Source organism: Mytilus trossulus, chromosome 3 (assembly GCF_036588685.1).
Source record: "Mytilus trossulus isolate FHL-02 chromosome 3, PNRI_Mtr1.1.1.hap1, whole genome shotgun sequence".
NCBI lineage: Eukaryota > Metazoa > Mollusca > Bivalvia > Mytilida > Mytilidae > Mytilus > Mytilus trossulus.
The window spans coordinates 92,606,928-92,747,020 of record NC_086375.1 but is presented as its reverse complement, the minus strand read 5'-3'; the positions used below and the strand labels follow the sequence as shown (position 1 = coordinate 92,747,020).

The 140,093-nt window shown below is 31.9% G+C and overlaps 8 protein-coding genes across 18 annotated transcripts; 2 read left to right on the top strand and 6 right to left on the bottom strand.

Annotated features, from left to right (window-relative positions):
* Window positions 1-3,683: 3,683 nt before the first annotated feature.
* On the top strand, window positions 3,684-23,009 carry LOC134709857 (elongation factor 1-alpha 2-like). Its single transcript, XM_063569988.1, has 9 exons — window positions 3,684-4,326; window positions 6,515-6,571; window positions 7,283-7,578; window positions 8,131-8,310; window positions 9,601-9,768; window positions 10,091-10,370; window positions 16,000-16,091; window positions 20,952-21,116; window positions 22,326-23,009. The coding sequence occupies exons 1-9, from the start codon at window positions 3,774-3,776 to the stop codon at window positions 22,935-22,937; spliced, it is 2,403 nt and encodes an 800-aa protein (XP_063426058.1). The 5' UTR covers window positions 3,684-3,773; the 3' UTR covers window positions 22,938-23,009.
* Window positions 23,010-25,736: 2,727 nt separating this feature from the next.
* On the bottom strand, window positions 25,737-30,476 carry LOC134709856 (lysosomal proton-coupled steroid conjugate and bile acid symporter SLC46A3-like). 2 transcript variants are annotated; one of them, XM_063569986.1, is made up of 5 exons: window positions 30,343-30,476; window positions 28,792-29,955; window positions 28,299-28,382; window positions 27,194-27,350; window positions 25,737-26,235 (listed from the first exon to the last, which is right to left on the bottom strand). In XM_063569986.1, the coding sequence occupies exons 2-5, from the start codon at window positions 29,399-29,401 to the stop codon at window positions 26,094-26,096; spliced, it is 993 nt and encodes a 330-aa protein (XP_063426056.1). In that variant the 5' UTR covers window positions 29,402-29,955; window positions 30,343-30,476; the 3' UTR covers window positions 25,737-26,093. The 2 variants fall into 2 exon arrangements, with proteins under 2 accessions (XP_063426056.1, XP_063426057.1); XM_063569987.1 differs by having other exon boundaries at window positions 28,792-29,436.
* An 11,622-nt stretch (window positions 30,477-42,098) lies between these two features.
* On the bottom strand, window positions 42,099-47,218 carry LOC134709855 (lysosomal proton-coupled steroid conjugate and bile acid symporter SLC46A3-like). Its single transcript, XM_063569985.1, has 4 exons — window positions 46,006-47,218; window positions 44,900-44,983; window positions 43,096-43,252; window positions 42,099-42,357 (listed from the first exon to the last, which is right to left on the bottom strand). The coding sequence occupies exons 1-4, from the start codon at window positions 47,168-47,170 to the stop codon at window positions 42,273-42,275; spliced, it is 1,491 nt and encodes a 496-aa protein (XP_063426055.1). The 5' UTR covers window positions 47,171-47,218; the 3' UTR covers window positions 42,099-42,272.
* A 2,706-nt stretch (window positions 47,219-49,924) lies between these two features.
* Window positions 49,925-83,839, top strand: LOC134709854 (lysosomal proton-coupled steroid conjugate and bile acid symporter SLC46A3-like). The gene is made up of 6 exons (XM_063569984.1): window positions 49,925-49,979; window positions 76,983-77,095; window positions 79,250-80,412; window positions 80,747-80,830; window positions 82,627-82,783; window positions 83,588-83,839. Exons 2-6 carry the CDS (start codon window positions 77,067-77,069, stop codon window positions 83,682-83,684), a joined length of 1,530 nt encoding a protein of 509 aa, XP_063426054.1. The 5' UTR covers window positions 49,925-49,979; window positions 76,983-77,066; the 3' UTR covers window positions 83,685-83,839.
* LOC134709853 (lysosomal proton-coupled steroid conjugate and bile acid symporter SLC46A3-like) lies at window positions 55,323-60,119 on the bottom strand. Its single transcript, XM_063569983.1, has 5 exons — window positions 60,012-60,119; window positions 58,221-59,380; window positions 57,302-57,385; window positions 56,507-56,663; window positions 55,323-55,433 (listed from the first exon to the last, which is right to left on the bottom strand). The coding sequence occupies exons 2-5, from the start codon at window positions 59,359-59,361 to the stop codon at window positions 55,340-55,342; spliced, it is 1,476 nt and encodes a 491-aa protein (XP_063426053.1). The 5' UTR covers window positions 59,362-59,380; window positions 60,012-60,119; the 3' UTR covers window positions 55,323-55,339.
* Window positions 83,840-84,485: 646 nt separating the features above from the next.
* Window positions 84,486-90,447, bottom strand: LOC134709852 (lysosomal proton-coupled steroid conjugate and bile acid symporter SLC46A3-like). The gene is made up of 4 exons (XM_063569982.1): window positions 89,288-90,447; window positions 88,921-89,004; window positions 85,697-85,853; window positions 84,486-85,054 (listed from the first exon to the last, which is right to left on the bottom strand). The coding sequence occupies exons 1-4, from the start codon at window positions 90,441-90,443 to the stop codon at window positions 85,003-85,005; spliced, it is 1,449 nt and encodes a 482-aa protein (XP_063426052.1). The 5' UTR covers window positions 90,444-90,447; the 3' UTR covers window positions 84,486-85,002.
* Window positions 90,448-98,855: 8,408 nt separating this feature from the next.
* LOC134712870 (phospholipid scramblase 1-like) lies at window positions 98,856-122,774 on the bottom strand. Of its 9 annotated transcripts, XR_010106330.1 has the most exons (12): window positions 119,141-119,229; window positions 116,404-116,512; window positions 110,539-110,655; window positions 109,808-109,885; window positions 107,919-108,058; window positions 107,153-107,317; window positions 106,384-106,545; window positions 105,494-105,547; window positions 104,103-104,131; window positions 102,380-102,407; window positions 100,905-100,928; window positions 98,856-99,998 (listed from the first exon to the last, which is right to left on the bottom strand). XR_010106330.1 is itself a non-coding variant. In XM_063574847.1 (11 exons), the coding sequence occupies exons 2-9, from the start codon at window positions 116,480-116,482 to the stop codon at window positions 104,120-104,122; spliced, it is 807 nt and encodes a 268-aa protein (XP_063430917.1). In that variant the 5' UTR covers window positions 116,483-116,512; window positions 119,141-119,229; the 3' UTR covers window positions 98,856-99,998; window positions 100,905-100,928; window positions 104,103-104,119. The 9 variants fall into 9 exon arrangements, 8 of the variants coding, with proteins under 8 accessions (XP_063430917.1, XP_063430918.1, XP_063430915.1 ...); XM_063574847.1 differs by lacking the exon at window positions 102,380-102,407; XM_063574848.1 differs by lacking the exon at window positions 104,103-104,131.
* A 3,881-nt stretch (window positions 122,775-126,655) lies between these two features.
* Window positions 126,656-139,512, bottom strand: LOC134712869 (galactoside 2-alpha-L-fucosyltransferase Sec1-like). 2 transcript variants are annotated; one of them, XM_063574841.1, is made up of 2 exons: window positions 139,368-139,512; window positions 126,656-128,484 (listed from the first exon to the last, which is right to left on the bottom strand). In XM_063574841.1, exons 1-2 carry the CDS (start codon window positions 139,496-139,498, stop codon window positions 127,536-127,538), a joined length of 1,080 nt encoding a protein of 359 aa, XP_063430911.1. In that variant the 5' UTR covers window positions 139,499-139,512; the 3' UTR covers window positions 126,656-127,535. The 2 variants fall into 2 exon arrangements, with proteins under 2 accessions (XP_063430911.1, XP_063430912.1); XM_063574842.1 differs by lacking the exon at window positions 139,368-139,512 and adding an exon at window positions 135,251-135,369 and having other exon boundaries at window positions 126,660-128,484.
* Between the last annotated feature and the right edge of the window lie 581 nt (window positions 139,513-140,093).

Here is a 140,093-nt window from a genome sequence, read left to right as displayed (position 1 = left end):
AAAGACATCAACAAGGCTGTTAGTCTTTTCGCTTTGAATTGTTTCATATTTTTAATATCGGGGTCTTTTATAGCCGACTTTCTCGTTGTTGGAATACAGCAAACTATAATTGATTCTGTATTCGTCATTTGAACTTTGGCGGATAGTTGTCTCAATGGCAATCGTACCGCATCTCTATTTTTCAAGACTATTTATTAATTATTATTTGTTTCATTTCCTATTAACCAGAACGTTTTCTAATGAACAAAAAATCAATAGCGCTCTTATGGAGAACGTGCCAAACATTGTCAATTTGAAAGATATAAAATTTCGTCACACTTTTTTCCAACTGAGGTTTTCTTTTAAATGCTCATAATCATACCCTCTAGTTGTCTATATGTACAGTAATTGTTATAACCGAGGCAAATCTAGGCTGACAATGTTTATTTAGAAGTTAACAATCTGCTACAAACACCTTTAAATCAAGTTTTATACAATTTATAATACTAGTATTGAATGCTACGATAGACATGTATATACCATTTTGGTTTCTTAAACATTTCTATCCCTTTGACAGACATACTTAACTACTTGATATTAGTTCGAAATGTGATTACCTCCCTGTAACTGTTTGTTATTACCTCCCTGTAACTGTTTGTCGTTTTAAAGAACCATAAACGTTCAGTAAATTGATTTTTTCAAGTATCAAGCCATACTAGAAATTTGGCGAGAGAACGGATTATATTAAATTTTGAATAACTATCAATCAATTCAGAGTAATACACCCTATTGAACTTTGTATATTCCTCTATATGACGTACAGTTGATATCACGTGTATTCATATCTAATATGATGATGTTTTGTTTTTAAAGTTTTAATTTCAGATGTTATTCGGGTAGGATTCCACATATTTTGATTGGGTTTTAAATACTTAGTATTTTCTACTCAAAATGTAGATTTCCTTAGTAAGCTGTAATTGGCTAACCCTTTCGAAATTTTTGTATCCAATACTCTTATACTATGAACTTTAATTGGCATTTGCACCTTTTTTTATTTTGATGAGTCTTTTGAAGACTATGGTGTACAAAATTTTAAGCATGGAATCTTTGATGAGTTTACATACTTTTTTTTAAATCTTTATAGAAAGTGTGGTATATCATTACATACATGTAAGCATACACATAACATGTACAAGTAGATCTTAAAATAAACCATTTCTATCGATACACTCAGTAATACTTTAATTATCTGTGTAATAACCGACCTTAACAGAACGGATTAACATTCATAATTCTGGTTAATCAGCTTTACATATATTAAAGTACAGACTAATCCTAATAAACATGAAATATTTAGCACAAGAGTAATATATAAAAAGGTAAGGACAGTTTGATTTTCTTGTATATCAAAGCGTCTCAATCTCAGTAGTATTCCAATATGAGCTTCTTGACTTTTCTGTAACAGATAATTCCGGGTATTATTGTTGTCAAAGTTGAACATAAACATACATAGGGCTTCCATACTATATAAATATCAACATCAATTGTGTATGGTATTTATATGATGTGTGTGGAACGATTAGACACTATTAACAATTGGGAATACGAAAATTTTATAAAATCGATACGGAAAATTTGGAAATGGTTAGGACACAAAAAATCAAATTGAATATCAAATACTACAAAAAAAAATAATGCAAATGTCGAAACCGACTGTTACCAGTGTCTGTCCAGATAGTTGATGAACCAGAGTTATGTCAAAGAACGTCTCGTCCTTTTTCAAAAAAAAGTTCATCGGATGATACACAAGACCTTGTTGATAAATATTCCGTATTAACTTCAAAAATAATACATTCAGGTCTTGAAGTGTAAATTAATAGTTACTGACGTTGTTAATCATAGTTACGTGCACGTGTTAAGGTTTTCATTTTATTTGTTTTTGAATAATTTTAACCAATACTCTTTAGTCTAATTTTCTAATACAATTTTGTCGTATCTCGGTACCTATAAATCACTACTTTGTGTTATTGTGCTTTCAGTTTCGATGTTTTATTATCATTTTTGATTATGTAATTAGTCTAGAGAGACTGTCACTTTGCCATTTTATTTTTCTATGTTTTGTATTGTTTAAGATTATAACACAATGTTGATTGCTGTATCCAATTTCCCACATTACAAAGAGTTAAAGTCATTGTAAATGTTGTAGGAACCATCTGTTTTCAATGTTGATTGTTGTACCCCATTTCCCACATTACAAAGAGTTAAAGTCATTGTTAATGTTGTAGGAACCATCTGTTTTCAATGTTGATTGCTGTACCCCATTTCCCACATTACAAAGAGTTAAAGTCATTGTAAATGTTGTAGGAACCATCCGTTTTCAATGTTGATTGTTGTACCCCATTTCCCACATTACAAAGAGTTAAAGTCATTGTAAATGTTGTAGGAACCATCTGTTTTCAATGTTGATTGCTGTACCCCATTTCCCACATTACAAAGAGTTAAAGTCATTGTAAATGTTGTAGGAACCATCCGTTTTCAATGTTGATTGTTGTACCCCATTTCCCACATTGCAAAGAGTTAAAGTCATTGTAAATGTTGTAGGAACCATCTGTTTTCAATGTTGATTGCTGTACCTCATTTCCCACATTACAAAGAGTTAAAGTCATTGTAAATGTTGTAGGAACCATCCGTTTTCAATGTTGATTGTTGTACCCCATTTCCCACATTACAAAGAGTTAAAGTCATTGTAAATGTTGTAGGAACCATCTGTTTTCAATGTTGATTGTTGTACCCCATTTCCCACATTACAAAGAGTTAAAGTCATTGTAAATGTTGTAGGAACCATCTGTTTTCAATGTTGATTGCTGTATCCAATTTCCCACATTACAAAGAGTTAAAGTCATTGTAAATGTTGTAGGAACCATCTGTTTTCAATGTTGATTGTTGTACCCCATTTCCTACATTACAAAGAGTTAAAGTCATTGTAAATGTTGTAGGAACCATCTGTTTTCAATGTTTACTGTTGTACCCCATTTCCCACATTACAAAGAGTTAAAGTCATTGTAAATGTTGTAGGAACCATCCGTTTTCAATGTTGATTGTTGTACCCCATTTTTTGTCAATTTTACATATAAAGTCTGTTTGTTTTGCCCACACATTGTTGTCAATATAAATGTAATTGTATGTGAATGTCATACAATTGAGAGGTTTGTCTAGCTATAAATCAGGTTTAATCCACTATTGTCTACATAAGAAAATGGTTGCACCAAGTCAGGAATTCGTTAAATGTGTTTGACTTTTATATTTATGTCATTTGACTTTTCGTTTTGAGTTTTTCTTGATATTTTATTTTTCATTTAAATCAAAGCATGAAGGACTCTAAAGATAACTTAGTATAAATTCCAAAATGGATTATTCAGGAACTTTGTGATCATACATGAATATTATTGAATTCAGTTACTCTTTGTACAAATACAGCATCGTTTAAGATTTTAGCGACAACTGCGTGTACTTTTTCACTTTTGCCATATATTTTTGATATACATTTCCAATTGGCTTGTCAAATTTAATATCATAACAGTTTTGCTTCTATGGTGTTGTCTTATGAAAAGTTGTTTAATATAGTTTCTATGTTATGGTATTGTTTTCATGTTGTTTAATATTCTATTGGACTTTTTAATATATTATGGATGTTTTATAGTATGGTGATTGACAGGTTCATGAAGAAGATAAAAAAACTCAAATAATAGCTCTGCAATAAACATGTTTAACAAGCTGTGTACACTAAAGTAAACATGAGTAATGCAAAGAAACAGAGGAATCTATACACTGCAAGAATAAGGGTGGAAATTGCTACTGCTAAAGGGCCTAGAAAGAGATCAATAGAAAATCAACAGGACTCTGCACATTCAAAAAAGAAAGATGAAGTTCCAAAAATTGAAATTGAGAAAGACTCGACATCAGTACAAAACGGCGACAAGAAACAATCCAGAGCAAATTTAACAAAGAAACCAACTTCTGGAAAAGATACAAAAAATCCATCAATCGAACATAATGGCTTCAAGAAACCGCCTATAGTACAGATGAATGGTGCGAGAAGACCCTCCATTGAAAGACAAAAAACTGCATTGTCTACAGCGAGAGCGATGGGAGAAATAGTTTCAAATATAAAGAAATCCCCATATCCAATGTCAGCAAAAACAGCTAATGTGTCGTTTGGTGGCGTTCAAATGTTGGGTACACCTTCATCAGAAGGTACAGACGATAGCTTACCCAATGTTGAAGTAGAACATAAACACGTGCCATCAGCGTCCATTCTGAAAACGGTTAGGGGCGCCACTCCAGAAGGTGTGTATATTGTTAACCATTAGAACAACGATATGTTATAAAAAAAAAAGGTCAATTCTCTAAATTTATTTCACGTCAAAGAGTCTATCAGTCTTTACTGAAGTGCGTATAATCAAGTCAAACATGTGTGATATAAGGTACTAACAATATTTTTGCTAATTTCTATTTATATCAAATAATAAACAATCGATGAATGTTCAAAACAAATTTTAGGTAAATGCTCCAAAAAAAGTACAAGCAGACATCATTTACCAAACTAAGTGGAAAATTATGTATGTGTATAACACAATTTTTCGAAGACAATAATAGGATGAACTATTACAATTCCAGCAGATAAAATCAATTATGGTTGAAGTTGTGTACGAAGTAAAACTATGGTCTTTCTATTAATTTAGTTCATTGTGTTACCGATGTCATTCGATGTATATATAATTTGCCTTTCTATATCAAAATGCCTTCAACAGGAACTGTATAGACATATGTGAAATTGATTACCACTATTATAAATACACAATCACATAAGTCTCTGATATTCATTTCTAGTAGAATTTAACATATTTTAGATTTTGAACCTGTGCGTTAATTAATTACAGTGGAAAATGGCCCTTCTCCTTTTGAATTTACAATTAAGAGATAAAGAAAAATTTAAAAGCAGCACGACTATTGTAATCATGGAAACAATACGAACGCAATTAGAAACTAAAGAATATGAAAGAGGGACAGTCAAACTCGTAAATCGAAAATAAACTGACAACGCCATGGCTAAAAATGAAAAAAGACAAACAGACAAACAATAGAACTCATGACACGGCATAATGATAATAATAAGCAACACGGACTCCACCAAAAACTAGGGTTGATCTCATGTGCTCCGGACAGGTAAGCATATCCTGCTCCACATGTGGCACCTGTCGTGTTGATTAAATAGTGAATCTGTTCGAGTGAAAAAAATGCCCCAAAATTGTTAAGTGTAAAACTGTCAGAATTTATTTCAGTTAAATTTCTGTCTGTTCAGTGTAGAACTGCCCAACACTCTTGTAGAGTAGAACTTCTTGTACCTGTAATGTGGTAGAACTGCTCAAAACTGTGCACGGATAAAACTGTTCCAGGGTAAAATTCCCGGAAACTGTTCTTTTCTTTTCTATTGTAGATTTGTCAAAAACTGTTCTAGATAATATAGCTTTAAGAATCTGCAATGGAGTTGAACTGTGTAAAATTCGAAATTTTAGGTTTTGTTCTAGAATATGCTTGTTCTAACAGAAGCATTTCTTGTCAGAAACTGTTCTTTAGGCATCATAAGAACTGCTTAGGTAGATTTTAAGAGAAGTAATAACTGCTCCACTTTACATAAACAGTTGCACTATACATAATACTAGCTTTTTTTTACGCAAACAATGATATCAAACATGGTACTACACTATTAACGTAAACAATGGCATTATATGTGGTGATATACTACTAATGTATACAAAGGCATAGTACATGGTGCTGGACTGTTTATGTTAACAGTAACCTTATACGTCGGGATAGACTATTCCCTATGACTCGTGGTGTCTGATTCATAACAAATGAAAAGAATAAAGATGATGGAAAACCAGACTTGATTTAAAAACAAAGATTGAAGCTCCTTGTACTTCAATGCTCAATTATTAAGATGTGCAGTATATCACTTATTAGCTTCAACGTTTCCCAATATTGACATGCCTTAGGAAACATCGGATGTTCTCAGATTGCACAAATCAGAATGAGTGATTACATTTCAAAGATAAAATAGGAATCGATAAGTATCTTTATACATCCAAGAATCAGTTTGTTAAATCGGTGGGTGTAAAACAACATGCGATGGTAACTATCCCGAAAATATGTACCAAATATACATATATATGAAGTACTTTAAATGAGTAACATGTGAATTATATACTGAAAACCAACTTTTTTTTCGTATAATTTAAAGGGTCCTTATTATCTCAATGATTGTTGTATTTCCTTTAAAGAAGATATTGGATAATTACTGGAAGCAAAACATCTGCGTTTTGAAATGTTGATTTTCCTAAGGATGATATATACCAAAAACGGAATGTTATCTATATTCAAATGAAGACTTCCAGTGATTACACTTGATTTTTCTTAAAATGATAAATAATATATATAATCTATTATTAATGTTTTTGTTTGTTCTCAATTTCAGAATTAGAGAAGACATATTTTCCATATACAAATAGCAATGACGAACCATTATATCAAGGTATTCGTTCGTAAAATATTTCTTTAGTCTTTAATAAAGTTAAGAGTAGAAACATGCATCATTTCTAAGCGGAGCACCTGCATACACATCCAGTTTGTTATTTGGTTCACATTTTAATACTTTTATTTTAAGGACTGTTGTTTGGTTAATAGTCTTACTATTTGCCTTATTTAATGTGTTGTCGATCGATAATAGTTCTACATCTACTACCCCTTTCCTAACTAAACATTATGAAATCAATGGCTTTCAAACTAAAATAATATATATAGATTAAAACTGACGTGGAAAGGTAACATATGGCCACCGAAAGCTCTTTTTTGAGAGCCCAGGTGGTCGTGTGGTCTAGCGGGACGGCTGCAGTGCAGGCGATTTGTTGTCACGATATCACAGTAGCATGGGTTCGAATCCCGACGAGGGAAGAACCAAAAATTTGCGAAAGCAAATTTACAGATCTAACATTGTTGGGTTGATGTTTAGACGAGTTGTATATATATATATATATGAATCTGAATATGTTTTCATATATTAAAAAGTCATTCTAAATTATTAAGCAGGTGCTGCCTGAAACCTTACAACATGTGGTGAGTAATTGGTAGACAATGATATCTTTTCTGGTCTATTTCATATTTTATTGTTCTTTAGCCATTTTATATACTGAATCGTTTTTCTTTTATAATGATTTAAACAAGAAGATACTTTAATATTTGTCAGATTCGGATGACCCTAAGGATGAAGCTGATATAGACATTCCCTCAGACGATTCTCATTCAGTCTCGCTCAGTTCATCGTCAGATGATGAAGATTATCCTAGAGAAAATGTCGTTGTTGAAAATCCTCGTCTCCCGCGTCAACCATCAAGTAGACTGGATGTCATCAAAACCTTTTTAAATGTAGTCGTCATCGGTCACGTGGATCATGGAAAGTCAACGTTGATTGGTCATTTAGCTCAGAAATGTGATGCTGTTGACAACGAAACTATCAACCAACTAGCAAAAGAATCTGACATGGTAATGATTATTTATGTCTGTGTGCATTCAGTTTATAAGTTGTTTTGAGATATGTTGAAGTAGTTTTAACTTCTAGAACAGAAAAAGATACATATACGTAAAATGTAGAGTTTTTGAAAAAAGGGATATGTGCTAAAAAAATATTTAGGAAAAAGTAAAATTACAAAAATACTGAACTCCGAGGAAAATTCAAAATTGAAACTACCTTATCAAATGACAAAATCAAATGTTAAAATACGAAATGTCCAGGGGTGTGAGTACAAAAACTTGAAAAAAATATATAATGTTAAACTTATATGATAAAGATGAACGCTTGTTTTTGGTATATGTGAAGGTTGCGATTTTAGAAGAATAACAGTATTTAAGGAGTGGTCTATTTTTTCAACTGATACATTTTAATGGATTTCTAGTTATTCGTTTCTTGTAGTTCGCATGTCATTTTTTGGGCCATTTCGAGCTTTATTGTTGTCTATCGTGCTCTTAAGCTATTCTATTTTGTTTTATCGAATATGAAATATATGTTCTGTAATATATCTATTTAAATATTTGCAGTGCGGCAAATCGTCGTTTAAATTTGCCTGGGTTATGGATCGACTTAAAGCTGAGAGACAGCGAGGTGTAACTATTGACAGTAAAATAAGACGACTCGATTCCAGACGATTTCATGTTAATATGATTGACGTCCCTGGACATAAAGATTATGTACATAATATGGTTACTGGGACCACACAGGTATAACTAATTTCGCAGAAAACGACACAATCAATTGTGCATACAACTATTTAATTAAAATAAACTTTCAACAAATATAAATCGCCTAATATGTGACAAATTATTTGATGAATATTTCATATACATCTTCATTACTAAGTTTTCATAACAAATTGACTAGTCATAAACATGTCCATGTTATGTGTTACATTATTACTCTGACGGGATGTCCTTACAAGCAATATGTCGGCTGATCTTCAACTTTATTGATTGACCGGGCTCGTATGCTTTTTATGAATGAGTACCCTGAGTTCAGACGGTGTCAATGAAAGATAACGTAATCACATAAGCACCCAACTGGAAAATGCCGTCAAAACATGCACAGTTAAAAAAAACGATGATAATAATTTTTTGAAAGCCACTTTTCTATTAAATAGTATGTTAATCAATTGACTTCATCCAAAAATGTCTCAGTTTGTTATTGTAATATCTATATTTTTTCCTCGTTTCGCCCGTTGTAAAACAATAAGCATAAAGAGTTAACCCGTGGTAAAATCAATATGATAATGCAAGCCCATATTCGTTTTATACCTAGTTTGTATGCGAAGGTTTATTTTCATTTATGTGTGTTTTAATGGCCACGCATGTTGCTCGCTTGATCGCAGTTCTTTATAGGTATAATTTAAATGTTCACGCTTCCCTCTGATTTCACGCGACAAAATTAGACAATACATCATGACGTTAAAATGATGATTGTCATTAAAAAGAGGGGCGAAAGATAATAAAAAGGAATATTACGTTCTAACTCATAAGTTGAAAAATAAACTGACAAAGTCATGGATAAAAAAGATAAAGACAAATTGAAAAAGGTTAATTTACACAACTTTGGCACAAATTTTTGAAATTTTTGGGTCCTCAATGCTCTTTCATCTTCTTGCCTTTATAGCTAATTTGATCTGAGCGTCGCATATGTAGACGAAACGCGCGTCTGGCGAATTAAATTATAATCCTGGTACCTTTGATAACTTTTTACACATTGACAAAACACAACATAGAAAACTAAATATTGAGCAACACGAACCCAACCAAAACCTATAAGATCCAGAAGGTTAAGCAGATTCTGTACCACATGTGCCACACTGCAAAATCCTTTAGAGCAACACCATCTCGATCGATACAGCATTTCTCTATTTTTATAGAAGGCCTCGAAGGAAAATTATAGTACAACATTCGAAACAGTGATGGAATCTTTTTTCATGAAATAGATAAAGACTATTATAGAACGAAGATGCTGTTTGGTTTTCTTTACAGGGTGATGTTGCTTTGTTAGTTGCATCTGCAGAACATGGAGAATTCGAAGCAGGTCTTAAAAGGAGAGGACAAACGAGAGAACATCTACAACTGGCTTATAATACTGGTATTAAACAACTCATAGTAGTCATCTCCAAAATGGATTCTATTGATCCTGCTTATAATGAAGTAGGTTCACGTTAATATATTGTCATTATGTTTTAAATAAATAAAATTGATGATCGTTATCAAATAGTTCAAAGTGACAGAAAAGAAAAGTATTAACGCAGAGTACGTCCTGGAATTTTTTGTAAAGATTTTTTTCCTCTCTTTTTTTCGTTTTTAATTTGTGAGGTGCAACTGAAAATTCGTTATTCTACAATCAAAATTATGCATCTGACTTGGGATTTGTTATACCGTAATAAGCGTTATAGGTTTATTGCCTTGTAACTTTTTGTTTTGTTTATGAAATTCATCACTTTTAGATGATTTTAATTTTGATTTATTTTAGGTTCGATTTCGATACTGTATAGATAATATTGCTCTTCTTGCAAAGAAAGTTGGTTTTGACGTGGAAACTGTACCATTTATTCCTATTTCTGGTTGGGAAGGTGACAATTTGATAACACCAAGCTCCAAAATGCCCTGGTTTTCATCTTGGAAGGTAAAACGAAGATCAGGTGGTGCTTCTGGAAAAACACTTTTAGATGCAATAGACAGCTCAGAAATGCCCTTTCGCATGACGGACCGGCCATTACGTGTACCTATACATACAGTTTACAAGCTTGGAGGTAAATTATCGGTAAAATTGGTCAAGTGTTAACTGCATGTGCAGTATCATTGCGACAAGTGATACCATTATTGCCATGATCATAGCAGATTCAAAACTTTGGTCACGCTCTATGTAAATAGCGATCATCCTTTGATACAGCACACGTTGTTTCATATAATATTGGTTCACTTGCATTATTTCACGGGATTGTTTATTTGCAAGAGAATACTTGACATGTTATGACAATACATACTATATACACAATGTGGCAAAAAAAAGTACGTTGACTTATAGTTGTTAATTTCTGTGACAGTATGGTCTCTTGTGGAGGGTTTTCTCATTGGCAATAATACCACATCGTCTTTTTTATATGATATCAGAGAGCAATGCATTAATAACATAATTAACCAATGATTTTAGATCTAGCTTTCCATGCCTTCTTCAAATAGTTACAAAGTTTAATTGTAAGCGATCTAGAAGTAGCTTTCAACAAATAAGATAGTTTTAAAGTATAAGGCCTATAATAAAAATAATAACGTGGCAAACTAATAATTTCTAATTACTCTATATGCTGGAAATACCAACATCAAATGAAATTCCTTCTCAATAATTATTACAATATGCACATAGACGCAAATAAATTGGTCTATCAGAGAAACGACCAACTTCAACATTTAGTTCAATTTACCACTTCGTAGTTTTGTAAGAATTTTAACATTGCTAATGTAGCTTAAATAATTTCCAAGACACAAATCAATCTTTACATTTCTATAAAGATCTATAAACACTTTATTTCTAATGAATATATATAGCTGCTGACCAATTTTGTAGATATTGGTCTTAAATGCGTGTCTTTATGACGTCAAAGGTTATAACAAAATTATTCTGGTATATCCAAATGTTCAAGACTAACAAATCACGTACATTAGATGCCCAATTGATTTTATCTTGATTCCCATCGTTTTATAAGTTTATATATATATATTAATACGTTACCAATACATTAAGATAAATTGTTTTGTCATAACATACATAGATACATGACCAAGCTAGAAAACAATAGGAGCAATTTTACCTACTTTTAAAACAAACCGTTGATGAATTATTTCTTTGTCGATGGCGTTGTGAAAATCCCATATTTTGGAAGAATAATTCAGTACAGATCCAACAATACTGTCGTAAAGAAGACTCTGTTAATGTGAAGAAATTTAGATATTATTAAAAATTTTAAGAGTTATGAGAGAGCTTTTATCCAATAAGTTTGCTTTTTGTCCGACATTTTTAATTTTTGTCCGTTGCTTTTGTTACGTTTTGCTTTTTGTCCGATTATATTGCTTTTGGTTCGACACTTTTGCTTGCGTCAGTTGCTTTCGGTCCGTTTTGCTTTTAGTCCGATAATTTTGCTTGTGTTTCATAATAATTTCCCATTTAAGTGTAGCAATATTTCAAATATTTACAGGTTGCCATCAATTTCTGAATTCAACTACTTCAGTTATATCAAATAGTTCGAAATATACCAGAAGGATATATAAACTCATAGATTAAAAGTAGAATGACGCCATGGTTATCATGGTTATCAGTGTGAACTTCTATGTTCCATATTCTACCATTCAATATCAAAGGCGCCCAAGGAACGATTTTTTATTAATAAAAATTCCTTTCTGAAATAAAATTACTGTATTACTCGGTCAGTGAAAGTCGTATAAAACATAATAAGTAAACGATTTTCAATCTTTAAATGTCTTTCGTTCTGTAGCAATGCATTGGCTGCTCTTTAATCTTTCACTGGTTCGAACAGTAAACAAATCTAGATCGGCCTCTGGAAGCTTTGATGACCTTCTTTCTCATCTGCATCATCCGTTAGGGTTACATTACATTAGAACTATTCTTTTTTCACTGCCGGTTAATTTTCTAAAATGTTTGAGAGATTATGCACTTGACAAAGGAGGTACTAATACATTTTCTCCAATATACAGACTTGTCAGTATAATTTGTGATGTAGCTCTTTTCCGTCTCTTTAAACCAGTAAGATCGGAACCTTTACATGAGGAAAAGAGAAAATTCCTTCCTGTTCACTTTAACAATAGAGGAATTGATGCAATCAACATCAGCAACGTTCTACATAACAAGGAGGTAACATCTAAAATTCCTATTTATTTTCAAAATCAGTCTGTTCCTATTGTATCCTACAGTTACACCAAAACCATTGCATCCAAAATATTTAACTATAAACAAGCATTACATGACCTTGATTTAGAACAATACCTAAAAAAACCTCTGACATGTGATTGTTCCAACTCGCCTTACAATTACAGCCCCTCTGGCCATGTTATTACTGGGGATCTAAACATAATTCAACATGATAATCTCCGAAAGGTGATTTCTCGTGGTCCTAAGTTTAGAGAACCCCAACACATCAATTGGAACCATAACTTCAAAATAATTATGGATTCCATTGAGAACTACGCCAGAGCATGGGCTAAGCGAGAAGAAGTTCAACTGGACACCTTGTCAGAATGGGTCAAAACAATCAGGTCTCTGATAAAACGTCGCATTCATAAATTGAAAAACTGTGTGAATGATCGACCTAAGTCCATTTTCAGTGACAAAGAGGCTGTGAAATGTCTATCATCTCTTCAAGATAAGTATGTTGTTGTTCCTGCGGACAAAGCTTCAAATAATATTGTGTTTGTATGTAAATCGTATTACTACGAGTGTCTTATAAAAGAATTAGGAATAAATGAACACTCTGGTAATCCCACATACAAAAACATATCATTTGACAAGGATGAGATTTTGGCGAATCATAAGTCCTTCATGGCTTCTATGAACATTGCATTGAACGACAAATCGGAGGACTTACCTTGTTTGTATTGGATACCTAAACTTCACAAAATTCCGTACAAACAACGGTACATTGCCGGCTCATCTGCTTGTTCTACTAAAGAATTGTCCATTAGACTGACTAAAATTCTGTCCGCAGTTAAAGAGGGTCTTCAGATATACTGTGAAACTGTTTACTCTCGTAGTGGTATTAACCATATGTGGATTCTGAAAAACTCTAAAGAACTTCTTGATAATTTTAAATCTCGGTCTTTTTCTGAAATTAGTTCTATTAAAACTTTTGATTTTTCAACCTTGTATACAACCATTCCCCATGTGAAATTGAAAAACCGTCTAAAAGAAATAATCCACAATGCTTTTCATCATAAAAATGGTAGCATACGATATAAATTTATCACTTTGGGATACCATAAGGCATATTTTGTTAATAAGGAACAAAAGGGTAAAATATACTACACAGAGGAACAAGTGATCAGTATGCTGGAGTTTCTTATTGACAACATATTTGTTGAATTTGGAGGTAGACTTTTTCAACAAATTGTCGGCATTCCTATGGGAACGAACTGTGCGCCTCTCCTTGCTGATCTCTTCTTATTTTCATATGAATCGGAGTTCCTTCAGACACTTGTCAAAAACAAGAAGATCAAAGAAGCCAGGTTATTTAATTTCACTTTCAGATATATTGATGATGTTCTTTCCATTAACAATCCGAACTTTTCTGATTGGATTCCATTAATATACCCACCAGAACTAGAAATTAAAGAGACCACAGACACGGCTTCCTCCGCCTCATTTTTAGACTTATACCTCGAATTTGACATACACAGTCATCTCAGTACCAGAATCTATGACAAACGAGACGATTTTAATTTTGAAATTATCAATTTTCCCCACCTAAGTAGTAATATACCAACTTCACCTGCATATGGAATATACATTTCCCAACTTATTAGGTATTCAAGAGCTTGCAGCTCCTATTCAGACTTTGTAAAACGTCACCAGTGTCTGAGCAGAAAGTTGATGAACCAGGGGTATGTCAAAGAACGTCTCGTCCTTTTTCTAAAAAAGTTCATCGGAAGATACCCAGAACTTGTTGATAAATATTCCGTATCAACTTCACAAATAATACAAGATGGTCTTGAAGGATAGATTTTGCGTACTGACGTTTGTTATCATCTTAATTACGTATTATAGAATTCTTTTATAAGTCTTTTTTAGATAATCATTTGAAGTGACTCAGTGGTAATGTAAAACCACATACTTTGAAATTACTTTTACTTAAGGATCTTGAATACTATGAATGACAAAACTATTTTATTCAATAATACTACTTTTTCTGTTTAGTCTGTTTTTCATGATATACATTTGACGTGAAACTGTACTTATGTATCCCGTCATACTTTGAACCAAACCATTATTTTATTTATTATTATTACTTTTACTGTTAAGTCTGGTTTTTGGTATATCTACTTTACGTGAGTCTGTATTTATGTATGCCGACATACGACAAAATTATTTTTTATGTCTACCTGTGCGAATTTCAAACGCGCTATTTTACACCAGTAATGAAAACCTTCTATCATTTATGGGTAGACTTTACATACTAGATAAATGCAGCCGTATTTGACGTGAAACTGTTCTTATGTATCCCGTCATACTTTGAACCACACCATTATTTTATTTATTATTATTACTTTTACTGTTAAGTCTGTTTTTGTTATATTAACTTTACGTAAGTCTTCATTTATGTATGCCGTCATACGACAAAATTATTTTTATGTCTACCTGTGCGAATTTCAAACGCGCATTTTTAAACCAGTAATGAAACCTTCTATCATTATGGGTAGACTTTACATAGATAAATTCAGCCGTATAAGAAAAGCAAAATGAGAATGTTAAATTAATGTATGCCTTTTTGTGCTTCTTTGTTACATTTGTTGTTTATGTAGAGATATTAAGATGATAACACAATATTGACTGTTGTACCCCTATTTTGACATTTTTACTCTTTGAGTATGTTTGTTTTGTTCATGCATCGTTGACAATTTAATGGAATTTGATGCGACTGTCATATAAGTGAGAGGTTTAGCTAGCTATAAAACCAGGTTCAATCCACCATTTTCTACATTAGAAAATGCCTGTACCAAGTCAGGAATATGACAGTTGTTACCCATTCGTTTGATGTGTTTGGACTTTTGATTTTGCCTTTTGATTTTTGATTTTCCTTTTTGAATTTTCCTCGGAGTTCGGTATTTTTGTGTTTTTACTTTTTAATATGAAGTTGTATTGCTTTATAAATAAAGGCATCATCAAAACTCGTAATTCCATGGGCAAAAAACAAAATCGGAGTAACAAACTAACACTGAGGGAAACGCTTAAAATATAAGAGGAGAACAACGACACAACTTAAAAATGTAAAACACACAGAAACAGACTAAGCATTAGACAAAGTCCGATGAGATATATTATATTATTTGTTAGAGATATGTTTTCATTTATAGGTATAATATAAAAAAGAAGATGTGGTATGATTGCCAATGAGACAACTATCCACAAAAGACCAAAATGACAAAAACATTAACAACTATAGGTCACCGTACGGCCTTCAACAATGAGCAAAGCCCATACCGCATAGTCAGCTATAAAAGGCCCCGATAAAACAATGTAAAACAATTCAAACGAAAAAACCAACGGCCTTATTTATGTAAAAAAATGAACGAAAAACAAATATGTAACACATAAACAAACGACAACCACTGAATTACAGGCTCCTGCTGTTATGTATCGATGTAATACTATTTCAGAAATAGGTATTGTGACAGCTGGACGAATACACTGTGGTTATATCCGACCAGACATGGGTGTCAGTTATGCTCCAAACAATATTCACTCTAAGGTAAGGACGACATATAATATTTGGTCCCCTTTGCGTTTATATTACTCAAATATGATTCAGGTTATACAACACGACACGGGTGTCAGTTATGCTCCAAACAATATTCACTCTAAGATAAGGACGACATATAATATTTGGTCCCCTTTGCGTTTATGTTACTCAGCTATGATTCAGGTTATATACAACACGACACGGGTGTCAGTTATGCTTCAAACAATATTCACTCTAAGGTAAGGCCGACATATCATAATTGGTCCCCTTTGCGTTTATATTACTCAAATATGATTCAGGTTATATACAACACGACACGGGTGTCAGTTATGCTTCAAACAATATTCACTCTAAGGTAAGGCCGACATATCATAATTGGTCCCCTTTGCGTTTATATTACTCAAATATGATTCAGGTTATATACAACACGACACGGGTGTCAGTTATTCTCCAAATAATATTCATCCTAAGGTAAGGAGGATATGTAATAACTAGTCCCCTGTGCGTTTATATTACTCAAATATGATTCAGGTTATATACAACAAGACACGTGTGTCAATTATGCTCCAAACAATATCCATCCTAAGGTAAGGAGGACATATAATAACTGGTCCCCTGTGCGTTTATGTTACTCACATATAACTCAGGTTATATACACCAAGACACGGGTGTCAATTATGCTCCAATCAATATTCATCCAAGGGTAATATAATAGGAAAGGAGGAAATATGATAACGTGTTCCCTGTGTATTAATTTTTAATGACATGATTCAGTATTGGAAAAAAGCAAAATCAAAAAAAAAATCAAAAAATCAAACCGGAAAGTCCATTATCAAATGGCAAAATCAAAAACTCAAACACATCAAACGTATGGATACTACTGACATATCCCTGTCTTGGTACAGACATTTTCTTATGTGGAAAATTGTTAATCGCACCTGGTGTTGTATCTAACTTAACCTCTCAATTGTATGACAGTCACATCAAATTCCATTATGTTGACATCGATGCGTGAACACAACAAACAGACATAATAGGTGAAAATGTTCATATTACAGCAGTCAACATTGTGCTTTAATCATAATAACTAAAAACACATATAAACATGTAACAAAGGAGCACAAAACGTCATACAGACCAAGCATATTAGTAAAAATTACACAAATTAACCATAGTACAATAACACAATGACGGGATGTATAAGTACAGATCTACGTCATATATGTAACGAAGAAACATAAAAAGGGAATCTGATGTACAGTAGTTGTCGTTTGTTTATGTAATATATACGTGTTTCTCGTTTCTCGTTTTTTTTATATAGATTAGACCGTTGGTTTTCCCGTTTGAATGGTTTTACACTAGTAATTTTGGGGCCCTTTATAGCTTGTTGTTCGGTGTGAGCCAAGGCTCCGTGTTGAAGGCCGTACTTTAACCTATAATGGTTTAATTTTTAAATTGTTATTTGGATGGAGAGTTGTCTCATTGGCACTCACACCACATCTTCCTATATCTATATAGACAAAGCACATAGCAAAAATGAAAGACGAGCAACAAACAAGTTTTCGAAGTTACACCAGAAGACATATAGACAAAGCATATTAGAAAACCCATTGGTTGCCTTCGTATGTTCTCTTCTCTATGGTCGGGTGGTAGCCGCTTTGATACATTCACCATTTCCTCTCTCAATTTTAAAAATGTCAAAATTTACATGTACCAAAAGTATCTTAATACTAATAAAAACAAACAAATATATAACAAAGATGCACAAAATGCATATATCAAATGAAACAATCTCATTCATTGCTTTCTTTTTTTTTTAAATTTTATTTATGTTTGTTAAATCCACCCATAAACGATTGAAATGTGTGGACCGAATGGCCAGATCAATATTGTTCTAATGTTGAATCGCGCGTATAATGTCAGAATGTTAATGTCACACAGGTAGAGATATAAAATGATGTCGTTCAAAGTATGAAAATAATATTGTCTATAGTTCTTTAAGCATATCATCTGCAAAATGAAAATTAAAAGTTTTAACTTTATGTCCATATCAACCATTCTTGCTTATAATATTTAAAAAAAATATTGCAAATTGAATCATTGGTTAAATTTGAATGACAGGATAACTTGAATCAAAATATCTAAAATTGAGCTTTAATTAAGCTACTTAACACCCATTATTTGCGAAAACCTATTTAAATTTAGAATGGAAATGAGGAATATGTCAAAAAGAAAACAAACTGAGCAGAGAGCAAAAAAACGACTGAGGCCACCAATGTGTCTTCAACAAAGTGAAAAATTTCGGGACCCAGAGGCGGGCTTCAGCTGGCTCCCAAAAACAGTTGTGTGCAAGTTCAATGAACTGATGATGGTAAAATAAGTGCAGCTTTATAACCATGCTAACACAACATACGTTTATATCACGTAATTTCGCTTATTCATTGAAAACAGTTTGATAATCTTTTTAATTGAAGAATTCCAATCTAAACTAGACAAATTTCAAAAGGTTCATAATTTCATTTAAATATTCTCTTGAATAAAAGATGCAATTTCTACGTATTAAATCACTGCCCTATTGAATATTGTTTGAAGTAAATGTAAATTCAAGCTCTCAAGCAAGAATCATTTTCTCAAAAAATCGTTCGCATAAAGAATAAATACTATGTTTGTATTGAAATGTATGTGTTCAATTTTGCGGGTAATTTGTATGTATTGACTTGTTAACTAAATTTACAATCTCGTTGCAACAGATGTGGAAAACCAAATTACAGGCCTAATAATTGTGTTTCTTGTTTCTCTACAAAATTTCTCTCCATCGATTTTCACACAGCTTCCTGTAATTTTCATCTAAATTCTGTGTATTTTGTACCATGATGAAAGACTCTGTCACCATCGTTAATTATGAAAGGAATTTACAAAACAGTAGCGTTCTCAATTTGAATCAAAATAAATGACCACGACAGAGTAATGTATTCTAGCAAGTTAATTTTCTGTTGCTATACAGGAGGTTATGCAATCAATCTGTTTGGCAGTATCGTGCTAATGTTTATTTTGGAACACAGAAGACGATACGTTGAGTGCAAATTGTTTTTTTAATGTGGTATAATTTAGTTTTATAGAAATTTCTTTCGAAAATGTCACTTAAACAAAATAAAAAACCAAAAAAAATCATCCCAATCATATTTCATTTTAAAGTCAAAAAAACTACAGTGCATCTTTCAAAGAGGAAACGTTCGAATGACATTCAATAAACAACCAATAAAATACAGATTGACACAGAAGTAGATATTACATGAGTTTATTTTGGCTTTAATTAGAACATGTTTGCTATATTAAACGTCTTTCAATTTGATCAGCTACAAGAGTTATTATAGGCAACAACTATTCGCTAACTTATTGTTGATACCTTCGAAGTTAGAAAAGAACCAGGACATTTTAATTTCAGAAAAGATTCATATGATAAATAACGGTTTATCAGAACCAATAATTTTATTAAAAGGCGATGTTTGTCTTCAGATTTGTCTGTCAACATAGTTGCTTATGCCACTTTTGTTCAACCAAACTTGCTTCAGAAAATTATTAATTATTTCGAAGTTCCGCTTTCGTTAATGTTTGAAACATCTTACTCCAAATTGTCCAACTCGTTCCTTCGAAGAAGAAAATAAATACAATACCTTTCCAGTTGTTAAGGTGGTACCTAACACTTTAACTACAATTCATTTGGCTCGTTTAATTTTCTTAAAATTTTGACAAAGTATTTACTTTGACCCTTTGCCAAAAATATAAAAATTTCAAAAGATTTGAACCAACCGTTTTATCAGAAAAATTACACTGGTTATATAGCAGTTTGACAAACACTTATTTTGATCATTGAGAAGCTTAATAATCCTGGTACCTTTGATAACTGTTAATATTCCTTTTACAACACAACGTAATTAAAACGTTTAGCTGATATTACAGAGTTATCTCCCTGTAGTGTTAGGTACCACCTTAATTGTGTTTGTTATGCCTGGCCATTACTTGAGGAGTAAAAAGTAAAATAACAAAGATGTCGAACTCCAAGGAAAATTCAATTCGGAAAGTCTCTTATAAAATGGGAACATCAAAGGCTCAAACATCAAACGAATGTATAACAGCTGTCATATTTCTGACTTGATACAGACATTTTTTTGGTAGAAAACGGTGGATTAAACCTGTTTTTATAGATAGCTAAACCACCCACTTGTATAACAGTTGCATGGAATTCCACAATTCAATTATTTTTCAAATGTTAAGGGTTAACATATATTAGAAAACAGTCCATCGAATTTTACAGTTCAATCAAGATTAAGAAGTATGTGTCTTGGTATTAGATATACGTATTTTAAAGTTGAGATTATTTGTTTTAAGGAACATCATTTGAACTATAATTTGTGTTCATTCTATGAGATCTTGTATTCCCTACCCACATGAAAAACCCATTTAATTTATACTGTAAGGACGTAATAAAATGAAATCAACTTCAATTGATTTTTTTTAATTTGGAATACGTTGCGGCCTTTCGGTATTGATTGAAATTGATGTTTAGAAATCAAAAGCTGATTTTGTTTTTCGAAGTGGTATGTTAACCTGTTGAATAATCATCAGAGTTTCGTTCATATAGGTCCGGGCAGTGCAAGTATGAGACCTTCTATTCCCTACCCACATAAAAAACACGTTTGATTTATACTGTAAGGAAATAATCAAATGAAAACAACTTCATTTTTAATTTGGAATACGATGAGGCATTTCAGTATTGCTTAAATTTGATGTTCAGAAATCAAAAGCTGATTTTTTTTCCGAAGTGGTATGTTAACCTGTTGAATAATCATCAGTTGTTCGTTCATACAGGTACGGGCAGTGCAAGTTTTTCGAGAAGTTATGGATGAAGCAAGGCCAGGTGACAATGTGGGGATACAGATTGAGAATTATACACTTAAAGACATCAGGAAAGGTGATGTGTGTGGGGATACCTGTGACGATCCACCACAAGCCGTCACACAGTTTACTGCTCAGGTATAAATACATTCCCTACTCAATCGGTTATTTTCGATCATTCTCACGCCGTCATATTCAGCAATGCGACTTATAAAACAGTCCCCATAAATGTCCATGTAAATTACAAAACAATAGACATCCCCTAAAAAATATGCTCTATGTTGAAATACCTTAGAGATTCATTTCAGTATTTTTACAAACATCGCTGCGTAGATCATATCTATAATACTAAAATTACGAGGTCCAATTTGTCAGCCGTCATCACGTAAAAACGATGAATCAAAGAATTCAACTTTACATGTAACTAATATAGTACAATGATGTTGATTAAAAATTACACCACTCCAGGTCCCTTTGTTTTCCACGTAATTAATATTGCCAATAATTAAGAAGTTCCGGATCGAATCCGACACCGATACCAATAGTATATTCATCTGTTACCTATTACCTCATCTGTACGTTCCGCATCTGACAGGCGCACCACCAAACGGTGTATTTAGAATTTTGCTGTATACTGTTGAGTAAAAGATACTCCATTCCAAGCCGTTTTGTTTTCCAATATTAATATTACCAATAATTGATAGGTTCCAGGTCGACGGGTTCAAACAGAAAGATTTTGAAAGTAGAGAAAACTGTGCATCTTATAATCGGCATGGCGGGACTTTATCAGATGACAATACCAATACTAAAATAAGGCATACGCATAGTTATATATTTTAATTCAGTCACGGACCCGCGATATCACGGGTGTGTTCAAGTATATATTTATAGAAATATCATTTTTTAGTTGAACTCCGTTTCTTATTTGGTAACCATCATAATGATTCTTTGCACAACGTCCGTCAAATAGTGTGCGTGCCCTTCAATATATTTATCACCTCCCTCAAATAATGTTTGAATACCTGATTGTCAGAGGCGATCATCTACATTCTGTCAAAGTTTGCATTACTGGTAAATGAATGATTTGCCCTTTTTGAAAAGAAAAAAATAATCAAGAATACACATTAGTTAGACAAATTAGCAGAACGGGTTATATCAAGTCAATATAAGTTCATCTCCTCCTCGTGTAAAATATTTTAGAAAATGAGTTGAGTATCAGATATATTTTTGTGAATTTCTCGAGATACTTGAACGGTAACATAATTATTATTTTTCAATAGATTGTGATGAAGATAGTTCACTGTGATGAATCGAGATGAAATACACATAACACATTTATATTTTCAGATAATGATATTAAATCATCCGGGTACTATAAAGAAGGGTTACACCCCTATTCTGCATTGTCATACGTCAATGGTCGCCTGCAAGTTCTTAGAAATAAAAGAACGATGTGATAGACGAACAGGCCAATGCGCAGAAGAAAATCCGTCATGCCTGCGTCCAGGTGAATTGGGTGTTGTTGACTTAAAACCTATTCGTCCGATATGCGTTGAATGTTTTTTTGATTACCCTTCACTTGGAAGAATTATAATCCGTGACATGAAGCAGACGATTGCTGTCGGTGTTATAATATTCATCCCAGGCAGACTTCCTCCTCCGTTTGAATTTCAAAGAAACTATGGAGTTATTACGCGAATGACAGGAATAACAGGTCTAAGTTTTGGATTAATGTCAAGACCTACCACAACTGGATTTGGTGCCATAACATCCGTTTCACAATATGGCGGTGATACACGACCAAACACAAAAGGTGTAATGATATCTGAACCATTGCCCTATTGTACAGAAGAAGTTGAGGACGATGATGGAAGTGTATCATTGACATCAGGTGATGCTTTACCTGAATTTCCACGCACTTTCAGGACAAAATCGGGGAGATTTGAAACAGAGTTTTAAGACTTATACTTCCCGTAATGTAGACGAACAACGGGATTGTAAACTGGTGTTAAGTAAGATAATTGTGGAGCTGTTTTTACTCTATATAAAATGTATCTGAATATTTCATTACAATACTTGACATTGAAGTAAGAAGTGTATTTATATCTTCTTTTCATAGTTTCCTGATAATTTCCTAGATATGATATCGCCTTAATCCATTCCCGAGGTTTGGTTTTTATTTGATTAATAGTATTTAGATAATGGTTTGACTTGGAACTATTCTCTGGATACTATAAAATGATTAATAAGCAATTTTAGTGGGATATATAGACAATATAAACGTTGTTATTTTTTTCCATTATATATAATATATCTCTGTAGAGAAACCATTCATCTTTCATCATTTTTGTGAGATTAATGGAAATAAGTAGTGTTTTCTTCCTAGAAGTATTTGTTTATACATTCTTAAGATAATATAACCAAAATTAAGCGAAAATTTCATTTACACAAAGACGTCTTATTAACATCATTGAACTGGATTTGAACACAACGTACCGGTATGTAAGAAGAGAAGCAAATTCACCCTTTATTTCTATTTACAACTTGGAACTTGTTGTGAAATGTTGTACTTATGTGTTGCACATAGAAGTAAGTAGTTTTGGTAAAAGTATATACTACTAATCATTGATTATAAACGAATTCTTGGAGAAACCATTATCGAAATTTTACAAAAGATGAAAATTCATTTCAAACCTTTTTCCCCTTTTTTTTTTTTTTTACATGAAATACCTAATACACCGTGTAATGAATTAATGAACAAAAAAATTGCAATTAAAAACATCACTCAAGTAATTTAGTTCGTCTGGAGATCTTTACTGTGTATATTTTCATGAAGACTGCATCAAATGATGTGTAAAAACTGTAAACAAAGGCAACAATAGTATACCACTATTCAAAAGTTATAAATCAATTGAGAGAAAACAAATCCGGGTTAAAAACTTTAACTGAAGTAATCACAGCAACTATAAGAGGAACACAGTGGAACAACAGATACACTGACGTGCAACATAGCAATAAACGTAGAAACGAACTATTTGATAACAACTGCTATTTTCCTGACTTGATATAGAAAATTTTAAGAAGAAAATAGTTGGCTGATTCGAGCGTCCCTAATGAGTCTTTTGTAGACGAAACCGGCGTCAGGCGTTAATTTAATCCTGGTATCTATGATGAGTTTATTTTGGACCTGCTTTAATGGCTTACCAAACCTCCAACATGTATGACAATGTTAAACTGACAACATCACACATATAACACTAACACACGCCATAACACTCAGCACAAAAAAGACGTTAAAAAATGAAATACTATTCGTTACAACATGTACAAAGTTAAATCTAAAAAATACCGAACGCCGAAAAAAAATTGTTAAGGAAAGTCCCTCATCAAATGACAAAATCAAAATCTCAAACACATCAAACGAATGAATAACAACTGTTATTTTCCTAACTTGGTACAGTCACTTTCTTATGTAGAAAATGGTGGATCAAACATAGTTTCAAAGCTAGCTTAACCTCTCACTTATAGGAAAGTCGCATCAAATTCCATTATAGTGAAAACGATGTGTAAACAAAACAAACAGACATAGTATCTATCTGATGAACATCTATTTGATGAGTTGAGCCTTTTTCAACTGATGTTTATAGTTCGTTCTTATGTTGTACTGTTATACCACTGTCCCAGGTTAGGGGAGGGTTGGGATCCCGCTAATATGTTTAACCCCGCCACATTATTTATGTATATGCCTGTCCCAAGTCAGGAGCCTGTAATTCAGTAGTTGTCGTTTGTTTATGTGTTACATATTTGTTTTTCGTTCATTTTTTTTACAAAAATAAGGCCGTTAGTTTTCTCGTTTGAATTGTTTTACATTGTCTTATCGGGGCCTTTTATAGCTTACTATATGCGGTATGGGCTTTGCTCATTGTTGAAGGCCGTACGGTGACTTATACTTGTAAATGTTTGTGTCTTTTTGGTCTTTTGTGGATAGTTGTCTCATTGGCAATCATACCACATCTTCTTTTTTATATAATAGACAAAAACGTAAAAAATTGGGATACAGTAGTCAACATTGTGTCTAATCAATCTAGAAAAAAAAATGTGTAACAAAGAATAACAAAAAGACATACAGACGAGGCACATTAGTAAAAATGAAGGAAAAGAATACAAGAATTTACCATTGCACAATAATACAATGACATGATGTATATGTACAGAGCTACGTCATATGTGACCAAAAATCCACAAAAAGGCATATACGCAAAGCACATTAGCAAAAATGAAAAATAACAATACCAAAATTTACCATATTACATAATACAATGACGGGATGTATAAGTTCGCAGAATATAAACGAGCATCTTCCATCAATGACAGCACACGACCATACAATCAGTGACGTATTTATGTGACGAATATATTATCTTAAAATTCATATAAGTTTGTTTTTTTAAATACTAGTCAAAAGACGCAAAACAATTATCATGATTAAGGCGGTATGGAAAAGCTATTTAAAAATAAAGCTGTGACGACTTCATAATTATTTGTTCTAACACAATTCTTTATCCATGGAAAATGGAAATTCACTCGACTAAACTGACAAATACGTCGTACGTGAAATGTAACGAAAATATAGAATCCAAATCACACAAGATAAGACATAACACAATATCTAACAGAAACCACAACAGAAACATCATAAATAAATACATGAATGTTGGACGAAAAGCTACATGACCATAAACGAATCTATTCAAGCTAAGGTCGATTTTAACAGAGGGAGTTAAACCTTAGTTTCTTAAAACTTTTTTACTTTAAAGACGGGCAACTTAATATGTTAACAAAATACAAAAGAACAGACAATGGCAAGCATTCCACTAGCAGTGGTATTGACCTGGTGCTAAAATATGAAATACCACTTTACAGTATGATGAATATCAATATCATCATATGCCTCTGGTTTGTATTTACAAATACCGGGATAATTTGATTTTAAACTTATGAAGATTGCATATATGTTGAAGTAACGCGGTTTCTCCCAGCTTTAGATTATTCCAACTCCGGCACAACAATACAAAAAGTTTTTTTTATATTATTTGTGTGTGAAGATTTAATTGTTCAGAAATGGTGACTGTTTTCATAACTCTGGTCCTGAATCTGATAACCGTTGACCACTTGTTTGTCATCTTCTGCCACGTGTATTGTTATTGCGTTTGTATCCTTCGACATCTTATATCCTTTCTGTCCCCAGATTAGAATTCTACAAAATAATTGTTTTTGAAATTATTAGGGAGAATTATCAAAGGTACCAGCATTATAATTTAGTACGCCAAACGCGCGTTTCGTCTACATAAGACTCATCAGTGACGCTCATATCAAAACATTTATAAAGCCAAACAAGTACAAAGTTGAAAAACATTGAGGATCAAAAATTCCCCAAAATTATGCCAAATATGACTAAGGTAATCTATGCCTGGGATGACAAAATCTTTATTTTTTCGAAAAATTCAAAAAATTAGGAAATTAGACATATGTTGAAAAAAGACAAATCAGTATATCTGTTGTTTTTTTTTCAAAAGATTTGTCATTCATTTATCATTATGTAATTCATTCCAAGAACAATTTCTTTCTCCTCTGCGATATATATTGCGAATATTTAGACATCGAGATGCCAGAGAGACTGCAGATTTTTTAAAATTTGAATCAATACAGAAGGAAATAGAGCTTTACAAATCTTTCTTTACTTTTCTTGTATATGTATATAAGGGGATAAAGTTTCTGTCTGATATATATCCGTTGCTCTTTGTGTTGTTTTCAGGGTTAATAAACCGCATTTTTGGGTTAACATAGCGTTTTAAGTAAGAACGATTTTTTTTATGCGACCAAAAATCTTTCTTAGGTCGTCTGAAAATATAAACAGATCCTGAACCCCTAGTTGTACTTATCATTTTTTCTCATTGTAAGTGGAAATTCTGTAATTAATCGTATTTACTGTTTTCTTGGGTCTACATCAGTCATCAGATAGAATCTCGGTAAAAAAGAATGATGAACAAAGATATGTGTGTGTGTTCCTGAATGTGACAAGTCATGTTTCGAAGATATGCTACATGAATTTGTAGGATGGCACGCACATTAAAATTTAAAGTTTACTAAAGATTATTCCAGGGAGTTTTATTTATTATTGTTTTCATTCTCGACATAACCAATATATAACTTACAGACATAAAATAATCCCTATGAAGCCATATCCTGCCATGATGAAAAATGTGAGTCCTCTATATATTGAAACGGTAGCATCATAAATTGCATTCGCCCCTAGACTACTGACTAAACTAAATACAATTTCAGGTACAGCTACTCCAGCAAAAACTGAACCTAAATGTAAAATACTTATATAGAGACACTTTATAAGTATATATGGTTTAAATTGCATTGTTCAAAACATTGTGTTAAATAAATCGAGCAAGATAGTTCTCTTTTTCTGACAGGCAGGGTGTGTGTCTCCATTCGAACCCATAGAATGCTTTTTTAAATATTTGTCAAAATATAATTTTTTCCATGCTTTTTCTAAAATATACAAATTAAAATTATAGGTCACAAGGCTTTTTCTCACGCTATAGATGGTTCAAAATTGTCAGATTTTGTTTAGATTATACATTAAGAATCCAACTGGGTGTTATAAACAGAAAACTACACGACAGACTTTTAAGATAAAATTTGAGAGGACAGCTCTTATAACATGCTTTTCGATAAGAAATAGACAAATGAATAGTGTCACCGTCCGGACTGATTTCTAACTACATTTTAAGACATGTAAATACACAACACTTTATATTATGAAAAAAAACCTTGTCTGAGTAAACTTCCCTTCTATCCGAGTTATCTTTCGTTATATATATGGTAAAGTTAAAAAATAATGCATCAAACGAAAATAGTTTCTTTTTATAAAATACAGCCGCAATTATGATGAAACACATAATTTTCTATATCAACACGAAAAGTCTTACACATGCCGACATGGATTACGTTTTACTCTCAAAACTTGCACATTTCATTAAAGATCTAGACCATCTGCTACATCAAAATCCAAGATGGAGGAAGAGACACCCCAACCATCTTAGGTCAATCCTGTCACATCTGTTTGATTTTCATCTTCTTGTTTACTTCAAGCCGTCCAAACATATATATATATATAGCTACACTAAACTATCCTTCACTTAAAGATAACATAAACCACAACTAACTATACCATCATATATAACCCTAGTCTAGAATTAGCCCTTTGAAATATTGTACTTAAATAACATGTACCGTATAACCTACCTTGTTTATTATCTGGAGTTATCCTAGACATGATTGCTCTGCTCATCGCCATACCAAGAGAACTACCAACACCCGTGCCTAAGGCTTTCAACGAAAAGATACAAAAAAATGTTTAGTTGAAAACTTAACATCAATATTCAAACAAAATAAACAATGAACAGATGAAGAATCAATCACTATCGCTATCAAAATAAAAATATCACTTGATCAATGTGGTCTGCCAGAAGCTTCGCCATATTTAGACTAACGCGATGTTAATCCTGTAAAATCTTATAACATGAAATGAAGGATTTGTCCACTGAAGAGTGCCGTTCAACAATTTTTATTTGTCCATGTAGGTTAACTTTAATTTGCTGCTGAATTGAAATCTAATGGATATATATTCTATCTTAGATATAAATAAATATATTCATTTAAACTTGTATGAGCAGGAAAACAAATGTTCGTCAAGTGTTTCCTTTGTTAAAAATGAAATTAATTTAATAACAATTACCTAAGTATAACATGTAGTCGGTTGTGGCTAGTCCCTCTATAGTCAATGATACCACGGCAGTCAGCATACTGACTAAAACGATGTATTCGTCCGTCGTACACAGATGAAACAGGTAGATAATAGCAAGATTTCCCATATTTAATAATCCTATTCTCATGGAACCATACCAGCCAATCTTAACAGCACTCCAACAAAACGGAGAATTCAGTTGATACAATGTTTCAATCTGAGGTCTAGCAATATTTGCTAAATTTGACATCATAAAAATAACGATTAAAATTATAAACATCCACTGTTTTCCATCAGGGGAAAACCCTTTTCTATAAACATCAGTAACACGTACCATATTTTGAATAAAAGATACATCCGACCGCTTTTTTGAATCATGAAGTGTTTCTGGTAGTATAAAAATGACTATCAGAAGTCCTAGAAGTACCATAACTGTTGATATAAGGGACGGATAAAAGAAACCATCTGTCCATTTTATAAGATATCCAGACAACATTGAAACAATGAATGCAGCAATTCCCAAGGACGTTTCAAAACAACCTATAACAAACGTTCGTGGTTTTCCTGGTTCTGTAAGATCTGCCATGAAGCTATATGCCATACTCAACGTGGAAACCCAGGTCCCTGTACATCCTTCTATACAAAAAAATAAAATGATCCATTCTATCTTCAAATTGAAATAGATGGTGATTGTGCAAAGAAGCGTTTTCAATAATGTTCCTAGGCGCAATGAAGAACAGTTTTCTTCCGTAAATATCACTGTACGTTGCTAAATTTAGAGTAAAAATCACTCCGATCACGTTGTAGGTAGCGAGACTACAATAAATATTTAGTTCTGATGTCAGTTTTTGTACCACGACTTGTTCTTTATATGCTATCGTACTGGTGTTCAGCTCACATGCGGATTGACTTCCGGTTGATTTGTGAGATGAATTGGGATATTTTTCCTTCATATAAGTTTGGTATGAATACTGGTTAATTACATACATAGATAAAACAAATGAACTCGAGTGAAGTGATGTGACAAATATGGCGAAACTTAAAGCTAGCCATCTTGGCATCCCAATGTTAATCGCTGCATCCCTTTGTGTTTCCTTTGCTTGGAGAAGGGGTTTTTCTTCAGATTCATTCATGTTAAGAGATTACTTATAGTTTCTGTATATGATAAAATGAAAATAAGGTTTATATACATTTCGTATATGTGTTGAGAAATTATTTTTTTGTTGTTTTATAATGATATGTATTTTATTTCAACTTCCTGTAGAAATATTAAAATGTCATTTATTATTATAAATCCGTAAAAAATATATTGTCTCTTCTTGAAGTTATATTAAGTATAACATATTAATTTTACTTAATAAAAAGAAATGTAAAAGAAATGGTATATCCCAGACATGTGCCTGTGGCATTTTAGTCTCAGATATTAAATAAAATTGAGAATGGAAATGGAAAATAAAAATGAAAAAAGTATTCAATACAACGAGAAATATATCCGAACTAAAACGGAACATTAAGAATATCTAGTACTGTATACAAACAAACCCTTAGTTTCTGTTTAGTGCATCGACATCTTCTTTTCTTTAATTCTTTCTTCCCCTGCCCAGCTGTGATGAAGCATACCGACGAGGACATCAATATTTACTCTCGTGACGCAGAATTCATGTAACATTGCATACTGTTATCTGATATCTATTAAACATGGGGCATATTCTGTTATCTAATAACAATCAAACAAGGGGCATATTATTTTTAATCTGACCATGTGATACTAGAAGATTAATATCAATGTAACCACATTTTATTAAAACAAAGTACTCAAGTACTGAACAAATTCGCTGGACAATCGTGGCATCTTGTCAGTATGTGAACACACCTCGTATAACCCCGTATAACCCCGATACAAATGAATCCGGACGTTGACGCGTTCGAAGCGATAATCAGGGTGTAACATTTGGGATGACAACAATTTCGATTGCCTCTCTGGAACTTATTTGAGTATATATAAATAAATCAATATGCTTATTAGTTTATTTATTCAATTAAACAGTTATTGTATGTTTTAGATGTAGTATAAAACGTTTGATAAAACTGCTAGATGCAAAACGCACAGACATGGCGCAATTTCATACGGTTTATGATATAAACAATGCTGAATATCTTTTTGTGCATACACTTTTGCTTATTAATACCTTAAGCAATACCAAATAACTATACATTGAATTACTACGTGCCTTCAAATGTGCCCTGGAACTTAGAATAAACGCAATATCATACAAAATAAATTTTCTCTTACTGTATTGTTCGTTCCATCAAATGTGTCGCGTTCGTTGTGCGTTTTGAAATAATCACTGTACAGTTCGTTGACAAAAATCGTCACAAATCACTTTCTTGTCAAGGTTTTCAAGATCGTGTCAACGACCTTTTTCTGTATTTTATTGTAAATGTTTATCTGTTAACTTAGTCAAAGTAGTTGAACTTAAAATATCTGTCATACAAAGCCAAAATTGAAATATTTAACCAGCGTACATCTGCTTGGAATATTTCTATTGAAAATTGAGACTTTCAATGTTACTCCAGATGAAATGAACAGTTGATTAATATATTCCAGAGGAAATAAAGTTTCAAAAATTTCATTTCTAAGTAGCAACATTCAAGCAGCACCTGCATACGGGATATATATCTCCCAATTGATACGATATTCCCGTGCTTGCATTTCCTATCATGATTTTCTTGATAGAGGGTTACTGCTCACAAGGAAGCTATTAAACCAAGAGTTCCAAATGGTGAAGTTGAAATCATCCCTTCGTATATTTTACGGACGCCATCACGAGTTGGTTGACCGTTATGGAATAACCGTTTCACAAATGATATCGGATATGTTCCTTACGTCGTAACTACAATCCCCTTCCCTTTCATGAATTTGACCTACCGAATTAGACTTTTTACCGGATTTGTAATCACATAAGCAACACGACGGGTGCCGCATGTGGAGCAGGATCTGCTTACCCTTCCGGAGCACCTGAGATCACCCCTAGTTTTTGGTGGGGTTCGTGTTGTTTATTCTTTAGTTTTCTATGTTGTGTCATGTGTACTATTGTTTTTCTGTTTGTCTTTTTCATTTTTAGCCATGGCGTTGTCAGTTTGTTTTAGATTTACGCGTTTGACTGTCCCTTTGGTATCTTTCGTCCCTCTTTCAAAAAGTATAGTACAGTCGTTAAAACTTTAATGACTTCCTTTTCACAATTTGAGGCTCTTCCAAATGCCGATGTTGGTCCAAATTCGCCTAGACGAAAGCAGACATACATGTCGGAGCTAAACTCAAAATGTCGGAACAATGCACAAAAATCATATACATAGTTGTAGTAATTGATAGTTATTTCAAAGCGAATTACAACTAGGAAGTAAATCATGTATCTAAAGTGTTAAAATCAGTATATCCTACGTTTTTAGGTAAAGACGTAATAAAACGCATGAACTTGTGCAATGCCAAATATAAACATTATCGAGAGAATGTACGGTATTATGAGTTCTCATAGGTGTGCATATATTGTAATAATGTTAAGTTATGTTTTGATTAAACAGGTACAGCAAAACTTTTTTTATTTACGAAAGAATTTGGTGAAGGGTAACTGGGAATTATACTATTAGAAATGATCGATCACTTAGGTCTTTTTCTGACCGGCAGTATAAACTGACCGAAGTTGGCAACCCGTTTTGTTGTGTCAGATGTAAAAGTACACAGTCACGTCCAGTCCAAATGGGAATATAAAATCCAATGTCTCGTGTAAAGAGAGTACCACGCTAACTACACTGTACGAACCCCTGCAAAAACTCTTAGAGAGGTCCATAGCCTGTTGAAAGGCAACATTTGTGTCCTTATTCAATATACATAATTTTATCCAGTGGAAGTTCAAACGTCATTGACGTAATTCCGGAGGGCCTTCTTCCAGGACTTACATGTAGTATGTGTTTCTACTTTGTGCTTATCCTGAACATGCATGACATATTTGCAAGTGAACGTTAAGCAACCAACAATCAGCCATTACGTACGCGTGTAATAAATAAATAAAAGGGTTCATAAATTGTTCAGTACCAACATGCAAGAAGAAACACAGCAAATGTCTAAGGTTAGGTTGATGATTGATGCTTTGCTCAACCCATAATTTACCGATGACGACAAGGGTAACTGGGGTATATAAAGATGGTCCCTGTGGTCTTCTGCGAAATTTGAATGAAATGATTATGGGTGGGTATAGACTTTAAGGTGCTTATAATAACCAGAATGACCTGACCAATCATTTAGATGTTTGCACCACAGTAGAAAGACTGAAATGTTTGAGGAATTTAGGCATAATCTTTATACCTTAAAAATTAAACAAACACAAAAACATAATTGAAGAAAGCAAACCAGTTAATATTAAGAATTGTCTCTTCGTCCTTATTTCTTCACATTAAAGTAACTGTATTACTATTGATGACTATCAGTAACTTGATCATTGTATACACATATTCGATAGCCTTAATGTAACTCTATTGTAATTTATGACCCGCTAGGACCAGCATCTGAGATTCAGGCCAAAAGACTTAACCTATAATCCATTGATTGTTTTGATTGCTTTCTATATCAAAAAGAAGATGTGGTATTGAAACAGCTCTTCGCAAGAAACCAAACGAAACAAAAATGAACAACTATAGGTTACCGTACGGCCTTAAACAATGAACAAAGCCCACACCGCTATAAAACACACCGAAATGACAAATGTAGTACAATTCATACGAGAAAACTAACGGCACAATTTATGCACAAAATAGTGAACAAAAAAATATATATAACTACTAAATTACACGCTCCTGGCTTTGGACAGGAACATACATAATATGGCGGGATAAAACATGTTAGCGGCACCCAACCCACCACCTAACCATTCATTGACTGTCGTATCGTAAACACTTTAAAATGCTATCAAATTAGAAATCGGACGTGTGTATCTGTATGCTTAGCCATAGTTGCACCTGTCGAGTTATTGTATTTTCCTTCCAATTCACACTTTCGTATACATGAGGATTTTTTTTTACATGTAAAAATTTCCTCCAAGAGTTTTTCGACACTACAACGGACATTATGGGTTGCTGTCAGCATGTAATGGTGGTAAATTATTATTTTCAAACATGCATATTAGTTATAATCATATCAAAGCATAATTTAATACATGCGAAAATCATTGACAAACGCTATATTGTGTCAACGAAGCGTACAGTATAAAAAGGTGTAATGACAACGAAGCGTACACGCCATGAAAATAAAGACACTTCAAAACGTGTATTTTTTTTGTTTCTAGACACAACATAAACTAACGATCTTTATAAGTTTGTTTATTCATACTATGAAGTTTTCAAAAATGTATGTTTTAAAAACTATGAGGTACGAGATACGGGGCGCCGAATGGGACTCTTGTGGTTTTGTACAAAATTCAATTCTGTCATAACAAAATCATTTTTGTCTTACAAAACTATGTGCTACAGACTTGTTTTGTGAGAACATCAATTTTGTGATGACAAAATTCATTTGTGTAGACAAAATTCATTTTTGTCATGACAAAATTCATTTTTGTAGACAAAATTCATATTTGTCATGACAAAAGTCAATTTTGTCTTAAAGGTATGCAAATATAAACATATTTGCATACAAAATTGACTTTTGTTACCTGATATGGAAATTAAATCACAAAAGTCAATTGTGTACGGTAAGATTCAATTTTGTGAGACAAAATTGACTTTTGTGAAACAAAATTGACTTTTGTGAAACAAAATTAACTTTTGTGAGACAAAATTGACTTTTGTGAGACAAAATTGACTTTTGTGAGACAAAATTGACTTTTGTGAGACAAAATTGACTTTTGTGAGACAAAATTCACTTTTGTGAGACAAAATTCAATTTTGTCATTTTTGTTGAGACAAAATTCAATTTTGTAATTTTTGTTGAAACAAAATTCAATCTTGTCATTTTTGTTGAGACAAAAGTCAATTTTGTTAATTTTGTTGAGACAAAAGTCAATTTTGTAAATTTTGTTGAGACAAAAGTCAATTTTGTTAATTTTGTTGAGACAAAAGTCAATTTTGTCAATTTTGTTGAGACAAAAGTCAATTTTGTGACGACAAAATTCATTTTTGTGATGACAAAATTCAATTTTGTAACAACAAAATTGACTTTTATGAGACAAAATTGACTTTCGTGACACAAAATTGACTTTCGTGACACAAAATTGACTTTCGTGAGACAAAAATCAATTTTGTTGAGACAAAATTCAATTTTGTTAATTTTGTTGAGACAAAATTCAATTTTGTTGAAACAAAATTCAATTTTGTCAATTTTGTTGAGACAAAATTCAATTTTGTTAATTTTGTTGAGACAAAATTCAATTTTGTCAATTTTGTTGAGACAAAATTCAATTTTGTTAATTTTGTTGAGACAAAATTCAATTTTGTCAATTTTGTTGAGACAAAAGTCAATTTTGTCAATTTTGTTGAGACAAAAGTCAATTTTGTGTAACAAAAGTCAATTTTGTGTAACAAAAGTCAATTTTGTGTAACAAAAGTCAATTTTGTGTAACAAAAGTCAATTTTGTGTAACAAAAGTAATTTTTGTGTAACAAAAGTCAATTTTGTGTAACAAAAGTCGATTTTGTATGCAAATTAGTTCACAGAAACCAAACTAAACTAATTTAAATACAAAATTGACTTTTGTCGCTCAATTTTCAAATTAGGTAACAAAAGTCAAGTCTGTGTAACAAAAATGAATTTTGTCATGACAAAAGTGACTTTTGTCCGCTGATAACATACAAAATTTCAAATTTGTAGTATGATACAAATTTTGTTAAACTGAACTCATTTTTGTTGAACAAAAGTCACTTTTGTCCGTACAAAATTGAATTTTGAGTACAAAACCACAAGAGTCCCATTCGGCGCCCCGTACGAGAAACATTAAATTTTGAATATTTAAAAATACCAAGCACATTTTATCATATATATCGTCGTGCGTTTTTTGATGTTTGTATTTAAAAATGTCACATTTTTGAAAAACTTTTTTAGTAGCTGATGAGTATTATGGCAAAGAATATATTGGAGCAAAATATCCGAAGAATAAATATTGGATTGTCTTTAAAATATGAATTCCTTACTGTCTGAACTCAGTGTTACACGGTGTGTTCGATTCGAACGCGTCAACGTCCGGTTTCATCTGTATCGGGGTTATACAGGGTGTTTTCAGTACGATATAACTGTTCGTTCCATTTCCAATATCCTTATGAAAATGGGATTTAATATCCATTTTTGCAAAACGAAAAAGAAAAGTATAATATTTCGTAATTACAAAAGAAATAGTAAATGAAACACACAAATAGTTGAAAATTAAAGGTTTGACAATAAACTAACCTTAGAATTTCACCTCTCAATAAAGCGAAAATGCTTCACAGCAAATAAATCAATCTTCTAAATAAAATCAGGTTATTTTCAAACATGCGGGATTTCTCGTTGTATTGAATACTTTTTTTCATTTTTATTTTCCATTTCCATTCTCAATTTTATTTAATATCTGAGACTAAAATGCCACAGGCACATGTCTGGGATATACTTTTCCATTATACCTTAATATAACATTATTGTATAAAGGGGGGATTCTGAGACAAGGGCCTGTGTAGAAAGCAACAATTCCGATATCGTATATTTCATTCGACAAATAATACTCCATCATCTGTTTTGATTTATTTCTCCTTTAAAATTAAGACAGAAGACATCAAAGGGACATCCAAAGCTCATAAATCGGATAGAGACTGTCAACATATTGATAAAGAAAGAAAAAATAACAGACCACAAAACACGTCATAAACAAACTAAAAACATAGCAACATGAATCCCGTAAATGACCGGGATGACATCACGGAGGAAAACAATCCTGCTTCACATCTATTCAACGTGTTGCTCATTTAGTTTCTTTCTATAAATTCTTTAATGTAACACATAAACAATCGACAACCACTGAATTACAGGCTCCTGAATTGGGACAGGCACATGAAACGCATAAACAATCGACAACAACTGAATTACAGGCTCCTGAATCGGGAAAGGCACATACATACATAATTGTTTGTTTTATCCTGGTACTTGTGATAACTATTTACACCACTGGGTCGATGCCACTGCTGGTGGACGTTTCGTCCCCGATGGTATCACCAGCCCAGTAGTCAACACTGAAGTGTCGACATGAATATCAATAACGTGGTCTTTTTTATAAATTTTCTGTTTACAAAACTTTAAATTTTACGAAAAACCAAGGATTTTCGTATCCCAGCACAGGCACTTGTTTCTGTCAATGTGGGGTTTACTATCCATACCAGTACAAAAAAAATACAAGGTAGCTAACGGAAATTTTCAATCTGTTCGCTTCAACCAATATTTTTTTATGTTCCCTTTACTTGTTCACGAATAAAAGTACTACAGACCATTGAATTTGTAAGGACTAAACTTCCGGTTAACTTAGGAAGTGAATTTAACTGTGCAATCTCATTGGTTTAATTCATCTGGTTACCTGTTTATTTATACTAGTTACCAGTAACCAGAAAAATGTAACCATTGGGATTGCACAGTTATATTCACTTCCTAAGTTAACCGGAAGTTTAGTCCTTACAAATTCAATGGTCTGGAAAAAGGTCAATAATTCTCATCTCAAGTGTGTTATTCTGTTTGAGGGGTATTCTCAAGGTACGTGAAAGTTGTTTCATTGTAAAGATAAGTCAATTACCGAAAGACTGGTGTACTTTTATTCGTGAACAAGACAAGGCAAATTGAAAATTTCCGTTAGCTACCTTGTGTTTTTTTTTGTACTGGTATGGATAGTAAACCCCACATTGACAGAAACAAGTGCCTGTGTATCCCAGGCATAGATTACCTTAGCCGTATTTGGCACAATTTTTTGGAATTTTTTATCCCAAATGCTCTTCAACTTTGTACTTATTTGGCTTTATCAATATTTTGATATGAGCGTCATTGATGAGTCTTATGTAGACGTACCGCACGTCTGGCGTACTAATTTATAATCCTGGTACTTTTGATTATAGTGATTAACCTAGGTAATAAATCAATGTTGATTGTTGTATTCCATTTTTTTTTACATTTTTACATCGTTGTGTTTGTTTAATTTGTTCAAACGTCGTTTTTAATATAGTGGAATTTTGTACGACTGTCATACAAGTCAGAAATTTAGCTAACTATAAAACCATGTTTAAAACACCATTTCTACCTAAGAAAATGCCTCTACCAAGTCAGGAACATGATATTTGCTGTGCATTCGTTTGATGTGTTTGAGCTTTTGATTTTGTAATTAATAAAAAAAAAATAATCATAGAAAAGTGTACGTACGTTGTTGAATGTTTTAACCATCAACCACAGCCGCCAAAAAAATCAGGTTAAAATTAATCCTCATCAGAATTTTATTTACCCTCAAAACAGTATAAACTTTAATTGCTAATAATCAACTGTTAAAGTCAAAGTCAAAAATGTTATTGATATAAAATCCAAAATCTGGATTGTTATCAACACACAGACAACAAAGAACAAACATTTTAATCATTACAATCAATTACTATATAACAATACAAAACATAACAAAAAAATATTTAGAGATACATAAAATTTAGTAATTTTTCAATTTTGCTCCCTTCTTTTTATCTGACTGAGGAGGTACAGTTTTAGATACTAGTAATACGATTGATATTGTCAATAGCATAAAATAACTTAAGGTAGTGAACATCTAATTTTGTAAATCTCATTAATACCTTTTATACAATATCAACTGACATCATAATCATTATTTCGTCATAGATAGAATTTGTCATTGTCTGAAAGATTATCAAAACATGGTAAAATATCTAAAATATTCTGAGGTAAAGGTCCTCAAATCATTGAGTTTGGTACATGGTTAAGTGTTATTCATCTTCAACTACACATTTCCATAACGGCGCATAATTTGTTTTTTCTAAATCAATATTTTTATGTCTGCCTTTTTAAACCACCACGACACTATTACTTATCCTTATTCTTACAAAGTTTAAAATATCAATTCTGTCGATATCTTATTTTTAAAAGTTCTCCATATTAAATTTCTTCTTCAAGGTTCTAAATTTGTTTCCTCTTTTATCAATAACCCTTTTTGAAATGAAATGGTCCCAAAATTTTATGAATTGATTTTTTTTGTTTGCTATACCGATCATGACATCATCACCAAAACCAACTAAAACTAAACCAGTCACTAAAAAACAGTTAAGAATATTGAACATCAATTTTCAAAGTCTCAGAAAAAAAGGAAAACTACTCGAAGCAATCATTGAGTCAACTGAGCCAGATGTAATAATAGGCACGGAAACCTGGCTTGATCCAAACATCAAATCAAGCGAGATTATACCAGACTACTTCCATTATGACACGGAACGCCGAGATCGCCCAAAGGACCCCCATGGAGGGGTATTGATAGCAGCTAAACAAACATTACAGCTGGGTAACATCATAAAAAGCACAGAAATAGAACTACTAACTGGCACTATTAACTTAGAAGGAAAAAAGAAAATGCTTATAGGCGCTTTTTATCGACCACCTGATAAAACAGATGACACATACTTGAATAAAATGAAAGACGAAATAAATAACATCAGAGCAAAACATCAAAAAGACATATTCCTTATTGGTGGCGATTTCAACTTACCCGATATCAACTGGGCAGAACAAACTATAGACCATAGACAGTATCCCACCAGAACCAACCAGGCATTCTTGGAACTTGTAGCTGACAACGGGCTAGAACAAATTGTGGACTTTCCAACACGAAAAGAGAATACCTTAGATTTATTGCTTACATCTCATCCTTCATTTAAATTAAGATGCAAACCATTACCATCAATAGGAAACAGCGACCATGACATCGTCCTCCTAGATATGGCTTGTAAACCACTTAAACCTAAACCAGTCAGAAGAAAAATATTTCTATGGAAAAAAGCTGAAATACATAATATAAAGGAAGATCTACAAAACTTTATAACTACCTTCAAAAACATCAAAGATAGAAGCGTTGAGTCTTTATGGCAGGCATTTAAAACAACTGTACAAACCACCATAGAGAAAAGAGTACCAACGAAAATGACCCTTGGAAGAAACACTCATCCATGGATCAATACAACCATTAGACGCAAAATAAACCAAAAGCAGAAAGCACACAAGAAGGCGAGAAAAACTAAAAAGAAAAGAGACAAGGACAGGTATAAAAGACTACAACAAGAAGTGCAGTGGGAGGTCCGGCAAGCCAACAAGAAGTATATGGAAGAGGTCAGTTCCGACTATAGAGATAATGCAAAGAAATTCTGGTCTTATATCAAGAGCAAAGGTCAGGAGTGGACAGGAGTGGCACCACTAAAAAACAAAATGGGATTTCTGCAAAGTGACAACAAGAGTAAAACTGACATTTTAAACGACCAATTCCAGTCAGTATTTACCAAAGAAAACCTAAATAACTTTCCGGATAAAGGAAAAAGTCCATACTCCACCATGAAGGACATAACAATTAGTACCAACGGAGTCCACAAATTATTAAAAAACCTGAAACCGCATAAAGCTACTGGTCCCGATTCAATACCAGCCTTTATACTGAAAGCAGCAGCAGAACAACTTGCTCCTATACTCACAGACCTATATCAAACAACATTGAACACTGGTGAAGTCCCGCAAGATTGGAGAGATGCCAATGTAGTTCCACTTTTTAAAAAAGACGAAAGGCACCTAGCATCTAACTACAGACCAGTATCTCTAACTTCCATCACATGTAAGGTCTTAGAACATATTGTACATAGCAACATCATGGACCACTTTGACAAAAATAAAATACTAACTGATGCACAACACGGATTCCGCAAAAGACGATCATGCGAATCCCAACTAGTTGTAACCATCAACGACATTGCATCGAAATTAAAAAGTAGCGGCCAAGTAGACATCATCCTGCTTGACTTTGCAAAAGCATTTGACAAGGTACAACATCACCGCCTCCTACACAAGTTGGAATACTACGGCGTCAACCCCAAAACCAATAAATGGATTCGCTCTTTCCTACATAACAGAAAGCAGAGCGTGATATTAGAGGGTGCCGTCTCTTCACAAGTACCAGTACTCTCTGGTGTACCCCAAGGCACAGTCCTTGGTCCATTACTGTTCCTGGCCTACATTAATGACATGCCAGAAACAGCATCTACATCAGAGACCAAATTGTTCGCGGATGACAGCCTTCTCTTTCGTACCATCACCAACCAAGCTGACAGTGAACTTCTCCAAAAGGACTTAACAGCATTGGAAGACTGGGAAAACAAATGGCAGATGAGTTTTAATGCCAAAAAATGCCTTGTCATTAGAATATCCCCCAAAAATAGACCAGTGATACAAACATCGTACCATCTTCACGGTCATACTCTAGACACAGAGGAAGCAAGTAAATATCTTGGAGTAACCATCAGTAACAACCTAACATGGGATAAACACATAGACAATACAGTAGGCAAAGGAAACAGAACTTTGGGGTTTATACGTAGAAACCTCAAAGGCTGTACAAAACCTGTAAAGGCAGCTGCATATGTGTCCATGGTAAGACCTGCAGTGGAATATGCAAGCACAGTATGGGACCCAACCGCTCAAAATAAAATCAAGGCAATTGAACAGGTTCAGAAAAGAGCTGCAAGATTTGTGAATAACAACTACACAGACCGAACACCTGGCTGTGTCACAAATATGGTTAAAAATCTAAAGTGGGAAAGCCTCGAAGAACGGAGGAAAACAAATAGATTGTGCATGCTATTCAAGATCCAGCATGAACTTATAGATATAGACCGTCACCAATATTTGACGCCGAATGATAACCGGACCAGAGGTTAAAACCGCTTCTTCCAAGAAAGAACAAGTACAGACACCTACGGCCAATCTTTCTTCCCGAGGACAATCAGGGACTGGAACAACCTACCAACAACAGTTACAGCAACCAACACCGTTGAGGGATTCAGAGCTGCCCTGAAGGCATGCTCTGAAAGGAAGTAGGAAAACCAGTTGTAAATAATTTTAATTGTATATTTTTTTTGCGAACGTTTTAAATGTAATTTGTAAATAGCCAAGAGAAATCTTTCTGTGTTGCCCGACACTGCGTAAAGTTTTCGCGCGGAACCATTAACATTCAGCAATGAATCTGGTTCCTTACCTGGAAGAAAAAGAAGAAGATATATAGCAAAAGTTTTACGATTTTTAATGAGTGAATTTTGACTGACTACATGAGTAACCTAAACAAAGTTTGATAGTATCAACTGAACATTGGATCATACCCGATTCTTCCAAAACTGCCAAATTGGAAACAGTTTTATTAACTCCTAAGATGTAATACAGTTATGAGTATATTATGAATATTGGCTTGAAGCTTTTTCTGTCGTTGAAATCAAATACGTTTTTTCTTCGTGCCTCTTCTGTCCTACTATATGAACACTGTAATATAGATATGAAAATTAGTCAGTATAGTTGCCTTAATTGTTTTTACGTGTGTTGGGGATTGTGAGGTTTCCGTTTTTTGCTTAGTTTTGTTTTATCTTAATATATTATGATTAGTGAATTGCAACGCATCTATTAACATTGTTTGATTGACAAATAGAAGAAGTCGCCTTTCAAGTTGTAGAATTGCACGTTTAACTAAAATGAGGATGACTTAGCAGTATCTTCCTTTACGAAACAATTCCTCGAACAGCATACACACATATTTTTCGTTTCTCGTTTTTTATATAAATTAGACCGTTGGTATTCCCGTTTGCATTGTTTAACACTAGTAATGTTGGGGCCCTTTGTAGCTGATTGTTCGGTGTAAGCCAATGCTCCGTATTGAAGGCCGTACATTGACCTATAAAAGTTTACTTTTATAAATTGTTTTTTTGGATGGAGAGTTGTCTGATTGGCACTCACACCACATCTTTCTATATCTATATGATAGAATAATATCTACCTTTAAAGAACAATTTCACTTACAAAAGCATATCAAACCCCCCCCCCCCCCCCCCCCCCAAGCAATTCTTACTTCATAAAAACAATACCAGCAAGAAACATCCAACCAACATAAAAAAAAACGAACAACATCATATCAAGCCAACATAAAAAAAAACAACAGCAGCATATCAAGCCAACATAAAACAATTACAACAACAGCATACCCAGCAATCACAGATTAATACTTACCAGCACAAGACAATACCAATAACAGCATACCCAGCCATCACAAAGAATGTGAATCCTTTATAAATTTCTACAGTGGCGTCATACACAGCATTAGCTAAAAGAGAACTTGCCATGTTGCAAATAAACTCGATGGCGGCAATTCCAGCAAAAACGGAACCTAAAATATACCACAAATACATTACATAATGTACAAATAAACAATACAACTATCATCAAAAGAAAATCAAAATATTGTTATACCAAGGGTTTCAAGTGGTGAAGTTGTAATCATCTCTTCGACAATTTTACGGATGCCATCACAAGTTGGTTGACCGTTATGGATTATCTGTTTCATAGATGACGACAGATTTGATTGAATAGCTATAATCCCATCCTCTTTTTTGTCGAATGTAACCTACCAATTTTACGTTTCTCGAGGTTATATTTACATTAGCAACACGACAGGTGCAACATATGAAGCAATATCTGCATACGTACGTACAGACCTGCTGAGATCACTATCGGGTTTTGGAGTGGTACATGTTGTTCATTTGCAGTTTTCTTTGTTGTGCTTTGTATTTATTGTTTGCCTTTTTTCTTTTATCTTTTGCTATGGCGTTTATTTTCGACTTATTATTTCCAATATTCCTTTGGTTGAGTTTAAGTGACGTTCTGTGACAAAAGTTCTCCAGAATACTTGGATTGCTGCAGACAAAACTGTTACAAAACAGTTAAAGATTATCATGTGACGCCGCATGAATCTTTTTTAATTTAGAATCGTGGTCCATTTTTGACTTAATTGCGTGTTATAGTGTTCTGTTTATATGTCTTTGTATATTTGTATATTTTTAACCTTTGTTACATGACTTTAGGTATTATGCCTCTTGGCTTATCTCAGTTTTTATACATCCCGCAATTGTGTTATTGTACTTTTGTAAGTTTTCGTACTCCTGTCTTTAATTTTTGCTTGTATGATGTATAACCAAGTCAGGAATATGACAGTTGTTTTCTGCTCGTTTTGCTTTTGGCATTTGTTGCGAGTTTTTCCGTATCGAATAGTTATCAAAGGTACCAGGATTGTAATTTAGTACGCCAGACGCGCGTTTCGTCTACATAAGACTCTCAGTGACGCTCATATCAAAACATTTATAAAGCCAAACAAAATCAAAGTTGAAGAGCATTGAGGATCCAAAATTCCAAAAAATTGTGCCAAATACGGCCTAGGTAATTTATACCTGGGATAAGAAAATCCTTAGTTTTTTGTAAAATTCAATGTTTTATAAACAGGAAATTTATAAAAATGACCACATTATTGATATTCATGTCAACACCGAAATGTTGACTACTGGGCTGGTGATACCCTCGGGGACGAGACGTCATATTTCTTGCATGTAGCTCGGTATTTTTGCTATTATACTTTTGATTAACAAAATATTATGTCAAAGTTTTACGAATTATTTGGCTTCGTTTTGCATTTGATCGAGTGAAGCTAACAAATGTAGTCTGTATCACATACCTCATCACAAATATTTAAAAGACTTCTTTTTCATATTGCGTTCTAATAATATATATAACATTTTTTTCTGTGTTCCATTGCTAGTGTCAGTATCACTTTAGTTTGCGAAACTTCAGATATATGACAGAAATTTAAAAGTTCAAATAGGAAAGTAAGACCAAGCTTTATTGAATACGAGAATTGAACATCAAATCTGTATTTTTTCACAATACTGTTCGCTTTTTCTTTTTATTCCACCATTCGTAGAAAACATAACACGGATCGAGAAAAAGAATCTTGAGCATTTGTATGGATAAAATATATACTCACCTATTTTATGAGCTGGAGTCATACGCGACATTATTGATCTTACAATTGGCATAGTCACTGTATTCCCAAAATTCAGCACTGCAGCTGAGAATACAAAACATACGTGACATTATTGATATTACAATTGGCATAGTCACTGTATTCCCAAAATTCAGCACTGCAGCTGAGATTACAAAACATACGTGATATTATTGATCTAACAATTGGCATAGTCACTGTATTCCCAAAATTCAGCACTGCAGCTGAGATTACAAAACATACGTGACATTATTGATCTAACAATTGGCATAGTCACTGTATTCCCAAAATTCAGCACTGGAGCTGAGATTACAAAACATACGTGACATTATTGATCTAACAATTGGCATAGTCACTGTATTCCCAAAATTCAGCACTGCAGCTGAGAATACAAAACATACGTGACATTATTGATCTTACAATTGGCATAGTCACTGTATTCCCAAAATTCAGCACTGGAGCTGAGAATACAAAACATACGTGACATTATTGATCTAACAATTGGCATAGTCACTGTATTCCCAAAATTTAGCACTACAGCTGAGATTACAAAACATACGTGACATTATTGATCTAACAATTGGCATAGTCACTGTATTCCCAAAATTCAGCACTGCAGCTGAGAATACAAAACAAATATATTTCCTCAAACTTCATACATGTATTTTTTTAATGAAATGGTGATCGTTATCGTTTAGCATACACTTTTATGTAAAGTTACACCAAAAAAAACATAAAAAAATCCATTATATGAACATACTAGTATGCTAAAAATGATGTGTGTAGCAGTGTCTGAATAAATAAAGAATATAAGGATCAACTAAAAAATAGAAAATATAGCATGATGCGGTTCAAAAGCAAAAGAACTATATTAAAGACGAAAGATTTAAGTTATAAAATACTGAAATAAGCTATGTACAGAATAAAAAAAATCTATTTTCAGAAATGTTTGAAAATAAAATCATTTTCATGAGAATATCATACGGAATGAACGTCATTTTTAAGACAAAGAAAATGCTCTTAAAATTTGAGGAATGCAGGAATAAGTGATCCCGACCAAGACAATAATATAGTTTATAGAAACATACCTATATAAAGCATGGTATCTGTAGTTGAAAGTCCGAATACGATGGCAGAAATCACTGAAGTTACAAAACCAGTCAGTGCAATGTATTCATCGTTCACACAAAAGTGGAAAGTCTTGATCATTATCATTCCCCCGATAGATAACATTCCTATTTTTAAAGCGCCATACCAACCGATTTTGACTGAATCCCAACAGAAAGGAGAATTCAGTTCATACAGCGTTTCTACTTGGATTCGCCCTAAATTCGCAAATCCAGACAAAATAAAAATGAATAGAAGATTTATGAACATCCACTGTTTTCCGTGAGGGGAGAAATTTGGCCTGTAACATTCGGTTGCTCTTCCTATGTTCTCCAAAAAGGAAACCTTATCTCTCCTTTTTGACGGCGGAAGTGACTCCGGAAGTACGAAAACAGCGATCATCAGACCAAGTAGAACAAAACCAACAGATGTTACTTCCGGGTAAAAGAATCCATCTGTCCATTTAATAAGATAGCCTGAAAATGTTGAAGAAATAAATGCTGCTATTCCAATAATTCCTTCTAAGATACCATAAATAAGCGATCTGGGTTTTCCAGGCTCTGTAAGGTCGGCAATATAGCAATACACCATCAACATGGTGGATATCCAGTTTCCGGTACACCCTTCTATACCGTAAAATATAATAAAAAGTTCTATATTGAAACCATAGTAAATCCCTACACAACAAAGACCATTTTTAAGAACGGTCCCAAGTAGAGGTGCCACGAAGAATAGTTTTCTTCCGTAAGCATCACTTAATGATCCAATATTGATTGTAAAGATAATACCAGGAATGTTACTGGCAAGTGTACAATAAATCCCCCATTCGGAAGTTAGTTTCTGTATAACAATCTGTTGCTTATATTCTGTGGTATTGGTGTTTTGTTCACACGCGGATGTATTTCCTGATGACTTGTGTGAGGAGTTTGGAAACGTTTTTTCATAATATGCCTTATATGAATACTGATTCATGACATACAAGTTCAGAAGATAGGAAACAAAATGTAGGAAGACAACAATTATTCCAAGAGACAACGTCAGCCATCTTGGAAATGCAGTTTTCTTTGAATGTTCATTGTGCTGTTGTTTACAGTTTTCGTCTTCCAAAAGTGGCCTCTTTTCAATAAAGTCTTCATTACCTTTCATTATAAACGATTGATGACATGAATTCTTCAATTTGTTCTAACAGCACTGTTTCATCCTCCTTCGATTAAAGATAAATTCGCTGTTAAACCATTTATTTATGTTTATACATTGTTGGCGTTATTTTAAAGACGAAACCGTCAACAGTATCTAATGTGGGTTTTTTTTTCTTGATTTGTTTGTTTGGGTTTTTTTTTGGTTCTTTTTTTTTGTTTCTTTTGCCTTTTTTAAGTTTATACAATTTTTTAATCTCCTTCCAACTGTTTTGGACTATAAATTACTTTGGTTTTTCTTTTGCTATGTTCATAGAGGTGACATATGTTTTAAAGGATACCGTATTATATAAAAAAAAAAATAAGGAGGTGTGGTATGATTGGCAATGAGTATCCACCATATACCAAATGACGTAGATGTTAGCACCTATTGGTCACTATACAGACTTCAATAATGACAATACCCATACCGCATAACAAGCTATAACAGACATGACAAAATGTAAAACAATAACCAATTAAATCGAGAAATTAAGCGGATTATGTTTTGTGTTTTTTTTTAATCGGATTTTAGCACACGAAAGACAATCTTTACAAAGTGTATTTCATCTAAATACATTTGGTACATCATAAAAACTAACATACAGTTGATTTCCTTGATGTAAGCTTGATTTTGGTCGAATTATTTTCCAGAGTAAAACTCCTTTGAACACTTCATATAGAAATATGCCTTTATATATAATGTGTGTTATATAAAGGTATATAAGTACTTATTTCTTGCGAAGCAAGAATGTTACATTCTGATTTCTGTAAATAACATTCCGCCCTAGACAATATACCTACACCCGGATATGAAAAAAAACACAAAAGAAACAACGACAAGTTTGCCAAAAAACAAAATTAGAAAAGAAAATTTGCCAAAAAATTTCCCACTCAAAATATGCACAAACCATCTATATAGATAACTTGACAGTGCCAAAACTCCATCGAGTACCAAGAATATTGTCGGGTGTTGATATGGTTCATAAGTGTTTCTCGTTTCTTGTTTTTTTTTATATGGATTAAACCGTTGGTTTTCAAGTTTGAATGGTTTTACACTAGCATTTTTTGGGGCCCTTTATAGTTTACTATTGGGTTTGAGCCAAGGCTCCGTGTTGAAGAACGTACTTTGAATTATAATGGTTTACTTTTTATAAATTGTGACTTGGACAATTGTAAGTCTCATTGGCACTCATACCACATCTTCTTATATCTAATTACTACCATTTTGCAAAACAGAGACTCAAGTAGTATATATATATATATATATATAGATTGTATCTAACTATAACCTAATTTCACATTTCAGGACAAGTGTGTCAGCCCTATTAAAAGTGTCTTAAAATGTAATCTGTCCAGTTATAAGAATTTTAAAAAGTATAAAGAGAAAAGCTTACTGTTGTGGTTTGTCCCCTTGGAGATTCATCATGGTCATGTGATTTGATATCATTACATATGACCTGATATCGTGTACCGTTACACAAAGCTATCTAATGTATATGTAAATGATAATTTACTTACGGAGATAGATATGCACAATACATATATAGTTGAATAGATACTTTTAAAAGTGCTTAATTAAGACCGACGTCATCAAATCCGCGGGTTTTTTTTTATCAAATTCTTTTGGGCTTTGTGTTTGTTTTTTTCCTGCGGTTTTTGTTGTTGTTTCTCTTCATTCCTTTTTTGAGATATTTTTGCGATGAATTCTAAAAAAAAAATGCATAAATCGTTGCACATATGATAGCAAGTTAAAAGAATAGGTTAACACAATATCGTATTCCACCAAATGATGTAATGAATCAATTTAATTAACAGTTTAATTTTTATCCATCCTTCTTTTGCTGGTGTTTTTGTTGTCATTGAGTTGTCATGTTTACTGTTTTTCGTCCTGATCATACATACGTTTGATTGTTGCGTTGCGTCGGTTATGGATTTGATGTCTGTGTTTCTTCGCCATGTTGTTGGTTTGGGTATATTTCTGTCCTTCCTCTTTTAATTGTTTTTGTTGTCGATGTTTCTTCGTCATGTTGTTGGTTTGGGTATATTTTTGTCCTTCCTCTTTTGATTTATCATTAAGTGTCTGTGTTTCTTAGCCATCTTGTTGGTTTGGGTATTTTTTTTTCATCCATCCTCTTTTAACTGTTTTTGATGTCTGCCATTTTTCGCCATGTTGTTTGTTTGGGTATATTTTTGTTCATCTTCTTTAATTGTTTTTGTTGTCATTGTGTTGTTTGGTTTTGTATTTGTTATATGTGTTTCGTCACCATATTGTAGGTTTGTTATTTTTCGTCCCTTTCGTTAAATGCATTTCAATCTGAGCAGTAAAGTCGAAAGGAACTTTATCGTATTCATATATATATATATAAGTGCCCTCTTGACATAGAAATATATTAATAAAAATGAATCTGGCAATGCAATCAATCGTTTACGTGTCACGGTACTTGTCTGTCCCAAATTCATGTATTTGGTTTTGATGTTATATTTGTTATTCTCGTGGAATTTTGTCTGATGCTTGGTCCGTTTCTGTGTGTTACATTTTAGTGTTGAGTCGTTGTTCCCCTCTTATATTTAATGCGTTTCCCTCGGTTTTAGTTTGTTTTCCCGGTTTTGGTTTTTGTCCATGGATTTATGAGTTTGGAACAGCGATATACTACTGTTGCCTTTATTTACTGTTGTGACGAATGGCTTTGGGACGACTATGCATTAAAAAGACGAGTCAGTCGTTACTGTCCCCTTTCGTATTTGAACCATAAACATCAAAACATTGGAATTAAAAGGTACAGTTACAATGTCTTTATCTCTCTGACTTAATACTTACCTTAAACTTTATCGTATTAATAAGTTACATGTTATTAAAGTTACAGTGAGGTTAATCATTTGATAAATTACTAGCATATGGTGTTTCTCCACATTCAGTATCTTTATTAAAATCATATCTTTCTGATAGAAAACATCAAATTAAAGTAAACGGTGTTCTGAGTAGCTGGGCTGACATCTAAAAAGGGGTACCCCAAGGTTCTATATTGGGGCCCCTTTTATTTAATATCTTCATAAATGATATTTTTTATTTTGTTAAACATGGTACATTATATAATTATGCGGACGACAATACTCTGTCTTTTAGTAGTCCGGATTATGACCATCTCATATCAACATTAGAATCTGAGTCTCAAGTGCTTATTGATTGGTTTAAAGAAAATAAGATGCAGGCAAATCCTGATAAATTCCAAGTTATTGCTGTAGGGAAAAGAACCTTTGCAAAAAATCCATCTATACAAATTCAGCAAAATATTTTATCTTGTGAAGAAACAGTAAAATTACTTGGAATTGATATTGATTACCAACTAAAATTTGATGCACATATAAGTAACTTGTGTAGAAAGGCATCACAACAGCTGAATGTTCTCAAGAGAATTGGATCATTTTTAAACAGATTAAATAAACTTACAATTTTTCATACTTTTATTTTGAGTAATTTTAATTTTTGCCCTTTGGCTTGGCATTTTTGTACAGAGAAAAATTCTAAAAAACTTGAAAAAATACAAGAGAGAGCATTACGATTTGTATACGACGACTATTTATCATCCTCTGAAACTCTTCTTGAGAACGCAAAGGTTCCAACCCTACAAGTAAGACGCATCAGGACAATGGGACTTGAGACTTATAAAATTTTAAATAATTTGGCTCCTGTATGTTTACAAAATTTAATAAAAATTAAACATACTAAATATTCTTTTATAGATACAGCAATATTTTGGATGTACCACAGGTAAGAACTACCTCATATGGAAAAAAATCTTTTAGTTTTGCTGCTGCTACTTTATGGAATAGCTTACCTGACCACTTCAGGACTGTTAACAGTTTCTCACATTTTAAGAGTCTTGTACAGTCCTGGAGTGGAACAGAATGTTTTTGCTCTGCCTGTAGATAACTTTGTGTTACAATATTTATGCTTTTTATGTTGCATTAACAGCCTGCGTTGCAACTGAAATTTTTGTTTTTTACCTTTTAAAATTTGAAATATTTGAAATTTTTACTTTATAAATCATAAATTAGTTAAAAATTAATTTTTAAACAGAAAATTTTTAAAAATTTTAGTGCTTCATATATTTGTTTTGGTATTTTGCAAGATACATGTATATGCTATTTGCTTAGAGTTAATTTTTGGTACTGCTTCTTATTATTTATTGCATGCTGCATGCCTTGTTTTATTTGTTATTGCATATGTTTTTATATTCGGTGAAAAGCTCATTAGAGCTTATGTTTGTATTGTTTGTCAATATGCCGAATCCAAATAAAGTTTTACTTACTTAAAAGAGGGACGAAAGATACCAAAGGGACAGTCAACTTGCATTATTTCGGACTACATTCTACTTTCCTATTCAAGTAGTTATGCATATCTCTGACTATTTCATAAACTGGCAAATGAGTTAACTTGTATGAGGAATCTTCAGCGTGAGATGTAATAACAATATAAATGGTATTTTTATGGTCATCGGGTATCGTAATATCTTCCTTGAGATAAGATATTATCGTTTCATTACTTGACATCCCTTATTACTATGATATGCTCAACATGACACAGTCCAATAAAGGTGGACTCATCCAGGGTTGATACACCCTCGTTACTAGGCAATATAGGATTATGGTATTGTCCAATAGTGGTATATCACAATCATCTAGGGGTATATAAACAGCCGTCAGCAGTCAGTCAGGGTCGGCACTACGATCAGATCACACTTATAAGAGATAAGATAAATACCTGATTATTGTTCCAAACATTGGATGCACTACTCAAGTCTTTTCAATAACTGAAACTTAGCAGAAGTATTACCTTAAGCTACAAGTGAGCTGCATCGAGAGAAACGGAAGAGCTAGAGAGCTAGAGAGCTAAGAGAGCTTCGTTGGTTAAGATAGCGGAAAGAGCGATAATATTGCGAACCGGTTGAGCTATCTATTGTATATAGAAGTATTGTGAGCCAGTTGAGCTACAGCCCTAGTGAGTCTGTTGAGCTAAGAGCTACAGAGCTAGTGAGCGAGTAAATCTTGCTATATAATTGAGTCAGTAATATATATATTGAGTCAGTTGCTATATAATTTAGACTCATAGAGTCAGTAAGCCAGTTGGGCTGAAAAGTAATTGAGCTGGGGAGCTTCAATTAGCAGAGAACGTAAGACAGGAATTATAAACAAGTAGAATACAATATATGCAAGTCTCAGATCTGGAGAATCAATTCGGGTAGACCGCAGACACGTTACACTGTCTTAATTTAGCCCGGCAATCACACCGGAGAAGACACATCGAAATATATATTATAGACAAATTGGCAGTTAATAACGTATGTATAGGGCGAATAATATTTGGGTTGACACCTTATAGAACACCTTTTGACAGTGAATAATAAAATGACATGAACGAAATGTTAAAGGAAGGCATGTACTGGCTGTTTCTCAGATATGAAGTCCCTGAGTTCGTATATCTAAATGTCCCGTAAGAAAAGCTCTGATTTATAAATAACTGTATATTGAACGACTCCCTGTTAAGTTTTAATAATTGGAAATTTAACATAGAAATCAATGTAGACCCAGAATAGGTGGCGTGCGTCTTTATAAAACGTTTGTACACAATTCTCCCAAACGTGTGCTTATGATATATAGTACTGTAACGAAAATCGGTCACAGTTCATTTATCTAGATGTAAAATACCAGTTGTCTTAGGAAGGAATAAATACTACTTTGTAAAGGATCACTCTGATTCAAACAAAATATTCTCTGAAACTGAAATTATCAAGATGCTTGATTTTTTGATTGACAATATATTTGTTACGTTTGGAGGACGTGTTTTTCAACAGACTGTCGGCATTCCAATGGGAACAAACTGTGCCCCTCTACTTGCCGATTTTTTTCTTTATTATTATGAGGCTTACTTCATGCAGGAACTTCTTATGAAGAAAGATAAGAAGTTAGCAATATCCTTTAACTCTACTTTCCGCTCTATAGATGATGTTCTTTCTCTAAATAATTTTAATTTGGTGACTATGTGGAACACATCTATCCCATTGAACTAGAGATAAAGGATACTACAGATACAGTTAAGTCGGCTTCATATCTTGACCTACATCTAGAAATTGACCTTGAGGGTCGGTTGAAAACAAAACTTTACGACAAAAGAGATGATTTCAGCTTTCCAATTGTGAACTTTCCATTTCTAAGAAGAAACATTCCAGCAGCACCTGCATACGGGGTATATATCTCCCAATTGATACGATATTTCCGTGCTTGCATTTCCTATCATGATTTTCTTGATAGAGAGTTGCTGCTCACAAGGAAGCTATTAAACCAAGAGTTTCATATGGTGAAGTTGAAATCATCCCTTCGTAAATTTTACGGACGCCATCACGATTTGGTTGACCGTTATGGAATAACCGTTTCACAAATGATATCGGATATGTTCCTTACGTCGTAACTACAATCCCCCACCCTTTCATGAATGTGACCTATCGAATTAGACTATTTACCGGATTTGATATCACATAAGCAACACGATGGGTGCCACATGTGGAGCAGGATCTGCTTACCCTTCCGGAGCACCTGAGATCACTCCTAGGTTTTGGTGGGGTACGTGTTGTTTATTCTTTGGTTTTCTATGTTGTGTCATGTGTACTATTGTTTGTCTGTTTGTCTTTTTCATTTTTAGCCATGGCGTTGTCAGTTTGTTTTAAATTTATGAGTTTGACTGTCCCTTTGGTATCTTTCATCCCTCTTTGTCTTTTCTTATTAATTGTGTTTCTATGTGTTTATAAGTCTCTCCACAGTCGGAGCACCATCTGTTACTTAAAACTACCCTAAAGTTGGTATAATCTTGATATTCAACCCTTCAAGTATAATGGACCGTTCAATATGGTAGTATATAAACCAGCTCAAGACAGAGAAACTTCGTCAGTTTTATGTGGGCCGTTGAAGTGATAACATCAGGATTAAATATTCCAACTGGTAAGTAGAGTGAATTTGGTGATTTCAAAGGATATATATAATTAATAGTGTTCGGATTTATATGTGGATATTGTAATTGAGATTGTGATACAATGTATAAAGTGAAACTTACATATATAAGTAGTTATTGTATTAGTGAGAATACAAGGTTTATACTTGCTGGTGTTGCAAGTTGTAATATTGTGGAAGTGTATAAGTGAAAGTGCACTGTGTTAAACCTTACCAGTTTGGAGAATATTCATTGTGTGGGAACTCATAAGGATAGTTAGTTAGTGCGTGAGTTGAGCTGTGTTTATAGTGTTTATATATATATTCCTTGTGAATTGAAACATTGTGCAGGTGTAATCGTGTCATTGTGTTATTATGGTTATCTGCAGACTAACAAGGTGATACTACATAATGGCGGACGTTGTAAATAGAAGTTGTATATATGTGATTTTGTGTTCATACGTTTTGTGTAATAGATACTTGATGCATTTTGCAAAGTAATCTGTTGGTGACATTGAGGAATAAAGAGCCCGTATGCATGATTGAATAGTAATCATATTAGTGACATTGTGAATAAATCGGTCTGATGCATGTTGCATAAAGATTGCATAGAGACATTGTGTACATACATTTTGTTATGATACAGTTTGTTTATGCGTTGTGAATGAGATACTTCACCTTACATTTTGATTTATGTGCATTGTGCTGTGTATATATTTTTCGTAGTGAATCCATTTATGAATGTGTTGATTGTTTTGAATACGACAACTGGTTGTGGTGAAAACTTTTGTTATACACTTGAAATCCTAATTTATTCAGATACGGATCAATTGATCGCCCGGTTACACAAAAGAGAAGTAATCCTAAGAATTATTACATAACAATAAAGCATACCTTTCAAGCAAGGGGAAACTTTCTACAGCCTCCAAAGAAGCACAAAAGTCAAACTCCGTATAGTTACCCTATCCGGTAATATATGTTTCCTAACATTTCTATATTTAAGTAGAAGGTTTTTATTATAGACAAAATTTAATAGAAATAAGTAAATAAGACATTATAAAGATATGTGAACATTTTGTATTGTATTTAAAAACTCAATGTATGACATTATGTACATGTATGTCAAGACTTTCTCTTTTCCACATAACACGTGTTTCTACTTCTTTCCACTGGCAGTGAATTCTACTTTTATAGTTGTTTCTTCCTGCTTGAATTCAAGGTTTCCTTTCCGCTTTCCTTTTATTAGAATTCTGTATAAGTAAAAAGATAACAATGCAAGAGCTGTTTTTAAATATTATCAAAACGTGTCAATGCAGTGGGATTTTCGATTCTTAAAGAGTTTTGTAATACTGATACTTTTTAATAAATAAAACTTCGATTCAGTTGAACTCTTAGGGGAATTAGTATTCACAGTTACAAATAGAATATTTTGGCTTCAATATTGAATTACTCATAGGGTCTTTGCATCGGATATAAAGACATTTATCTAAATCCAGTTGTTGGATGATTATGTTCTCCTCATATATTTTAGGATGGTATGATAACAGACCCCTCACGAAAGGGATTGTGTCTGATTGCCATATGATGAAGACATAATCTTTCAATCAGTTTGGTTGAGGTCTGGAGCTGGCATGTCAGTAACTGCTAGTAGTCCTTTATTAATTTATTTGTTACATTGTCATTTTGCTGTTTCTTTAGTTACCTATTCTGACATTGGACTCGGACTTTTTTTAAACTTGTTTAACTGTGCGTATTGCTATATGTGGGTTTTTTTAAATTCTATATTGGTTAGCGATATAGGGGAGGTTGAGTTCCCACAAAACATGTTTTAGGTACGGTACGTACGGTGACCTATATTTGTTAATTTCTGTACCATTTTTCTCTTGTGGAGAGTTGTCTCATTGGCGATCTTACCAAATCTTTTTTTTTTCTATGTTACAATCTAAAGATAGCATTATGTATAAAACTTATGCTATACACCTGTAATTGTTTAGGACTTAAAATATACACGTCTTGTTGTATATTCAACTTAAGAATCAATCAGTAATCATGTAACACCCAATGGGTTTATTATCAAGACGTCATTAACATTCTGAGAAATACACGATCGTGTGCAATGCCAAACTATAGGTTGTTGAAGGCCTTTTGGTGACCTATTGTTTTAACGTATATCATATGTTCTCTTGTGGAGAGAAAACTCATTGCCAATCATACCAAATCTTCTTATTTCTATGTTATGTGAACAGAATGTAGGACTGTGAATGATCATGACTTGTATAGCAATAATAAATAGTTGGGCTTTAAATCTTGATAGCAAACTTACAAACAAAGTATGATCCCTACGACACTGAAAGCTGCCCATATTAAAAACACCATTCCTCTGTAGATATCGACTGTTGCTTTATAGATACCATTCATAAGCAGTCCTCCAACCAGAGCACATAGAAGTTCTACTGCAGCAACACCAGCAAAAACAGATCCTATCAGCAGAAATATAAATATGTATTATAATTGTATGTTCTTATGTCTAATGAGGTCATATTGGGTCACATGAACTCCAAACAAGTATCTTCGTCGATACTTTCAAGAATCATGTAATGTCATATACAGTTGTAACTGCCAAAGATTTGAGCATGACAAATCAGTATTTATAAAAAAAAAAAAAAAAAAAAAGAACATAGTAAATAGAAGTAAAACAATTAACTGCAAGTTGAGAAAAAGGTGCGTCGGACTCAATTAAACGGGCAACCATTTTGTGACCGCGACTGTAAAGTTTTGTTTGGTGGTCATTTTAGTTGTAGTCTTCCTGAAATAATGTTCGAGTTAGTTCACCTGTTTTGGTGAAATCGTCATACTTCAAACAAGTTTGTATATTCACTGACAAAGAGAAAAAGATGTGACCAATCACGAGACTGATATAATGGCTTGTTATAAAAATATTTTCATTTGCAAAAGAAAGCTTAAACTAACTAAATACTTCAAATGATTGATGTATTTTTGTCTGTCAGTTTTGTAGCTTTCTTTATTTTAGTATAAGTCGGACAATATTGTTATCTTTAGATATAAATGAATATTTGTAAAAACTAAATAGTGGTATTAAAAGACTAAATCTGCTGACCTTGTTTATTAGCTGGTGTCATTCGAGACATTATGCTCCTCGACATCGGCATTGTTACAATACAACCTAGACTGGCGGCAGCAGCTTTAATGAAAACATTTTATCATGGTTTAAGTTCAACTTATAACAACTAACACACTTGCCGAAAATACCAAAAACCTGCCCTAGAAACAACAATGATCGGCAATATATATATATAAATTGTCTATAAACAATCTAAAATAACAAATGCATGTGCAAATGGTATGATTACGATACAATGCTATTAACTTGCTTATTTTTTTGGTTATAATATGAACTTAGCATAACATATACTTAATATATACATAATTTGCAATACTATAACCCTTATCTGGCGACGGCAGCTTAGATACAAATGACTCATCTTTTATAACCCCCAAAAAAATGTTCAAAGATATACACATTACAATAGCCGAGAAACTGCATGGAGTTTAAAGGCAGTACATAGTTCTGTTTTCCTCTTTTTATTTTGTTCTAGACAACACCAATTTGAGTTCTTTATTTACTCGACTGAGAAATCAGATTTTCAGTTGAGATGAAAATAAACTGGCAACGCGCCATGCAAAATAGAAAAAGATCAACAGACAAACAGTTGTACACAACAAACAACGTAGAAAACCAAAGACTGAGAATCATGAACCCCACAAAAACGATCAAATCAAAAATTAAGAAAATAGCGATCGGGAAAATTATACCATGGTATATCATCATAAATTCTAAAGTAATGATATAGCGATAATATCCATTTGTTATTTAATAACATAAAAAGTACTTACACAAATACATCATTAGGTCTGATAGCGATCGGTAAAATTATATCATAGCAATATCAATAATAATACTAAAGCAATGAAATAATGATAATAATCTTACAATAATAACATAAAAAAGTACCTACACAAATACATCATTAGGTCCGACTCTGCCAGGCCTTCAATAATCAATGATGTTAATGTGGTGAAACAACCAGCTAAAGCTATCACTTCATCTGACGAACAAAAGTGGAATACTTTAATTATAATTACTGCTCCTAAATTAAAGAAACATATACGTATCGACGAATAAACTCCAATTTTCACAGAATCCCAACAAAATGGGGTATTTAGCTCGTATAAGGTTTCTACGTTGTGTCTACTTAAATTTGAAATGGCTGACATTGAAAATATAAATATTAGTATAATGAACATCCAGCGTTTCCCTTTTGGTGAGAAGTCCGATGAATAACATTCGAAAACCCTCTTCATGTTTTCTAAAGGTGAAACATGTTTACGTTTTCTTGATTCGGGAAGAGATTCTTGAATCATTGTTAACGCAAGAAGTAGTCCAATGCTTACAACGCACGAGGCTATTACATCTGGGTAGAAAAACCCGTCGGTTAATGATATCAGATACCCGGATATGAATGTTCCAATGAAAGCACCAATCCCAAGACCGCCTTCCAACAAACCAATCAGAATCGATCTTCCTTTTCCTTCTTCTGTTGTGTCAGCAATGAAACACAAGGACATAGAAAGCGTTCCAAACCAGGACCCAGTACAAACTTCTATCATGTAAAAGAACAACAGATATCTCACATCGATTTCATAATAAATTCCAATGGCACAAAGCGCACTTTTAAGCATACTACCTGCTAATGGTATAATGAAAAATAGTTTTCTACCGTATACGTCACTATATGTGGCGAGATTTATATTGGAAAACATCCCTGGAATGATATAGGAAAGACTGCAAATCATGCTCCATTCTGCTGATATTTTCTGTACGGCTACTTGTTGTTGGTATCCAACAGTGGTTGTGTTCGTAGTACATGTTGGCAACTTCTCGGAAGTATCAGAAGCATTTGGATATTCTTGTTTCATGAATTTGTAATAAGTATACTGGTTTAAAAGAAACAGGCTCAACATGAATGACAATATGTGGCATAATGGAATTGCAATTACCACGGAATATGTCAGCCATCTTGGATATTTAAGCTTCACGAATTCTAGGTTGTTGCTGTTAAGTAATGGTTTTTCCTCAAGGTTTTCTTTTTTGCTCATAGTTGCAATCTTAATGGTTCTAAAACAGTTTTATATTTATAAGGATGAATTACAACGTGTTGCAGTTATTTAATTTAAAGAAGAAGAAAAAAAGAGAAAACTGATGGCTTAATATATGTACAAGAAAATGAATGAAAAACGAATATGTAACACAGCAACAAACGACAATAATTAAATAACAGACTCCTGATTTGCGCCAGACTCAAAAGTACTGAATATGTTGGGTATAAACATGTAAACGGGATCCCAACCCTCCCCTTATCTGGGACAGTTTTGTAAAAAGAACTATTAAAATCAGATGAAAAAAGCTTCAAATGGATACAATTAAACAGACATCTAACAAAAATACAGAGTGGACGTGGCCGTTTACGTGTATATCCCAAAACAAAGAGATCCTCATTCAAGATCTGAGAGTACTTGTAATAAAACTAATCATGCATCTAAGACATTATGTATCTATAATTTATATACTTTTATATTTTTTTATCTTTAACATCTAACTACTGAAAATGTAAACCAACAACATGGTATTTCTTTATTTTCTTTGTTTCGTTGTCTTGTTTTGTACATCACTAGTTACTTTTACTCGTTAAAATATCATAATTGTATATGTGTTACATATATAAGTAAAAGATATTGTAATTACTTACAAGATGATTACTGTCAAAAATGTTCGTTTCTCGTCATCATTAGACCATTGAAGTTAAACATTTATCTTTGTTTCTAATCAGGGTATCTATTATTTTGATAATGCCGATCCACATTGTAACATCTAACTTAAGTTTATATATTGACTGTAATCACACATTGTTTCCTTTATAGTGTAAATACTGATAAACATTTTATAATTAATCGTTAAACAATGGTATTGGGTTTTGTTATAAGATATATTAGTAGAAAATTGTTTGTTTCGATTTTTGAAACTCGCTTTTTGATAGAAACTTGTTGATATTCTTTGATTTTCTGTAACATTGTGTTTTCTGTTTTGCTGCGACTAACATTTTCTTTATGTCCCATTGGCAATTATAATTTGCATTTCTGAAACGGTAAATAAAGTCTGCAGTTACTGTAACGGTAAATATAGTCTGCATTTACTGTAAAAACACTGGACACTTTTTATTTGCAAAACACTCATGTGCAAATCCAACGCCGTCTCCCCTTAAAGCTACAGTGTCATGTATATAACCAAAATGGGCAGAATTAAATTCAATGCTTTTCTGCTTTTACTATTGAATATATTGTGCAATTTGATTTAGAAAAAAACATAGTATTTTTAATATCCTACGGTATTGACCCTTATCCCATAAGTAAATATAGTCTGCAGTATGTTACTGTAACGGTAAATGTTGTCTGCACTCACTTTAAAGGCATACAATATAGTTTTGATCCCGTATTTAAATTTTGATGAAAATTTCCATGTAGGCTTTTTTTCCCTGATTAAATCAAATATGTAATAAAAAATATGCCTTCATGTACGGATGTCAAGTTGGTTCAATATTCAACATTCAACATTCAACATTCAATTTTTTTTTTATTTTTTTTTTTAATTTTTTTTTTCTCGTATCCATTTTCAACATTCAACATTCGATTTCAACATTCAACATTCAACATTCAACATTCAAATTTATCTTTTTTTTTTTTTTTTTTTTTTTTTCTCATATCCATTTTCAACATTCAACATTCGATTTCAACATTCAACATTCAACATTCAAGTGTTTTTTTTTTTTTTTTTTTTTTTTTTTCTCTCATATCCATTTTCAACATTCAACATTCGATTTCAACATTCAACATTCGATTTCAATATTCAACATTCAACATTCAATTTCAATATTCCACATTCAACTTTCATTTTTTTTTTTTTTTTTTTTTTCTCATATCCATTTTCAACATTCAACATTCGATTTCAACATTCAACATTCGTTTTCAACATTCAACATTCGTTTTCAACATTCGATATTCAACTTTCAACATTCGATTTCCACATTCAACATTCGTTTTCAACATTCAACATTCGTTTTCAACATTCAACTTTCAACTTTCAACATTCGATTTTCAACATTCAACATTCGTTTTCAATATTCAACATTCAACATTTTTTTTTTTTCTTTTTTTTTCTCATATCCATTTTCAACATTCAACATTCGATTTCAACATTCAACATTCGATTTCAATATTCAACATTCAACATTCAATTTCAATATTCCACATTCAACTTTCATTTTTTTTTTTTTTTTTTTTTTCTCATATCCATTTTCAACATTCAACATTCGACTTCAACATTCAACATTCGTTTTCAACATTCGATTTTCAACATTCAACATTCGTTTTCAACGTTCAACATTCGTTTTCAACATTCGATTTTCAACTTTCAACATTCGATTTCAACATTCAACATTCGATTTCAACATTCAACATTCGTTTTCAACATTCAACATTCGTTTTCAACATTCAACATTCGTTTTCAACATTTAATTTTCAACTTTCAACATTTGATTTTCAACATTCAACATTCGTTTTCAATATTCAACATTCAACATTTTTTTTCTTTTTTTTTCTCATATCCATTTTCAACATTCAACATTCGATTTCAACATTCAACATTCGATTTCAATATTCAACATTCAACATTCAATTTCAATATTCAACATTCAACTTTCAATTAATTTTTTTTTTTTTTTTATTTTTTTTTTCCCTCATATCCATTTTCAACATTCAACATTCGATTTCAACATTCAACATTCGATTTCAACATTCAACATTTGTTTTCAACATTCGATTTTCAACTTTCAACATTCGATTTCAACATTCAACATTCGTTTTCAACATTCAACATTCGTTTTCAACATTCAACATTCGTTTTCAACATTCGATTTTCAACTTTCAACATTCGATTTCAACATTCAACATTCGTTTTCAACGTTCAACATTCGTTTTCAACATTCGATTTTCAACTTTCAACATTCGATTTCAACCTTCAACATTCGATTTCAACATTCAATATTCGTTTTCAACATTCAACATTCGTTTTCAACATTTGATTTTCAATTTTCAACATTCGATTTCAACATTCAACATTCGTTTTCAACATTCAACATTCGTTTTCAACATTCGATTTTCAACTTTCAACATTCGATTTTCAACATTCAACATTCGTTTTCAACATTCGATTTCCAACTTTCAACATTCGATATCAACATTCAACATTCGTTTTCAACGATCAACATTCGTTTTCAACATTCGATTTTCAACTTTCAACATTTTTTTTTTTTTTTTTTTTTTTTTTTTCTCATATCCATTTTCAACATTCAACTTTCAACATTCGATTTCAATATTCAACATTCAACATTCAATTTCAATATTCCACATTCAACTTTCATTTTTTTTTTTTTTTTTTTTTTTCTCATATCCATTTTCAACATTCAACATTCGACTTCAACATTCAACATTCGTTTTCAACATTCGATTTTCAACTTTCAACATTCGATTTCAACATTCAACATTCAACATTCCGTTTCAACATTCAACATTCGTTTTTAACATTCAACATTCGTTTTCAACATTCAACATTCGTTTTCAACATTCGATTTTCAACTTTCAACATTCGATTTCAACATTCAACATTCGTTTTCAACTTTCAACATTCGTTTTCAACATTCGATTTTCAACATTCAACATTCGATTTTCAACATTCAACATTCGTTTTCAACATTCAACATTCAACATTCGTTTTCAACATTCAACATTCGTTTTCAACATTCGATTTTCAACATTCAACATTCGATTTCCAACATTCAACATTCGTTTTCAACATTCAACATTCGTTTTCAACATTCAACATTCGTTTTCAACATTCGATTTTCAACATTTAACATTCGTTTTCAACATTCGATTTTCAACATTCAACATTCGTTTTCAGTATTCAACATTCGTTTTCAACATTCGATTTTCAACTTTCAACATTCGATTTTCAACTTTCAACATTCAATTTCAACATTCAACATTCGATTTCAACATTCAACATTCGTTTTCAACATCCAACATTCGTTTTTAACATTCGATTTTCAACTTTCAACATTCGATTTCAACATTCAACATTCGTTTTCAACATTCAACATTCGTTTTCAACATTCGATTTTCAACTTTCAACATTCGATTTCAACATTCAACATTCGATTTCAATATTCAACATTTAATTTTTTTTTCTCGTATTGATTTACAACATTCAACATACGATTTCAACATTCAATTTTCAACTTTCAACATTCGTTTTCAACATACATTCAACATTCGTTTTCAGGATTTGAGCATTTTATTTGCATATTCAACATTCCATCATTCGTGATTTGATTTCATTATTAAAAAATTCAATATTGTATTTTCAACTTCACTCTACTTAATACGTTGTTCAACGATCAATTTTAAGATTCATCATTTGTTTTGAACTACGGTGATAAAGTAATCAAAGACTTTCAAATTACATTGTTTATATCTTTGATAAAGATTAAATTGTTACATTTAGATATGAAACAGATCACAAATTTAAATTGTACAATATAATTATACATGAAGATGGTACAAAAAAAAAGATTAATACAACATGACACTAACAAGGGAGGTAATTTCATTTTTTAAACCGACAAGAAATATTGCCCGTTAAACTTAAAGTATAAATTCACAGGTCAGAGATTGATTAATGGATCAAATTTTTTTATTTAATCGGAGATTATGTCGACGGATCATATAAAACAGTCTTTTTCAATCTTAACAATAAGGGTGCGTGATCTTCAGTTTTAAGTTTGGAGATGATCTAAGATGATTAGAAATAACAGTGACTATCCTCTATTATTATTAAAGCATACCTACATTTTTGACGAGGGTTACCCGGTAGAGATAGAATTGGAAAATGGCGCAAAATCTTTCATTTGGAAAGTTTCTTTCGGACCCTCTCTAAATCTAAAGCGCAAGTTTTGTTTAATTTATTTTTATAAATTCTGGTCTCGGAGTAAAATATATAGATACACTGTAAGACTTTATCACAAGACATTTGTAGGATAAAGAAAAAAAACCTTGTTATCCACATAGTCAAGTGTATGGCTATGGTTAGTTTATACATATTAATTTGTAGTGGATTGAAAATGTTCTTTTGGAATTGGAATCGAACTAGGAACCTTTTGAGGTCGTGTTCCGGTGCACTAACCTTTGTGCCTATTTTTTTTTAAGAATAAGAATACTTTATTAATCCAATTGTGGACCCTTGTGGGTTTTTTCATACAATGATTACAATGATTTGTTATAACAATGAAATAATAAAATGAAATACTTATAGATTATTACATGGCATTTTTCATATGGCCCTGGTATCAGCCCTAGACTCCCATATATCAAGCCAGAGGGCTTTAGCCCGAGGGCTTGATATGGGTCGTGGGCTGATACCAGGGACCATATGAAAAATGACATGTTATAATCTATTTATCACATATTTTTTAGCAAGAGAAAACAAATAGCTTACACCAAATTATGTTTGATATTTCATCAAAAATCAAAAAGATATTTAACGAAAATAAAATAAAAAATGTATCACTGCGAGTTAAAAAAAAGTTCGTATCATAGTAGGTAAACAACGTTTTGTGAAAAGTTTCAGAAATAATTAACAATTAATATAGTAATTCTAAGAATTGCAAATATTAAACAACTTTAAAGTGTTACATTACAAATGTTAAAAAATGCTTAAGAAGAATCCTATATCGCTATATTCATTCCAGTCATTTGAGTGTGGCATCATATATTTTATAAATTCTTTATGACGTCAAAATTTTACGGGAACTTTTGTGATTTTCACTGTTGATTTCTACTTTTTCTTCTACAGCAGATTCGTAACTTTCTAAATTTCTTTTCATTGTGTTCAACTTGTTTACAAATAGTCTTTGATTGACAGTGTACCGGAAGTTAAACTCGGGGGCTTGATATTGATTTCGAGGGCTGAAATCGATATCGGCCCCGAGGGCTGATAACCAACCTTGATTTCCGGCTATTATTGGCCATGCAAAAACGTAGATATCAGTACAAAATATGTGATAAATGTCAATAGAACACTGAACGTAGATATCAGTACAAAATATGTGATAAATGTCAATAGAACACTGAACAGCATGCATATGGAATAGAAAGTAATATGGGAGACAATCAATTTCTGTAAGGATTATTCCCCTTAAAACAGATATGGTGTTTTGAGCTGCACGAAAATGAAGTGCAGCCCCAACTGATTAGATATATAGACTTTATAAGTTTGATTAACTTCTGTCTCATCCCTTTTGCACATTTACGCAAATAAAATATGTTTAAACTTTTAGATATAAGGGTATTTTTCTCCCATGTACACAGAGCAACCAATTACCAAGATATTTATGTATATGATTATATTTCTTACACAATTGCAAGAAGATGATAAGCACCTTAGAGATTTGACTGCAGTTTATAAATGCATATATAAGCATTTACATATTAATAGATGAAATATGCATACACATAGAAAGAGAAATGTGCACTTATATTTAATATTTGAATTTGAAATATATATATGGATAAACTAAAAGAGATTTAGCCAGAATTTGTGGATCTCAATTCAAAACTCTGGATCCATAAGAAAAAAATACTTAACTTTTTATAATGGGTATAAATGGTCCGGTTCCGCGTATTTATTTTCCCGAAAAAACAATTACAGGGCTACCGGTCCTTGCCGATATTGTCGCAAAACGTTCTTTGAAATATTCTTCCGCATGTTTTAACATACCTAAATCATCCCAATATCTGAAAGCGTTTAGAAAAAAGGCCGTATAATGGTTTATTGCGGAATGACGGGATGACAGAATCACGGACAAGGGTAAAACTATGAAGCACCGACAACTTCGTTGCGGGGCCATAATTATTTCTGCAAGTTCACATTTGAAACCCCGAGTACGTAGCTTTCAATTGTTTTTCCATTCGGAGCCTATTAAATATGAATCTTGCTCATTTGTGAAGGCTATATGGTGACTTAAACTAGAAGGTGTGGATGGCGTTTAAGGAATAGAGAATAGCGGGGTTGAATATTAGAGACAATGGAACAAAAATAAATAAAATAGAACAATGAGGTGTTCAAATATAAAGATAATAAATTAACTGGCAAAAAGTATAAAGAATAGAGAAAAATGGCTCACAACATTGAAGAGTATATAGAGAAAAATGCTTAAGGGTTTCGCTGAACCCAGTGTCTAACCTACTTATGCTGTTAATCGCAGGCTCAACGAAAGAGGAATAAAATCAATAAAAATATTCCTCTTGATACTATCTCATGATTCTAAGAAGCTTCTGTTCACGTTTGGTAAAAATACAGAATGTTCTAAAAACCTTAACTGCAGACTGTCCGTAATATAATAAGGAAGAAAAACTAAGTTCATTTATAAGTAAAATACATATACACAGGTACAAAATTTTAACAAAATATTCTTTTAGATACAATACATTTTGTTCTAGCTTTTGATCATAAAGAAGCTTCTGTCCAAGCTTGGTACAGGTCCAAAATAGTTTAAGAAAGTAAATAAAATTTCAAAACTTTAACGACAGAGTGAATGTAATGGTTCCTGGCAGAAAAACTAAGTCCTTTTTAAAAGTAAAATATGAAAAAAATGGAATTTTATTTTTCCAAAATTTACTTCTGGATACCATCTTATGATCATAAACAAACTTCTGTCAAAGCTTGGTACAGTATAGTTTAAGAAATTTATTAAAATTTCAAAAAAACTTTAACCACAGAGTGAATGTAATGTTTCCTGGCAGAAAAACTAAGTCAATTTAAAAGTAAAATATGAAAAAAATGGAATTTTATTTTCTAAAATTTACTTCTGGATACTATTTTATGATCAAAAACAAACTTATGTCCAAGTTTGGTACAGTATAGTTTAAGAATTTTTTTAAATTTCAAAAACTTTAACCACAGAGTGAATGTAATATTTCCTGGCAGAAAAACTAAGTCCATTTATAAGTGAAATACGGAAAAAATGGAATTTTATTTTTACAAAATTTACTTCTGCATACTATCTTATGAATATAAAAAAGCGTCTGTCCAAGTTTGGTAGAAATCCAGTTTAGTTTAAGAAAGTAATTAAAATTTCAAAAACTTTAACCACAGAGTGAATATTTGTGGACGCCGACGACACCGACGCAGACGCCAACGGAATGTAATATCGTTATGTCTCGCTTTTTCGACTAAAGTCGAAGGCTCGACAAAAATGGCCTGAAGTAAAACTATGGTTTAAGTATTACGGAATACAGAAACGAAAACCCCCACTTTGAGACCATTATACTAGTAGCCTAAAGCAACGCTATTTTGTCCCAAAAATATCATAATAAAACACATAATCATAGCCAATAGTTTATTCTTAACCCAGACCAGAAAACATGCCTTTAAACATGCCCACTCACAAACAAAATATATTAAAAGCAATTTTTGTTTACACTTTTTTATTTTTATGTTGTTTTAGAATATAAATTTGACTTGAATTTATATGAGTATATTAAATATACATGTACATGTATATACCAATCTAAGTTAGTTTATATCTAGTTTCTCGTCTTACTTTACAAAAGGCCAGTAGAACTATATAAAGTCTATATAAAGTAATGGGACAATGCATGGAATGAAGACATCACCAAGTCACCGTATGCAATATTTAAAAAAACATCATGAGCTTACCATATAGTCATCAACTAACAACCAACACGGTGTGAGCTCTGGTTTCCACGAATTTATAGATTATAGATCGGTTACAAGTCCAACACGCAAGTTACGTAAAGGAAAGCTCTCTCGCAACAATACACCGGAATGACTTCACGGTCATCTGCTGTAAAAGGGACAAAAAAGTACAGACCCGAGAGTAATCGCAGTTACTGACAGCTAGTTCAAGGCCAATAAAAACAAATACAAAAATCATAAATTAAATCTAAGACAAAAATGTCAATCAGTGCAAATCAAAATCCAGTGGATTTAGTATAAAGACGTTATTAACAATAAATGAAAAACACCAAAGCATAGGTAACAACATATTGTAGTATATATGTAGGGAAATTTATTTTGATATGCCGATTATGGTCTCATTGAGATTTACCAGACCTTCATTCAATTTCAGCACATTTTTTACGTTCTATTTATGGACTTTTAAATTATGCTGTTCGTTCTGTGCGTCCGTTCGTTCTACCGTTCATCCGTCTGTTCCGTCTGTTTCGCTTCAGGTTAAAGTTTTTTGATAAAGGTAGTTTTTGATGAAGTTACGTATACAGTCTAATCAATTGAAACACAGCACACATATTCCATATTACAAATTGTGACTTGGATGGAGAGTTGTCTCATTGGCACTCATAACACACCTTCTTATATCTATATAATCTTTTGATCGGTTTAATTGGGGTCTTCAGCTGGCATGTCAGTTACTGCTAGTAGTTTAATTTATGAATCAGTTTCATTTTGCGTAGTTTTTTTGTTGGTACCTATTCCGACATCGGACTAGGATTTCTTTTAAACTGAGTGTTTCTGTACAATTGCTGTGTGTTTGTTTTTTCTACATTGGCTAGCTATAGTTGTATAGTTGTATAGTAGGAGGATTTAGATCTCACAAAGTATGTTTAACCCCGCCTCAATTTTTGCGCCTGTCCCAAGTCAGGAGACTCTGACCTTTGTTAGTTATGTTATGGTGTTTTCATTCTCAATTGTATTAATTGAATAATTGATTGATTGATTGATTGATTGATTGATTGATTGATTTGCTCATTGTACTACAAACAAAAGTCCTGATCATTTGACCAATAAAACTCTACATTTACTTTTGCCTTTGAATTAAATTACAAAAAAACAAAAAAACTCAACCTTTTTTAATGTATGTAACTTCTTTGACATTTGAATTCGACATTGTTTTTACAAACTACCATTATAGATTTCCAGGAAATGTTCTGCATAAAACCCTTTGGGAAAGCCTATTGACCTAATTTTTCAAACATTTATTGTAGCCCAATAATTTTGCAAGGTGTTTTCAGTCGATTCAGTGAGTGTGTAGGCAAATGTGGTATTCTTGGTTAAATTGCTTGCTAGCTGTATGGTGAAGTCAATATTAGGTTAGGTAAACTACCCTCCATTCAGAGTAGACTGGTTCGACATATAACCAATCAAACTGTCTGTAGGACTAGGCTAATTCCACACAAGGGTAGTATACCTTACTTAAAAATGACTTCACGATTTAACAAGAAAGGTAACAAATGATATTATCTTTGTCATCACATTCAATGCAATCGGCTGTAATGAAAATGCGGAGTTTGTAAGACTAGGCTCAAGCAGCCCGTCGGCAGCATCCAGCTTTCAAATATATATAAGCATAAATTTTGCATAAGACTCAAACGTACTTCAAAAAAAGACACCATTTAATGATTTTTTTTTAATTTCATTTATGGTTCATTAGTCATATACAGGCAATAGAAACTTTCAATATACTAGTATTATACAACGTGCAGCACGCTTTACATTTTTTTAAAAGAGTCAACAATTGTGTGTGTTTATAGAATCGTAATTATTTTTAAATGATGACAAATTGCTCTATTCTGTGAAATACAAAGCTTTTGGAAATTCCATATTCTCGGCATCCTGTAAAATAGTTCATGAACAGTAATAATTGTTCTGCATTAGAAGAAAAGAAAGTTGCACTCTTGCTTTTAACCTTTGTAGGCCACACAAAACTGATTTTACAAAACATTCTACCCCGGAACTAGTGGATTCGCTTAATTATGACTAGACCAAAGGTTTATATTTTGTATTCAAAGTATGGTGGACAAGGAAATTATTTATTGGATTAAAAAAAATAATCCTAGCTACATTGTATACCCAAATTTTTAATTCTGATCAAGTAGGCCCTATATCTCTAGCTTACGTTTTCGCCTAGTGCAGATAAAAGTATTGCCGCAGAATTGCTTTTATTAACTATCCGGTAAGGGTTGGGTATTCGACCTCAAGTTGAGACCTACTTTAGAAGAAAAAAACTAAGCAGAACAACACCCTGGATTTGTTCTACTGTAAACCTCTGCTGTCAAGCATAGTGCGGACAATTTTTGCAACCTTTGATTTTTTTTCATTCGATTTTCATTCGATTTACACATTGTGCGGACAAAAGTATGGCCGTTGAAATGTGTTTGATCATATTTTCGGTAATGGTAGGGTAGGGTGGTTAGCTGAAGTCCACTTGAAAAAAAGTGGCCTCCAATGTGGTTTTATGAAAAACAATTACCCGCAAATTTATGGTAGTTTGCAAAAAAATAATATTTTTTTTGTTATAATGTGATATGTAATATGTTGGCAAATAATGAAAGCTCGTATCTTAATTAATAGACATCGAAATAAAGAGAAATGGTATGATAACCAATACAAATATCCCAGAGACAAACTTACATTGATTAAGGCAACTAATATGATGGTCTGGATTAAGGGTTCTTAATTTCTGTATTCTTTAATATCTTAGGCCATTTTTCTCTATTCTCTATACTTTTTGACAATTGTTCTCTTCTCTTTTTATTTTAACACCATTATTCTAGCTTTTTTTAATTTATTTCTTGGTCCATTGTCTCTATTATTTATATTTTTTGTCAACTATTCTCAATTACATAATTCCCCATCAACGCCCTCTAGTTCAGGTCACCATATATATAGCCTTCACAAACAAGCAAAACAAAAACCCTATAGGCTCCGAATTCCAAAATAATTGAATGCTTGTCCAGGTTTGAAATTTGTTTTTTATTCAATCTATCAAGCAAAACACATTATCGTCCTCGATGTTCACGGTACTGGAAATACTGGCAGATGGACGTTGGTCATCAATTCTAATAATCTTAGATCGACCTTTCTAAACTTAAAAGTAAAGTTCACGCTCCCGATTCCAGATTGTTTAAGACACTTGATCTGACAACCGCTGTGCATGTAAACTTTAACGACCAGGCTAGTTTTCTTGTCAGTTTTAAAAAGTAATTACCTCCCTTATAAGTGTCATGTTGTAACAAATCTATTTATTTGAACCATCTTTATGTATCGTAATATTATATTGTACAATTTAAATTTGTGATTCGTTTAATATTCAAAAAATGATAATTTATTATTTATCAAAGGTATAAACAAGGTAATTTGAAAGTCTTTGATTACTTTATCACCGTATTTCAATTCAGAAGTCAGGCGGTTTATTGCGTCTACATTATGTTCATATGAATTGGAGTGTTTACATTGCCCTACAATGGGAGAACATCATATTCTTCTAAATTTTATAAGTTTCATATTCAATTAATTGGTTTTAGTGAAGTGAAAAACAAAAATTGAAAACACATCGTTATCCTTTTAGGTTTAAAAAAAGAAAAAAAAGAAATACGAAAACACTGGTTTTTCATTTTGGTTTTCGAGAAACTAAAAACGAACAATGAAAACGTTTTTTGTTTTATGTTTTTGATAATCGAATGTTGAAAACAAATGTTGAATGTTGAAAACGAATGTTGAATGTTGAAAGGTGAAAATCGAATGTTGAAAGGTGAAAATCGAATGTTGAATATGAATGTTGAAAACGAATATTGAATGTTTAAAATCGAATGTTGAAAGTTGAAAATTTAATGTTGAAAACGAATGTTGAATGTTGAATGTTGAAAACGAATGTTGAATGTTGAAAACGAATGTTGAACTCGAGTGTTGAAAGTTGAGAATCGAATGTTGAACACAAATGTTGAATGTTGAAAACGAATGTTGAATGTTGAAATCTAATGTTGAAAGTTGAAAATCGAATGTTGAAAACGAATGTTGAATGTTGAAAAAGAATGTTGAATGTTGAAAGGTTAAAATCGAATGTTGAATATGAATGCTGAAAACGAATGTTGAAATTTGAAAATCGAATGTTGAAAACGAATGTTGAATGTTGAAAATCGAATGTTGAAAGTTGAAAATCGAATGTTGAAAACAAATGTTGAATGTTGAAAACGAATGTTGAATGTTGAAATCGAATGTTGAAAGTTGAAAATCGAATGTTGAAAACGAATGTTGAATGTTGAAAACGAATGTTGAATGTTGAAAGTTGAAAATCGCATGTTGAAAACGAATGTTGAATGTTGAAATCGAATGTTGAATGTTGAAAATCGAATGTTGAAAACGAATGTTGAATGTTGAAATCGAATGTTGAAAGTTGAAAATCGAATATTGAAAACGAATGTTGAATGTTGAAAACGAATGTTGAAAGTTGAAAATCGTATGTTGAAAACGAATGTTGAATGTTGAAATCGAATGTTGAATGTTGAAATCGAATGTTGAAAGTTGAGAATCGAATGTTGAAAACGAATGTTGAATGTTGAAAACGAATGTTGAATGTTGTAAACGAATGTTGAAAGTTGAAAATCGAATGTTGAAAACGAACGTTGAAAACGAATGTTGAATGTTGAAAACGAATGTTGAATGTTGAACTCGAATATTGAAAGTTGAGAATCGAATGTTGAAAACGAATGTTGAATGTTGAAAACGAATGTTGAATGTTAAAATCGAATGTTGAAAGTTGAAAATCGAATGTTGAAAACGAATGTTGAATGTTGAATACAAATGTTGAATGTTGAAATCGAATGTTGAAAGTTGAAAATCGAATGTTGAAAACGAATGTTGAATGTTTAAAATCGAATGTTGAAAGTTGAAAATCGAATGTTGAAAACAAATGTTGAATGTTGAAAACGAATGTTGAATGTTGAAATCGAATGTTGAAAGTTGAAAATCGAATGTTGAAAACGAATGTTGAAGGTTGAAAACGAATGTTGAATGTTGAAAACGAATGTTGAATGTTTAAAATCGAATGTTGAAAGTTGAAAATCGAATGTTGAAAACAAATGTTGAATGTTGAAAACGAATGTTGAATGTTGAAATCGAATGTTGAAAGTTGAAAATCGAATATTGAAAACGAATGTTGAATGTTGAAAACGAATGTTGAATGTTGAAAACGAATGTTGAAAGTTGAAAATCGAATGTTGAAAACGAATGTTGAAGGTTGAAAACGAATGTTGAATGTTGAAAACGAATGTTGAATGTTTAAAATCGAATGTTGAAAGTTGAAAATCGAATGTTGAAAACAAATGTTGAATGTTGAAAACGAATGTTGAATGTTGAAATCGAATGTTGAAAGTTGAAAATCGAATGTTGAAAACGAATGTTGAATGTTGAAAACGAATGTTGAATGTTGAAAACGAATGTTGAAAGTTGAGGAAAATCGAATGTTGAAAACAAATGTTGAATGTTGAAAACGAATGTTGAATGTTGAAATCGAATGTTGAAAGTTGAAAATCGAATGTTGAAAACGAATGTTGAATGTTTAAAATCGAATGTTGAAAGTGGAAAATCGAATGTTGAAAACAAATGTTGAATGTTGAAAACGAATGTTGAATGTTGAAATCGAATGTTGAAAGTTGAAAATCGAATGTTGAAAACGAATGTTGAATGTTGAAAACGAATGTTGAATGTTGAAAACGAATGTTGAATGTTTAAAATCGAATGTTGAAAGTTGAAAATCGAATGTTGAAAACAAATGTTGAATGTTGAAAACGAATGTTGAATGTTTAAAATCGAATGTTGAAAGTTGAAAATCGAATGTTGAAAACGAATGTTGAATGTTGAAATCTAATGTTGAAAGTTGAAAATCGAATGTTGAAAACAAATGTTGAATGTTGAAAACGAATGTTGAATGTTAAAATCGAATGTTGAAAGTTGAAAATCGAATGTTGAAAACGAATGTTGAATGTTGAAATCGAATGTTGAATGTTGAAAACGAATATTGAATATTGAAATCGAATGTTGAAAGTTGAAAATCGAATGTTGAAAACGAATGTTGAATGTTGAAAACGAAAGTTGAATGTTGAAATCGAATGTTGAAGGTTGAAATCGAATGTTGAAAGTTGAAAATCGAATGTTGAAAACGACCGTTGAACGTTGAAAACGAATGTTGAATGTTGAAATTGAATGTTGAATGTTGAATGTTGAAAATCGAATGTTGAAAGTTGAAAATTGAATGTTGAGTACGAATGTTGAATGTTGAAAACGAATGTTGACTGTGGAAATCGAATGTTGAATGTTTAAAAAGGATATGAGAAAAAAAAAAAAAAAAAAAAAAAAAAAATTGAATGTTGAATGCTGAATGTTGAAAATCGAATGTTGAAAGTTGAATGTTGAATGTTGAAAACGAATGTTGGAAGTTGAATATCGAATGTTGAAAACGAATGTTGAATGTTGAAAACGAATGTTGAATGTTGAAATCGAATGTTGAATGTTGAAATCGAATGTTGAAAGTTGAAAATCGAATGTTGAAAACGAATTTTGCACGTTGAAAACGAATGTTGAATGTTGAAATCGAATGTTGAAAGTTGAAAATCGAATGTTGAAAACGAATGTTGAATGTTGAAGTCGAATGTTGAATGTTGAAAATGGATATGAGAAAAAAAAAAAAAAAAAAAAAAAATTTGAATGTTGAATGTTGAATGTTGAAAATCGAATGTTGAAAGTTGAAAATTGAATGTTGAAAACGAATGTTGAATGTTGAAAAAGAATGTTGACTGTGGAAATCGAATGTTGAATGTTAAAAAAAGAATATGAGAAAAAAAAAAAAAAAAAAAAAAAAAAAATTTGAATGTTGAATGTTGAAAATCGAATGTTGAAAGTTGAATGTTGAATGTTGAAAACGAATGTTGAATGTTGAAAACGAATGTTGAATGTTGAAATCGAATGTTGAAAACGAATGTTGAACGTTGAAAACGAATGTTGAATGTTGAAATCGAATGTTGAAAGTTGAAAATCGAATGTTGAAAACGAATGTTGAATGTTGAAGTCGAATGTTGAATGTTGAAAATGGATATGAGAAAAAAAAAAAAAAAAAAAAAAAATGAAAGTTGAATGTGGTATATTGAAATTGAATGTTGAATGTTGAATATTGAAATCGAATGTTGAATGTTGAAATCGAATGTTGAATGTTGAAAATGGATATGAGAAAAAAAAAGAAAAAAAAAAATGTTGAATGTTGAATGTTGAAAACGAATGTTGAATGTTGAAAATCGAATGTTGAAAGTTGAAAATTGAATGTTGAAAACGAATGTTGAATGTTGAAAACGAATGTTGAATGTGGAAATCGAATGTTGAAAGTTGAATATCGAATGTTGAAAACGAATGTTGAATGTTGAAAACGAATGTTGAATGTTGAAATCGAATGTTGAATGTTGAAAATGGATATGAGAAAAAAAAAAAAAAAAAAAAATGAAAGTTGAATGTGGAATATTGAAATTGAATGTTGAATGTTGAATATTGAAATCGAATGTTGAATGTTGAAGTCGAATGTTGAATGTTGAAAATGGATATGAGAAAAAAAAAAAAAAAAAAAAAAAATGAAAGTTGAATGTGGAATATTGAAATTGAATGTTGAATGTTGAATATTGAAATCGAATGTTGAATGTTGAAATCGATGGTTGAATGTTGAAAATGGAGATGAGAAAAAAAAAAAAAAAAAAAATTGAATGTTGAATGTTGAAAACGAATGTTGAATGTTGAAATCGAATGTTGAATGTTGAAAATGGATATGAGAAAAAAAAATAAAAAAAAATTGAATGTTGAATGTTGAAAACGAATGTTGAATGTTAAAATCGAATGTTGAATGTTGAAAATGGATATGAGAAAAAAAAAAAAAAATAAAAAAAATAAAAAAAATTTGAATGTTGAATGTTGAATATTGAAATCGAATGTTGAATGTTGAAATCGAATGTTGAATGTTGAAAATGGATACGAGAAAAAAAAAAATTAAAAAAAAAAAAAAAAAATTTGAATGTTGAATGTTGAAAATTGAAATCGAATGTTGAATGTTGAAATCGAATGTTGAATGTTGAAAATGGATACGAGAAAAAAAAAAAAAAAAAAAAAAAAAAAAAAAAAAATTGGAATGTTGAATGTTGAATATTGAAATCGAATGTTGAATGTTGAAATCGAATGTTGAATGTTGAAAATGGATACGAGAAAGAAAAAAAAAAAAAAAAAAAAAAAAAAAAAAATTTGAATGTTGAATGTTGAATGTTGAATATTGAACCAACTTGACATCCGTCCTTCATGTGAGGATTCAAAATTCAAAAAACTTGTGCCAAATATGCGACGGAAAATAAGTGTACTAAATTGAGATTCGAACTAACTTATGAAGTTTCAAATGTGTATTCTTTTTTATTATTATTTAATATATAATTATATGTATTTAAAATAAACGTAGTCAACTTTTACTTGAGACAAGTGCAATAAAAAAAAACAATATAGCACTTTTTTTTCTGAATAATAAGAAGCCAGAAAGAGATTTCACCTTAGACAAGCTGAACGATTATTAGATATATGTGATAATTTTAGTATTGAAGCAGAAACTAATGTAAATAAGTTTTCAGTCATCTCTTTGTTTAAATAATAAAATTTTAATCAAGTCAGATAACTTAAATGTCGGGAAGTAGGTCGAAAAGTTATAAATATAATATAAATATATACACACGGACTCTCAATTATATCTAATTGTAATATTACTGACTTGCAGAAACTAATTTTTTGGACCAGAAACATTTCCGCAAGTAGGCATACAGATTTGATAATTAGTATATACAATTATACTCCGAATGCAATGCAGAGTATAGGAAATGAAGATAACAGGTAAGAACTTTTTATGCAGTTTGTAATATTTAATGAATAAAACATTTAAAGCTCATATAGACTAATAATGACTTACAAGCAAACATAAACAAACAATTGAAATAAGGTTGATGCCACTGCTAGGGGAGATTTATTTCCCCTTAGGAATCACCAGCACAGTAGTCAGCACTTCTGTGTTGACTTGACTTATAATTGATATGTTCATATTTATAAATTAACTGTGAACAGAATTAAGAATTTATAAAACACCAAGTTTTTTTTAACTTTAGGAATAGATTACCTAAGCTGTATTTGGCAAACTTCTAGGAATTTTTGGTCCTCATTAATGCTCTTCAACTTTAATGGCCTATTCAAAAAAAATATATTCGGGCATAACTACTGAATCTTTTGTAGACAAAATGCGCGTCTGACGTATATATGAAATATCAGTCCTGGTATCTATGCGCCACATTATGTAGGTTCTTGTCCCAAACCAGGAGCATGGTTTTCAGTAGTTGCCGTCTGTTGCTGTGTATCATTTTGTTTTTCATTCGTTGTTTTCTACATAATTCAGGCTGTAAAGTTTATCTATTAAATTGTTAAATAACATTTGCCATTCCAGGGCCTATATAGCTGACCATGCGGTATATAGGTTTGCTCATTGTTTTATTTGAGGTGTTTTTCGACGGAGGAGTAAAAAGTAAAAACACAAAAATACTGAACTCCGAGGAAAATTCAAAAAGGAAAATCAAAAATCAAAAGTCCAAACACATCAAACGAATGGATGACAACTGTCATATTCCTGACTTGGAACAGGCATTTTCTAATGTAGAAAATGGTGGATTGAACCTGGTTTTATAGCTAGCTAAACCTCTCGCATGTATGACAGTCGCATCAAATTCCATTACATTGTCAACGATGTGTGAACAAAACAAACATACTCAAAGAGTAAAAATGTCAAAAATAGGGGTACAGCAGTCAATATTGTGTTATCATCTTAATATCACTATAAAAACAACAAATGTAACGAAGAATCACAAAAAGGCATACATCAAATTTAACATACTCATTTTGCTTTTCTTGTACCACTTAATTTATGTATATAAAGTCTACCCGTAAAGGAAAGAAGGTTTTCATTGCTGGTGTAAAAATGCGCGTATGAAATTCGCACAGGTAGACATAAAAATAATTTTGTCGTTCAAAGTATGAAAGCATACATACATGCATAGTCACGAAAAGTTGATATAACAAACAACTCAACGACTCAACAGTAAATGTAATAATAATAAATAAAGTAATGTGTGGTTCAAAGTATGACGGGATACATACGTACAGTTTCACGTCAACTGAATAACATAAAAAAACAGACTTAACAGAAAAATTATTATTATTGAATAAAATAATTTTGTCATTCATAGTATGTCAAGATCCATAAGTAAGAGTAATTCTTCTTTCTTGTGTATTAGCTTCCTATCTAAGGAACACCCCGCAATGGGTAATCAGGAGTATTTACAGTAGTGGGTAAATCAAAGATTTATTTTATATTTTTAAAATTTAATTACAATATGGGTTAAAAGGTAAAAAAAAAAGAGAGAATAAAAAAAGACCAAAGACAAAGGTAAAAATAATCGATGAAATAAATAATGTACAAAAAGGGCCAGTAGACGTGCTCTGTACATATGGTGGAAAGGTTAACATGGTTAAGAGATAAAAGTACAAATAAATTGGGGATGGAAAAATATTCAAAGTAATTTAAGTAAATGAAATAATTTTGTCGTTCGAAGTATGATGTTTTTATATAACCACAGAGTCAATTCAAAAGAATATCTCAAAAATTTACTTAACAATAATACTATATCATTGAAGGGTATATGCAATTATCGATACTATTTGTTGATGGTTGTTTGGATTTCACTTCTGATTGAGAGTCAATATATACAAAGTACTATACTTTTTTATTTCCTTACTCATAATTATATACATTCCTGAAATTACTCTGCTAGGGTCGTTGATTTTTTTGTCACCTTTTTATAACTAGCTGTGCCATTGTCCACGATAGAGCATTACGGACTAAATAATAAAAAATCAATTTCAATTTATTCTAGATATTTTGGGGTATGAACTATTTGTTTATATGGTTTTTTAATTCTTTATTTTTTTATTTTTTTTTATCAGGAATCGTATGATATCCAAGGTAACCTATGATCAATCCGAGAAGCAACCATTATTGGTAAATAAAGACAACTGTGAAGATATCAAACTTAGGTATCCAAGATGGCTGACATTTTCCATTTTAATTAGCATACCTTTTCTACACATGCTGTCTTATATTTTAAGTTTATACGTGATTGGACAATATACTTATGTTTATTTCTTGGAAGAGAAGTTTCCCGGTGTTCCACATTCGCTGAGCGGAAGTCTTTCGGTGTGTAATGTAAACAAATCTTCCTTTGCATACTTTATAGAATCTAGTATACAACAAACTTCAGCCAAATGGGCCATCTATACAAATCTTGCTTTCATCATTCCTAGTGTGTTGATCAATATAAATCTAGCTACATATAGTGACGTCCATGGTAGAAAACTGTTCTTTATAGTTCCTTTAGCTGGATCGATCATTAAGAATATTTTGTGTGCGGTAGGAATGTATTATAAGATGAATGTGAGACTGATGTTAATCTTTTATATGATTGAGGCGTGCACTGGTTCATGGGTTGCTACTCTTTCAATGTCGTTTTGCTTTGTAGCTGACACAACGACCCCTGGGAAAGGTCGTTCGCTCATTATAAGTCTTCTTGATGGTGGAGTAGGATTGGGGGCTATTGGGGCCTCTCTTTTGTCAGGATATTTGATCACATGGACTAATGGGTATCATTATCCAGAATTCATGGCAGTAATTATAGCAATTATTCCATTTCTATGTGTACTGACAATGGTACAAGAAACGCTGCCAATATCAAGAAGACGATCAAATGTTTCAATTCTTCAAAACATTCAAAGAGTTTTCGACTGTTATAGAAGTAATTTCTCTCCATTCGGGAAACAATGGGTGTTCGTTGTTCTCATTATTACATTTGCAATGTCGGCACTGACTGTTTTAAGCAGGGCAAGTGTTGATAGTCTGTATTTTGTCAGCGCGCCTTTTTGTTGGAGCTCTATTACAATTGGACTATACACTGGGATACGAACCGTTCTGTGGAACATAGGCGGAGTAATTTTGATAATAGTATTACAGATCTGTACTACAGATGAAGTTATATCGCTTGTTGGATGTATAACCACCACTGCAACCTTAATTATACAAGGACTGGCTAAAACAAATCTTATGATGTATATAGGTATGTACATGTACTACTAAATATATGAATAACTGGTGTCAGATCATTCATATACATATTTTTTATAGGCAAACTTTCAACGTTAATCAAACACGTGATTCACTTTCAAATCAGTACATTAAAACATTCTTTCCACTTCATAGTAATAAAAAAAGGCTAACATGTCTCAGATTCTAAATGTGCATACATGATTGTCACTATATGTTGTGCTAACCTTTCTAAAATAAAGAAAATGGTCAGGCCGTACATTGACCTGTAATGGTTTACTTTTATAAATTGTTATTTGGATGGAGAGTTAAATTAGCTTGTTCTGTAAGTAAACTTTTTATTTCAGCTGCCGTATCCAGTATAGGATGTATTGTGACGATGCCCATGATCAGAGCGATAATGTCCAGGATGACACCGCCTGAAAAGCAAGGTACTCTGTCAGAATTCTAGTGGGACTAGTTTAAAATAAGGGAAATATAGAAATAGTACAGATATTAAACAACAATGTATCCAAAGTACACGGATGCTCCACTTGCACAATCATTTTCCATGTTCAATGGATCGTGAAATTGGGTAAAAAATCTACTTTGGCATTAAAATTAGAAAGATTATACCATAGGGAACATGTGTACTTAGTTTCCAGTTGATTGGACTTCCAATTTTATCAAAAACTACCTTGACAAAATTTTTTAACCTGAAACTCCAATTTCATTTTCTATATTCAGTGGACCATGAAATTGAGGCCAAAAGTTTTATTTGGCTTCAAAATTAGAAAGATCATATAAGCAACAAGTGTACCAAGTTTCAATTTGATTGGACTTCAGCTTCATAAAAAAAAAACTTGACCAAAAACTTTAACCTGAAGCGGGACGAACGAACGGACGAACGGACGGTACAACGAACAGACGGACGGATGCACAGACCAGAAAACATAATGCCCCTCTACTATCGTAGGTGAGGCATAAAAAGGATAACAAAACATGCCAAAACATGCCAAAACACAAGGTATCGTTTAGACCATTAGAACAAAGTATTCTCTACTATATAATCGTGTAAAAGATGACACTGATATTTTAGACATTGTCACCATCTGACGGTGTTTATACATCCCAACTTGTACGACTCGCTCGTGTATGTAACACCGTTTTAGATTTTAACGGGAAAAAAATATGTATTACTGAAAAAAAATTACACCAGGGTTTTCGATATAACAAACTAGTCAAAACATTTACTATGTTTTATCACCGGTACAAGGACATCATTCGTAAATATATAACTCTACATGCAGACTTCTCATACGTTTAGGTATTTCATATCCAATCTTTTATGGTAATATTCTTTATAAAGCACAAACATGTCAGTATTCACCTCAGAAGCTAACAAAACCTTTAAATAGACTTAAGAATAAAGAAGGGATAAAGTTACGATACTGTTGTCAGGTCATAAAAGATTGCATATTTTGGCTTTAAAATTGATTCACTTGTAAGGACTTTGCATCGGAACTAAACACATTTATTAAAAAATCAGTTGTTGGCATGACACGGGTTGTGTTCTTCTCGTATATGCTATGATTGTATGATACTAAACCCCTAACGGGAGGAGCTGTGCCTGATATTAATATGATGAAAACATAATCTTCAATCAGCGTAATTGAAGTCTGGAGCTGGCATGTCAGTGAACTGCTAGTAGTCTGTTGTTATTTATGTATTTATGTCATTTTGTTTAGTTTCTTTTGTTACATCTTCTGACATCAGACTCGGACTGCGTATTGTTATGCGGTTTTTTCTACATTGGCTAGAGGTATAGGGGAGGGTTGGGATCTCTTTAACATGTTTAACCCCGGCGCAATGTTGCTCCTGACCCAAGTCAGGAGCCTCTGGCCTTTGTTAGCCTTGTATTATTATTAACTTTAGTTTATTGTGTATAATTTGAGTTTAGTATGGCGTTCATTATAACTAAACTACTTAGTAGTATATATATATATTTATTTAGGGGCCAGCTGGGTCGTTGTCTCTATGACAGATTCCCCATTTCCATTCTCAATTTTAAAAACGATACCAGTTTATTTTACCAAGCCTGGGCCGTTATCGGCCAATATATGAATTTACCAAAGTTAATATGCAAATAATGTACCAAAACAAATTGGATAATTACAGAGACTAAATTCTTTTAAAATTTCATTGAAATATGTATTTATTGATTAATATTTTTTGTAATAAAATTCAGGCTCTATTTTTGCTGGCGTTGCTGCTGTGGAATCGTTCTCGAGTTTATTTGGTACAGTGATAATCGGTATAATATATGATTCCACGGTAACTATTTATAGAGGACTAACATTTCTTATATGGTCGGGAATTGGCGGTATTGGCATCATTCTGTCATTGTAAGTATGATTAGATTAGATAGTTTACCTTAGTCACACTAAGGCAGAAGTCTTGTTTTATGTATTTGAGTATGGTTTGAAAAACATAAAAAAAGATACGATATTTGGCTAGTAAACCTTAGGTCAGGTCAAATATGTACCGCAAAAAAATCTAATGCGAGCAAGGTAGCACTTTGGAAGAAAACCCCCTCCTTCAAGAATGATACGGCTACCAGAGTGGTATACGAATCGTTAAAAGAACAATAAGTAACCTTATTTTCATTTGTCATAAATCTTCTAAGACATTAGACTTAAGTACGGAACGTTGAAATCTTTGCTCGACGGGATTGTATTGGTTTAGGGTTGGTACTGTGCGTGATATTGATATTATATACACTTTACTATAGATACATTTATCCTCGAATTTGTATTTACGTGGGAAACACGACGGATGCCACCTGTGTAGCAGGATTTGTTTCCCACCTTTAATCTTAAACCACCTAAACCACGTCAGCCCGGCATTTGATCCAATTTGCTAGATTCAAGTGTTCCGTGTAATGTTTTGTACACTGTTTTTCTTTTTTATCATGGTTTCTCGTCAAACTTTGATTGTAACTTTTCGTTCGTCTGCCTCTTTTTTACGTCTTCATCAAGCAATGTTGATTTAAGAAGGATTTCAAGTCTGGTCTTTTTTATATTCGGCTTTCACAGTGTTGTTTTCATTAGGGGCGGGGGTTTCAAGATTATAGTCGAAACAACCTATTATGTTAACTATAATTGTAAGATGTTTGTTATCTGCATGTTTATTTTTCCTTTTTTTTGTAGAATATTGATTATGGAAAATAGGAAGCGACCAGCAGTTAATCAAACCAGTCGGTCAAATATTGTGATAAAAGTCGATTCATCAGTTACAGGAGAATGAATATAAATATTACGGAACTTTCTCCGCGGCCTGGCTTATAATCAAAACTTCATTTCGACGTCCTCAACTGCTGACTGTTTTAACCGATACGAATAGAAATATTTGTACAGTTTGTTTCTGTTAAAAAGAAGTTGAAATCGTTAGAATTTGTTCAATTCCAATGTAATTTGCACTGAAAAATAATAATATATAATGTATCATGTGTTGCTCTCTCAGACACAATTGTTCTACTCTGATACCCCCCTCAGTAACAACCTTGCTTCTTCTGTGTTTAACTCTTTGGTAGGATTGGTGTCTTTTTGACATGTTCCACATTTCCATTATCAATTTTATTGGTACGGGCTTGTGCTTCTTGGTGGTATTTTTGTTGTAATGTCAGGCTCTTTTTATGATGATTTCGATAGTCGTTTTGGCTTTCTTATCATATGGTTTCAATCCAACTTGATAAAGATTAATCATTGACGGGGTTCTTAATTCAACAAAGATCATTAATTTTCAAACAGTGATTAAAAACAAAACTAGATGTTAAAAAAAATATAACAATATTAGCACTAGTTTGAAATACACTATCTAGAAATTATCCACAGATAAATGCTAACACATTAAAAGTATAACACAAACAAAATCAAATCTTTAATTAAACATAAAAAGCAAAATGTAAATGAGGTAGAGGTCAGATGAATCTTGCCAGACAGACATGTCATTGGCCAAACCTGATCATACCTCTAATACGCAAAATCCTTATGGTCTGGTAACATAATTCCAGTTGAGAACATGTAGTGAATAACTTTAAGTGAACGACTGCATATAAAGATAACATATCATTATATGACAATTAATAGTTCAGAGTATTAATCGATTCAGAGTAACTTGACATCTTGATATGTACGATATATTAAGAGCACTTTTTAAAAAGACGAAAAAAAGAAAACGCTTTTAACGAGACTAAATCTAGAACTACTATCCCAATGTTCAAATTATATTATGCGTTAATTCCGTACTATGTGTGTGTTAAAGGAAACATCAAGTAAGATAAGAAGTTAAAGATAATAATTGTCATCAAATATAACAAAAAATATAACAACGTGCCACCTTAAGAAAGAAGAAAAATTAAGTTCAGATATCCAAAATTTTTGGGAGGCAGTGTGTAGGATGTGTTTTTGTGTGGAATTCTTTTAATATGTATTATTTTGCTGCATTGAAGACCTATTGTTGACATTCTGATGTTGTCTGTTCTATGGTCGGATTGTTTTCTCTTTGACATGTCCATTTCCATTCTCAATTTTATTTTGTTCTGTAATTTATTATGACAATGTTTTCACTTCGGTGTAATGTCTGATAATGTCCTCTTCTTCTCGCTTATAAACAATCTACAAATAGAAACAGAAAAATAGTATGATAATGTTTCAAACAATATGTATTGAAAACAATTGCCACCATATTTCTCTATAAATGCAGAATTTGTTAAATATTATTAATGATATTTTTAAATAAAAGGTTTCTAGCACTATTAATTTCAAACTAGAAATTGCTTTCATTTAATACTTACAAAAGTCATGATGTAGGTCGATGCTATACTTTTTTCTCTTTTAAATTTCAAATAATTTTCAAATGATAAATAATGTTTCAAAATATAAATATAGCTAAAATGATCTAATAATACATTTGGTTTGTATCTCAGATTGGTCTCAGTTAAGCTTTGATGAGCTGCTTCCCATTATTAATATCTAACAAAGAATGTTAAGCTGCTTGTTGGTGAATTATTTTCACCTTATTAGGGTACTAAAGCAAACATGATGCTTTATCCTCACTGTACCAGAAGATAATGAATCAGTGAGGTTTTTTTGTTGGGTTTTTGTATGTCCTGTTATACTTGATTGTTGACTTTCGTGGTGAATAGTTTTAAAACAGTGTCGTTACATTTCTTACAAATGCGACCAATTACAATTACAACTACCGCAGATACACTTCAAGTATAATACGGCAATGTTATTTGTAATTTTCGTACTTACAAACATAAAATGAGTCCTACTGCACCATACCCGGCCATAACAAAAAAGGTCATTCCTTTGTAATAGTCTATTGTGGCATCGTATATAGCGTTAGCACTAACAGAGGCTCCCATATTACATATCACCTCCACAGCTGCCACTCCAGCAAATATTGAACCTAATAACACAAAAATATTTATGGAACCTGAACAACTCCAATTATTATTGAATGACACATCTTCAAAATGGCGACCAGCAATAAATATGTAGCTTATTTTCTATACTTTGGTTGTTTTAAAACATTTTATGCTACTTTTGATTCATGCACTTCTTCACTCTACTCATTCTATTCCAAGCCATTTTTCGGCTTAAACCTCGTCCTTTAGATATCGGACATAAACAAATCAAATCAATCAGTCAAAAAGGGTTTTTACAACTATCAATATAACAAATCAACGTAAACCATTCAAAACTTTCTGAGTCGGGTTACACAGGTATAATACTGAACAACTATTTAAGAGGGGAACGAAGCCAAAAGCAACAAGGCAGATATTCAAAAGAAATATACATACGAACATAGAAAACGTATTGCTTTTAAGACTGTAAAAAATACCCAACACAGAACTTGGACTGATAGCACATGTCTCAAAGCCGTTATGCCAGAATTACGGATCGACTATGCAGGGTGATATGTGAGAAGGAAATAACGACAAGAGTTATTCATGTAATTATTAATGCAGCAGAAGAGAAACATTTGCCAGGCTCAATGATATGCTGTTGTCTGTAAGGAACTCAGGATATCTATTTACATGGAACATCATACTTCTGATTCACCATACATAGATTTACAGTAGTCAGAGAAATTCAGATTACGGGTAGTAGGGTTATTACATACATAGCACATGGCTGAGAAGGTTATATAGCATAATGGTACCCCGAATAAAACATTGTCCACTTAGGCGAAAAAAGTAAGCAGATTACTAAGCATTTATGCATCTACCTTTCCCGTTGTGCGCTCGGATTCCCAATGTTATCACGATACGATGTTTGTGTGAATGTGCCATCTGTTATATTCATCATTGATAATGTTACATAACTACCAGCAGTACATTATCTTGTTTGTGTTGAGGTGTCCTCTAGGACAAAATTACTCTAACCGTTGGTTATGTAACAACACTACCCGCATTATATTACTTTGCGTGTGTGGAGTTACACATTGTTGTAAATATAATGTTATGCAACTGTCATAGCTTTAGCTAGCTATACAACTAGATTAATTTCACCATTTTCTATACAAAGAAATGTCTGCACCAAGTCAGGAACATGACAGTTATTTTCCATTTGTTTGAAGTATTTGAGCTTTAGATTTTGCCAATTGATAAAGGAGTTTCGATTTTGAATTTTCCTTGGAGTTGCGTATTTTTGTTACTTTACTTTTTTTTAAACTTGTTTGTGTGGAAGTGTCATTAGGGACATAGTTTTCCTTCACTTTGGTAATGTTACATCTCTACCTGAACTTTATTTCAATTTGTTTGCTATGTTTGCTTATGTGCTTTGTCTGTGAGCCATTTTGGTTTTCTTTGTTGACCCAGTTGTTTTCATATTGATAAAGATTATAACACAATACAATGTTGACTGCTGTATCCCTATAGTATTTATACAATGTTAACTGCTGTATCCCTATAGTATTTATACAATGTTGACTGCTGTATCCCTATAGTATTTATACAATGTTGACTGCTGTATCCCTATAGTATTTATACAATGTTAACTGCTGTATCCCTATGGTATTTATACAATGTTGACTGCTGTATCCCTATAGTATTTATAAAATGTTGACTGCTGTATCCCTATAGTATTTATACAATGTTAACTGCTGTATCCCTATGGTATTTATACAATGTTGACTGCTGTATCCCTATAGTATTTATACAATGTTGACTGCTGTATCCCTATAGTATTTATACAATGTTGACTGCTGTATCCCTATAGTATTTATACAATGTTGACTGCTGTATCCCTATAGTATTTATAAAATGTTGACTGCTGTATCCCTATAGTATTTATACAATGTTAACTGCTGTATCCCTATGGTATTTATACAATGTTGACTGCTGTATCCCTATAGTATTTATACAATGTTGACTGCTGTATCCCTATAGTATTTATACAATGTTGACTGCTGTATCCCTATAGTATTTATAAAATGTGTACCTATTATGTATTTTTGTTATGTTCACACATTGTTGTAAATATAATGCTATAGCTAGCTGCAAATAAAGGCAACAGTAGTATATAAATAAACTTATCACAGATACCAGGACTAAATTAAGTATTATATATACGCCAGACGCGCGTTTCGTCTACAAAAGACTCATCAGTGACGTTCGAATCCCAAAAAAGTTTAAAAGGCCAAATAAAGTACGAAGTTGAAGAGCATAGAGAACGAAAATTCCTAAACGTTTTGCCAAATACAGCTAAGGTAATATATGCCTGATTTTCAAAGGTCACAAATCGATTGAGAGAAAACATACCCGGATTACAAACTAAAACCGAGGGAAACACAACCACTATAAGAGGTAAACAAAACAAAAAGAAACAGTGAAGTGCAACAAGCCCAAATGACAATGCAACATACATTAAAACGAACCATTAGTATAAGATAACAACTGCCATATTTTTACTTACCACTGGGCGTGTAAACAAAATGGCGGATTGAACCTAGTTTTGTGGCTAGCCAAACCTCGCGCTTTATGGCAATGTTGAATATACCGTTAAAATGACAACATTACATATGAGGAATACAGCACAAATAAATGCAAGAAAACTCAGGATAGAGAAATACATAAATAAATAATATAATAATATAATAGTACATTTATTAACCACTGAATAACAACCTAACAGTGAAGTCACAGTTAAATTTCTAAAAATCGGTTATATATCGAGATTAGGTTTTATATGAGCGTCACTGGTGAGTCTTATGTAGACGAAACGCGCGTCTGACGTACTTAATTATAATCCTGGTACCTTTGATAACTATTATAACAATTACAAGACTTTTGATAGGGAACTGTGTTAGTTATAAAACTAAATTTGATACACAATTTTCTTAACAAGGGAATTTCTGTATCAAGTCAGGAATATGACATTTGTCTTCCATTCGTTTGAAGTGTTTGAGCTTTTGATTTTGCCAATTAATAAGGGAGTTTCAGTTTTGGATTTTTATTTTATTTTTATTTTACCTTGCTTGTGTGGAGGTGTCATCTGGGACATAATTGCTCTTATCATTGGTAATGTTACAACACTACCAATACTAGCAGCGGCAGCTGAAAAAAATAATTTTCAATAGAGTTTGGACACTATTCCAAATAATTCTAGTAAAATGAATAATACAGAAAAGAAAGAAGCAATTGGTTTTTAAAGATACGTACATGATTTCGTAGATCACATTACAGTTTTTGAATTAAAACATTTTACCATAAAGAAAGCTATAGTTCGACCCAGGCCTAGACTCTAGTAAAATCTTTCACTTTTATATTGTATAAAAGAATGATCATTGATTTCAAAGAATAATGATTTTGTTTACTTAAAAGAATAATACATACTTACCTAGATATAAGTACAGATCTGTTGATGCAATACCTTCCAGAATAGCAGAAGCCACGCATGTAATACAGCCTACTAAAGCAATTACATCGTCAGTTGTACAAAGATGGAATACTTTAATGATAGCGATACTTCCAAAACTCCATGCTAAATTCCGCACTGCGGCGTACCAACCAATCCTCACAGAATCCCAACAAAATGGACTGTTCATCTGATAAATTTGTTCCACATTAGATCTTCCTAGATTTCCGAATGCAGACATAATGAATATAAAAATGAGTAATATAAACATCCATCTCTTTCCTAACGGTGAAAACTCTGATGTGTAACACTCAGTTACATTCCTCATGTTCTGACATATTGACACGTGATCGTCTCGTTTCCGTGAGGGATGGAGCGTTTCAGGTAAAACAAACACTGCAAGAAGGATTCCAATAGTAACTATAATGACTGATAGAAACTCTGGATACATGTAGCTGTTTGTCCATTGTATGATATAACCAGATAATGAGGTTGATATTATGGAACCTAGACCGATGCTGGTTTCTATTAAAGCTATAACAAATGACCTCGTTTTACCTGGCATTGTAGTATCCGCTACAAAGCAAAATGCCATGGAAAGTGTGGAGGCCCAGATTCCGGTACTGCCTTCTATAACGTAAAATCCGATAAACCATTGTATGCCTATTTTGAAATATATTCCTAGTGAACAAGCCAGATTTTTAAGAAATGTTCCTATTAAAGGGACTATGAAAAATGGCTTTCGGCCATACACATCACTATAAGAAGCTAAATTCATCGATATAAAAACTGCTGGAATGTTTTGTGCTAAGGCACAGTAAATATTCCATTCTGAAGTTAATTTCTGGACTACTATTTGTTGTTTATATTCCACTTTACTGGTGTTTACTGTACACGCTGAGTCACTTCCACCAATAGTCTGCATAGTGTTTCTGGTCGGATACTTTTCATTCATGAATGCGAAGTAAGCATACTGGTTCATTATATAAATACTTGAAACAACCGAATAACATTGGGTAAAAACAATCAACATTACTATAGTATAAGCCACCCATTTCGAATATTTTAACTTTATTTCTCCAAATAACACTTTGCTTTCTAATAACCGACTTTCTTCAGAGTTCTCATTTATGGTCATTGCTGGACCTGAATAATAAAGAATATTAAACTGAAATAATGTTACTATGAATCTCTTTAAGACAAAAAAATCAACCACAGTCAAAAGACAAACGACAAAAAAAAGACAAAAAAAAATTCAACAGAGAGGTATTGATTAAACAACACGTACTCCACCAAACCAGTGAGAATTCAGGTGCTCCGGAAGGGTTTGTAGTTCTTGCTCAGTACCCCCCCCCCCCCCCCCCCCCAGAAATATTACAATATTATAGTAAGATTGAAAATACTAAGAGTACTTCTAGTTATCAAATATAAAAATCAAAAAGATACAAGATAACCTCCATAAGATAAAATAAAGATCTGTTACTCGGGGAAGTATTTTGTCTGCTTAAGATCTTACCTTTTTAACAACAGATAAATTGAACATCATATCACAATACGTTTTACCAAATAGTCCTCTGTCTTAAGAAAACTTCCTTTCAAAAACGTTGTACTTTTAATTTTTGACTGAAAATTTGATATCTTGTCATACGATGATATAACGTATTAATAGCAACGACCTCATGATTAAAATAGTGATACAGTTATTGAGAGTAAATCAGATGTTAGATAACAAAATTATATTATGAAATTGTGAACCTGCCCTTCATTCGATAAAAGAGGTCGTAAAGTAAATTATAACAAATAAAACAGGTGTAAGTTGTACGATTATTATTTATAAGGACCAAAACAATCTAGTCGATAATAGTGAATGCTTAAAGTAGACTATCCAGTCCAGGGCTAGACGACCAATAACAGACGTTCCTACAAGGGTACAATCAAAACAAAACCGATCGATACAATACAAGGCGAGACAACTCAAACAGACAATACTACATGGGCTTAGCAACTCAAAACAGACAATCCTTGTGGCTATACATGGGCTTAACAACTAAAAAAAACACAATAAAAGGCGAGGCAACTCAAAACAGACTATTCAACTGTACAAATAATAAAAGACGAAACAATTCAAACCAGACTATTCTGCTCGGACTAGACAACCCACACTTATAACGAACAGACCATTTCGGCAAAACCTTTCATAGAAAATAACAAATAACAAGGGCAGAAAGAGAACAATATTCAAAATCAGTGAAGTCAAAAGGAACAGACTATTTCGACGAAACCTTTAATAGACAAGTACAAGTGCAGAAATATATCACAGTAACCTACACCAGTCGTCATAAGTAATAGACCATATCAACAAAACAATAAAAAGGCAATTACAAAGAAAGGAAGAGACAGTGTGTACAAAACCAAGTCATTAGAAATAAATGATGTATTTTGAGTGGCATAGATACAGACTTTACCTCAAAACGCACATGCTTTAATGTCGTTTATGTTTTTCCATATTGGAACATTAGGTCTCCATTGCTCTGTAACTTCATAATGATTTGCCATTCACACTTTTTTATTTTTTTTAGAAATTGGCGTCTGCTGTAATAACATATTAGTCTGGTAATATAATGAGTTTTATTAAAACGATTCAAATGGCTCTTGTTTCCTTCGCATAACATGACGAGTACGTTAGTAAGATAACTTGGAAGGAACAAATGATTCTTGTGGTCAGAAATCGTGCATTATCATGATCGATTTTTCATTTTCAGTTGTAGGTTGCCATTGTATTGGAAACCATCTTATTTATAAGGCAACGATTAATTTATTATATGAAAATGAAGGATGAGGCCGCGATATTTGCCTCATCAGAAGAAAAAAAAAACATTTGTAGTAAGATTTTAAAATTGTGTAGACAGAGGGCATCTGTCATTTTTTGGTTCCGCCTCTAAAAAACATGACATCAATTCTGTTTGGAAATTAGTTATGAATACTCGTCAAATGAAAGCAACAGTGGTATACCGCTGTTAAATAGTCATAAATCGATTTAATTGAAACAACTCCTTTCAAATCAAAGTCTTTCTTTTGGGTTCAACTTCAAATAATGTGTGGGCGTGTTATCAATGTTGTTCTAACGATATCTTATTTGAAGAATTTTAGAAACTTTCTCAAGGAGTCGTGAATTGTTATCTAAATGGTATAAAAAAAAACATTTACTACTTTTATATACTTGTTTATATATTTACATACTTTAAGTATGTTCGACTCTATTTTTCATTTTTTTTCACAAATATTTGTTCCAAAGTGAAGATATAACTCTTGAAAAACAAGTTCTCCTGGAATCAGTTTAAGTGCCTGTAAGTTATCAAACTGCAGGATTCAACACAAGGAGTCCCAGACCCCTGCCGTAGTACCACCTCTGCTAGGTGGAGAGCTTCTTTAAAAATTGTAAATATTCTATTTTTGTTGCAAGCTGCACTACTGTGAGCCAAATGAATACTTTGCCATTTATTCAAACTAACAAAAAAAACATGCTTTCAATGAGAGAAAAACGTAACATTCAATGTCCACAACTGTAAGGACAACTCATTATATATCCTTTCTAAGACTACATGCAGCAATATAGTAGTATCAGATCATACCACGAAAGCAGTGAGGTGCAACCTTAACGTTTGTTCTTGAGATCATTTTCAGTAGAGTATATTAGCTCACCTCCTAAGCACTTTACATGATTTAGATTTTATATATCGCATGGTTTCTGAGACCATTCAAGAACAATTTAGGTTCAAAACCTCAAATTAATATATCAAAAAATCTTTGCGAGAGGCTTGGCTGAAAAGAGTAATAATTGAACCAAATACAATAATGTTTAAACAAAAAGACAGACAACAGGACAAGAAAAAACAAAAACTGACGTTTCGTTGGAATAAACAAGATCACATATTTCGACCAAATATACAACCATACAACCAAAACCAAACATCATGCTAGACAAATTCTGGGCACAACATAAGAATAACCCATACCGGCAGACATCAGGCATATATAGAACCCTGTGGAGATTTTGAATACACACTATCAACAACAAAACATACAAGAGAATTCTTTGCACAAGAAAAAACAATTTTGAATGTTACACAAAACAACCATTAACAGACAATTTGGAAGGTTCATAAAACCCAACAAACCACCTTGGCAGCCAGAGAGAAACTGTTATAGATAAGTAAATACTATCAAATAGTTATCAAAGGTACCTGGCTTATATTTTAATATGCCAGAAACATGTTTTGTCTTAATAAGACTCATCAGTGACACTTAGATCAAAATATTTATAAAGCCAAACATTTATAGTTTATTACTTGAAGACCATTGAGGACCCAAAATTCCAAAATGTGTGTGCCAAGTACGGCTAAGAAAATCTTTAGTGTTTCAAATAGTTCATACTTTTGTAAACAGTAAATTATTTTTTTTTTAACATATTCTTGATATTCATGTCAACACCGAAGTGCTGACTACTAGGTTGATAAGCAGTGGCATTGACCCAGAGGTGTAAATAGTAATCAAAGATACCTGGCTAATAATTTGATACGCCAGAATTACCAATAATAGACCATCCCGAGGACAATACAAAATCAAAAAAAGACATTTTAGACAAAGAACCAAAGACATCCTAAAATATCAATTCTTAAATAAAGTGCAAGAGACACGGTTTTCCCGTTTGAATGGTTTTACACTAGTTATTTTTGGGGCCTTTATAGCTTGTTGTTCGGTGTGAGCCAAGGCTCCTTGTTGAAGGCCGTACTTTAACCTATAATGGTTTACTTTTTAAATTGTTACTTGGATGGAGAGTTGTCTCATTGGCACTCACACCACATCTTCCTATATCTACACACACAAAAAAATTTGTAAGGGTTCCGCGGAACCCAGTGTCTCGCCTACTTTTGCTGTTACAGGCTCAACAAAAATGAGGAAAAAAATCAATAAAATTATTCCTGTTGATACTATCTTTTGATCGTAAAAAGCTTCTGTCCAGGTTTGGTAAAAATCCAAGATAGTTTATGAATCTAATTTATAAATGTTTTAAAACTTTAACTGCAGACTGTATGTAATGTTAACTGGAAGAAAAACTAAGTCCATTTATAAGTAAAATACAGATACACAGGTTCAAAATGTTAACAAAATTTCCTTCTCAATACTAGCTTTTGATCATAAAAAAGCTTCTGTCCAAGTTTGGTACAAATCCAAAATGGTATAGGAAAGAAGAAAGTTATTAAAAAAATTCAAACTTTAACTACAAAGTGCATGTGTTGTTTCCTGGCAGAAAATCTAAGTCCATTTAAAAGTAAAATACTGAAAAAATTGAAATTTATTTTTAAAAAATCTACTTCTGGATACTATCTTATGATCATAAACAAGCTTCTGTCCAAGTTTGGTAGAAATCAAGTATAGTTTAAGAAAGTTATTAAAATTTCAAAAACTTTAACCACAGAGTGAATGTAATGTTTCCCGGCAGAAAAACTAAGTCCATTTATAAGTAAAATACAGAATAAATGGAAATTTATTTAAAAAAAATTTACTTCTGGATACTATCTTATGATCATAAACAAGCTTCTGTCCAAGTTTGGTACAAACCCAGGATAGTTTACGAAAGTTATTCAAATTTTAACCAGATGCTCCGCAGGGCGTAGCTTTATACGACCGCAGAGGTTGAACCCTGAACGGTTGGGGCAAGTATGGACACAACATTCAAGCTGGATTCCGCTCTAAATTTGGATTGTGATTAAATAGTTGACACAGCATAGGTTTCTGACACAGAATAAATGTATTCAAATGAACTTAAAATTTTTGTTTTCTCTTAGAGCAATTCACTATGCTGTTAAAAATTAATCCTCTCAAAAAAATGTTTGAAGAAATTTTCTTTTTATTTATGAAATTTCAAATGAGAAAAATTGAACCCAATTTTTTAATCACATCCCCCTTTCCCTTATTCCAAAACTAATTTCAATTAAAATATTCTAATGGAGTTTGCAACAATTACTACTCATTTAAATACATCATAAAATATTAAGATGTAAAAAAAACTGCTTGTTATCACTGAATGGTAAAGATTATTTAAATTTATCAGTTGGTAGTAAAAAGTGAATATACATTGTATATTGTATATAACAAAGATTTAAGTTGATTCTGGACAAAGAAAGATAACTCCAATTAAAAAAAAATCTTGCAGATATTTCTTGCTTACTATACTGGACAAAGAAAGATAACTCTTAATTAAAAAAAAAATTGCTATTTCACAATATTGTGAAATTAGATATTTCTTGCCATTGCACAATACTGTGCAATTGATAAGACTTGCTATTGCACAATACTTAATATAATAATTTTAGATCCTGATTTGGACCAACTTGAAAACTGGGCCCATAATCAAAAATCTAAGTACATGTTTAGATTCAGCATATCAAAGAGGCCCAAGAATTTAGTTTTTGTTTAAATCAAACTTAGTTTAATTTTGGACCCTTTGCACTTTAATTTAGACCAATTTTAAAACTGGACCAAAAATTAAGAATCTACATACACAGTTAGATTTGGCATATCAAAGAACCCCAATTATTCAATTTTTGATGAAATCAAACAATGTTTAATTTTGGACCTCGATTTGGGCCAACTTGAAAACTGGGCCAATAATCAAAAATCTAAGTACATTTTTAGATTCAGCATATCAAAGAACCCCAAGGTTTCAATTTTTGTTAAAATCAAACTAAGTTTAATTTTGGACCCTTTGGACCTTAATGTAGACCAATTTGAAAACGGGACCACAAATTAAGAATCTACATACACAGTTAGATTCGGCATATTAAAGAACCCCAATTATTCAATTTTGATGAAATCAAACAAAGTTTAATTTTGAACCCTTTGGGCCCCTTTTTCCTTAACTGTTGGGACCAAAACTCCCAAAATCAATACCAACCTTCCTTTTATAGTCATAAACCTTGTGTTTAAATTTCATAGATTTCTATTTACTTATACTAACGCTATGGTGCGAAAACCAAGAAAAATGCTTATTTGGGTCCCTTTTTGGCCCCTAATTCCTAAACTGTTGGGACCGAAACTCCCAAAATCAATACCAACCTTCCTTTTGTGGTCATGAACATTGTGTTTAAATTTCATTGATTTCTATTTACTTTAACTAAAGTTATTGTGCGAAAACCAAGAATAATGCTTATTTGGGCCCTTTTTTGGCCCCTAATTCCTAAACTGTTAGAACCAAAACTCCCAAAATCAATCCCAACCTTTCTTTTGTGGTCATAAACCTTGTGTCAAAATTTCATAGATTTCTATTCACTTAAACTAAAGTTATAGTGCGAAAACCAAGAAAATGCTTATTTGGGCCCTTTTTGGCCCCTAATTCCTAAAATATAGGGACCAAAACTCCCAAAATCAATACCAGCCTTCCTTTTATGGTCATAAACCTTGTGTTAAAATTTCATAGATTTCTATTCACTTTTACTAAAGTTAGAGTGCGAAAACTAAAAGTATTCGGACGACGACGACGACGACGACGCCGACGACGACGCCGACGACGACGACGACGACGACGACGACGACGACGACGCCAACGTGATAGCAATATACGACGAAAATTTTTTCAAAATTTGCGGTCGTATAAAAACTTTAACCACAGAGTGAATGTAATGTTTCCCGGCAGAAAAACTAAGTCCATTTATAAGTAAAATACTGAAAAAATGGAATTTTATTTTTACAAAATTCACTTCTGGATACTATCTTATGATCATTAACAAGCTTCTGTCCAAGTTTGGTAGAAATCCAGTATAGTTTAAGAAAGTTATTAAAATTTTAAAAACTTTAACCACAGAGTGAATATTTGTGGACGCCGCCGCCGCCGCCGCCGACGGAAAGTAGGATCGCTATGTCTCGCTTTTTCAACTAAAGTCGAAGGCTCGACAAAAATCAGCAAAAAATATAACACAGTTAGAATGAATTTCCTTTAATTTTAATATCATAAATTACAAAGACTTATAATACTACTATACATAAATAACGGATTAAAACAAGTGTAGTCTTACATCTATGGGAATACGACAAGAGCAAAGCTTGAATACACAAATAATTTGTGAAGTTAAATTGAATGCTTGAAGGAATCAAACTTCTGGATCTCTAAACAGATACATGAACAAAGCATGTCCATTCAAGATTTGCATGTTCAGAATTTGTTTTAGACCTGGTTTCTATCAAAAGCTTTAACATAACATAGTAAAAAAAATAATAAACATAGAAATATTTAAGAAAAATTTAGATGATTAAATGATTCTTATGTGCACAAAAGAATCTAAATCTTCATATAAAACAGATAAAAAAAATCTTAGAACCATGAAATAAAGTAAGGTTGGTCATATATGAAAGTGGATTTCAATTTTTTCACTACACCTGCATATTAATTTTAATCAAAACACAAAAAAAAATATATAAATATTTTGTATATAAATTATTACCATGCAAACCGAGAGGCACTCAGATCATTTAGATGTAATTTTGCAGTTGCTAAGAACTTGCTACCAACACCATTATGTACATAATCATAGTTAAGTATCATACAAATAAATCTCTGTAATATTCATCTATAAATAAACTATAACAAATACTAGGTAAATTTCAGACAATTATATAAATATAATGCTGAAACTATACATTAAAGAATTTACAGTCAAACCCTGTGTAACTCAATACAATAAATTTTGTTCAGAATATAATACCAGTACATGCAATTTCCAAAAACTCCTAATTTTTTTTACAATTTTTGGAATATTTAAACCTTCAGTGTTTGAATAAAAAGAAGGCACAGAGCAAAAGATATTGATAAAAATAGGTTTTATCAGAATACTATAGTTTTTCCCTATTCTAAGTATTATTTTTAAATATCCATTTTATTACATTTGAATTACTTAGATAATTGGCTTTGTTGACTGTATGAATTTCCCTCTCGTTTTAAAGCCACAATGTATGGGATAATAACAGCAGTGAAACTTATTTCAATATTTTCATTTGTACAACTGGTCATTTTAGACAGGATAGCAACCCCCGAAATATCAATACCTAATCTGGCTACAGTTAGTATGAAGTATTACGTTATATATTTGATGAAATGATAACTATAAAAAAGAAATTGTAATACTTTTATATAATGTGGAGAATGAAAAAGACAAACAGAAAAACAAATCTCCTGTATACAAGAATAAATAGAATAAAAAAAGAATCTTGTAAAAAAGAAAAAAAGGTGTAAAAACAACACATGACTAAAACACAATTATATAAAATCAACTTAGCTGTTAGATACAACATAGCCTGCCATAAAGTATATATATTAGATAATAAAATTGATGTATAAAAATACATGTATGTCGTTATTGTCAGATATTATACAGCATCACCTAAAAACCCACAAATTTTAGTCAGAAATAGACCCGAAGTACAAAATATGGGTACTATATCGGTAAAGAAACTGTAGTCTAAAAAGCATAGAAACCCCCTCAAGATGAAAACTTAATGACTTTAAATGGGCTTACATCTATCAGATACATGAAGATTAACTAACTACAGATTGGATGAACAAATATATCTCAATAAAAAAAATGTGCAAAAGGGGGATTCTTATCTGCCACCCTTAATACTATTAATGAAATATTTTTTGGGTGAAATCACAGAAATCTTGTCCCATGTTTAATCTTATAAAACTTATAACTCATTACAAATGCCAGCAATACATTATTGTGCATTTATGATTACATAAATCTGAGATTGGAAATGATAAATATGTCAAAGAGACAATAACCCAATCAAAGAGCAGATAGAAGCCAAAGGTCAACAATGGGTCTTCAATGCAGTTAGAAAATCTTGCACCCAGAGGCGGTCTTCAGCTGGCCCCTAAATTAAAATGTGTACTAGTTCAGTGAAAATGAATATCATAATAAATGTCTATTAAGATTTGAATATTTTTCTTAAATAAGACATTCAATGCCCCTTATTTCTTGATACTACATTGTATATATGTCTTCTCAAATAACAACCAACTGGTTAATCACAGTAAGGCATACAAAAATTACATGAATTACAATGTGAACAATTCTATATAATGATAAGGCTAATAGTCATATTTTCAAAGGATAAATAAATTTACTAAGCGACATTACATGAATAATGCTTACATTTATAAGCTTATAACCCTTTTTTATTCAGTTATGTATTAAGCCCGATTCATGGTTAAATTATGTAACATGATGATATACGTATAGTTGTAAATCTTTTTAATCTGTGGTTTGTTCATTTTGATTTCTAATTTTTTTTCTATTTCTTTTCTTTTAAACCTTAAATTTTTTGGTGATCTGAAATTTACATGAGATGACATTTTAACACAATTCAGATTTTCATTATTTGATTTAAAAAAGCTGCAACAAGTTTTTCATGATAAAGTTTAAATAGATAAGAAACTTGAAACAATACAAGTAAAACTGATATAAACTTATGATATATATCTAACAGCATCTCACAAAATAATAGTGATTCAAGGAATTCAGTAACAAAACTGAAGTAAAGTAAATCTACATTGAAAGACATGAAATTGTGCAGAATAAATGAGTTCTTCTTCCAGCAGATTCTTCTCAAGGCAACTGATACATCAGTGTTTCATCTGAAATCAGAAAAAAACAGTTATTTAATATTGCCTCTGAAATTCAATTTAAGCTAAAAACTTATTTATATATAGAACAGCATTTTTTTTTTTAAAGATTGATAAATTACAAGCAAAATGGAAAATATATACATCAATGCCTGAAGTCTTTCACAAAAGATTTGTCAATGTTAGTTTTAAAACAAGAATGTTTTTCATTTCTTTACTGTCATACTTGAACATTAGACATTTCCTGTTTGCTTTTTATTTTTACAAAGTATATTTAATTAAAATGCACTATAAATTTGTTAGAAACATTTAGAGAGAGAAGTGATTAAAAAAGAACAAACAATACACATTTTGATGAAGTTATGAAAGCATAAATCTAGAATCTGTAACAAATTACTGAAATAATACAGCAACCATTACTAAAGCTTGCAATGCAGACATTTGTATAAGCAATACCTGATGCCACACATATAACACACTTTCAATTGCCCATCATGCACAAGTTTAATGTGACAAGTTTAAATATTTGGACTGTTTTCTATTACATCAACAGCATAACAGGAACTATCACATTTAAAAGTTGGAATGCCAAAGAAGTATAAATATATAGTGTTTTATGTTCTAAAAATGAAGAATTTTCATTGCCTGTCACAAGGTTAGTAACTGGTTATTAGATGTTAGTAACTGAACAACTTCAAAAAGGTGCATAAGTTCTTAACATCAAATCTTTCTTTCTTATCCTTTCTATCAGGTTGAAAAAAAAACTAAATTGATTTGAGGAAAAAGCACACAACACAGCAAAGTAAATTAATGACACATGTATTAAAGTATTGAGAAGACAATAAGAAGATATTCCAGAGGAGGCAGAGGTGTATTTGTGGTGAGTATTTTGTGTGTGAAATACTGTGAGAGGCATACCTAGATCTGCCTTTAATCATACATCTGAAATAAACAGGTGTAACTATCAAAGCATATGTGGTATCATTAATATTTTTAACCATTTCCCTTTTGGGGTCATTTATGAATATATTTCAGACTGTGCAAGGGCTATATAGCCAGTCAAGGTCGTTTAAAACTTCCATTTGTGTGTCATGAACATATTTCCGAGGAGTGAAAGAGTATTGATTTTATATAAAAAATCTACATAAGATTTTTTAAGATTCTATTTTCATTATCCAAAACTGAGTAAATTCAGTTTTATATGTTTTTTATTTGGTTAGCTCATTTTGTTTTTTCTCATAATGAGGAGACTACTATCTATAAAACCTTTGAGATTTTGACCTATTACAATGATAGAAGGTCAGTCTGTAAGGCATCTATAATGACATAGATGTATATGTCAGACTATCTTAAGGAGTTTATAATGACATAATCAATCACTATTTAATATTTAATTAAATCACATTAATAACAAATAATTTGTTAGGAACAGTTCCATTGAACAAATATGTTACTGTGACAGATATCTATATATATATAGGTTAGTCTGTATCGTAGACTGATAATATGTTACTGTGACAGATATCTATATATATATAGGTTAGTCTGTATCGTAGACTGATAATATGTTACTGTGACAGATATCTATATATATATAGGTCAGTCTGTATCGTAGACTGATAATGTGTTTGTCAGATGTCAAGTTATTTATGGGGTAAAATTTCTACTTGTGCCTTTTTGCAAAACTGAAGTTAATATGCACTGACAAGGCCTGTGAAAAATGTAAAAAAAAAATGTTTTTTTTTGTTATTTTAATGAGAAAAATATGCAGTTAGAACCAATTTTTATTAACTTTGATGTTCAATTTTCCAGCTGAAGGTCATGGTACTCTACCAACAAAAACCGGACACCATGAAATAGAGAAGAGTGCTGAAGGTGGCAATAAAGACAATCAATCAATCAATCATAATGAACCAAATTGTACTGTATAAAAAGTTTTCTGGAGAAATGAACTGACATGAAACCCTAGTTGCTAAAGCAGTGATGTAGATCTTGTCCATTCGTTTTTTATGCGTTTTGTTATTTGATTTTGCCATGTGATTATGGACTTTCCGAATTTATTTTCCTCTAAGTTCAGTACTTTTGTGGTTTTACTTTTTTCAAATAGACCAAACTATTACAGTCATGGATTAAAAAATAAAATAAAGAGAAATGCACAGACACCAAAACTAATGATACAAAATCCTGCATTAACATATAAACTACATGTGTTAAAGCTATATAAAACAAATAGGTTATGGTCATGCAGCTACAGGAATTGGTTATCTCATAAAAGTACCTACATGTACCAATAAATTATGTCTACATGCAAAATAAAAGTACTAGAAGCCAATAAATAGGACACATTTCTGACATATCTACAGTGATATAATTGTATGTATGTATGTACCAACCCATATAAGTGTGTATTTATCCTGTAACCTGTAAACAAAATGTCATAATTATACACAATGTAATATTCTATTTGTATGTTTTTAGCATGACACATAACATTACTGCCTTCATTGGACACATTATTTTCTTGAGTAACATAACTTATCTGTATTTTTTTCTTGTTATTAAGTTTATTTGATGGCATTGATTATTAGGATACATATAACTCATATGAGCTTTGGTGAAATAAAGCATGCATTGTATTGAATGCAAGAGTCAGCATAGCTGTGTAGTACTATTGTAAGGAAAATTATTAATTTTAATATGGGGATTTTTTTCACAGAAATATAGCAAAGTTAAAATAGTTTATAGGAATGTATGGAATGCTTGCAGCAACTTGAGGAATATTCACTGGATAATAATAAGGGAAGTCCAACATTCAACATAACAAGGTCTAGATATTCTAGGCTATGGTTATTAAATGAGAAATATACTAACAAGATAGTTTGGTAAAGGTTTTGGTTATGTATCTATTGTCCCTGAAGAGTTAGAAGAGAAAACAGTACCGGTATGTTATCCGATTCAACAAAAGTTTTATAATAAAACTAATCACTGGAAACACATATATATAAAAGAGCCATCACATTATATCATTTGCATGAGTAACAAGCAGCCTCTGTTTGTAACAGAAAATATCTAATCAAAATTTATTTCTTTACCAAAATTATTTAACTCAAATGATGAATCTAAAAAACTACCCATTTTTCAACTACATTGAGAAAAATAAAAAAAAACAACATAAAAATTTGCAACTTTTCAAACAATTAACAACAAAACAAAATGCATATAGGAAAACACAGTAATTTCTAGGTTAAGTTATGAGAAACATGAAATGTCAAACAATCTATTTGTTTTCAGTCACAGTAAAAAATATACTGCATTTTTTTACAGGTCTTAAATTATCAACAGTCAAATAAAATGAAAATAAATACCATGTTGGAATCACAATGAGATGAAAAGTAATATTTATCAAGAACATATACAAAAAAGTTAAGATTTTTGCAGTATTACATGCATACCTTAGACACATTCTATGAAGGCATGTTATTGCAAGTTGTTTTACATAGCTCTTCATTGGGCTTTTTCAATAGAAAATGTCCTTACCAAAAAAATTTGAATAATTACAAAATTAGTTTGACTCAAAATAGTTTAAAGTAAATAGTAAATCTCTTAAACAATATTATAGAAAGCCATCATAGCCACTAAAATCAACTATAATATTTCATCTAGGTATATTATCATAAAGGAAATTAGGATAAAGTGATACTATGGCTAAATGACAGAAGTTTCTTTTCTATCATTATTATCATAAGGATCTAGCATTAGTTCTAACAAATCATGTTTGCTGTATTTTCTTTTTCTAGTTTTAAAAAGCAGCATGCAGTTTAGAAGTAGTATAACACTGACACATTCAATGACAGCATTAAGACATAGCATTACTAGCTTGACACATTCAATGACAGCATTAAGACATAGCATTCATAGCTTGACACATTCAATGACAGCATTTAAGACAGCATTCCTAGCTTGACACATTCAATGACAGCATTAAGACATAGCATTCCTAGCTTGACACATTCAATGACAGCACTAAGACATAGAAATACTAGCTAATTAAAATGCAGCACACAGTTCTAGAATATTATGATTATAGATTTACATGTGTAATGAATGTGTACCAACCCAATATTGGCATGTTTTTATCCCATGACCTGTAAACAAAATTCCATTTTATGATTATACTATATAAATAAAAATCCCCTTTCTATCATTCAGATCACTGTAAATACTTAAATTATTGTTAGCCATTTATTGGTGCAAATAATGGGATTTTGGTGAGTATCTCTATTATAAAAACACTCATTCTGATATCTGGTGCATATATCTATATGCAGATTTTTGTGAAATAGCATTAACTAATCTCAGTTTTGTCCTTTCTTCATAAAAGTGCAATAATAAATGCACACAAAAACTTCTGAATTAACAGTAACCGACTTATCATGATAGAAAAGTTGTCTGTTATGTGATAAAAATTTGTATGCAATAGATTTCATGTTATCCATTTTTTTTTAAATTTTATTCTTATTTTTTAATGTTATTCTTGTGATTTTATTATCAACTCAATGATTGAAAAACATACATATACAAATAAGTTTATTCAGGTTTTAATATTACAATTAGTAACTTGTTTTTTTTAATTTGGTTTTATAAATTAGTTAAAGATAAAAACAATGACTCTGTCCAGCCTGCTTACATTTAATCTTCAAACAAAAATGATACATTAATAAATAACCAGTATTTTACATGAACATGCACTTTATATACATGCAGTTAATCATAATCTGTTTTTCCAAACACTACCTAAGTTTTCTAAACATGCTTTTCTTATAAGTAATCATATATAAGTGTTTATCTGTATTTGAATGAAATAGTTAAGTTTAAATAAATCTGTAGAACCAATGACCAAATATATCCAGTTTGTATATAAAAAAATATTGTTGAACTTTGTTCTACCTAGATATCGGTTACTGCATTATCTGAAACATTGCCTGTTTCCTACACAAAACAAAGATAAAAAGTTATGAACTAACAATAACCAGCTACTGAGTCTTTTACATTACATTGCTTCATAGGTTTTTGAACTAACCTTTTCATAAAGTTTTCGCTTTGCTTAATTTTGATATCTAAGCATATTTTGAAAGAGTTATCGGATATGTCACTAACAGAATTCATGAGTTGATGTTTACAAAGTTTATTTGAACATATGGAAAGGGACAGGTAATTTGAACACAATTTTTGATATGTCTTTCAGTTTTCTTCCTTGTATGACACACTGTTTAGTAGTGTTGAATAATCCTGCTAAGTGCTAAGTTTCATCACCGAAATTCATGGGAATTTTAAAGTTAGTGAGCTGACAAAATTTGTGACAGACACACAAACATACAGACAAGCTCAGTATTATAGGTCTTTCATCTATATATCCTTATGATAACGATATCAAAAACTGGGTGTTTTTTTTAACTGTGTTAGACAAAGAGTGATTGATACTATGGTATACATTGATTGAATCATACCTTCTTGGCATCTTTCTGGTTCTTCTTCTTGTTATTTTCATAGAACATAAAATCCTATAAGTAAAAAAGTAAATTCATAAAATAGCATATTTTAAATGTGGTGAACAAACCAAGGTAAACAAGAATTTTTGTGGTCTGTAAGTCTTTAGGATCACATCAAAACTTTGAAATATCCTTCCTTAGTCTTCACTTGCACATTTGGTCGGTGAATGATAAAAGGGAAATAACTTGATAATGACATGAAAAAGATATCTGATTGCAAAAAAAACAGTATTTACAATTATGGCACATTTATTCTTGAAATAACTATTCTTATGCCTTCTTTAATATTTACTATTTCTGTGTTGCAGTATATTATCTTTGGATTTTTTTGTTCATCATTTTGTACATAAATCAGGCCCTGAGGTTTTTTTTAATGAATGGTTTTACATTTGTTATTTTGAGGCCTTTTAAATCTGTTTACGAGGGATAGGTTTTACTCATTGTTTTGAAGGCTCTGCTGTGACCTAGTGACCTATAGTTGTTAGTCTCTCTGTCATTTGGTCTACTATGGATATAAATTTCATTGTCAATCATACCACATCTTCTCACTCACATTTATAGACAGATCTGTCGATCCAACAATACAATGCCCTCTACTATTAAAGACAGGGCATAACAATACTAGACAAATTATAGCAACTGTCTTCCTCACAAGAGAATAACTGCAACAGTAGTATACCGATGTTCAAAACTCATAAACTTGATAGAAAAAAACCTGATCATGGTCATAAACCAAAACCAAGTGAAACGAATTAAGTATAAGAGAATGACGACACAACATTAAAATGAAACATACGAGAAACGAACTAAGCATTATACAAAATCCGATTAGAATAACGAATACGTACTAATAAGAATACTGCACCAATCATAACAGCTTTCATTTTAATATCCAGATCTACAGGGAAAGAGATTCCAAAGTTATCAGCATCTGTGAACAATTCTTTACCCAGTCCTGTCCATTGTTTAGTGACGCGGCCTACAAAGGTCGTTTCGTCTTCTGTATGTACCTGTGTAAATGTAATAAACAAAATGTCATAGAAGTTGTAGAAGAAAAACATACAGTGAGTTTTCTACTTTCTCACATTTGTTTGAAATATTTTGGTTACAAATATTGATTTGCTTTGCCATGGCAATTTCTAGGATATAACTGTCCTCTAAAAGGAAATACAAATTGAATTCAGGCTCTTTTTTCTGTCTTGAATGTCCTTATACATAATTTTACTAGCCTTAATGTCTTTTGTACAGCAATTTTTTTATCAGGATTTTAAATATGCTACTCAAAAAAATATCAATTAAAAGTCTAAATGTAACAACATGTAAAATTACTATTTATTTAATTACCAATCAACAATAATATTAGTGGGTGATCCAGAGCTTATTTTATAAAGTAGGGCAGCTGACTGACCTTAGGGGCTGCTCCAGTCATGCTTCAATGATTCCCTATATGATCAACCAAATTTTCCCCACAAAAACAGGGATGGGGAGCAGCCTCCCCATGCCCCCTTGGATCCACCTTTGAATATGTTTTATAAATGTGAACCTGATTAAACTAATCACATGAACCTTATCAGTCAAATTAAATATTACATCTCATATTAATATACTTTAACATACATCAAATTCAATATCCCCACACATCTCCCACTGACAACATGGTCCCTTGATTCTCAGTACAGTCTCTCCTTCAGCATTCTCAATCTTAAATCTGGGTTTACACATACTCCAAGCCTGGGAAACATATCCTACAACCTGGCCAGGTGGAGCTTCAACTGTCACTCGCTGTAAAATACAGAATATAAAGAATAGTGAAATATCTACAAGCCTCATCAAGTATTAAAAAGATATTCTAATATGACATTCCTTAGGCTTTGTAAACTTAGTCATGTTCTAATTCTAATAGAACATGGAGATCATGTGGGTGCCTTGACAATTTAAATTTGCAATATTAGTTGTATTTTGAACAACAACTGAGATCACAAAATTTATGTTTTGAAGTGTTGCTTGCTAGAAAGTTAAAATAAAATCCTTTGAAAAGTTCTGTTTATCTATTAAAAAGTGTTTTTTTTCTAAAATGTTTAGATACATCAATCAAAATGGTTGCATTAAGAAAACATCTAAAGGTCTGTTTCAAATTTTAAAAGTTCTAAATTTTCCTTTTAGAATAGACATGATTTTATCATGTGTGTTCTATGCTCATTTTAACATGGGCAGGCATTATATTAAGTAATCAACATTTTACACCTAAGTGATGCTCTGTAAAATGGAAATGACAAATACAATACCTACTGTATGTTACCAATAATAGACCATGGTATCAAAGAATTAAAGATATAATACAAAGTTTTTTTTCTACGATGCTAAGATTATTTGTATATCCTACCTGTAAACAACATGGACACCAACAAGAACTACATCTGAGGCCTCGAGATAAATGTATAACTTCTGTATTTCTATTGTCTAAGATCTTAATATCAAAAGGTCTAGTGGATCCACAACAGTTTCTTGTACAACAACAGGTGTCTGAAACATTACAAAACTCTGAAGAACTATTTAAAGATTTGAAAGTTATTGGCAGGTATTATGTACACTGTGTGGAAGAGAACAAATTTATCTAACGCAAACTCATAATGAGCAGCTCTGGTTTAATTTTTCCATAAGTATTATATAATCTTTTTTTATTGGAATTAGTTTTCAAATTAAACCAGATACTCCGCAGGGCGCAGCTTTATACGACCGCAGAGGTTGAACCCTGAACAGTTGGGGCAAGTATTGACACAACATTCAAGCTGAATCCAGCTCTAAATTTGGATTGTGATTAAATAGTTGACACAGCATAGGTTTCTGACACAGAATGGATGTGTTCTAATGAACTTAAAATTTTTGTTTTCTATTTGAGCAATTCACTATGCTGTTGAACATTAATCCTCTCAAAAAAATGTTTGAAGAAATTTTCTTTATATTTATGAAATTTCAAATGAGAAAAATTGACTCACCCATCCCCACCCACCCAATTTTTTTTCACATCCCCCTTTCCCTTATTCCAAAACTGATCTCAAATCAAATTACTAAATGGAGTTTGCAACAATAACTACTCATTTAAATACATCATAAAATATTAAGATGTAAAAAAAAAGAGCTTGGTATCACTGAATGGTAAAGATTGTTTTAATTTATCAGTTGGTAGTAAAAAGTGAATATACATTGTATATTGTATATAACAAAGATTTTTAAGTTGCTTCTGGACAAAGAAAGATAACTCCAATTAAACAAATTCTTGCATATTGTGCAATTAGATATTTCTTGCTTACTATTCTGGACAAAGAAAGATAACTCTAATTAAAAAAAAAAATTTGCTATTGCACAATATTGTGTAATTAGATATTTCTTGCTATTGCGCAATACTGTGCAATTGAAAAGACTTGCTATTGCACAATACTGTGCAATTGAAGATTTCTTGATATTGCACAATACTGTGCAATTGAAAATTTCTTGCTATTGCATAATACTTAATATAATAATTTAAGATCCAGATTGAAAACTGGGCCCATAATCAAAAATTTAAGAACATGTTTGGATTCAGCATATCAAAGAACCCCAAGAATTCAATTTTTGTTAAAATCAAACTCAGTTTAATTTTGGACCCTTTGGACTTTAATGTAGACCAATTTGAAAACAGGACCAAAAATTAAGAATCTACATACACAGTTAGATTTGGCATATCAAAGAACCCAATTTATTCATTTTTTTATGAAATAAACAAAGTTTGATTTTGGACCCCGATTTGGACCAACTTGAAAACTGGGCCAATAATCAAAAATCTAAGTACATAAGAAGGGTATAAAGTCCAAGAATCTTCCCAATCTACTGTCTGACTCATACTGATTTCACACGTAATTTGAATTCGATTCGCATTAACTAATTCGAATTAGTTTAATTCACATTTGAAACATTTTACATTCTAACATCAATTCTGATTCGAATTGCAATGCGAATCAAATTCGCTTTACTATCCAAACGTTAAATTTTAATTTGTATTAACAAAAACGTATTTTTATTGGGAATTGACTTATTCAAATTAGTTAATTCGAATCAATTCAAATCAAAAAAGAAGAGTGTGTGAATGGGATAAACGAATTTGATTTGCATTCAAATCGAATTAAATGTCCGTGTGAACGAGACATCAGATACAAATTATTTTTAAAGAATTGAGGAGGTTAATTTCAGGTTTGTATAATTCAATATTTGATGACATGCTACATTCTATCGTACCTTCTACAGCTTGGTATACCCTCTGTCCCAGAGAATTCACAATTTCATATCTGTTGTTTGTTTCAAATCCAGTTATGGCTAAAAAAAATAAACAGAATTAATTTTTGATGATGCAATTTACAAAATGTTCTAGTGTTATAAAATCAAAACCATTTAACTTTCAATAATACATTTATAACTGTCTTAATTGAGAACATTTCATTTGCAGAAGTTGAAACTCAAAATTTGCATGAAATAAGGTTAATATTTATATTATGACATCACAGTTTCTTTGTTTTGTCTTTCAGTAGAATATTCAGTACTCTAATTATTCATTTCTTAATTAATCTCTAATTGAATGATTAGTATAAGATAAACTGTGTGTGTATTGATTCAGCAGATATTTATAACTGAATTAGATCACTGAAGAAGCTGCTTAGTAGGACAGTCTTTTTATCCATTTTTGTTTTGTTTTGAAAATTGGATTCCAGGAGCCTTCTCTTATGCATGTTATGTGTACAAATGTGTTTGAATAAAGATATCTCTCTGAATTTCATATCTCAAAAGATCATACTTCTGGGAGAGAAAAATCTTTAAAGGTTAATTTTACCTTCCAAAACCTCCACTTTTTGTTTGACAAGAAGCTGATCAACAGACGCTAGATATTCTAATCCTTTAGGACATGAAAATTCACCTTGTGGAACCGTCGCCCAACTTTGTCCTGACGTACCTATAAATATATATATACATACCCTCTATTGCCTCAACTTTCTGTTTAACTAACAACTGATCTACGCTGGCCAAATATTCCAGTCCCTTTGGACATCCTGGAGGGGCTTGTCCTGCCGCGGCCCATTGTCCAGGTGCAGCTGTAAAGGTACAACATCAAGTTACAACATCAAAAGTCAAAACAAAACATGAAAGAGAATGAAATAAAGAAAGTAAGAAAAGAATATCTAAAGACATCACACATAAATAGCAAGTAAAACCAACACATCAAGTGAACAGGAAAAAAAGATTTCAATCACTTTTCCAAAACTAACTTCTGTTAAAGGTTTTTATACTCTTTTTCTCTGTTTTTCTTCTATTATAATGCATGTCTCATTGAAATGGATATCTAGTTGACATCTCAGCAAATATGGTGTATCTTCTGATTGTATCATGTCTTTTATGGTTTTATTTTTTTGTGGGTGCTATCTTTTTTTTTTAATGTATCTCCCAATTCCATTTGTTCATAAAAAGTTTATATATCTTTAATTACGGTCATCAACCTTTTTAGAATTACCCAACATAATGGTTTTTTAATTTATATTCACTTACAAAACATTTTATAGGTGTACTGTACAACTAATAGTTTTTTTCAATTCCTTCAAGCAAGTTATAAAACCTTGTATTATATTTATTTCGTCTGCACAAATATTGGCAGTGGAACTTGTAAAAAAAAATGCCAGCTTTCTTCACAAATCAGTGTTTGGAGGAAAAGAAAAGCCTGTTTTCATCACAAATCAGTGTTTGGAGGATAAGAAATGCCTGTTTTCATCACAAATCACAGTGTTTGGAGAAAAAGAAAAGCCTGTTTTCTTCACAAATCAGTGTTTGGAGGAAAAGAAAAGCCTGTTTTCTTCACAAATCAGTGTTTGGAGGGAAAAAAAAGCCTGTTTTCATCACAAATCACAGTGTTTGGAGGAAAAGAAAAGCCTGTTTTCATCACAAATCACAGTGTTTGGAGGAAAAGAAAAGCCTGTTTTCATCACAAATCACAGTGTTTGGAGGAAAAGAAAAGCCTGTTTTCATCACAAATCACAGTGTTTGGAGGATAAGAAATGCCTGTATTCATCACAAATCACAGTGTTCGGAGGAAAATAAATGCCTGTTTTCATCACAAATCACAGAGTTTGGAGGAAAATAAATGCTTGTTTTCATCACAGATCTCAGTGTTTGGAGGAAAATAAATGCTTGTTTTCATCACAGATCTCAGTGTTTGGAGGAAAAATAATGCGTGTTTTCATCACAAATCAAGGAGGAAACTTAACAAATGTAATGAAAAATGATGATGTCCCCAGTAAAAGAAAGAGAAGCATACAAGAGTATTTTAAAAAGAACTGAAAAATCAGAGTTATATTGCTACTTCAAAAAGGAATGCCTTGATACTATACATGCACATGGGAAGATCAACATGCTTTTTTACCTTAGAAAATAACCAAAAAACCAATATTGATTTTGAACAAAACAAATTGAAATTCAAATCATGTCTTAATTTTTTTTTCATTGTAAACATTTAATGTAATATACTTCTTGTTTGAAATCTTATTCACAACACCAAAAGAAAAAGGAGGAATAATTTCACAATAAAAGCATGTGGCTTACAGTTAGAACATTGTTAGTAAGTCAATCAGACAAAAAACTAACTACAGTGCAATGATTTACAACATAACATGAAAAATCTATAATGCAAACCTAAACCTAGAGTTTAAATGTATATATATTGTTTGGAAAGTCATCATTGTATTCAGGTTTTATGTTTTGGACATTGTAAATTGTCTTGTGTAAGCAATAAAAAAACATAATTTCTCCACAATTACTCATACAATAAACTGTATTTACATAGTAAACATGTCTAAATACATGTATTTTATAATTTTTAACTAAGCATTTAAATCTGTTTAAAATGTGATATTAATCAAAATACCAATTTCCAAAGAAGTGATAATCTAGAAATTAAACTGTATAGATATAAAACGGTCTCCATCTGATATTCCTACCAAGTTTTGTATGATGTTGGCCATTTAGATTTAATTAGAAAAATAGGTGACACATATATACTTTCAAACTCTTGACTATAAATCATGCTCATTACAAATAGGCAGAACAAGTCCTTCCAAGATCCACAGACACATTTTTCTTTTTCTTATTGACATACAATGCAATTATTATTTGCTATACAAGATTCTAATTATTGCTCCTGATTTTTTGTATTAGCCAAAATGTTTCTGTTTCTTCCATTATTAAGTGGCACCAGAGACATACATTAAATACAATTGTAATAAAATATGCGTCTCTGGTGGCACATCATAATTTTACAAAATATATGTCTCGGGTGGCACATCATTATTTTATAAAATATATGAAGACAAAGTTCATTATTACTTTAAATCAGCTTTTAATTATACTATAATTACTTAATATAAAACCAAAGCAACAGAGTTAGATGTAAAATGAATGAACAACAATTAGAATCTTGTAGTAAATCAGCATGCACAAGACCATTGTATGCCTCTACATAGCATCATGCTAGCATTCCATTAGTCGAAGCTTCAAATTTAAACACAAGCAAATTTAAGGCAGCATTAAAATTGTACAAAATATCTTAAAATATAATAGTATGCATACTTGTGTTTCTTCAATTATCATGTTTATATGTAAGCTTGCTCAGTATTAGTTCATTCGTAATTGTTTCAACTAAGTTTTAGAATATTCATTTTGGCATTGTAACTGTGATAAGTAACTTGCTACATGCATTTCTGTACTTTCTCGTACAACTGTAGATGCAAATCTTTTTGGCTATTTTGTTGTGCTCAACAGCTATTAGACAAGTTTAGACTTAAACCATGTGTCTTCTCACTTCTACTGCACAATATAAACATATATTTTACCCAGTGAAATTGATAACAAAAAATTCAGAGAATTAGTAAGTTTTGTGACGTTTCTATTTTTTAAATTCGAATTATTTTGTAGATGTAACTGCAAGATACATATAGATTCTTACATTGGTACCAGTTGATTATCGGATTTATCCAATCGAGATAGTTAAATTATCAATTTTAAAGCCCGAGCCGCCTCGGCGAGGACTTTAAAATTTATAATTTAACTCTCAAGATTGGATAAATCCGATAATTCAGGAGTAACTATGTAAGAATCTGTTTCTCTAATGATTAAACAATACATTTTCTTTTTTTGTTAACCGAAAATCCCCTTCGAGTGCCTTTCACATTGCACGAAGTTGTCAATTTCATTAACACCTGTTAGCATATTTTGATTCATCCAGTTAGCTAAAAAGGTCATGACCTCTAAAATCATCCAATGATGATCTGAGATCACCGGCAACCACACGTTGATTAATCTTTTTTATACAATGGGTTAGGAAAGCGATAAATTTCCATAGAATTAGAGAAATGTATTTACCACAATGGTTCAGATGATCATATATAGTTTAAACTCTCACACAGAAGATTCCTGTATACAGACATAAGTAACAGAAACAACCACTAATAGCATTAGCAATAAGCTGTTACAATATGAAAACATGAGAGTTAAAATGTTTTAGTTAATATACAGTAAAACTTCAATAGTCAAACAATGGAGAAATTAATAAATGGGGAATGTGTCCCCCGCTTGCATTTCATATAAAGTTATAAAGGGACATAACTGAAGAACAGTAAAAGTGACCCTATATAAATTTGTACTTGATCTGAGTTTTGTAGTTATAAGTATTGTGTATAGGTTTCATAAAATGTGGTTGATGCAAAATTAATTTAGAGAACTGAAACACAAATGTCAGCAACTTTTTTTCATTTCTGAAGGGGCATAACTTTAGAACAGATAAAGCGAAGCCCGAAAAAAATCATTCATGATCTGCATTTTGTTGTAGTAAGCACTGTGTATAAGTTTCATAGCATTTGGTTAAGGTAAACTGAAGTTAGAGATTGGATACCAACTTTTGGATGTACCAATGTACAGACAGACGTACATTTATGTTCATACGTACAGACGGACACGGGTAAAACTTTATTTTCATATTCTCAAATGAGACTTCAACTATTTCCATGTGTCAAAGAATTCAAATGACAAATAAATTTTGACAACTGAAGTTTCCCATGTATACATTGATATGTAGATGTACAATGAGTTTACCCGTTACAAGATAAATATTAGCTGCACACTATTGCAGATCTCACCTGCCATCATTTGTAAATTTATCTGCTGCATATCTTTAAACAGCAACTTAGTTATTGGTTTATTTCATTGTAATAACTATTGGATTAAGTTTGGAATTCATGTAGTTTTTATCTTTGTGAATAGAAATAAACATCAGGAGCCTGTAATTCAGTGGTTGTTGTTTGTTTGTGTGTTACATGTTTGTTTTTCAATCATTTTTTTATATATAAGTAAGGCCGTTAGTTTTCTCGTTTGAATTGTTTAACATTGTTTTATCAGGGCCTTTTATAGCTGACTATGCAGTATGGGCTTTGCTCACTGTTGAAGGCCATATGGTGACCTATAGTTGTTAATGTCTGTGTCATTTTGGTCTCTTGTGGACAGTTGTCTCATTGGCAATCATACCACATCTTCTTTTTTATATTAACAAGTTATTTGAATGTTTGACTTTTTTTTCTTATGTGAGTGTTGATTGAAAAATAAACATCAGAAATAGGTTTTTTTCTATAGACTGAAAATAGGTAGTTCAAGATTGCTCTAACTTCCAATCTTTTTATTTTTCCCTTGGAACAATTGATTTAATACAATATTCAGATAGAATCTTCTAAACCAAAGTCGTCAGCCATTTATAATGGTTTCTATAATGGACTGCCCTTTGATGTACAACACTCCAAGTAAGACCAACAAGAGTGCCTCACCTTCTTTACTAATCATTGATATTATGTTAATAGACCTAAATATAAAGCTTTATTACAACTGTCACATAAACTCAACATTAACCAAGAAAACGAAACATTGATCAATGAAACATGAAAATGAGGTCAAGGTCAGATTAACCATGCCAGACAGACATGTACAGCTAACAATTCTTCAATACAACAATTATAGTTAATTTATTGCTTATAAATAAAGAAAAACAGACCAAAACACAAACACTTAACACTTAGCAATGGACTGTGAAAATGAGGTCAAGGTCAAATAAAACCTGCATAACAGACATATAGATCATAAAATATTTCAAAACACCAAATATAGTTGACCTAATGCATAAAGTATTAGAAAAATAGACCAAAACTCAAAAACTTAACTTTGACCACTGAACCATGAAAATGAGGTCAAAGTTAGATGACACCTGCCAGTTGGACATGTAGACCTTACAGTCCTTCCATACACCTGAATATACTAGACCTATTGCTTATAGTATCTGAGATATGGACTTGACCACCAAAACTTAACCTTCTTCACTGATCCATGAAATGAGGTTGAGGTCAGGTGAAAACTGTCTGACGGGCATGAGGACCTTGCAGGTACGCACATACCAAAAATAGTTATCCAATTACTTGTAATAAGAGAGAATTTAACATTACAAAAATCTTTACTTTTTTTCAAGTAGTCACTGAACCATGAAAATGAGGTCAAGGACATTGGACATGTGACTGACGGAAAGTTCGTAACATAAGGCATCTATATACAAAGTATGAAGCATGCAGGTCTTCTACCTTCTAAAATATAAAGCTTTTAAAAAGTTAGCTAACGCCTTCACTGTAGCTGCTGCCACCGGATCACTATCCCTATGGAGAGCTTTCTGCAACAAAAGTTGCAGGCTTGACAAAAGATGGTCTTCAGACATTATTTAACATGAATGTTTGAGACGAATTAAGATGTTATATAAAGTTTCCTACCTGCTCCTGGTTGTGCCACAACAGGGGCGGGGCCTGGTGGTACTGCACCAGCTGCCATTTCTGCCTTTGGATAGGACATTCTTCACTTTATTATTTATATCCAAAAATACTGAAAAATAAAATATATGTATACATAAATTGCATGTTTTATATTTCTTTTCTTATACATTGTAGTAGAATAATTCCTGACAAAAATAAACACTGATTTATGTCATTTATACCAACATTAACAACAGACATTAATTTTTTTTTTTAAATTATGATTGTATGCGTAAATAATTTGGAGAATGTGTCAATGAGATCCAACAGCAATTTTAAATTAAATATGACATTTTTTTTATAATTGATAATAAAATATAGCTGATTGAGGAAAACTGTATTTTCAACGCTATTTCAACTCAAATTTGTGATTTTAAATGGTTTACTGTAACTCTACATGTACATTTTTTCTACATGTACATGTATACCTGAGAAATCAACAAAAATTGCTACTCCAAGAATAATAATGAATTCACAGCATATCCTCCATGTACATGTAGGACTATTTCAGGGAATTAAGAAATGTTTTTTTAAACAATTGTTTAAAAAATATTTTTAAACAATTGTTTAAAAAAAAACTTTATAAAGTGATTTCCCCACTGTAAACACGATTAAAAGCCTTCATTTGTTCTATTGTTACGAACAAGTGTCTGGAAATTTTATCAGTAACTTTCAATCTTAATTTAATATGAACTAAAGGAGAGTATATCATTTTATTCAATAGTTTTAACCTTCCTTTTTTTGCTTTACTTAAGAATTATTTAAAATGATGAAGATTCTTATATTTACAGCCATCCTTAAAGCATATCTGCCATACATTATGTTTCCTAGAAATAAACATCTTATCATGTTGCACTAAAGTGCTAAAAATTATCTAAGAAAATTTGATGCTCATGTGTCTTGTGAAATTCAAGACTTCAAACAACTGTACAGAAAACTAACTTTTGAGCAAATCTAGGAGTGACTACCTACTTCTTTAAAATGAGTGGGAGGAAAAAGTCACTGTAACAGGTAGTAAGGTTGTTAATGTGTGATGGTAAGGGTGAGAAAGTAGGATGAGAAAGGGGCATTGTTATACTGTGATTCCTTTCATTTTGTTGGGTACAAATTTTCATGGATATTGATTCAAAGGTATAGAAAAAAGTCTGCAATATATATGTAACAAGCCTATGGGAAATTTGTTATTTGTTGAACATTTAAATTTGTGGTTCACCTGTACCCACATAATGCACAAACATTGGTATCCCATGAATAATAATGAATTCATAATATATATGATAATCATAAAAAAAACTGAAACTAGTCAGATGTCAGTACTTTTACTAAGTACTGCACATAGATGTACATGTATGTTTAAAACCAGTTATTAATATGATTAATGCATCAGATATTTGTCAAATTTATTCATCTATAAAATAACATAATCATCATTCATGATTACATTGGATTATAGCTAAAAGTATATTTCTAACATAAAAATAATTTTAAATAGTTCTGATTTTTATAAATCCAAAATATATTAAAAGGGAAAGGTTTCAGATGTTTTAGCTACACATACACATTCTTACCATAATAGCAAAAAGTTGGATTAAAGAAGTTTAAATGTCAAGTTCAACCCAAATAATTACAATGTATACCCCAACAACCCTTTGCCTTTGATAATAACCAGATGAGAAATATAAACTTAATATAAGGATTGCTTTTTGACCTTATTATTTGTGTTGCTTCAAAAGAGTTTTGTTGACAGTCTCATTTGCATCATATGATTATATCAGACTTTTATAATTTGTCAGTGTTCCTACATAACCTAGAGAGTTCTTTTCTAGTACTCCAAATAAACTTAACAATTGTTTATTTTTACAATTTTACAGGTTTCTATTCTGTAATACATTGTATGATGTTCATTTACCAATATGTTTCCCCATTTCAGTTAAACTTCCTTCAATTCAGTTATAAATACAGTTTTAGCTCAAATAATCAATATGGGAGAACTTCTGTGCAGTGTGTTTACACACTTTGAACAGTAGTTGGGATTATTAAATAGGTCCTACGTAATACCTTCCCCATAAGACTATGTTAATACTTTATAAATACATTGTAATGTTACATCATTTCTTTATATATATATAATATTTAAATATTTGGAACACCCTTTTAGGCTTTTGTGGTTTATTAGGGACAATTTTTCTCACAAGGAAAGGAAATACATAAGTGGGTTGAAATATCTCTGATTAAAAGAAGATGCACCAACAAGACAATGCTTTGCATCTTCAAAGACAAATTTGCATTGAGCAAGGGACACAACCTACCTAATTAAACAATAATGATTATCTAAAGGACACAATGAACTGAACAACCCATGTTTTCTTTTAAATAAATGAGGTAAAAGTAAATGCATTTTAAACTCACAAAATGCACTTATCGTTATGCTAGTTCACCATTAACAAAGCTGTTTTAAACATGTTAAAGGTACAACATCCATTACCTGTTCTACAAGTATTTCCTAGATATCTTACTACGTATCATTTCAAAATGTAGCTTATATATGTTGTAATAACTTATTTACATCACAAGTTAACATGTCTATTAATTTAATAAAGATATAAATACATTATGGTCATTTAGGTTCTACAAATGTTACAAATGTGACATTATTTTATCAATTATCCTCTAATCTGAAACCAAATTATCCTCTTACCTGGATGGCTGATATTAACCCAGAGATATTCAGTTATTGACCTGGGAGCTAATTATAGATTATCTGCCGGTTTTTTAATATACAATTGAAAACTCTTTATTTACTATTGTGCCTAGATACTGGAACAACATACTTTACCTCATGTATTTAACACTCACGCCTGATTTAAATGGACACTTTAATTCCCGACATTTTTATTTTTACTAAATTAAACTAATATTACATTGAACAAGTACAATTAAAATCATAGGTGAAACTTTAAATAGTCGGATTTAACTCATAGGAAGTAAATTTATCAAATTACTTATTGCAAATTATCAATACATATATATACTATACATGTATGTACACTGTACATTGTATATATATATTAAATAAATATCATAATTTACAGCTCTAACATTGTACATCTTGGGCTGTTTAATATTTAGACTGATTATATATAATATATATATACATTTTGTTGAAATTATAAATATCTTATAATTTTTTACGAGAATATCATTTTTAGTAACCAAGGGTTGTTTTTATTTAACCCTTTCAAGGCGAACAATGCGTTGAGGCATCCCCGTAGCCAGGCCGAACAATGTGTTGAGGCATCCCCGTAGCCAGGCCGAACAATGCTTTCAGGCATAGACAATCACGTGATAATCATATTTTTTTGTCTTTTAACTCATTTCCCCCCGTAAAGCTATGTTTAACCTATACATATATAGGTTTTCAGGAAGCTTGTATATCACAGTTAAAGAATACCAATTCTGACTGAATTTGATACCTTATATATACTTCAATACAATGAAAGATCGGTAGCGTCAACAAACAAAATAAGCCACCGCCATTTTGTACAAAAAGATGGATGCGAACATGTGACTTTTTTCGTCGAGAAAAGGTTATTTGGAAGGAAAGTTAAATTTAATTTCATGAATATTTTGATTAACATTATGATACAAATTACAAAAACGATTTTAACATCTACCATTTTTGTCAACAACTAAAAAATAAAAATTTATAAACATCTGTAAAAAAATATTGAATTTTTTTTTTTAATTGTGTTTTCAAAGCGGCTTTACAAACGTTATATAAATAATAGTTCAAGAAAAATGCAAAAATGTTTTTCTTAAATAAGTGTTTTCTTATTCAAAGAATTAATCTCAAAAACTGAATTGTGACTTTTTGTTGTTATTTTTCTGTCCTACATTCTAACAACCTTTTCTTATAAACACAATAACAGGCAAAGTTGGCCTAGGTTAGGATCCACCATTAATTATATAGCTCTTTGTTTCAGTTTTAATACATTCTTTGCTTTTAAATATTTGTCTTTGAGTGTGCCTCATGAATATGTAAATCCAGAAAAGTGCTTCAGATGCATGAAATATATAACCAGTCCTGTTCGGCTGTTGTTTTCATTATTTCTTTACTATTATTTCAGATTGTAACAGGAACAGTAGTGTGCTCCTTATTCAAATTGGAGTTCCTTCTTTACAAAGCTTCATTTCATACATTTGCTGTATGTTTAATTTAACATTTATGATAATGCTGGTTTAATGGCTTTGATCAGGTTCGGGAAAAAACTTGCAAATGAAGGGTAACCCCTCAAAATAATGATTGTTCCTTTTATTAGGGTGACATTTTAAGTGAAAAAAATATATGTATTTTGTAAAAAGACATTTTAGTATAAAAGGGCACACATTTCTATTACTTGCAGAAACTTATCCCAAAGATCTATACATATATAACTATCTGGTATTAAATGTTTATGAAGTTTGTATTAAAAATAAGTGGACCCCTCTTTTAGAAAAGTTGTTCCAAATATGAAGTTACATGACCAAGTGATGGAATGACAATGACACAGACGGACTTACATGTAGAAAGCCATGCTACCACACAAAAATGTATCTTGTTGTAAATCCCATGAACTAAATAATATGGCATACTTAAGTATACTTACAAGTCTATTCACAAATGTACATGTTTAATATAAAAAAGAAGATGTGGTATGATTGCCAATGAGACAACTATCCACAAAAGAACAAATTACTGTCACATTGTGTATGGATGTGCCTGTCCCAAGTCAGGAGCCTATTATTCAGTGGTTGTTATTGTTTATGTGTTAAATTTTGTTAATTTTTTGTACAAAAAAAATAAGGTTGTTAGTTTTCTTGTTTGAATGGTTTTACATTGTCATTTCAGGGCCTGTAATAGCTATGCCGTATGGGCTTTGCTCATTGTTGAAGGCCGTATGGTGACCTACAGTTGTTAATTTCTCTGTCATTTTGGTCTTTTGTGGAGAGTTGCCTCATTGGCAATCATACCACATCTTCATTTTTTAGTTACATATGTATTACTTTAGACATATTGACAAATTAAGCTACAAGCTGCAATTCTTCCAGAATATAAACTGATTCAAGACTTCAAGGAAAATCACATTCTTACAGTTTCACAGTTGATACACAATCTGCCAGTAATCTTGGCCAACTGACCTTATCTGATTTTAATGTCGAATTATTTTCCCTCTAGACAAAACAAACAGGCATTGCCATTTTTATTAACTATCTATGTCCCCATTTAAATGCATTGATCGTCACGAAAAAGCGGTTAAAACCACCTCTGGATCCACCACTAACCGCAAATCCTAAGATGACATAGTTACTACATTGTAAATCTTTATTAATGACAGTTCAACTAAAAAGCAGATGATAATTTCATAAAACAAGCTATTTGTCAAATTAGCCTTGCACAATTAATTTCCTGTATCCAAAAATAGACAGTTATAATATATGAACATGATGAAGCCAGATCAACCAGTTGTCAATATGATTTTTTCCCTTTCAATAGACCACTTTCGAGTTCATCCGTCACCAGCAAAAACTCGTCAATTATGCACGCCTTTATGACGTCATTTACCAGATAGAGGGGCTCGCCTGTATCCCTGCACTATTTACGTTCATCAAGCGTCTAAGTGATTGTTTTTGTGCAGGATAAACTAGAAATAATGGTTGCTCTGTAGGTACTTACTGACAATTCCCTAATGACAGCAGTGTTGATTGTCTATTTTCAGAATTCAATTTGCCGAATAATTCGTACAATATAGAATTATAATTTTCCAACCACTCGCTCAACATTGTAAGGAAGTGACGACGCCCCTAAACGCACAGATGAAGGTGATAAAGGCGCGTATAATTGACGAGTTTTTTCCGGTGACGGATGAACTCGAAAGTGGTCTATTGAATTTAAAAAATCTAAGTTTTTCTTTTTCTTTTTTACAAGTCATTTTGGCTGCTTTTCTGAAGGACAGTCCCTGATCTAAGGGATATCCCTCATTTGAGGGGTTGTTCAAACATGTTAATTTTTCATAATTAAATTATTTTGCTATTTTTGGGGGTATTTACTATCTAATTTTTGGGGTGTAGTCTCTGAATTTTATTTTTTGGCATTTCCTCCACCTACCGGGCTTACGTATTTAATTTGTTATAGATTATTTTCTGTAATTAGTTGTTAATTACTGCGTGGTAATTGCATACAACATTATATTCGACAAAAACTTACTAAAATGTCAATTCCAAATGAAACTTGTTTACAAACAAATTTTGGGCGTGGTTTGAGGGTGCACCGTATTCCTGTGAATTATCTCCCCTTGTAGTCGGTGTTTATGCAAAATTATTCGTGAAATTCAAACCGGATATTTATTTATTTATTAAGCTGGTTTTATACTTCAATCTTCAATACATTTATACTGACTACTGCAATATTATTTCAAATAAAAAAAAAATCTAATTTTTTTTTTAATTTTTTTTTATTTATTATTTTTAAATTTAATTTTTTTTTAAATTTTTTTTTTTAGTGCCATTGGCTATGTATACGAAAGCTTTGTTAAATTTTAAAATAAAAAAAGAGATAATATTTTTTTTTATTTCATTAAACCATAATTTCAAATACGCTCCAAAAATATAATGAAAACTAATAAAAAAAAGTTTGAAAAAAATATGTATGCCGAAAAGAAAATAACTCACGTTAAAATACTTGCGTCAGTAGCGTAGAAAAATCAATTTATGCCTCGTTCAAACGGACATTTAATTCAAATTGAATTCAAATCAAATGCGAAATTCAATTCGCAAATCGCGTTCACACACCCTTCTTTTTTAATTTGAATTTATTCGAATTGGCTAATTCCCATTAGAAATACGCTTTTGTGAATACAAATTAAAAGTTAGGACAGTACAGCTAATTTGACGGGCATAGTAATTCGAATTAGAATTGACGTTTAATATGAAGTAAAACGTTTCGAATACGAATTAAACTAATTCGAATTATGTGTGAACTCAGCATGAGATTTACAACATAACAAGTTTTAGTGGGGTTGACAATCGAGAAATCGGCATAGCAAGGATTTTTCGCGACCAGCTGACATTTTTAAAAAATGCGAGATAAGTACCTTGTGTAATATAAAGTAAAAATATACAGGAAAAAAATTTGAGACAAGTGCCTGTGTATGTGAGCAGTTAAAAGGTCTTTAAAACTGTTTCAACAGCAGGGTCAGCTTCTGCTTAACTTAGGATGAATTTTTAATATGTCCATTTGCTTTCTTCCACCTCTATAAATTATGTTGCGCATCACACTTTAACTGGTAGCTGGAGTTATTATAACCAGCTGACATTAATTAAGTGCTATATATATAATGTTATTATAATTCCTATTTATACATGACTTAATGTTACATAAAATGAGGAGTCAACAAGGATGGAGGGGTAAACAAGATCTATAATCATCCCATCCACCACATAAAGCTGACCTATTGCTTATACTTAAGTAGTACTAGATAAACTGAAAAAAATACAAAAATATAACTTTGACCAATGAACCATGAAAATGAGGTCAAGGTAGATGAAACCTGCCAGATTGACATGTACCCATTACAATTCTTCCATACAGGAATAGAGTTGACCTTCAGCTTATAGTATTTGAGAAATGGACCTTGTCATAAAATGTTATCCTTGATCACTGTTCCATGAAAGAGGTCGAGGTCAGATGACTGGAGGACATGTAGACATTGGAAGGAACTATTATACCAAATATGATTGTCCTTTTACTCATATTAAGTGAGAATTTCAAATGACAAAAACCATTTTTTTTCTCTGAAGCAGTCGCTGAACAAGAGAATGGGGTCAATGGAAATATGGTTGATGGAAACTGTGTAGCATAAGATATGAAGCGTCAATGTCTTCTTCCTTCTAAAAAATAAAGTTTTATACAAATAGTTTACGCTGCAGCAGCCGCGGCATAGTAATACCTATGTTTCATATATTGCAGGCGAGACAATAAAAACTGACAAGGGAATGACAAAATAAGACTAACAAAATAAAACAAACTAAATGCTACATAAAAATCCACGCAAGAAAAATCTCAACAAAATCTTATGATGACTACAACGCTCTGAAAGAGGGACGAAAGATACCAAAGGGACAATCAAACTCATCAATCTAAAACAAACTGACAAGGCCATATCCTGTACCCGTCATGTTACTCACAGAAAATAAATATTCATTTTATCATTGTACTTGCTTGGCTTTATATAAAATATTTTTATATGAGCGTCACTGATGAGTTTTATGTAGAATAAACACGCGTTTGGCGTACAAAATTATAATCCCGATACATTTGATAACTATTTACACAACTGGGTCGATGCCACTGCTGGTGGACGTTTCCTCCCAAAGGGTATCACCAGCCCAGTAGTCAACACTTATAAATTTCTTTTTTTTTTTTTAATTTAATCGAAAAACTAAGGGTTTTCTTATCCCAGGCATAGATTACCTTAGCCGTATTGGGCACAACTTTTTAGGAATTTTGGATCCTCAATGCTCTTCAACTTTGTATGTGTTTGGCTTTATAAATGTTTTGATATGAGCCAGGGATCTCTCAGAGCGTCACTGATTAGTCATATGTAGACGATACCTTTGATAACTATTCTCATTCAATGATGTCACAATCAAGGTAAAGAGGGTGCCATTGAAGCAACAATAATCAGAACGTATATGTGACAGAGATAATGCTAATAGTCAACCAAGTGGTGATGAAGTCTGTAAAACTTTGAACGGGGTCTTTAATTTTATCACTGGTTAAGTTAAGTAGCTTCTTTGAAACCTGTTACTGTCTATCAAAGAAATCATAATGGGGAGACACAGGCACTTTTTTCTATCCATGGGAGGATCCACTATGAATGGAATTTGCAACATCATAATGGAGAGCTTACAATTTGGAAGCTAAACTCATCCCTTTTATTAAGTTTTGTCCTCGGCTATATCAATTTCTAGATGTAGATGTAAGATATGAGACAGATTATCCTGTATCTCTTGTATCCTTTTTCATAGTATAATGTGACATATAATGTTCAACATAGTCTTTATACACAGTTGATGCTGCCATTGGATTGTTATCCCTCAAAACATTTTGATGACTGAAGGTTAATAAATAAAACAGAGTTGTTAATAAGTTCAAGATAAATAAACCAATTTTATACATTAAAAAGTTTAATTATTAAATAACAAATTGCCATAAACATTGCACAGGAAAAAAAGATACACATTCATAAAGATATTCCAATGTATAAAATTACAGCAGGAGTCAAGTATTGCCCCCTGTATCAATGTAAAGATTATAAAATAAAAATAATATACCATTTTTAAAATTAAACTAAACATCTTTTATGCAATAACTTAAAACAAATACCTTAGTATGCTTCCATGAAAAATTTAACTTTGTCTTCAATTCAAATATTTAATAATAGTGACATGAAAATTTGAAGATTTTTTTGTTATTCAAAAGTTATAGGTAGAGAATGTCTGTATTTTGATCAATTTTTTTCATGAGCAGAAATACAACTTTGCCAATGTATTACTGCATGTAAAATAAAATTTTCTATGGGACATGACCACTTTTTCTCTTTTCTATAGCACAATTTCAACAAGAGGCTCCCTTGGAATGGATCTGCCAATCATCAATTCTTTAAAATTCCAAATCTTTTCCTTTGTAACTTCAGGAGGATAATGTTTAAAAAAAAAGCTTAATCAGAACGAAATATTGTCTCTAGTATTTATATAGAACAAATAAGTCTATTTTCATGCATCTTTCCTTCAAACTTTGCTTAAAACTAGGTACAATGTTTATGCGTTTTGAGAAAATATAATAAGAATGTGAAAACTGTATGGGCAATGACAGATGAACATATTGTAGAAATTGTAAAACATGTACCACTTTTTTCACAACACATATATATAATAATTTAACTTCCCTTTAAAACACATTTATAACAATTTCAGACTTATTTTTAAATAGCAACAATAATGACTATGTTAATGATCATGATCTTATTGTAAGCAAAAAATAATTGACTCATCCTGAACACATACTAAAATCAGCTTTTTTAAAACAAACATACATTAATCTGAGACTCTGAGTATAATCAGAGACATATATATGTCTCTGGTATAATATAGAAGAGCACCATGACATTATACATTTACTTTTATTGAAAAAAAAACCCAATAGTTCAGTGTTTTAATGTTTCACAAGAACACACAATGATTTGATTCTAATTTCTACAAGTCAAATGAACCTTTAACCACAAGCATGCAAGTCAATGACAAAATAAAATTTGTTCTACACATGTGAACTTGAACAAAACCATCATTATCATAACAATAGTTTTACAAGAGGACAAATTTTATGTTTAAAAAAATAAAATAAAGCATTCAATAAATAAAACAAAATTAACATGATCATTAGTAAAAATAATATGAGTACAATATTACATGTATTATGAAAGTATCTTTAGTAATAATAGCACCATTTTTACGTTTATTAATTCATTTGCTCAATTTTCATGTAAATGTGAAATTGTTGGAGATACTTTTTAAAACTAGATGGCTCACAGGTGCCTCAATTTATCACCTGTTAAAAAAATGTAACATTAAAATTATTAGCATGGGAAGCATCTCTACAGAATAAACATGGAATTCATTAAAAATTTCAAGCACAACATGCACAAGAAATTATGCAAATTTCATAATCAAAAGTTAAGTTAAAATAATAGCCTGTTATATGATGAACATCATAACAATGAAAACAAGCCAAAACCTAAACAGTTACATACATGATTGATATAAAGTTAAAACACTTTCTAGTTTTTTTCTGGTTCCTTTTTTAATTGAGCTCTTATAATGATCATTTGCTATGCACCATGTTTTATATAAATGAACCTGGAGTGTCTATCTCTGAGATGTTGTATGTTACAACCTTTGATGTTTTTAATTTTTATTCTCTGTTCTCTCTGTCCTCAATACAATTGCTACACCTACAGTTCAACAGGAATGGCACTGAAACTTACAGGCAAGAATGTTTATAACGGAACCCAGTTAGGTGGATAATAATCTGGTTTGTTTGTTGTGTTTCCCATGACTGTGTTTTCTCTTGGGTAACCATGGAAATAGATTACAGTTCCACCAGTAAGGTAACCTGCCCACCAAGAAAATGATCCTGCTGACATGATCATGTGATCCATACTGCCCAATATGGCGAGATCTAAATACCCGTTCAAACTTGCTGAGTAAAATGGAGAATAATATATGTCTGGTCCATCATCTAAGTTATCCATGCTCCAATGATAATCATTTGTACATATGATAAATAAAACATCGTTGTACTTTCTCCTGAAGTAATTCATAGCCCTATAAAAGTAGGGAATATGAGGTACAGCATACCCTTTTCTATTCTGTCGCACTAAGTCACCCCTTCTTACATGTACTCCTATAGTCACTGCATGCTCTTTGTTCAGTTTTTTACGAGTATCTGCTAGGAATTCTTTTGCTTTATTTGCGTACTGAGGTTTAAATATAAAATGTTTATGTAATAATTCAGATTTTACATCATCAAAGTATTTAAAAGACTGTAGATATCCCTGTATATATGACTTTTCTTTAGGATCTAGTTTAGCAAGTCTTGGAGTATAATAACCTGGTCTGTATTCTGTCAATATTCTACTGTCTTTAAAGTCTGACTTTTTACCCATTTTTATAGGTAAATCAAAACAATCCCACAACCCTGTACCTTCTATTAACACTGGAGTTACATTGTTACGCTTAGCAATGCCTATCAGGGTGGAATATTCAAACATATGGTTCCCTGTTCTTCCCCAGAAGGTAACAGTAGCAGCTCCTTCATTACTCCTCAAACTTGCCACTTGAACTGTGATTCCAGTACTTGTTGTTGGAGTTCTCAAACTGTACATAAGGAGTAGTCCTACTCCTATCAATAAACCACACAATATTGTCCATTCTTTTATTCTTTTTCTGTAAAACAAAACAAAAAATAGTTAACGAATTTCACAAATAATGCTGTTAAAAAATTACCTCTCATGTTAATATAAATAATTTTATCTTGAGGTTGGCATGACAATTTAATAGGCATCCATGTAATACAAGTACTCACTAACACTGCCAGTTTAATCAAAACTATTCAATTCTCTTTGAGTAAGGATAAAAGAATATTTTTTACTGAAATAAAGTCTCTGTAAATGTTCTGACACTAAGTAATGGTTGGCTCATTTAGTAGTGATTAAGATGATAACACAATGTTGACTGCTGTACCCCTATTTTTGACATTTTTACCCATTGTGGTTGTTTGTTTTGTTCGTGCATCGTTGACAATGTAATGGAGTTTGATGCGACTGACATACAAGTGGGAAGTTTAGCTATCTATAAAAACAGGTTCAATTTACCATTTCTACATAAGAAAATGGCTGTACCAAGTCAGGAATATGACAGTTGTTATCCATTCGTTTGATGTGTTTGAACTTTTGAATTTGCCATTTGATTTGGGACTTTCCTTTTTGAATTTTCCTCAGAGTTCAGTATTTTTGTGTTTTTACTTTTTAGTATTAAAGCCTGTTTTGCACAAATACAAGTTACTATTCTGTATGAACCAAAGGAGATGTACAGTAAACATAAATTAGGAAGCCATTACACCAATTAAAACTAGAGGCTCTTTAGAACCTTGGTAGTTCTGTGTCTTTTCAACAATGGACACTGTCCAACATTGTAGACTAGAGCATTATTTATGATAAAAAATCGATTTCTATGTAGATTCTGTATGGCTGATAATTTTTTTTTTATAAATTTGGTCATATAGATACAGAGCCTCTGAGAAGGTTTTTGTAAAAGTTAAAGTAATATAACATAGACAATGGACAACAAGTGATAAGAAATATCACTTGGCCCTTTGGGCCAGGCAAGCTAGAAAACCAAAAGGCCTCCATTTCACTTCGGTAAGGATTATACCAGTCTAATATAAAGTAATTGTAAGGCAATGTGGCAACATGCTCTGGTTTAGGAGTTTGCCAGTGTTATAAGGTTACTGGTTATTGTATGGCAATGTGGCAACATGCTCTGGTTTAGGAGTTTGCCAGTGTTATAAGGTTACTGGTTATTGTATGGCAATGTGGCAACATGCTCTGGTTTAGGAGTTTGCCAGTGTTATAAGGTTACTGGTAATTGTATGGAAATATGTGGCAACATGCTGAATTTTACAATATTTGTTTCATTCAAAGATTTGTAAATTATAAAAATATCTGTTTAATTACAAAATAATTATAGACAGAAAAAAAAACCCATCTTATTTTATAAAATAATAGACTCAGGAAAATTGGTAATAAATGATTTTATTCTACTCAACACTAAAAAATGTATCAATATATATTTATATATGTACTTGATAGAAAATATGTACTATGCTTATGTACAAATGAATAAAGTTTAATACCCTCATTATACTGTCTTTGATTATAAAAGCGAAGTTTAGAAATAAAGATATAAATAGAATGCAAGGCTACACCAAAAGCTAGGTATAAAGTATATTAATCATGTTTAATAATTAATACATGATTGCTTGTTGGTTGCTTAATGTCCAGTGCCAAATATTTCATGCATATTCAGGACGAGAACAAGTTCACAATAAATACAATACATGTAGGTAGGTCGTGTCATAATAGAGGCCATTTGGGATGATGGTCTGGGAAATTTGGACTGCTACTGGAAAATAAGGGTATATTGGATAGGGACAGAAATTTTGCCTTGCAACAGGCTACCTACAAACCCTCAAAGAGTTTTTGCATGGGTTCTTAACGTGCAAAGAGCATGGCACTCTCTTTTACCCATTCTGACTAAACGTGACTGCGAACTTTATACATCCTGCACAGCCAAACGAATGCCCTACTTCGGAAAGCATTTTACTGCCAGTTGGGAGAAGACCAAGTGACCATATTTCTATTCCCACTTTTTGAAGGTGGTTTTAAAGTCTTCTGAAAGAACCTCTAAGGTATAAAACAAAATGTGACTCATTAAAGCTAAAAAATAAGACTGTAAGAGTAACCTGTATCTAATAAACAACATGATATTTTCCTCTTTAAAAAACACATCTTTTCCTTCAGTCATAAAATGGAAGACCACCTAATATTTGAGATCTGAACATATGATTCTCCCCTGGATGCATCAATACACAAAGTGTAAAGTTATATGATTTTTAATAGCATATGGTCAAGCATCAAGATGCATCTGCATACTGATTTAGAGGGCTTTATGCTTATTGGTTTCTGAAAAATGGCTATTATAAGATAAGCTAACAACATGTAATGTGACTAGAGGGGTACATCATAAGACCCACAGGTTTCTGGATTAAACTTAAAATAACAAATGTTTTTATACAAAATTAAATAAATAAATATATTCAATTAATAAGTTACTAAAATCTGAATCAAAAATCAAACAAATCTAAAGAACTACATACATATCAAAAACATTACTGTAGCGGTTATTCTTCTTGAAACCAATACCATTTTAGATTTTTTTTTCGTATATCAAAATGTGAATAATTTTCTGCTGCTAAGAGTAATCATAATTTGTTAAAATCCAAATAAAATTGATTCCTAAATGGTACTGGTTGTGATTAAGCATGCATATCACTCATCAAAAAAATATATAAATATATAGAAAAATGTAGCACAACAAGCATTTTCATATCAAAATTAATAACTTGTCAAGTCAGTATTTAAAATATGTGATCATGCCCCCCATCCCCAACTCATAATTATGTAAATATGGACATGTGTAATATTTTTTTCCTTGAAGATTTTTCTTATCATTATTAAAGTATACATAAGTACCATCTATATCATAAGTTGACATGTGCCTTGTTTATCAGGGTTCATGATTTCTAATATTAATTTTTGATATCAATTTCATTTATTAATACAAGAATTGAACAAAAAAGAGCACTTATATAGCAATTTTGATTTTTCTGTAGAAATTACATTATTAGGAGCATAATGCCATTACTCTAAAAAATAGTTGATCAGCCCTGTTTTTTTCAAAAACATCCAAAATATTGCTGGTATAAACATGATAAACATATGGGTAAATTTCATAAAAATCAGGCATGAATCATACGCTTGATATAAGAATAAGGAGATGTAGTATGATTGTCAATGAGACAACTATCCAACAAATTTCAAATAATATGAATGATGGGGGTGAGGGGGGACCTTGATCCTGAAATCCCAGGCTTAAAATCCCGAAATTCCAGGCTTAAAAATACGAAAAATGAGGTCCCGTAATTCGAAAAATAGAATTCCCGGAACCCAAAAGGGTCAATCCCAAAATCCCGAGCTTAAAAACACCTGATCCTGGAGTCCTGATAAAGGTCCTTTCCCCCCTCATGAAAGTAACTGTACAACCTTCAACAATGAGAAAAGCCCATACCTTATGCTCAGCTATAAAAGGCCACAACTTGAAAAATATAAAACTTGTAGTAATTTAATTGAGAAAACCAACAGCCTTTTTCATAACTTAACAATTTATGAAAAACAAATATAACAGACACGACACGAACCAAATACAACCACATGTCTCATAAAACAATCCTGTATACATCTATCATCATTAAAGTTCCAATCATCAACATGTAGGGATTACATTTGTCATTAAAATAAATGGTATCCTAACTTATTCATGTTTAGTTTTTGGCAAATATATAAAACTAACTTGAATGATCAACATGTTAATCTGTTTTCTACTTTGTTTTTTAAGATAAAATGCTTGTTGCTGAAAAACTACATGTATGTGTATTTATGTGTAAAACACTCACTTATATACTATCCTATGGTAGGAATATTTTGTATACAATCTGAAATTAATAAAACATGCATAACAAAATAGTCAATAAAAAAAAAGCAACCCTTTTAAGATCTTATGGAAAAAGGTGTCTTTCATATCAGAGTGTCTAAATATAAGAAATAGTGAACTAATATGATATACATATCAATATGTAACTTTTCATACTGCATGATATGTTATTATGTAACCTTTCAGTCTACCATGTCAATTAGTATGATTATATGTAATGCCATGACATAGGTCTTCTCCATTTATTATTAATGAGTTTGTGCCAATAAAAATATTTGTGTGTATACATTTACCACACAACAAGAAATAAGTCGAAAATCAGACAAAGAGCTCCATGCGAGTCATTTCAAAATTTAAATGGATGTATGTATGTATGTGTACGTAGAATCCTAGATCCCTACGTTTACAGAGCACCACTCAAGAGCTGCGAGGGTACAGTGGAATCCGTGTACACAACATACATGTATAGGGATTAAAGGAAATGTGTCACTAAAAGTGTTAGGTATTGACAAATCTCAATTCCCACCTCAACACAAGGGAGTGTTAGAACACCAGGCAGAATCTATTATTAATGTGAAGGAAGCATAAGTACTTGGAGAAAACCAACTGGCTGCACAGCAGGAATAGACAAACCGAAGAGATACATGTTTCAGCAGATTGATCTCTAGGTCGGAAGCAACTTTGACCAACTGAGGCCCCCAAAGTACACATTCTAGTTTAAACCCAGGTCATGGTACCAGAGATGTGTGTGAGAGCGTGTTGGAGGGGATCCTGATCACAAAATTCAGGGCTTAAAAACATGAAATCCAAAGCTTCCAAAATCTAAAGAAATTTAAATCCAACATCCGAAAATTCGAAAAAAAGAATTGCCAGATTACAAAAGAATCGATCCCGATATCTCAAGCTTAAAAACACTTGATCCCGGAGTCCAGATAAAGGTCTTACCTCCCTCTGCCCTGAGAGGGTGAAAATCACCCTTCTGATGTACTGAAATTTTTTGCAACCCAGGTGAGAATTGAACTTCAGTACTGTAGCCATTGGTCTTAAACACTAGACCACGAACTCACATATGACTCATATATATATGTCTCTGACAACCTTAAGGTGGTATGGCCATGGGTGTCTCCCGCCATCTTGGATTGTGAAAAACAGAGAATCTAATGTCCAAATATTTTCTATCAAGTAATCAGAATTAGATGCAGGAATGCAGATATTTAATATGAATTTTCATTAAAGGGGCACTAGCTACAAGATATATGAAAAACCTAATACATTAATTTTTTTTTTGGCTCAATCAGTAATGAAATACAAATAGTGAAATAATAATTTCGTAATAGTAGCCAATAAGGTTCAATTTTGTCAAAATATAAGCAAAAATCATTGATTATGAGTTATTCACTTGCATGTGAATAATTCGACCTCATCGAATCGGTATTCATGTGAACTTTAATTTAACCCCTTAGCTTGAGATGGATAACACATGAATCGACTCGTATGTGTAAAGTTATTTAAAAGAAGAGAATGTCAACATTGAAAGTGAAACAAAGGTAAATCATTTGATTGACTGATTAGATTCCACAAATAAACATTCTAATACAGGTAAAAACGATGATAAACATTTGTTTTTTTTATCCATAATATGAAATTAAATGGACCTAGAATAGTTCAACAACATGTGTTTGCTTTATGAATTTATATCTATATTTATGTTTACATCGCTTATATGGTCATCGGATGATCATAGAGGTCAACTCGATAAATAATTAGATGGCATCTATTCTAGACTCAAATACACACGAAACGAAGCTACATACGTGACATGTTTTCATGCCTGTGCCTTGTTTATTGTTTTATTTAGACTTTTAATAGTTTGGATAAATAAATGTTTTACATTGTTATAAATCAAATATTAGAATTTGATTAGAATTGGTGAACATGAATTTGACAGCTAGTGCCCCTTTAAAAGAACCAATTTATAAGAATATAACTTATTACCATTAATATTTTTACAAGTGTAGATTATTTTTGATTGTTTTTAATTGGCATTTTAAGGGGAGGTTTAATACTCTAAAACAGTGCATTTTCTGAAGGAATTTACATAGAATTTTCCTATTTTGTATTTTAGTCGTAAAAAACGTACAGTTCTTTTGATATTCTCAAAGCATTGTCTGAAAGCTATCTTTTCCTAATTTATTTTACAATTCTATCAATTTGTTTACTTTCTAATCACAAAATGGTGTGTTTTTCCTGTACACAATCCAAACAAAATGTGTCATTTTGTCACAACCTGTAGCTTGAGAAAATGTGCGGTGACCTATCCTTTTTATTAAATTTTTAAACATATATCAATAGATACTACCTTTCGGCAAAGTATGACAAAATTCTATCATTTTTATTTTAGACTCCCATATACCACCTTATCGGCTTATTATATATCCTTTCTTCTTCTTGTCTCCATATGAGCATCCTTTATAAGGATCACCACCATGAGTTATTGCGTATAAAGGAAGACATTTGGAGCCTGTATGGGTACAGATTATGTGAGCATTTGCCTACCCAATTTCCCATAATAATTTGATTTAAGTTTAACGTGTGTCAGTGATATATCATGTCGGGTAGAGAGTTGTTCGCTCGTTATATAAGTCACATACAGATGTATATTGCTTAAATTGTTTTATCTTCTTCTAATCTTTATATACAGAAAAACGTCAACAGACATAGTTTGGTAGAAAAATGAAAATTTGTAACTGTCTTTGCTGCATCGAATATGTCGGTATGTTTGTTCGTGGCTAGGCCTTGTGTTTGATTGGCTTTTAAATAATATGTCAGTGTGTGGTATGGCAATATTTTATCTTATTGGTGCAAATCTGAATTAATCAACCTTTTGCCAAACGAGATCATCGTCTTTTCTGTTTTTGGCTTATTTACATTTCTGCTTCTACTGGTAAGGAGTTGTGAATCCAATAGCGAACTTGCATGCCACAAAGGTAGAATATTGGAAACCAGTCAGTATAAATCTAATTGTAAGATCAAGTCGGTTCGGAAACGTAAAGTTTTTGAATGAATTTTAAAAGTAAATCAAAAGATGATTCAAGATGATAAACAAAGTTCCCTTTTTGTATACTATGCCGAATCTAAATAAAGCTTATTTGATATTAAAGATTATTGATCAATAAATTCAATTTGAGTTCTGTTAATTAACTGAAACATTTTAAACATTAAAACTTTTCACAAAGAAAAAATTAAAAGTAAATCAAAAGATGATTCAAGATGATAAACAAAGTTCCCTTTTTGTATACTATGCCGAATCTAAATAAAGCTTATTTGATATTAAAGATTTTTTATCAATAAATTTAATTTGAGTTCTGTTAATTAACTGAAACATTTTAAACATTAAAACTTTTCACAAAGAAAAAAAACAAGAAAGAGTGTTTCATTAAAATAAGAAACATGAAAACCCAAGCAAATCAACATAAGTCTAATTCTTTTAAAGCACTGGCAAATTATTCCATAGCCTAAGCAGCAGCGAAAAAAAATCAAATGTGATCATTCGAACCCATGTTAAAAAAAAATGAGACGGACTCAGGTTTAGACCAGTTTTGTTAGACAGTTTGGCAAAACTAAATATGACACTAAAGGTGTCTCCCAAAATCAGAAAAAAAAACAATAAGAGATATGTTTTCTTTAGTAATTCATCCGTAATCAAATTAGTACATTTGAAGCGCTATCATATGGATTTACTTTCTGAACTGAGTAGTGTTCAAAACCAAAAAAATAACATGATGAATTGATAGCCAAAGATGCAGATAGACCTTCATCATATGTTGGTAAACTATTCTCAGATGCTAGTCTTTTCAATTAGTGGGCCATTTACAGAATTAACTGTCCGATTATTAGTATGTGACACGGATATATTTTAAATACAATATATACTCATTGGTATAAGCAGATGTGGTATGAGTGCGGCAATGAGACAAATCCCGATCCAATTTACAATTTGTAAAAGTAATCTAATCTGGTCATAGTATGGTCTGTAACCGTGATTGAGCCTTGGCTCACACCGAACAACAAGCTTTAAAGGGCCGAAAAAATTACTAGTGAAAAACCATGCCAACGCGAGGAAAACCAACGGTCTATTCTGTATAAAAAAAAAACCACGAGAAACGCTTATGAACAACATCAACAAACGACCACCACTGAACCTCAGTCTGTTGTTTCAATCAAAGAAGTTTGAATTACTATTTAGTACATTTGATGTACTTAAGAACAAGGGTCAACTTGAATTTACTACGAACATAAGCTTTATTGCTGTCTATTCGTTCATGAATTAATTTTTTTTTACACACACTCGTCAGAAATCATTGTATAATTAGTGAACCGATCATATCAAAAATTATTTCTAAATGGATGTTTTTGAACACATTTTTGGGCTCAAAGTTTCAAATACTTTTTGAATATGCTACATGTTTGTAGTTGGTCTTCACACTAAACATTTGAATCCACAAACTCGAAGCTCAATTTTACCAAATAGATATAGGAAGATGTTAAGTTTGATTCTTTTGGCTCGTAGAGAAGAATTTCACAAGCCAGACAGCAATTTTACAAGCCATGACTGTAGGACTTGTGGTTAAGCGTGAAGACTGAGTCACCGCCACTCACTCACTCACTATTGTAAGTAGAGAATCCTCACTTCGCATGTTCATGCACACCAAGGAAAATAATAAACAAGTTCGTTGTTTCCACCTACAATTACTGACATTTTAAGGGTTGAAAGTTACACTATTCGTATGATTTCAAAAGAACTATATCCAAATGAAAATAATTATTAAATGGGTCGAACTATACCGTTTGTTTTAGATCTGGTAGTATTCTAGAGTAATTTCCCTACCGGCATCTTTAGTCCGCTTGTTTTTGATCCGGTGTTATATAGCCATTCTTCCCCCATGCCAGTTTTTCCCCCGGGGGAAAGGCTGGCATGAGCCAATATTTCCCCCGTGGAAATTTTGGATCATTGCCATTCTTCCCCCGCGGAAATTTGACAATACGTATACATATAGTCACTTTTCCCCCATGCCAATCTTTCCCCCTATATAATAGATATCACCGTATATATGTACACGTCTAAAAATGAAACCGAAATAGGTTTATAGATACATTAAGTGCCAGTCTGCCTAAGAATCAGGCAGTGGTGAAAACATGACAAAAAAAATCCCACCCTATTTGACATTGATTTCAGTTCATAATATGTAGTTATGCACAAAAATAACATTCATTTCCATTTTCTGTTCTGGTAATAGAAGATACAATTTGGTTGAAATGCACTAGAAATTAACGAATAAGGGGAGATAACTCTGTAATTTGCTATCATTCTAACCAATTTTCTAACCAAGATATTTGATATTACCAGACACACACAAATGAAAGACTAATACTTTTTAACTCAGGATGATGGTTAGTATTGAATAGCATGATTAGCTCGGTGGGTTTTTTCTAATCATGTTTTAATTTTTACCTAAATTGCCTGATTCTTACAAAGACTGCCACTTAATACAAGTTGTGTCTACAGGTTTATCAGTCTGTCTATGTTTCAACTAATCTGTCTTTCTTTGTGTCCCCTAGTCTTTCTACATTTTCAACTGCATGTTTGTCTACATGTCGAGAAGTCTGTCTATATATTCACCCGTCTGTTTACATGTTTACCAGTCTGTCTACAAATTCACCCGTCTGTTCACATGTTTACCAGTCTGTCTATGTCCACTAGTCCGTCTATATATTTTCACTAGCTTTGAAATAGATTTCAGTAACTGCGAGTACTTTTATTTCGGTGCTTTGTTTCTATTGTTCTTGTGTAAGTGATTTTTGTTCGACGTATCAACATTTTTAGTGAAACCAATTGCAACTGATACTTTTTTCCTTGCGATGTGTTGTCCTAGGTTGGGTTCATTGGGGAGGGTTGAGTTTATGGCCACCACATTGTGTATGTACCAATGTCCATTCCAAAGCCAGGAACATGTATATATATATTACCGGGTACATTGGTTGTTGTTGGTTCATGTCATTTGAGTTTGTATTTATTGTAAATTATTTTGTAATCAATAAGCCTGTTAGTTTTGTTTGTTTTGTTCCCTAAGTTGTATGGTCGGAGCAATTTATAGCCGACTATATAGTTTTTTTTGTTCATTTGTGGAGGCCGTACTGTGGCCTTTTATTACTTACTAAATGTACCATGTCCGTGTAACTCCGGTGGATATTTGTATCATTAGTGCTAGATCGTGGTCGACACTATATACACTTTTAGGGCAGGTGGAATATTCCTGTACTTCCACGTTTCCACTGCACGTCTCCCATGCTGGTTGGAGAGGGGGTACATATCTCACCTAGGTTTGATGAAGTTTCATCCTTATCGAACTTCTTCTCCTGAATGAAAGCTTTAAAATGCGATGAGTATCTTTCTCTATCCATGCCTTTGATGGGTACTTTAACCTTGTGGTACAAACATGATTTATCATGTAAAGTCAAAATCTTCAAACTGACCAGAAGTGGTTTAAGTAGTTGTATTCAGTAGGTCAATGATATTAAGGGTTCACGAATGAGAATGGATTGTATCACTGCATCAGAATGTGCTTCGTGTGTATAAATATAACTTGTATGTTTACATGGTATATATAAATACATATCAATTTATAGTAGTACAATGAAGCTTTGGTACCGCTAAACTAATCAAAAAAGTTAATATTCTTTCTTTAGAATAAAAATTTCTAACTGACGTCGCCGACGTTATAAATTTATAAAGAGGAAAAACTAGCTTATCATGCCGCAAAGGGGAAAAATTGGCCTGATCCTCGTTTTCCCCCTATAACGTTGAGGGGGAAAAGTTGGATCATGCCAATTTTTCCGGGGGGAAATATTGGATCGATCCAGTTTTTCCCCCAGGAAAAATTGACATGGGGGAAGAATGGCTATAGGACACCGGTACTATTCTAGCGCAATTTTCCTACCTGCATGTTTTAGTCTTGATTTGCTGTGCGATTAGCTGGTCTGGTAATATTACCATTTGCAACCTTGACCACCACCTAATATGTAATAGAACCTGTATCGGGTTTGTATATATCCTCTTGTTTACGTTCATGAAACTAATTTTACATTTAGTAAGTAATAATTATATGTCAACTTAATCTATAAACAGGATGTATATCTTAATACAAAATAAATCTATCAAAATATCTTAATACAAAATAGATCAAAATATAGTCCGATTATCTACACCATCATCGGCGACCCGGCAACGTCAAGATTCAAACATTTTAGGCATTTTCTTGATTATAAGCGATGGCGACGCTCCAAAATGAATTTACTATTTTATATGTGTGTGTCATTGTTATAGAAGTCTCGATCAGTGTCAAAGAACAATTGAAGTTTGATATAGAAATTTCACTCAGCTTGTGCATTAAAAAAGTTGCTATTGTTTTAATAAATTTTCTATACTTAATTTCCCTTTTTGGGCATATACTTTTGTCTATAAGTCAAAATAGTAAACATATTTATGATAGTATATGATATCAGATATCAATAAATAACAACATGAACATTTCCAAATAACCTTCTCCTTCGGAAAACTATCGGGGATTTTAAATTTGACAAAAGAAAAACGGCAATTTTAGCGGGTATCAAAACATTCTACAAGTGATGGATTTTGTTGTTGTACCCATTTAAAAACATTTTGG

Bases quoted from the DNA above. Each gene is read 5' to 3' on its own strand.
- LOC134709857 (XM_063569988.1), top strand. From the start codon at position 3,774: ATGAGTAATGCAAAGAAACAGAGGAATCTATACACTGCAAGAATAAGG. The intron at 6,572-7,282 runs GTATTCGTTCGT...AATATTTGTCAG, and splicing joins TGACGAACCATTATATCAAG to ATTCGGATGACCCTAAGGAT. The intron at 7,579-8,130 runs GTAATGATTATT...AAATATTTGCAG, and splicing joins TAGCAAAAGAATCTGACATG to TGCGGCAAATCGTCGTTTAA.
- LOC134709856 (XM_063569986.1), bottom strand. From the start codon at position 29,401: ATGGCATATAGCTTCATGGCAGATCTTACAGAACCAGGAAAACCACGA. The intron at 27,351-28,298 runs GTAGGTTATACG...TTTTACATTTAG, and splicing joins AACTCCAGATAATAAACAAG to GTTCAGTTTTTGCTGGAGTA. The intron at 26,236-27,193 runs GTAAGTTATATA...ATTATTTTGTAG, and splicing joins ATAGGGATTATTTTATGTCT to AATTCTAATCTGGGGACAGA.
- LOC134709855 (XM_063569985.1), bottom strand. From the start codon at position 47,170: ATGAAAGGTAATGAAGACTTTATTGAAAAGAGGCCACTTTTGGAAGAC. The intron at 44,984-46,005 runs GTATGTTTCTAT...TTGTATTCTCAG, and splicing joins AGATACCATGCTTTATATAG to CTGCAGTGCTGAATTTTGGG. The intron at 42,358-43,095 runs GTAAGTATTAAT...TCTATATTACAG, and splicing joins ATTGGTATTGTCTTGTGCTG to TGTTCATATAGTAGGACAGA.
- LOC134709853 (XM_063569983.1), bottom strand. From the start codon at position 59,361: ATGAGCAAAAAAGAAAACCTTGAGGAAAAACCATTACTTAACAGCAAC. The intron at 57,386-58,220 runs GTAGGTACTTTT...TTTTCATTAAAG, and splicing joins GGACCTAATGATGTATTTGT to CTGCTGCCGCCAGTCTAGGT. The intron at 55,434-56,506 runs GTAAGTTTGCTA...TTACTTATACAG, and splicing joins GTAGGGATCATACTTTGTTT to AATTCTAATAAAAGGAAAGC.
- LOC134709854 (XM_063569984.1), top strand. From the start codon at position 77,067: ATGCAGAGTATAGGAAATGAAGATAACAG. The intron at 80,831-82,626 runs GTACTCTGTCAG...AATAAAATTCAG, and splicing joins GACACCGCCTGAAAAGCAAG to GCTCTATTTTTGCTGGCGTT. The intron at 82,784-83,587 runs GTAAGTATGATT...TTTTTTTTGTAG, and splicing joins ATTGGCATCATTCTGTCATT to AATATTGATTATGGAAAATA.
- LOC134709852 (XM_063569982.1), bottom strand. From the start codon at position 90,443: ATGACCATAAATGAGAACTCTGAAGAAAGTCGGTTATTAGAAAGCAAA. The intron at 89,005-89,287 runs GTAAGTATGTAT...TATTTTTTTCAG, and splicing joins AGATCTGTACTTATATCTAG to CTGCCGCTGCTAGTATTGGT. The intron at 85,854-88,920 runs GTAAAATAAAAA...TTGTGTTATTAG, and splicing joins GACACCTCCACACAAGCAAG to GTTCAATATTTGCTGGAGTG.
- LOC134712870 (XM_063574844.1), bottom strand. From the start codon at position 116,482: ATGTCCTATCCAAAGGCAGAAATGGCAGCTGGTGCAGTACCACCAGGC. The intron at 108,059-109,807 runs GTACGATAGAAT...GTAATGTTTCAG, and splicing joins GGTATACCAAGCTGTAGAAG to ACACCTGTTGTTGTACAAGA. The intron at 104,976-105,493 runs GTATGATTCAAT...TGTTTTGTGTAG, and splicing joins ACCAGAAAGATGCCAAGAAG to GAAACAGGCAATGTTTCAGA.
- LOC134712869 (XM_063574841.1), bottom strand. From the start codon at position 139,498: ATGAACGTAAACAAGAGGATATATACAAACCCGATACAGGTTCTATTA. The intron at 128,485-139,367 runs GTAGGAAAATTG...TTTGTTTTACAG, and splicing joins ATCAAGACTAAAACATGCAG to AAAAAGAATAAAAGAATGGA.